Source organism: Camelus bactrianus, unplaced genomic scaffold (genome assembly GCF_048773025.1).
Source record: "Camelus bactrianus isolate YW-2024 breed Bactrian camel unplaced genomic scaffold, ASM4877302v1 HiC_scaffold_34, whole genome shotgun sequence".
In the NCBI taxonomy this organism is placed as follows: Eukaryota; Metazoa; Chordata; class Mammalia; order Artiodactyla; family Camelidae; genus Camelus; species Camelus bactrianus.
The window spans coordinates 1,013,227-1,157,405 of NW_027413949.1; positions in this window are offsets into that span (position 1 = coordinate 1,013,227).

Sequence of the window (144,179 nt, forward strand, 5' to 3'; positions counted from 1 at the left end):
CACTAGAAAACAGACTGAGAAACCAGAGTAAAAGTTTCTCCTGCAACCCGTTCCCTTTGTGCTAAATGAACGAACGTCTCTCCACATGCTCATTTCTGATTGATTATTGAGTGTGAAAGCCGTCCTTCAACTAGCTTGTTGGGAACAGAAATTTTCTTTTCAGTTGCAAACTCCACCCCATACGTATATATTGGGCGGTACTAGCTCCAAATCAATTTTACAATGAAAACTGCAGGAACTTCAAACCGGCACTAGAAAACAGACTGAGAAACCAGAGTAAAAGTTTCCCCTGTAACCCGTTCCCTTTGTTCTAGATGAACGAACGTCTCTCCACAGGCTCATTTCAGAGAGATAAGTGTGTGAGAAAGCAGTCCTTCACCTAGCTTGTTGGGAACACAAAGCTTCTTTTCATTTGCAAACTTCACACCATACATATATATGGGGAGGTACTAGGTCCAACTCGCTTTTACAGTGAAAAGTGCATGAACTTCAATCCGGCACAACAAAAAGAGTGAGAAACCAGAGTAAATGTTTCCCTGCAAACCGTTCACTTTGTGCTAGATGAACGAACGTCTCTCCTCATGCTCAGTTCTGAGAGATAAGTGGGTGTGAAAGCCGTCCTTCACCTATCTTGTTGGGAACACAAAGTTTCTTTTCAGTTGCAAACTAAACTCCTTACATATATATGGGTAGGTACTAGCTCCAAATCGGTTTTACAGTAAAAACTACAGGAAATTCAAACCGGCACTACGAAACAGAGTGAGAATCCAGAGTAAAAATTTCTCCTACAACCCGTTCCCTTTTTGCTAGATGAACGAACGTCTCTCCACATGCTCAGTTCTGAGAGATAAGTGTGTGTGAAAGCCGTGCTTCATCTAGCATGTTTGGAACAAAAAGTTTCTTTTCAGTTGCAAACTCCACTCCATACATATATATGGGGAGGTACAAGCTCCAACTCGGTTTTACAGTGAAAACTGCAGGAACTTCATATCGGCACTAGGAAACAGACTGAGAAACCAGAGTAAAAGTTTCTCCTGCAACACGTTCCTTTTTGCTAGATGAACGAACGTGTCTCCACATGCTCAGTTCTGAGAGATAGTGTGTGTGAAAAACTTCCTTCAAATAGCTTTTTTGGAACACAAAGTTTCTTTTCAGCTGCAAACTACACTCCATACATATATATGGGGAAGTACTAGCTCCAACTCGCTTTTACAGTGAAAATTGCAGGAACTTCAAACCGGCACTAGGAAACAGACTGAGAAACCAGAGTAAAAGTTTCTCTTGCAACCCGTTCAGTTTTTGCTAGATGAACGAACGTCTCTCCACATGCTCAGTTCTGAGAGATATGTGAGTGTGAAAGCCGTACTTCAACCAGCTTGTTGGGAACACAAAGTTTCTTTTCAGTTGCAAACACCACTCCATACATATATATTGGGCGGTACTATCTACAACACGGTTTTACAGTGAAACCTGCAGGAACTTCAAACCGGCACTAGGAAACAGACTGAGAGACCAGAGTAAAAGTTTCCCCTGCAACCCGTTCCCTTTGTGCTAGATGAACGAAAGTGTCTATAGAGGCTCAGTTGTGAGAGATAAGTGTGTGTGAAAGCCGTCCTTCACATAGCTAGTTGGGAACACAAAGATTCTTTTCAGTTGCAAACTCCACTCCATACATATATATGGGTAGGTACTAGCTCCAACTCGGTTTTACAGTGAAAACAGCAGGAAATTCAAACCGGCACTACGAAACAGAATGAGAAACCAGAGTAAAAGTTTCTCTTGCACCCCGTTGCCTTTGTGCTAGATGAACGAAGGTATCTCCACATGCTCAGTTCTGAGAGATTATTGTGTGTGAAAGCCGTCCTTCACATACATTGTTGGGAACACAAAGTTTCTTTTCAGTTGCAAACTTCAATCCATTCTTATATATGGGGAGGTACAAGATCCAACTTGGTTTTACAGAGAAAATTGCAGGAACTTCAAACTGGCACTAGGAAACAAACTGAGAAACAAGAGTAACTGTTTCTCCTGCAAACCGTTCCTTTTGTGCTAGATGAACGAAAGTCTGTCCACATGCTCAGTTCTGAGAGATAAGTGTGTGTGAAAGCCGTCTTTCAACAAGCTTGTTGGGAACAAAAAGTTTCTTTTCAGTTGCAAACTCCACTCCATACATATATATGGGGAGGTACTAGCTCCAACTACGTTTTACAGTGAAAACTGCAGGAACTTCAAACCGGCACTAGGAAACAGACTGAGAAACCAGAGTAAATGTTACACCTGCAACCCGTTCCCTTTGTGCTAGGTGAAAGAACGTCCCTCCCCATGCTAAGTTCTGAGAGTTAAGTGTGTGTGAAAGCCGTCCTTCACCTACATTCTTGGGAACACAAAGATTCTTTTCAGTTGCATACACCATTCCATATATATATATGGGGAGTTATTAGCTCCAACTCGATTTTACAGTGAAAACTGCAGGAACTTCAAACCGGCACTAGGAAACAGACTGAGAAACCAGAGTAAAAGATTCCCCTGCAACCCGTTCCCATTGTGCTACATGAACGAACGTCTCTCCACATGCTCAGTTCTGAGAGATAATTGTGTGTGAAAGCCGTAATTCACTTAGCTTGTTGGGAACAAAAAGTTCCTTTTCAGTTGCAAACTCCACTCCATATATATATATGGGGAAGTACTAAATCCAACTTGGTTTTACAGAGAAAATTGCAGGAACTTCAAACTGGCACTAGGAAACAAACTGAGAAACAAGAGTAACAGTTTCTCCTGCAAACCGTTCCTTTTGTGCTAGATGAACGAATGTCTCTCCACATGCTCAGTTCTGAGAGATAAGTGTGTGTGAAAGCCGTCTTTCAACAAGCTTGTTGGGAACAAAAAGTTTCTTTTCAGTTGCAAACTCCACTCCATACATATATATGGGGAGGTACTAGCTCCAACTACGTTTTACAGTGAAAACTGCAGGAACTTCAAACCGGCACTAGGAAACTGACTGAGAAACCAGAGTAAATATTCCACCTGCAACCCGTTCGCTTTGTGCTAGGTGAACGAACGTCCCTCCACATGCTAAGTTCTGAGAGTTAAGTGTGTGTGAAAGCCGTCCTTCACCTACATTCTTGGGAACACAAAGATTCTTTTCAGTTGCATACACCATTCCATATATATATATGTGGAGTTATTAGCTCCAACTCGATTTTACAGTGAAAACTGCAGGAACTACAAACCGGCACTAGGAAACAGACTGAGAAACCAGAGTAAAAGATTCCCCTGCAACCCGTTCCCATTGTGCTACATGAACGAACGTCTCTCCACATGCTCATTTCTGAGAGAAAAGTGTGTGTGAAAGCCGTCCTTCACTTAGCTTGTTGGGAACAAAAATTTCCTTTTCAGTTGCAAACTCCACTCCATATATATATATGGGGAGGTACTAGATCCAACTTCGTTTTACAGAGAAAATTGCAGGAAATTCAAACTGGCACTAGGAAACAAACTGAGAAACAAGAGTAACAGTTTCTCCTGCAAACCGTTCCTTTTGTGCTAGATGAACGAAAGTCTCTCCACATGCTCTGGTCTGAGAGATGAGTGTGTGTGAAATCCGTCCTTCATTTAGCATGTTTGGAACACAAATATTCTTTTCAGTTGCAAACTCCAGTCCATACATATATATGCGGAGGTACTAGCTCCAACACTGTTTTACAGTGAAAACTGCAGGAATTTCAAAACGGCACTAGGAAACAGACTGAGAAACCAGAGTAAAAGTTTGTCCTGCATCCCGTTCCCTTTGTGCTAGATGAACGAACGTCTCTCCACATGCTCAGTTCTGAGAGATAAGTGTGTGTGAAAGCCGTCCTTCTCCTAGCTTGTTGGGAACACCAAGTTTCTTTCCAGTTGCAAACTCCACTCCATAATTATATATGGGAATGTACTAGCTCCAAATCTGCTTTACAGTGAAAACTGCAGGAAATTCAAACCGGCACTAGGAAACAGACTGAGAAACCAGAGTAATAGTTTCTCCTGAAAACCGTTCCGTTTGTGCTAGGTGAAAGAAAGTCTCTCCACATGCTCAGTTCTGAGAGATATGTGTGTGTGAAAGCCGTCCTTCACCTAGCTTGTTAGGAACACCAAATTTCTTTTCAGTTGCAAACTCCACTCCATACATATATATGGGGAGGTACTAGCTCCAACTCGGTTTTACAGTGAAAACTGCATGAACTTCAAACCGGCCCTGGGAAACAGACTGAGAAACCAGAGTAAAAGTTTCTCCTGCAACCCGTTCCATTTTTGGTAGAAGAACGAACGTCTCTCCACATGCTAATTTCTGAGAGATAATTGTGTGTGAAAGCCATCCTTCTACTAGCTTGTTGGGAACACAAAGTTTCTTTTCAGTTGCAAACACCACTCCATACATATATATGGGGAAGTCCTAGCCCCAAATCGGTTTTACAGTGAAATCTGCAAGACTTCAAACCGGCACTAGGAAAGAGACTGAGAAACCAGAGTAAAAGTTTCTCCTACAACCCGTTCCCTTTGTGCTAGATGAACGAACGTCTGTCCACATGCTCATTTCTGAGAGATAATTTTGTGTGAAAGCCGTCCTTCATCTAGCTTGTTTGGAACACAAAATTTCTATTCAGTTGCTAAATCCACTCCATAAATATATATGGGGAAGTACTAGATCCAACACGGTATTACAGTGAAAACTGCAGGAACTTAAATCCGGCACTAGGAAACAGACTGAGAAACCAGAGTATATGTCTCTAATGCAACCCGTTCCTTTTGTGCTAGGTGAACGAACGTCTCTCCACATTCTCAGTTCTGAGGGATAAGTGTGTGTGAAAGCCGCCCTTCACTTAGCTTGTTGTTAAAACAAAGATTCTTTTCATTTGCAAACTCCACTCCATACATATATATGGGGAGGTACAAGCTACAACTCGGTTTTACAGTGAAAACTGCAGGAACTTCAAACCGGCACTAGGAAACAGACTGAGAAACCAGAGTATAAGTTTCTCCTGCAACCCGTTCCTTTTTGCTAGATGAACGAACGTCTCTCCACATGCTCAGTTCTGAGAGATAAGTGTGTGTGAAAGCCATCCTTCACCTTGCTTGTTGGGAACACAAAGTTTCTTTTCAGTTGCAAACTCCACTCCATACATATATATGGGGATGTAATTGCACCAACTCGGTTTTACAGTGAAAACTGCAGGAACTTCAAACCGGCACTAGGAAACAGAATGAGAAACCAGACTAAAAGTTTCTCCTGCAAACCGTTCCATTTGAGCTAGATTAACGAACGTCTCTCCACATGCTCAGTTCTGAGAGATAAGTGTGTGTGAAAGCCGTCCTTCACTAAGCTTCTTGGGAACACAAAGTTCTTTTCAGTTGCAAACTCCACTCCATACAAATATATGGGGATTTACTAGCCCCAACTCGGTTTTACAGTGAAAACTGCAGGAACTTCAAACCGGCACTAGGAAACATACTGAGAAACCAGAGTAAAAGTTTCTCCTGCAAACCGTTCCGTTTGTGCTAGGTGAAAGAAAGTCTCTCCACATGCTCAGTTCTGAGATATATGTGTTTGTGAAAGCCGTCCTTCAATTAGATTGTTGGGAACACAAAGTTTCTTTTTAGTTGCAAATTCCACTCCATTCATTTATATGGGAGGTACTAGCTCCAACTCGGTTTTACAGTGAAAACTGCAGGAACTTCAAACCGGCACTAGGAAATAGACTGAGAAACCAGAGTAATAGTTTCTCCTGCAAACCTTTAAATTTGTGCTAGATGAACGAACGTCTCTCCACATGCTCAGTTCTGAGAGATAAGTGTGTGTGAAAGCCGTCCTTCACTAAGCTTCTTGGGAACACAAAGTTCTTTTCAGTTGCAAACTCCACTCCATACAAATATATGGGGATTTACTAGCCCCAACTCGGTTTTACAGTGAAAACTGCAGGAACTTCAAACCGGCACTAGGAAACATACTGAGAAACCAGAGTAAAAGTTTCTCCTGCAAACCGTTCCGTTTGTGCTAGGTGAAAGAAAGTCTCTCCACATGCTCAGTTCTGAGATATATGTGTTTGTGAAAGCCGTCCTTCAATTAGATTGTTGGGAACACAAAGTTTCTTTTTAGTTGCAAATTCCACTCCATTCATTTATATGGGAGGTACTAGCTCCAACTCGGTTTTACAGTGAAAACTGCAGGAACTTCAAACCGGCACTAGGAAATAGACTGAGAAACCAGAGTAATAGTTTCTCCTGCAAACCTTAAATTTGTGCTAGATGAACGAACGTCTCTCAACATGCTCAGTTCTGAGAGATATGTGTGTGTTAAAGCCGTCCTTCACCTAGCTTGTTGGGAACACCAAAATTCTTTTCAGTTGCAAACTCCAATCAATACATATATATGGGAATGTACTAGCTCCAACTCTGCTTTACAGTGAAAACTGCAGGAATTTCAAACCGGCACTAGGAAACAGACTGAGAAACCAGAGTAATAGTTTCTCCTGCAAACCGTTCCGTTTGTGCTAGGTGAAAGAAAGTCTCTCCACATGCTCAGTTCTGAGATATATTTGTTTGGGAAAGCCGTCCTTCAACTAGATTGTTGGGAACACAAAGTTTCTTTTTAGTTGCAAATTCCACTCCATAAATATATATTGGGAGGTACTAGCTACAACTCGATTTTACAGTGAAAACAGCAGGAAATACAATCCGGCACTAGTAAACAGACTGAGAAACCAGAGTAAAAGTTTCTCCTGCAACCCGTTCCCTTTGTGCTACATGAACTAAGGTATCTCCACATCCTCAGTTCTGAGAGTTATGTGTGTGTGAAAGCCATACTTCACCTACATTGTTGGGAACACAAAGTTTCTTTTCAGTTGCAAACACCAATCCATTCATATATACGGGGAGTTACTAGCTCCAAATCGGTTTTACAGTGAAAACTGCAGGAACTTCAAACCGGCACTAGGAAACAGACTGAGAAACCAGAGTAAAAGTTTCTCCTGCAAACCGTTCCTTTTGTGCTAGATGAAAGAACGTCTCTCCACATGCTCAGTTCTGATAGATAAGTGTGTGTGAAAGCCGTCCTTCACCTATCATCTTGGGAACACAAAGTTTCTTTTCAGTTGCAAACTCCACTCCATTCATTTATACGGGAGGTACTAGCTCCAACTCGGTTTTACAGTGAAAACTGCAGGAACTTCAAACCGGCCCTAGGAAACAGACTGAGAAACCATAGTAAAAGTTTCTCCTGCAACCCGTTCCCTTTTTGCAAGATGAACGAACGTCTCTCCACATGCTCAGTTCTGAGAGATAAGTGTGTGTGAAAGCCGTCCTTCACCTAGCTTGTTGGGAACACCAAGTTTCTTTCCAGTTGCAAACTCCACTCCATAAATATATATGGGAATGTACTAGCTCCAAATCTGCTTTACAGTGAAAACTGCAGGAAATTCAAGCCGGCACTAGGAAACAGACTGAGAAACCAGAGTAATACTTTCTCATGCAAACCGTTCCGTTTGTGCTAGGTGAAAGAAAGTCTCTCCACATGCTCAGTTCTGAGATATAATTGTTTGGGAAAGCCGTCCTTCAACTAGATTGTTGGGAACACCAAGTTTCTTTTTAGTTGCAAATTCCACTCCATAAATATATATTGAGAGGTACTAGCTACAACTCGGTTTTACAGTGAAAACTGCAGGAACTTAAACCGGCACTAGGAAACAGACTGAGAAACCAGAGTAATAGTTTCTCCTGCAAACCTTTCCATTTGTGCTAGATGAACGAACGTCTCTCAACATGCTCAGTTCTGAGAGATATGTGTGTGTGAAAGCCGTCCTTCACCTAGCTTGTTGGGAACACCAAATTTCTTTCCAGTTGCAAACTCCACTCCATACATATATATGGGGAGGTACTAGCTCCAACTCGGTTTTACAGTGAAAACTGCATGAACTTCAAACCGGCCCTGGGAAACAGACTGAGAAACCAGAGTAATAGTTTCTCCTGCAACCCGTTCCCTTTTTGCTAGATGAACGAACGTCTCTACACATGCTCAGTTCTGAGGGAATATTGTGTGTGAAAGCCGTCCTTCACCTAGCTTGTTGGGAACACACAGTTTCTTTTAAGTTGCAAACTCCACTCCATACATATAAATGGGGAGGTACTAGCTCCAACTCGGTTTTACAGTGAAAACAGCAGGAACTTCAAAACGGCACTACGAAACACACTGAGAAACCAGAGTAAATGTTTTTCCTGCACACCGTTCCCTTTGTGCTAGTTGAACGAAGGTATCTCCACATGCTCAGTTCTGAGAGATAAGTGTGTGTGAAAGCCGTCCTTCAAATACATTGTTGGGAAAACAAAGTTTATTTCAGTTGCAAACTCAAATCCATTCATATATATAGGGAAGTACTAGCTCCAACTCGGTTTTACAGTGAAAACTGCAGAAACTTCCAACCGGCCCTAGGAAACAGACTGAGAAACCAGAGTAAAAGTTTCTCCTGCAACCAGTTCCATTTTTGCTAGATGAACGAACGTCTCCCCACATGCTCAGTTCGATAGATAGTGTGTGTGAAAGCCGTCCTTCACCTAGCTTGTTGGGAACACAAAGTTTCTTTTCAGATGCAATGTACACTCCATACATATATGTGGGGATGTACTAGATCCAACTCGGTTTTACAGTGAAAACTGAAGGAACTTCAAACTGGCACTAAGAAAGAGACTGAGAAACCAGAGTAATAGTTTCTCCTGCAAACCATTCCCTTTGTGCTAGATGAACGAAAGTCTCTCCACATGCTCAGATCTGAGATATAAGTGTGTGTGAAAGCCGTCCTTCACCTAGCTTGTTGGGAAAACAAATTTTCTGTTCAGTTGCAAACACCACTCTATAAATATATATGGGGAGGTACTAGCTCCAACTCGGTTTTACAGTGAAAACTGCAGGAACTTCAAACCAGCACTAGGAAACAGACTGAGAATCCAGAGTAAAAGTTTCTCTTGCAACCCGTTCCATTTGTGCTAGATGAACGAACGTCTTTCCACATGCTCAGTTCTGAGAGATAAGTGAGTGTGAAAGCCGTCCTTCACCTAGCTTGTTGGGAACAAAAAGTTTCTTTTCAGTTGCAAACCCCTCTCCGTACATATATAGTGGGCGGTACTAGCTGCAACCCGGTTTTACAGTGAAAAATGCAGGAACTTCAAACCGGCACTAGGAAACAGACTGAGAAACAAGAGTAAAAGTTTTTCTTCAACCCGCTCCCTTTGTGCTCGATGAAAGAAAGTCTCTCCACATGCTCAGTTCTGAGAGATAATTGTGTGTGAAAGCCGTCCTTCACCTAGCTTGTTGGGAAAACAAATTTTCTTTTCAGTTGCAAACTCCACTCCATACATATATATGGGGAGGTACTAGCTCCAACTCGGTTTTACAGTGAAAACTGCAGGAATTTCAAAACGGCACTAGGAAACAGACTGAGAAACCAGAGTAAAACTTTCTCCTGCAACCCGTTCCCTTTGTGCTAGATGAACGAATGTATCTCCACATGCTCATTTCTGAGAGATAATTTTTAGTGAAGCCATCCTTCACCTACATTGTTGGGAACACAAAGTTTCTTTTCAGTTGCAAACTCCACTCCATTCATATATATGGAGAGGTACTAGCTCCAACATGGTTTTACACTGAAAACTGCAGGAACTTCAAACCGGCCCTAGGAAACAGACTGAGAAACCATAGAAAAAGTTTCTCCTGCAACCCGTTCCCTTTTTGCTAGATGAACGAACGTCTCCCCACATGCTCAGTTCTGAGAGATAGTGTGTGTGAAACCGTCCTTCACCTAGTTTGTTTGGAACACAAAGTTTCTTTTCAGTTGCAAACTCCACTCCATACATATATATAGGGAGGTACTAGCTCCAACTCGGTTTTACAGTGAAAACAGCAGGAAATACAAACCGGCACTAGTAAACAGACTGAGAAACCAGAGTAAAAGTTTCTCCTGCAACCCGTTCCCTTTGTGCTACATGAACTAAGGTATCTCCTCATCCTCAGTTCTGAGAGATATGTGTGTGTGAAAGCCATCCTTCACCTACATTGTTGGGAACACAAAGTTTCTTTTCAGTTGCAAACACCAATCCATTCATATATACGGGGAGGTACTAGCTCCAAATCGGTTTTACAGTGAAAACTGCAGGAACTTCTATCCGGCACTAGGAAACAGACTGAGAAACCAGAGTAAACTTTCTCCTGCATCCCGTTCCCTTTGTGCTAGATGAACGAACGTCTCTCCACATGCTCAGTTCTGAGAGATAAGTGAGTGTGAAAGCCGTCCTTCACCTAGATTGTTTGGAACACAAAGTTTCTTTTCAGTTGCAAACTCCACTCCATACATATATATAGGGAGGTACTAGCTCCAACTCGGTTTTACAGTGAAAACTGCAGGAAATTCAAACCGGCACTAGGAAACAGACTGAGAAACCAGAGTAAAAGTTTCTCCTGCAACAAGCTCCCTTTGTGCTCGATGAAAGAAATTCTCTCCACATGCTCAGTTCTGAGAGATAATTGTGTGTGAAAGCCGTCTTTCACCTAGCTTGTTGGGAACACAAAGTTTCTTTTCAGTTGCAAACTCCACTCCATACATATATATGGGGAGGTACTAGCTACAACTCGGTTTTACAGTGAAAACAGCAGGAAATAAAAACCGGCACTAGTAAACAGACTGAGAAAACAGAGTAAAAGTTTCTCCTGCAACCCGTTCCCTTTGTGCTACATGAACTAAGGTATCTCCACATCCTCAGTTCTGAGAGTTATGTGTGTGTGAAAGCCATACTTCACCTACATTGTTGGGAACACAAAGTTTCTTTTCAGTTGCAAACACCAATCCATTCATATATACGGGGATGTACTAGCTCCAAATCGGTTTTACAGTGAAAACTGCAGGAACTTCAAACCGGCACTAGGAAACAGACTGAGAAACCAGAGTAAAAGTTTCTCCTGCAAACCGTTCCTTCTGTGCTAGATGAAAGAACGTCTCTCCACATGCTCAGTTCTGATAGATAAGTGTGTGTGAAAGCCGTCCTTCACCTATCATGTTGGGAACACAAAGTTTCTTTTCAGTTGCAAACTCCACTCCATTCATTTATATGGGAGGTACTAGCTCCAACTCGGTTTTACAGTGAAAAATGCAGGAACTTCAAACCGGCCCTAGGAAACAGACTGGGAAACCATAGTAAAAGTTTCTCCTGCAACCCGTTCCCTTTTTGCAAGATGAACGAACGTCTCTCCACATGCTCAGTTCTGAGAGATAAGTGTGTGTGAAAGCCGTCCTTCACCTTGCTTGTTGGGAACACCAAGTTTCTTTTCAGTTGCAAACTCCACTCCATATATATATATGGGGATGTACTTGCACCAACTCGGTTTTACAGTGAAAACTGCAGGAACTTCAAACCGGCACTAGGAAACAGAATGAGAAACCAGACTAAAAGTTTCTCCTGCAAACCGTTCCATTTGAGCTAGATTAACGAACGTCACTCCACATGCTCAGTTCTGAGAGATAAGTGTGTGTGAAAGCCGTCCTTCACTAAGCTTCTTGGGAACACAAAGTTCTTTTCAGTTGCAAACACCACTCCATACATATATATGGGGATTTACTAGCCCCAACTCGGTTTTACAGTGAAAACTGCAGGAACTTCAAACCGGCACTAGGAAACAGACTGAGAAACCAGAGTAAAAGTTTCTCCTGCAAACCGTTCCGTTTGTGCTAGGTGAAAGAAAGTCTCTCCACATGCTCAGTTCTGAGATATATGTGTTTGTGAAAGCCGTCCTTCAACTAGATTGTTGGGAACACAAAGTTTCTTTTTAGTTGCAAATTCCACTCCATAAATATATATTTGTAGGTACTAGCTCCAACTCGATTTTACAGTGAAAACTGCAGGAACTTCAAACCGGCACTAGGAAATAGACTGAGAAACCAGAGTAATAGTTTCTCCTGCAAACCTTTAAATTTGTGCTAGATGAACGAACGTCTCTCAACATGCTCAGATCTGAGAGATATGTGTGTGTGAAAGCCGTACTTCACCTAGCTTGTTGGGAACACCAAATTTCTTTTCAGTTGCAAACTCCACTCAATACATATATATGGGAATGTACTAGCTCCAACTCTGCTTTACAGTGAAAACTGCAGGAAATTCAAACCGGCACTAGGAAACAGACTGAGAAACCAGAGTAATAGTTTCTCCTGCAAACCGTTCCGTTTGTGCTAGGTGAAAGAAAGTCTCTCCACATGCTCAGTTCTGAGATATATTTGTTTGGGAAAGCCGTCCTTCAACTAGGTTGTTGGGAACACAAAGTTTCTTTTTAGTTGCAAATTCCACTCCATAAATATATATTGGGAGGTACTAGCTACAACTCGGTTTTACAGTGAAAACTGCAGGAACTTCAAACCGGCACTAGGAAACAGACTGAGAAACCAGAGTATTAGTTTCTCCTGCAAAACTTTCCATTTGTGCTAGATGAACGAACGTCTCTCAACATGCTCAGTTCTGAGAGATATGTGTGTGTGAAAGCCGTCCTTCACCTAGCTTGTTGGGAACACCAAATTTCTTTTCAGTTGCAAACTCCACTCCATACATATATATGTGGAGGTACTAGCTCCAACTCGGTTTTACAGTGAAAACTGCATGAACTTCAAACCGGCCCTGGGAAACAGACTGAGAAAGCAGAGTAAAAGTTTCCCCTGCAACCCGTTCCATTTTTGGTAGATGAACGAACGTCTCTCCACATGCTAATTTCTGAGAGATAATTGTGTGTGAAAGCCGTCCTTCTACTAGCTTGTTGGGAACACAAAGTTTCTTTTCAGTTGCAAACACCACTCCATACATATATATGGGGAAGTCCTAGCCCCAACTCGATTTTACAGTGAAATCTGCAGGAACTTCAAACCGGCACTAGGAAAGAGACTGAGAAACCAGAGTAAAAGTTTCTCCTACAAACCGTTCCCTTTGTGCTAGATGAACGAACGTCTGTCCACATGCTCATTTCTGAGAGATAATTGTGTGTGAAAGCCGTCCTTCATCTAGCTTGTTTGGAACACAAAATTTCTATTCAGTTGCTAACTCCACTCCATAAATATATATGGGGAAGTACTAGCTCCAACACGGTATTACAGTGAAAACTGCAGGAACTTAAATCCGGCACTAGGAAACAGACTGAGAAACCAGAGTATATGTTTCTAATGCAACCCGTTCATTTTGTGCTAGGTGAACGAACGTCTCTCCACATTCTCAGTTCTGAGAGATAAGTGTGTGTGAAAGCCGCCCTTCACTTAGCTTGTTGTAAAAAAAAAGGTTATTTTCATTTGCAAACTCCATTCCATACATATATATGGGGAGGTACTAGCTCCAACTCGGTTTTACAGTGAAAACTGCAGGAACTTCAAACCGGCACTAGGAAATAGACTGAGAAACCAGAGTAATAGTTTCTCCTGCAAACCTTTAAATTTGTGCTAGATGAACGAACGTCTCTCAACATGCTCAGTTCTGAGAGATATGTGTGTGTGAAAGCCGTCCTTCACCTAGCTTGTTGGGAACACCAAATTTCTTTTCAGTTGCAAACTCCACTACATACATATATATGGGGTGGTACTAACTACAACTCGGTTTTACAGTGAAAACTGCATGAACTTCAAACCGGCCCTGGGAATCAGACTGAGAACCAGAGTAAAAATTTCTCCTGCAACCCGTTCCCTTTGTGCTAGATGAACGAACGTCTCTCCACATGCTAATTTCTGAGAGATAATTGTGTGTGAAAGCCGTCGTTCTACTAGCTTGCTGGGAACACAAAGTTTCTTTTCAGTTGCAAACTCCACTCCATACTTATATATGGGGATGTATTAGCACCAACTCGGTTTTACAGTGAAAACTGCAGGAACTTCAAACAGGCACTAGGAAAGAGACTGAGAAACCAGAGTAAAATTTTCTCCTACAACCCGTTCCCTTTGTGCTAGATGAAAGAACGTCTCTCCACATGCTCAGTTCTTAGAGATAATTGTGTGTGAAAGCCGTCCTTCACCTAGCTTGTTTTGAACAGAAAGTTTCTTTTCAGTTGCAAACTCCACTCCATAAATATCTATGGGGAGGTACAAGCTCCAAAACGGTTTTACAGTGAAAACTGCCGGAACATAAAACCGGCAATAGGAAACAGACTGAGAAACCAGAGTAAAAGTTTCTCCTGCATCCCGTTCCCTTTGTGCTAGATGAACGAACGTTTCTCCACATGCTCAGTTCTGAGAGATAAGTGTGTGTGAAAGCCGCTCTTCACCTAGCTTTTTGGGAACACAAAGTTTCTTTTCAGTTGCAAACTCCACTCCATACATATATATGGGGAGGTAATAGCTCCAATTCGGTTTTACAGTGAAAACTGCAGGAACTTCAAACCGGCACTAGGAAAGAGACTGAGAAACCAGAGTAATAGTTTCTCCTACAAACCGTTCTCTTTGTGCTAGATGAACGAAAGTCTCTCCACATGCTCAGTTCTGATACATAAGTGGGTGTGAAAGCCATCCTTCATTTAGCTTGTTTGGAACACAAAGTTTCTTTTCAGTTGCAAACTCCACTCCAACATATATATGGGGAGGTACTAGCTCCAACTCGCTTTTACAGTGAAAACTGCAGGAACTTCAAACCGGCACTAGGAAACAGACTTAGAAACCAGAGTAAAAGTTTCACCTGCAAAACTTTCCCTTTGTGCTAGATGAACGAACGTCTCTCCATATGCTCAGTTCTGAGAGATAAGTGTTTGTGAAAGCCGCACTTCACCAAATTTGCTGTTAACACAAAGTTTCTTTTCAGTTGCAAACTCCACTCCATACATATATATGGGGAGGTACTAGCTCCAACTCGGTTTTACAGTGAAAACTGCAGGAACTTAAAAACGGCACTAGGAAACAGACTGAAAAACCAGAGTAAAAGTTTCTCCTGCATCCCGTTCCATTTGTGCTAGATGAACGAACGTCTCTCCACATGCACAGTTCTGAGAGATAAGTGTGTGTGAAAGCCGCACTTCACCTAGCTTGTTGGGACCACAAAGTTCTTTTCAGTTGCAATCTCCAATCCATACATATAAATGGGGAGGTAGTAGCTCCAACTCTGTTTTACAGTGAAAACTGCAGGATCTTCAAACCGTCAGTAGGAAACAGACTGAGAAAACAGAGTAAAAGTTTCCCGTGCAAACCGTTCCCTTTGTGCTAGAAGAAAGAACGTCTCTCCACATGCTAATTTCTGAGAGATAATTGTGTATGAAAGCCGTACTTCACCTAGCTTGTTGGGAACACAAAGTTTCTTTTCAGTTGCAAACTCCAGTCCATATATATATATGGGTAAGTACTAACTCCAACTCGGATTTACAGTGAAAAATGCCGGAACTTCAAACCGGCACTAGGAAGCAGACTGAGAGACCAGAGTAAAAGTTTTTCCTGCAACACTTTCCCTTTGTGCTAGATGAATGAAAGTCTCCCACATGCTCATTTCTGAGAGATAAGTGTGTGTGAAAGCCGTCCTTCACATAGCTTGTTGGGAACGCAAAGATTCTTTTCAGTTGCAATCTCCACTCCATACATATATATGTGGAGGTACACCCTCCAACACGGTTTTACAGTGAAAACTGCAGGAACATCAAACAGGCACTAGGAAACAGACTGAGAAACCAGAGAAAAAGTTTCTCCTGCAACCCGTTCCTTTTGTGCTAGATGAATGAAAATCTCCCACATGCTCAGTTCTGAGAGATAAGTGTTTGTGAAAGCCGCCCTTCACCTAGCTTGTTGGGAACTCAAAGTTACTTTTCAGATGCAAATTCAATCCTTACATATATATGGGGAGTTAAAAGCTCCAACTCGGTTTTACAGTGAAAACTGCAGGAACTTCAAACTGGAACTAGGAAACAGACAGAGAATCCAGAGAAAATGTTTCTCCTGCAACCCGTTCACTTTGTGCTGGATGAACGAACGTCTCTCCACATGCTCAGTTCTGAGAGATAAGTGTGTGTGAAAGCCGCCCTTCACCTAGCTTGTTGGGAACACAAAGTTTCTTTTCAGTTGCCAACTCCACTCCATACATATATATGGGGAGGTTCTAGCTCCAAATCGGTTTTACAGTGAAAACAGCAGGAACTTCAAACCAACACTAGGAAACAGACTGAGAAACCAGAGTAAAAGTTTCTCAAGCAACCCGTTCCCATTGTGCTAGATGAACGAAAGTCTCTCCACATGCTCAGTTCTGAGAGATAAGTGTGTGAGAAAGCCGTCCTTCACATAGTTTGTTGGGAACACAAAGTTTCTTTTAATTTTCAAACTCCACTCCATACATATATATGGGGAAGTACTAGCACCATCTCGGTTTTACAGTGAAAACTGCAGGAACTTCAAACCGGCACTAGGAAACAGAGTGAGAAACCAGGGTAAAAGTTTCTAATGCAACCCGTTCCTTTTGTGCTAGATGAACGAACTTCTCTCCACACGCTCAGGTCTGAGAGATAAGTGTGTGTGAAAGCCGTCCTTCACCTAGCTTGTTGGGAACACAAAGTTTCTTTTCAGTTGCAAACACCTCTCCATATATATATATGGGGATGTACTAGATCCAAATCGGTTTTACAGTGAAATCTGCAGGAAATTCAAATCGGCACTAGGAAATAGTCTGAGAGACCAGAGTAAAAGTTTCCCTGCAAACCGTTCCCTTTGTGCTAGATGAACGAACGTCTCTCCACATGCTCAAATCTGAGAGATAAGTGTCTGTGAAAGCCGTCCTTCACCTAGCTCCTTGGAAACACAAAGATTCTTTCAGTTGCATCTCCACTCTTTACATATATATGGGGTGGTTCTAGCCCCAACTCGGTTTTACAGTGTAAACTGCAGGAACTTCAAACCGGCACTAGGAAACAGACTGAGAAACCAGAGTAAAAGTTTCCCCTGCAACCCGTTCCCTTTGTGCTAGATGAAAGAACGTCTCTCCACATGCTCATTTCTGAGAGATAAGTGTGTGAGAAAGCCGTCCTTCACCTAGCTTGTTGGGAACACAAAGTTTCTTTTCAGTTGCAAACTCCAATCCATACATATATATGGTGAGGTACTAGCTCCAACTCGGTTTTACAGTGAAAACTGCAGGAACTTCAAACCGGCACTAGTTAACAGACGGAGAAAACAGAGAAAAAGTTTCTCCTGCAACCCGTTCCGTTTGTGCTAGATGAACGAACGTCTCTCCACATGCTCAGTTCTGAGATACAATTGTGTGAGAAAGCAGTCTTTCAACTAGCTTGTTGGGAACACAAAGTCTCTTTTCATTTGCAAACCCCACTCCATACATATATATGGGGAGGTACTAGCTCCAACTCGTTTTTACAGTGAAAACTGCAGGAACTTCAAACCGTCACTAGGAAACAGACTGAAAAACCAGAGTAAAAGTTTCTCCTTCAACCAGTTCCCTTTGTCCTAGATGAACGAACGTCTCTCCACATGCTCAGTTCTGAGAGATAAGTGTGTGTGAAAGCCGTCCATCACCTAGCTTGTTGGGAACACAAAGATTCTTTTCATTTGCAAACTCCACTCCATACATATATATGGGGAGGTACTAGCTCCAACTCGTTTTTACAGTGAAAACTGCAGGAACTTCAAACCGTCACTAGGAAACAGACTGAAAAACCAGAGTAAAAGTTTCTCCTGCAACCCGTTCCCTTTGTGCTAGATGAACGAAAATCTCTCCACATGCTCATTTCTGAGAGATAAGTGTGTGTGAAAGCCGTCCTTCATATATCTTGTTGGGAACGCAAAGATTCTTTTCAGTTGCAATCTCCACTCCATACATATATATGTGGAGGTACACTCTCCAACACGGTTTTACAGTGAAAATTGCAGGAACGTCAAACAGGCACTAGGAAACAGACTGAGAAACAAGAGTAACAGTTTCTCCAGCAAACCGTTTCTTTTGTGCTAGATGAATGAAATTCTCTCCACATGCTCAGTTCTGAGAGATAAGTGTGTGTGAAAGCCGTCTTTCAACAAGCTTGTTGGGAACAAAAAGTTTCTTTTCAGTTGCAAACTCCACTCCATACATATATATGGGGAGGTACTAGCTCCAACTACGTTTTACAGTGAAAACTGCAGGAACTTCAAACCGGCACTAGGAAACAGACTGAGAAACCAGAGTAAATGTTCCACCTGCAACCCGTTCCCTTTGTGCTAGGTGAACGAACGTCCCTCCACATGCTAAGTTCTGAGAGTTAAGTGTGTGTGAAAGCCGTCCTTCACCTACATTCTTGGGAACACAAAGTTTCTTTTCAGTTGCATACACCATTCCATATATATATATGGGGAGTTATTAGCTCCAACTCGATTTTACAGTGAAAACTGCAGGAACTACAAACCGGCACTAGGAAACAGACTGAGAAACCAGAGTAAAAGATTCCCCTGCAACCCGTTCCCATTGTGCTACATGAACGAACGTCTCTCCACATGCTCAGTTCTGAGAGATAAGTGTGTGTGAAAGCCGTCTTTCACTTAGCTTGTTGGGAACAAAAAGTTCCTTTTCAGTTGCAAACTCCACTCCATATATATATATGGGGAGGTACTAGATCCAACTTGGTTTTACAGAGAAAATTGCAGGAACTTCAAACTGGCACTAGGAAACAAACTGAGAAACAAGAGTAACAGTTTCTCCTGCAAACCATTCCTTTTGTGCTAGATGAACGAAAGTCTCTCCACATGCTCTGGTCTGAGAGATAAGTGTGTGTGAAATCCGTCCTTCATTTAGCATGTTTGGAACACAAATATTCTTTTCAGTTGCAAACTCCAGTCCATACATATATATGCGGAGGTACTAGCTCCAACACTGTTTTACAGTGAAAACTGCAGGAATTTCAAACCGGCACTAGGAAAAAGACTGAGAAACCAGAGTAAAAGTTTCTCCTGCAACCCGTTTCATTGGTGCTACATGAACGAACGTCTCTCCATATGCTCAGTTCTGAGAGATAAGTGTGTGTGAAAGCCGTACTTCACTTAGCTTGTTGGGAACACAAAGTTTCTTTACAGTTGCAAACTGCACTCCATACATTTATATGGGGAGGTACTAGCTCCAACTCTGTTTTACAGTGAAAACTGCAGGAACTTCAAACCGGCACTAGGAAACAGACTGAGAAAACAGAGTAAAAGTTTCTCCTGCAACCCATTCCCTTTGTGCTAGATGAACGAACGTCTCTCCACATGCTCAGTTCTGAGAGATAAGTGTGTGTGAAAGCCGTCCTTCACGTAGCTTGTTGGGAACACAAAGTTTCTTTTCAGTTGCAATCTCCACTCCATACATATATATGGGGAGATACTAGCTCCAACTCGGTTTTATAGTGAAAAATGCAGGAGCTTAAATCCGGCACTAGGAAACAGACTGAGAAACCAGAGTAAAATTTCTCCTGCAACCCGTTCCCTTTCTGCTATATGAACGAACGTCTCTCCACATGCTCAGTTCTGAGAGATAAGTGTGTGTGAAAGCCGCCCTTCACTTAGGTGGTTGAAAACACAAAGTTTCTTTTCAGTTGCAAACTCAATTCCATACATATATATGGGGAGGTACTAGTTCCAACACTGTTTTACAGTGAAAACTGCAGGAACTTCAAACCGGCACTATTAAACAGACTGAGAAACCAGAGTAAAAGTTTCTCCTGCAACCCGTTCCCTTTATGCTAGATGAACGAACGTCTCTCCACATGTTCAGTTCTGAGAGATAATTGTGTGTGAAAGCCGTCCTTCACCTAGCTTGTTGGGAACACAAAGTTTCTTTTCAGTTGCAAACTCCACTCCATACATATATATGTGGAGGTACTAGCTCCAACTCGTGTTTACAGTGAATAATGCAGGAACTTCAAACTGGCACTAGGAAACAGAATGAGAAACAAGAGTAAAAGTTTCCCCTGCAACCTGTTCTCCATGTGCTAGATGAACGAAAGTCTCTCCACCTGCTCATTTCTGAGGGATAAGTGTGTGTGAAAGCCGACCTTCAACAAGCTTGTTGGGAACAGAAAGTTTCTTTTCTGTTGCAAACCCCATTCCATACATATATATGGGGGGTACTATCTCCAACTCGGTTTTACAGTGAAAAGTGAAGGAACTTCAAACCGTCCCTAGGAAACAGACTGAGAAACCAGAGTAAATGATTCTCCGGCAACCCGATCCCTTTGTGCTAGATGAACGAACGTCTCTCCTCTTGCTCATTTCTGAGAGATAAGTGTGTGTGAAAGCCGTCCTTCATTTAGTTGTTGGGAACACAAAGTTTCTTTTCAGTTGCAATTTCCAATCCATACGTATATATGAGGAGGTACTAGCTCCAACTAGGTTTTACAGTGAAAACTGCAGGAACTTAAAACCGGCACTAGGAAAAAGACTGAGATACCAGAGTATAAGTTTCTCCTGCAACCCGTTCCCTTTGTGCTAGATGAACGAACGTCTCTCCACATGCCCAGTTCTGAGTGATAATTGTGTGTGAAAGCCGTCCTTCACCTAGCTTGTTGGGAACACAAAGTTTATTTTCAGTTGCAAACTCCACTCCATACATATATATGGGGAGGTACTAGCTCCAACTCGGTTTTACAGTTTAAACTGCAGGAACTTCAAACCGGCACTAGGAAACAGACTGAGAAACCAGAGTAAAAGTTTCTCCTGCAAACCGTTCCCTTTCTGCTATATGAACGAAAGTCTCTCCACATGCTCAGTTCTGAGAGATAAGTGTGTGTGAAAGCCGTCCTTCACCTAGCTTGTTGGGAACACAAAGTTTGTTTTCAGTTGCAAACTCCACAGAATACATATATATGGGGAGGTACTAGCTCCAAATCGGTTTTACAGTGAAAACTGCAGAAACTTCAAACCGGCACTAGGAAACCGAATTAGAAACCAGAGTAAATGTTTCTCCTGCAACACTTTCACTTTGTGCTATATGAATGAACGTCTCTCCACATGCTCAGTTCTGAGAGATAATTGTGAGTGAAAGCAGTCCTTCACCTAGCTTGTGGGGAACACAAAGTTTCTTTTCAGTTGCTAACTCCAATCCATACATATATATGTGGATGTACAAGATCCAACTCGGTTTTACAGTGAATACTGCAGGAACTTCAATATGGCACTAGGAAACAGAATGAGAAGCCAGAGTAAATGTTTCTCCTGCAACCCGTTCCATTTGTGCTAGAATAAAGAACGTCTCTCCACATGCTCAGTTCTGAGAGATAAGTGTGTGTGAAAGCCGTCTTTCAAAAAGCTTGTTGGGAACACAAAGTTTCTTTTCAGTTGCAAACTCCACTCCATACTTATATATGGAGAGGTACAAGCTCCAACTCAGTTTTACAGTGAAAACTGCAGGAACTTTAAACCGGTACTAGGAAACAGACTGAGAAACCACAGTAAAATTTCTCCTGCAACCCGTTCCCATTGTGCTAGATGAACGAACGTCTCTCCACATGCTCAGTTGTGAGAGTTATGTGAGTGTTAAAGCCGTACTTCACCTAGTTTGTTGGGAACACAAGGTTTCTTTTCAGATGCAAAATCCACTCCATACATATATATGGGGAGGAACTAGCTCCAACTCGCTTTTACAGTGAAAACTGCAGGAACTTCTAACCGGCACTAGGAAACAGACTGATAAAACAGAGTAAAAGTTACTCCTGCAACCCTTTCCTTTGTGCTAGATGAACGAACGTCTCTCCACATGCTAAGTTCTGAGAGATAAGTGAGTGTGAAAGCCGTTTTCACCTAGCTTGTTGGGAACACAAAGGTTCTTTTCAGCTTCTATATCCACTCCTTAAATATATATGGGGAGGTACTAGCTCCAACTCTGTTTTACAGTGAAAACTGCAGGAACTTCAAACCGGCACTAGGACACAGACTGAGAAACCAGAGTAAAAGTTTCTCCTGCAACCTGTTCCCTTTGTGCTAGATGAACGAACGTCTATACACATGCTCATTTCTGAGAGATAATTGTGTGTGAAAGCAGAACTTCACCTAGCTTGTTGGGAACACAATGTTTCTTTTCATTTGCAAACACCTCTACATAAATATATATGGGTAGGTACTAGCTCCTACTCGGTTTTACAGTGAAAACTGCAGGAACTTCAAACCGGCACTAGGAAACAGACTGAGAAACCAGAGTAAATGTTTCTCCTGCGACCCGTTCCCTTTCTGGTAGATGAACGAACGTCTCTCCACATGCTAATTTCTAAGAAATAAGTGAGAGTGAAAGCCGTCCTTCACCTAGATTGTTGGGAACACAAAGTTTATTTTCAGTTGCAAACTCCACTCCATACATATATATCGCGAAGTACTAGCTCCAAGTCGGTTTTACAGTGAAAACAGCAGGAACTTAAAACCGGCAGTAGGAAACAGACTGACAAACCAGAGTAAAAGTTTCTCCTGCAAAACTTTCCCTTTGTGCTAGATGAACGAACGTCTCTCCACATGCTCATTTCTGAGAGATAATTGTGTGTGAAAGCAGACCTTCACATAGCTTGTTGGGAACACAATGTTCCTTTTAATTTGCAAACACCTCTCCATACATATATATAGGGAGGTACTAGCCCCAACTCGGTTTTACAGTGAAAACTGCAGGAACTTCAAACCGGCACTAGGAAACAGACTGAGAAACCAGATTAAAAGCTTCTCCTGCAACCCGTTCCATTTGTGCTAGATGAACGAACGTCTCTCCACATGCTAACTTCTGAGAGATAAGTGTGTGTGAAAGCCGTCCATCAACTAGCTTGTTTGGAACACAAAGTTTCTTTTCAGTTGCAAACTCCAATCCATAAATATATATGGGGAGGTACTAGCTCCAAATCTGTTTTACTGTGAAAACTGCTGGAACTTCAAACGGTCACTAGGAAACAGCCGGAGGAACAAGAGTAAAAGTTTCCCTGCGACACGTTCCCTTTTTGCTAGATGAAAGAACGTCTCTCCACATGCTAATTTCTGGGAGATAATTGTGTGTGAAAGCCGTTCTTCACCTAGCTTGTTGGGAATACAAAGTTTCTTTTCAATTGCAAACTCCAGTCCATAAATATATATATGGGGAGGTATTTGCCCAAATTCGGTTTTACAGTGAAAATTGCAGGAACTTCTAACCTGCACTAGGAAACAGACTGATAAAACAGAGTAAAAGGTAGTCCTGCAACCCTTTCCTTTGGGCTATATGAATGAACGTCTCTCCACATGCTAAGTTCTGAGAGATAAGTGAGTGTGAAAGCCGTTTTCACCTAGCTTGTTGGGAACACAAAGGTTCTTTTCAGCTGCTATATCCACTCCTTAAATATATATGGGGAGGTACTAGCTCCAACTCTGTTTTACAGTGAAAACTGCAGGAACTTCAAACCGGCACTAGGAAACAGACTGAGAAACCAGAGTAAAAGTTTTCCCTGCAACACGTTCCCTTTGCGCTAGATGAACGAAAGTCTCTCCACATGCTCATTTCTGAGAGATAATTGTGTGTGAAAGCCGTCCTTCACCTAGCTTGTTGGGAACACAATGTTTCTTTTCATTTGCAAACACCTCTACATAAATATATATGGGTAGGTACTAGCTCCTACTCGGTTTTACAGTGAAAACTGCAGGAACTTCAAACCGGCACTAGGAAACAGACTGAGAAACCAGAGTAAATGTTTCTCCTGCGACCCGTTCCCTTTCTGGTAGATGAACGAACGTCTCTCCACATGCTAATTTCTAAGAAATAAGTGAGTGTGAAAGCCGTCCTTCACCTAGATTGTTGGGAACACAAAGTTTATTTTCAGTTGCAAACTCCACTCCATATATATATATCGCGAAGTACTAGCTCCAAGTCGGTTTTACAGTGAAAACAGCAGGAACTTAAAACCGGCAGTAGGAAACAGACTGACAAACCAGAGTAAAAGTTTCTCCTGCAAAACTTTCCCTTTGTGCTAGATGAACGAACGTCTCTCCACATGCTCATTTCTGAGAGATAATTGTGTGTGAAAGCAGACCTTCACCTAGCTTGTTGGGAACACAATGTTCCTTTTAATTTGCAAACACCTCTCCATACATATATATAGGGAGGTACTAGCCCCAACTCGGTTTTACAGTGAAAACTGCAGGAACTTCAAACCGGCACTAGGAAACAGACTGAGAAACCAGATTAAAAGCTTCTCCTGCAACCCGTTCCATTTGTGCTAGATGAACGAACGTCTCTCCACATGCTAACTTCTGAGAGATAAGTGTGTGTGAAAGCCGTCCATCAACTAGCTTGTTGGGAACACAAAGTTTCTTTTCAGTTGCAAACTCCAATCCATAAATATATATGGGGAGGTACTAGCTCCAAATCTGTTTTACTGTGAAAACTGCTGGAACTTCAAACGGTCACTAGGAAACAGCCGGAGAAACAAGAGTAAAAGTTTCCCTGCGACCCGTTCCCTTTTTGCTAGATGAAAGAACGTCTCTCCACATGCTAATTTCTGGGAGATAATTGTGTGTGAAAGCCGTTCTTCACCTAGCTTGTTGGGAATACAAAGTTTCTTTTCAATTGCTAACTCCAGTCCATAAATATATATATGGGGAGGTATTTGCCCAAATTCGGTTTTACAGTGAAAAGTGCAGGAACTTCTAACCTGCACTAGGAAACAGACTGATAAAACAGAGTAAAAGTTACTCCTGCAACCCTTTCCTTTGGGCTAGATGAACGAACGTCTCTCCACATGCTAATTTCTGAGAGATAAGTGAGTGTGAAAGCCGTTTTCACCTAGCTTGTTGGGAACACAAAGGTTCTTTTCAGCTGCTATATCCACTCCTTAAATATATATGGGGAGGTACTAGCTCCAACTCTGTTTTACAGTGAAAACTGCAGGAACTTCAAACCGGCACTAGGAAACAGACTGAGAAACCAGAGTAAAAGTTTCTCCTGCAACCCGTTCCCTTTGTGCTAGATGAACGAACGTCTCTCCACATGCTCATTTCTGAGAGATAATTGTGTGTGAAAGCAGACCTTCACCTAGCTTGTTGGGAACACAATGTTTCTTTTCAGTTGCAAACACCTCTCCATAAATATATATGGGTAGGTACTAGCTCCTACTCGGTTTTACAGTGAAAACTGCAGGAACTTCAAACCGGCACTTGAAAACAGACTGAGAATCCAGAGTAAAAGTTTCTCCTGCAACCCGTTCCTTTTGTGCTAGATGAACGAAAGTCTCTGCACATGCTCATTTCTGAGAGAAAATTGTGTGTGAAAGCCGTCCTTCACCTAGCTTGTTGGGAACACAAAGTTTCTTTTCAGTTGCAAACTACACTCCATACATATATATGGGGACGTACTAGCTCCAACACGGTTTTACCGTGAAAACTGCAGGAACTTCAATCTGGCACTAGAAAACAGACTGAGAATCCAGAGTAAAAGTTTCTCCTGCAACCCGTTCCTTTTGTGCTAGATGAACGAACGTCTCTCCACATGCTCAGTTGTGAGAGATATGTGAGTGTTAAAGCCGTACTTCACCTAGTTTGTTGGGAACACAAAGTTTCTTTTCAGTTGCAAACTCCACTCCATACATCCATATGGGGAGGAACTAGCTCCAACTCATTTTACAGTGAAACCTGCAGGAACTTCTAACCGGCACTAGGAAACAGACTGATAAAACAGAGTAAAAGTTACTCCTGCAACCCTTTCCTTTGGGCTAGATTAACGAACGTCTCTCCACATGCTAAGTTCTGAGAGATAAGTGAGTGTGAAAGCCGTTTTCACCTAGTTTGTTGGGAACACAAAGGTTCTTTTCAGCTGCTATATCCACTCCTTAAATATATATGGGGAGGTACTAGCTCCAACTCTGTTTTACAGTGAAAACTGCAGGAACTTCAAACCGGGACTAGGAAACAGACTGAGAATCCAGAGTAAAAGTTTCTCCTGCATCCCGTTCATTTGTGCTAGATGAACAAACGTCTCTCCACATGCTCAGTTTTGAGAGGTAATTTTTTGTGAAAGCCATCCTTCACCTAGCTTGTTAGGAACACAAAGATTCTATTCAGTTGCAATCACCTCTCCATATATATATATGGGGTGGTATTAGCTCCAACTCGGTTTTACAGTGAAAACTGCAGGAACTTCAAACCGCCACTAGGAAACAGACTGAGAAACCAGAGTAAAAGTTTCTCCTGCAACCCATTCCCTTTGTGCTAGATGAACGAACGTCTCTCCACATGCTCATTTCTGAGAGATAATTGTGTGTGAAAGCAGACCTTCACCTAGCTTGTTGGGAACACAATGTTTCTTTTCAGTTGCAAACACCTCTCCATAAATATATATGGGTAGGTACTAGCTCCTACTCGGTTTTACAGTGAAAACTGCAGGAACTTCAAACCGGCACTTGAAAACAGACTGAGAATCCAGAGTAAAAGTTTCTCCTGCAACCCGTTCCTTTTGTGCTAGATGAACGAAAGTCTCTGCACATGCTCATTTCTGACAGAAAATTGTGTGTGAAAGCCGTCCTTCACCTAGCTTGTTGGGAACACAAAGTTTCTTTTCAGTTGCAAACTACACTCCATACATATATATGGGGAGGTACTAGCTCCAACACGGTTTTACCGTGAAAACTGCAGGAACTTCAATCTGGCACTAGAAAACAGACTGAGAATCCAGAGTAAAAGTTTCTCCTGCAACCCGTTCCTTTTGTGCTAGATGAACGAACGTCTCTCCACATGCTCAGTTGTGAGAGATATGTGAGTGTTAAATCCGTACTTCACCTAGTTTGTTGGGAACACAAAGTTTCTTTTCAGTTGCAAACTCCACTCCATACATCCATATGGGGAGGAACTAGCTCCAACTCGTTTTACAGTGAAAACTGCAGGAACTTCTAACCGGCACTAGGAAACAGACTGATATAACAGAGTAAAAGTTACTCCTGCAACCCTTTCCTTTGGGCTAGATTAACGAACGTCTCTCCACATGCTAAGTTCTGAGAGATAAGTGAGTGTGAAAGCCGTTTTCACCTAGTTTGTTGGGAACACAAAGGTTCTTTTCAGCTGCTATATCCACTCCTTAAATATATATGGGGAGGTACTAGCTCCAACTCTGTTTTACAGTGAAAACTGCAGGAACTTCAAACCGGCACTAGGAAACAGACTGAGAAACCAGAGTAAAAGTTTCTCCTGCAACCCGTTCCCTTTGTGCTAGATGAACGAACGTCTCTCCACATGCTCATTTCTAAGAGATAAGTGAGTGTGAAAGCCGTCCTTCACCTAGCTTGTTGGGAACACAAAGTTTATTTTCAGATGCAAACTCCACTCCATACATATATATCGCGAAGTACTAGCTCCAAGTCGGTTTTACAGTGAAATCTGCAAGAATTTCAAACTGGCACTTGGAAACAGACTGAGAAACCAGAGTAAAAGTTTTTCCAGCAACCTGTTCCATATGTGCTAGATGAACGTACGTCTCTCCACATGCTCAGTTCTGAGAGATAGGTGTGTGTGAAAGCCGTCCTTCACCATACTTGTTGGGAACACAAATTTTCTTTTCAGTTGCAAACTCCAATCCGTACATATATATTGGGAGATAGTAGCTCCAACTCGGTTTTACAGAGAAAACTGCAGGAACTTCAAACCGGGACTAGGAAACAGACTGAGAATCCAGAGTAAAAGTTTCTCCTGCATCCCGTACCCTTTGTGCTAGATGAACAAACGTCTCTCCACATGCTCAGTTTTGAGAGTTAATTTTTTGTGAAAGCCATCCTTCACCTAGCTTGTTAGGAACACAAAGATTCTATTCAGTTGCAATCACCTCTCCATATATATATATGGGGTGGTATTAGCTCCAACTCGGTTTTACAGTGAAAACTGCAGGAACTTCAAACCGCCACTAGGAAACAGACTGAGAAACCAGAGTAAAAGTTTCTCCTGAAACCCGTTCCCATTGTGCTAAATGAACGAATGTCTCTCCACATGCTCAGTTCTGAGAGATTAGTGTGTGTGAAAGCCGCCCTTCACCTAGCTTGTTGGAAACACAAAGTTTCTTTTCAGTTGCAAAATCCACTCCATACATATATATGTGGAGGTACTAGCTCCAACTCGGATTTACAGTGAAAACTGCAGGAACTTCAAACCGGCACTAGGAAAGAGAATGAGAAACCAGAGTAAAAGTTTCTCCTGCAACCCGTTCCCTTTGTGCTAGATGAACGAACGTCTCTCCACATGCTCAGTTCTAGAGATATGTGTGTGTGAATGCCGCCCTTCACCTAGCTTGTTGGGAACTCAAAGTTTCTTTTCAGTTGCAAACTCCAATCCATACATATATATGGGGAGGTAAAAGCTCCAACTCGGTTTTACAGTGAAAACTGCAGGAAATTCAAACCGCCACTAGGAAACAGACTGAGAAACCAGAGTAAAAGTTTCTCCTGAAAACCGTTCCCATTGTGCTAAATGAACGAATGTCTCTCCACATGCTCAGTTCTGAGAGATTAGTGTGTGTGAAAGCCGCCCTTCACCTAGCTTGTTGGAAACACAAAGTTTCTTTTCAGTTGCAAAATCCACTCCATACATATATATGTGGAGGTACTAGCTCCAACTCGGATTTACAGTGAAAACTGCAGGAACTTCAAACCGGCACTAGGAAAGAGAATGAGAAACCAGAGTAAAAGTTTCTCCTGCAACCCGTTCCCTTTGTGCTAGATGAACGAACGTCTCTCCACATGCTCAGTTCTAGAGATATGTGTGTGTGAATGCCGCCCTTCACCTAGCTTGTTGGGAACTCAAAGTTTCTTTTCAGTTGCAAACTCCAATCCATACATATATATGGGGAGGTAAAAGCTCCAACTCGGTTTTACAGTGAAAACTGCAGGAACTTCAAATTGGCACTAGGAAACAAACTGAGAATGCAGAGAAAAAGTTTTTCCTGCAACCCGTTCCCTTTGTGCTAGATGAAACGAACGTCTCTGCACATGCTCAATTCTGAGAGATAATTGTGTGTGAAAGCCGTCCTTCACCTAGCTTGTTGGGAACACAAAAATTTCTTTTCAGTTGCAAACTACACTCCACACAAATATATGGGTAGGTACTAGCTCCAACTCGGTTTTACCGTGAAAACTTCAGGAACTTCAAACTGGCACTAGAAAACAGACTGAGAAACCAGAGTAAAAGTTTCTCCTGCAACCCGTTCCTTTGTGCTAGATGAACGAACGTCTCTCCACATGCTCAGTTCTGAGAGGTAATTGTGTGTGAAAGCCGCCCTTCACCTAGCTTGTTGGGAACACAAAGTTTCTTTTCTGTTGCAAACACCTCTCCATATATATATATAGGGAGGTACTAGCTCCAACTCAGTTTTATAGTGAAAAATGCAGGAACTTCTAACAGGCACTAGGAAACAGACTGAGAAACCAGAGAAAAGTTTCTCCTGAAACCCGTTCCCATTGTGCTAGATGAACGAACGTCTCTCCACCTGCTCACTTCTGAGAGATAATTGTATGTGAAAGCCGTAATTCAACTAGCTTTTTGGGAACACAAAGTTTCTTTTCAGTTGCAAACTCCAATCCATACATATATATGGGGAGGTACAAGCTCCCAAAATGTTTTACAGTGAAAACTGCAGGAAACTCAAACCGGCACTAGGAAACAGACTGAGAAACCAGAGTAAAAGTTTTCCCTGCAACACGTTCCCTTTGCGCTAGATGAACGAAAGTCTCTCCACATGCTCATTTCTGAGAGATAATTGTGTGTGAAAGCCGTCCTTCACCTAGCTTGTTGGGAACACAATGTTTCTTTTCATTTGCAAACACCTCTACATAAATATATATGGGTAGGTACTAGCTCCTACTCGGTTTTACAGTGAAAACTGCAGGAACTTCAAACCGGCACTAGGAAACAGACTGAGAAACCAGAGTAAATGTTTCTCCTGCGACCCGTTCCCTTTCTGGTAGATGAACGAACGTCTCTCCACATGCTAATTTCTAAGAAATAAGTGAGTGTGAAAGCCGTCCTTCACCTAGATTGTTGGGAACACAAAGTTTATTTTCAGTTGCAAACTCCACTCCATATATATATATCGCGAAGTACTAGCTCCAAGTCGGTTTTACAGTGAAAACAGCAGGAACTTAAAACCGGCAGTAGGAAACAGACTGACAAACCAGAGTAAAAGTTTCTCCTGCAAAACTTTCCCTTTGTGCTAGATGAACGAACGTCTCTCCACATGCTCATTTCTGAGAGATAATTGTGTGTGAAAGCAGACCTTCACCTAGCTTGTTGGGAACACAATGTTCCTTTTAATTTGCAAACACCTCTCCATACATATATATAGGGAGGTACTAGCCCCAACTCGGTTTTACAGTGAAAACTGCAGGAACTTCAAACCGGCACTAGGAAACAGACTGAGAAACCAGATTAAAAGCTTCTCCTGCAACCCGTTCCATTTGTGCTAGATGAACGAACGTCTCTCCACATGCTAACTTCTGAGAGATAAGTGTGTGTGAAAGCCGTCCATCAACTAGCTTGTTGGGAACACAAAGTTTCTTTTCAGTTGCAAACTCCAATCCATAAATATATATGGGGAGGTACTAGCTCTAAATCTGTTTTACTGTGAAAACTGCTGGAACTTCAAACGGTCACTAGGAAACAGCCGGAGAAACAAGAGTAAAGTTTCCCTGCGACCCGTTCCCTTTTTGCTAGATGAAAGAACGTCTCTCCACATGCTAATTTCTGGGAGATAATTGTGTGTGAAAGCCGTTCTTCACCTAGCTTGTTGGGAATACAAAGTTTCTTTTCAATTGCTAACTCCAGTCCATAAATATATATATGGGGAGGTATTTGCCCAAATTCGGTTTTACAGTGAAAAGTGCAGGAACTTCTAACCTGCACTAGGAAACAGACTGATAAAACAGAGTAAAAGTTACTCCTGCAACCCTTTCCTTTGGGCTATATGAACGAACGTCTCTCCACATGCTAAGTTCTGAGAGATAAGTGAGTGTGAAAGCCGTTTTCACCTAGCTTGTTGGGAACACAAAGGTTCTTTTCAGCTGCTATATCCACTCCTTAAATATATATGGGGAGGTACTAGCTCCAACTCTGTTTTACAGTGAAAACTGCAGGAACTTCAAACCGGCACTAGGAAACAGACTGAGAAACCAGAGTAAAAGTTTCTCCTGCAACCCGTTCCCTTTGTGCTAGATGAACGAACGTCTCTCCACATGCTCATTTCTGAGAGATAATTGTGTGTGAAAGCAGACCTTCACCTAGCTTGTTGGGAACACAATGTTTCTTTTCAGTTGCAAACACCTCTCCATAAATATATATGGGTAGGTACTAGCTCCTACTCGGTTTTACAGTGAAAACTGCAGGAACTTCAAACCGGCACTTGAAAACAGACTGAGAATCCAGAGTAAAAGTTTCTCCTGCAACCCGTTCCTTTTGTGCTAGATGAACGAAAGTCTCTGCACATGCTCATTTCTGAGAGAAAATTGTGTGTGAAAGCCGTCCTTCACCTAGCTTGTTGGGAACACAAAGTTTCTTTTCAGTTGCAAACTACACTCCATACATATATATGGGGAGGTACTAGCTCCAACACGGTTTTACCGTGAAAACTGCAGGAACTTCAATCTGGCACTAGAAAACAGACTGAGAATCCAGAGTAAAAGTTTCTCCTGCAACCCGTTCCTTTTGTGCTAGATGAACGAACGTCTCTCCACATGCTCAGTTGTGAGAGATATGTGAGTGTTAAAGCCGTACTTCACCTAGTTTGTTTGGAACACAAAGTTTCTTTTCAGTTGCAAACTCCACTCCATACATCCATATGGGGAGGAACTAGCTCCAACTCGTTTTACAGTGAAAACTGCAGGAACTTCTAACCGGCACTAGGAAACAGACTGATAAAACAGAGTAAAAGTTACTCCTGCAACCCTTTCCTTTGGGCTAGATTAACGAACGTCTCTCCACATGCTAAGTTCTGAGAGATAAGTGAGTGTGAAAGCCGTTTTCACCTAGTTTGTTGGGAACACAAAGGTTCTTTTCAGCTGCTATATCCACTCCTTAAATATATATGGGGAGGTACTAGCTCCAACTCTGTTTTACAGTGAAAACTGCAGGAACTTCAAACCGGCACTAGGAAACAGACTGAGAAACCAGAGTAAAAGTTTCTCCTGCAACCCGTTCCCTTTGTGCTAGATGAACGAACGTCTCTCCACATGCTCATTTCTAAGAGATAAGTGAGTGTGAAAGCCGTCCTTCACATAGCTTGTTGGGAACACAAAGTTTATTTTCAGATGCAAACTCCAATCCGTACATATATATTGGGAGATAGTAGCTCCAACTCGGTTTTACAGAGAAAACTGCAGGAACTTCAAACCGGGACTAGGAAACAGACTGAGAATCCAGAGTAAAAGTTTCTCCTGCATCCCGTTCCCTTTGTGCTAGATGAACAAACGTCTCTCCACATGCTCAGTTTTGAGAGGTAATTTTTTGTGAAAGCCATCCTTCACCTAGCTTGTTAGGAACACAAAGATTCTATTCAGTTGCAATCACCTCTCCATATATATATATGGGGTGGTATTAGCTCCAACTCGGTTTTACAGTGAAAACTGCAGGAACTTCAAACCGCCACTAGGAAACAGACTGAGAAACCAGAGTAAAAGTTTCTCCTGCAACCCATTCCCTTTGTGCTAGATGAACGAACGTCTCTCCACATGCTCATTTCTGAGAGATAATTGTGTGTGAAAGCAGACCTTCACCTAGCTTGTTGGGAACACAATGTTTCTTTTCAGTTGCAAACACCTCTCCATAAATATATATGGGTAGGTACTAGCTCCTACTCGGTTTTACAGTGAAAACTGCAGGAACTTCAAACCGGCACTTGAAAACAGACTGAGAATCCAGAGTAAAAGTTTCTCCTGCAACCCGTTCCTTTTGTGCTAGATGAACGAAAGTCTCTGCACATGCTCATTTCTGACAGAAAATTGTGTGTGAAAGCCGTCCTTCACCTAGCTTGTTGGGAACACAAAGTTTCTTTTCAGTTGCAAACTACACTCCATACATATATATGGGGAGGTACTAGCTCCAACACGGTTTTACCGTGAAAACTGCAGGAACTTCAATCTGGCACTAGAAAACAGACTGAGAATCCAGAGTAAAAGTTTCTCCTGCAACCCGTTCCTTTTGTGCTAGATGAACGAACGTCTCTCCACATGCTCAGTTGTGAGAGATATGTGAGTGTTAAATCCGTACTTCACCTAGTTTGTTGGGAACACAAAGTTTCTTTTCAGTTGCAAACTCCACTCCTTACATCCATATGGGGAGGAACTAGCTCCAACTCGTTTTACAGTGAAAACTGCAGGAACTTCTAACCGGCACTAGGAAACAGACTGATAAAACAGAGTAAAAGTTACTCCTGCAACCCTTTCCTTTGGGCTAGATTAACGAACGTCTCTCCACATGCTAAGTTCTGAGAGATAAGTGAGTGTGAAAGCCGTTTTCACCTAGTTTGTTGGGAACACAAAGGTTCTTTTCAGCTGCTATATCCACTCCTTAAATATATATGGGGAGGTACTAGCTCCAACTCTGTTTTACAGTGAAAACTGCAGGAACTTCAAACCGGCACTAGGAAACAGACTGAGAAACCAGAGTAAAAGTTTCTCCTGCAACCCGTTCCCTTTGTGCTAGATGAACGAACGTCTCTCCACATGCTCATTTCTAAGAGATAAGTGAGTGTGAAAGCCGTCCTTCACCTAGCTTGTTGGGAACACAAAGTTTATTTTCAGATGCAAACTCCACTCCATACATATATATCGCGAAGTACTAGCTCCAAGTCGGTTTTACAGTGAAATCTGCAAGAATTTCAAACTGGCACTTGGAAACAGACTGAGAAACCAGAGTAAAAGTTTTTCCAGCAACCTGTTCCATATGTGCTAGATGAACGTACGTCTCTCCACATGCTCAGTTCTGAGAGATAGGTGTGTGTGAAAGCCGTCCTTCACCATACTTGTTGGGAACACAAATTTTCTTTTCAGTTGCAAACTCCAATCCGTACATATATATTGGGAGATAGTAGCTCCAACTCGGTTTTACAGAGAAAACTGCAGGAACATCAAACCGGGACTAGGAAACAGACTGAGAATCCAGAGTAAAAGTTTCTCCTGCATCCCGTTCCCTTTGTGCTAGATGAACAAACGTCTCTCCACATGCTCAGTTTTGAGAGGTAATTATTTGTGAAAGCCAACCTTCACCTAGCTTGTTAGGAACACAAAGATTCTATTCAGTTGCAATCACCTCTCCATATATATATATGGGGTGGTATTAGCTCCAACTCGGTTTTACAGTGAAAACTGCAGGAACTTCAAACCGCCACTAGGAAACAGACTGAGAAACCAGAGTAAAAGTTTCTCCTGAAACCCGTTCCCATTGTGCTAAATGAACGAATGTCTCTCCACATGCTCAGTTCTGAGAGATTAGTGTGTGTGAAAGCCGCCCTTCACCTAGCTTGTTGGAAACACAAAGTTTCTTTTCAGTTGCAAAATCCACTCCATACATATATATGTGGAGGTACTAGCTCCAACTCGGATTTACAGTGAAAACTGCAGGAACTTCAAACCGGCACTAGGAAAGAGAATGAGAAACCAGAGTAAAAGTTTCTCCTGCAACCCGTTCCCTTTGTGCTAGATGAACGAACGTCTCTCCACATGCTCAGTTCTAGAGATATGTGTGTGTGAATGCCGCCCTTCACCTAGCTTGTTCTGAACTCAAAGTTTCTTTTCAGTTGCAAACTCCAATCCATACATATATATGGGGAGGTAAAATCTCCAACTCGGTTTTACAGTGAAAACTGCAGGAACTTCAAATTGGCACTAGGAAACAAACTGAGAATGCAGAGAAAAAGTTTTTCCTGCAACCCGTTCCCTTTGTGCTAGATGAAACGAACGTCTCTGCACATGCTCAGTTCTGAGAGATAATTGTGTGTGAAAGCCGTCCTTCACCTAGCTTGTTGGGAACACAAAAATTTCTTTTCAGTTGCAAACTACACTCCACACAAATATATGGGTAGGTACTAGCTCCAACTCGGTTTTACCGTGAAAACTTCAGGAACTTCAAACTGGCACTAGAAAACAGACTGAGAAACCAGAGTAAAAGTTTCTCCTGCAACCCGTTCCTTTGTGCTAGATGAACGAACGTCTCTCCACATGCTCAGTTCTGAGAGGTAATTGTGTGTGAAAACCGCCCTTCACCTAGCTTGTTGGGAACACAAAGTTTCTTTTCTGTTGCAAACACCTCTCCATATATATATATAGGGAGGTACTAGCTCCAACTCAGTTTTATAGTGAAAAATGCAGGAACTTCTAACAGGCACTAGGAAACAGACTGAGAAACCAGAGAAAAGTTTCTCCTGAAACCCGTTCCCTTTGTGCTAGATGAACGAACGTCTCTCCACCTGCTCAGTTCTGAGAGATAATTGTATGTGAAAGCCGTAATTCAAGTAGCTTTTTGGGAACACAAAGTTTCTTTTCAGTTGCAAACTCCAATCCATACATATTTATGGGGAGGTACAAGCTCCCAAAATGTTTTACAGTGAAAACTGCAGGAACCTCAAACCGGCACTAGGAAACAGACTGAGAAACCAGAGTAAAAGTTTTCCCTGCAACACGTTCCCTTTGTGCTAGATGAACGAAAGTCTCTCCACATGCTCATTTCTGAGAGATAATTGTGTGTGAAAGCCGTCCTTCACATAGCTTGTTGGAAACACAAAGTTTCTTTTCAGTTGCAAACTCCAATCCATAAATATATATGGGGAGGTAGTAGATCCATCTCGGTTTTACAGAGAAATCTGCAGGAACTTCAAAACGGCACTAGGAAACAGACTGAGAACCAGAGTAAAAAATTCTCCTGCAACCCGTTCCCTTTGTGCTAGATGAACGAAAGTCTCTCCACATGCTCAGTTATGAGAGATAAGTGTGTGTGAAAGCCGTACTTCACCTAGCATGTTGGGAACACAAAGTTTCTTTTCAGCAGCAAACTCCACTCCATACATATATATGGGGAGGTACTAGCTCCAACTCGGTTTTACAGAGAAAATTGCAGGAACTTGAAACCGGCAATAGGAAACAGACTGAGAAACCAGTGAAACAGTTTCTCCTGCAACCCGTTCACTTTGTGCTAGATGAACGAACGTCTCTCCACATGCCCTGTTCTGAGGGATAATTGTGTGTGAAAGCCGTACTTCACCTAGCTTGTTGGGAACACAAAGTTTCTTTTCATTTGCAAACTCCACTCCATACATATATATGGGGTGGTACAAGTTCCAACTCGGTTTTACAGTGAAAACTGCAGGAACTTCAAACCGTCACTAGGAAACAGAATGAGAAACCAGAGTAAAATTTCTCCTGCAACCCGTTCCCATGGTGCTAGATGAACGAACGTCTCTAGACATGCTCAGTTCTGAGAGATATGTGTGTTTGAAAGACGCCCTTCACCTAGCTTGTTGGGAACTCAAAGTTTCTTTTAAGTTGCAAATTCCAATCCATACATATATATGGTGAGGTAAAAGCTTCAACTCGGTTTTACAGTGAAAACTGCAGGAACTTTAAATTGGTACTAGGAAACAAACTGAGAATCCAAAGAAATTGTTTCTCCTGCAACCCGTTCCTTTTGTGCTAGATGAACGAACGTCTCTGCACATGCTCAGTTCTGAGAGATAATTGTGTGTGAAAGCCGTCCTTCACCTAGCTTGTTGGGAACACAAAAATTTCTTTTCAGTTGCAAACTACACTCCATACATATATATGGGTAGGTACTAGCTATAACTCGGTTTTACCGTGAAAACTGCAGGAACTTCAAACTGGCACTAGAAAACAGACAGAGAAACCAGAGAAAACTTTCTCCTGCAACCCGTTCCCTTTCTGCTAGATGAACGAAATTATCTCCACATGCTCAGTTCTGAGAGATAAGTGTGTGTGAAAGCCGTCATTCACCTAGCTTCTTGGGAACACAAAGTTTGTTTTCAGTTGCAAACTCCACTGAATACATATATGTGGAGGTACAAGCTCTAAATTGGTTTTACAGTGAAAACTGCAGGAATTTCATACCGGCACTAGGAAACAGAATTAGAACCAGAGTAAAAGTTTCCCCTGCATCTCGTTCACTTTGTGCTATATGAACGAAAGTCTCTCCACATGCTCACTTCTGAGAGATAAGTGTGTGTGAAAGCCGTCCTTCACCTAGCTTGTTGGGAATACAAAGTTACTTTTCAGTTGCAAACTCCACTCCATACTTATATATGGGGAGGTACTAGCTCCAGCTAGGTTTTGCAGTGAAAACTGTAGGATATTCAAACCGGCTCTAGGAAACAGACTGAGAAACCAGAGTAAAAGTATCTCCTGCAACCCGTTCCCTTTGTGCTAGATGAACGAACGTCTCTCCACATGCTCAGTTCTGAGAGATATGTGTGTGTGAAAGCCGTCCATCAGCTAGCTTGTTGGGAACACAAAGATTATTTTCAGTTGCAAACTCCACTCCATACATATATATGGGGAGGTACTTGCTCCAGCTAGGATTTACAGTGAAAACTGTAGGATATTCAAACCGGCACTAGGAAACAGACTGAGAAACCAGAGTAAAAGTATCTCCTGCAACCCGTTCCCTTTGTGCTACATGAAGGAACGTCTCTCCAGGTGTTCAATTCTGAGAGATAAGTGTGTGTGAAAGCCGTACTTCACCTAGCTCCTTGGGAACACAAAATTTCTTTTCAGTTGCAAATACCACTCCATAGATATATATGGGTAGGTACTTGCTCCAACTCGGTTTTACAGTGAAAACTGCAGGAACTTCAATCCGGCACTAGGAAACAGACTGAGAATTCAGAGTAAAAGTTTCCCCTGCAACCCGTTCACTTTGTGCTAGATGAACGAACGTCTCTCCACATGCTCAGTTCTGAGAGATAAGTGTGTGTGAAAGCCGTCCTTAACCTAGCTTGTAGGGAACACAAAGTTTCTTTCCAGTTGCAAACCCCAATCCATATATATATATGGGGAGGTACTAGCTCCAACTCGGTTTTAAAGTGAAAACTGCAGGAAATTCAAACCGGCACTAGGAAACAGACTGAGAAACCAGAGTAAAAGTTTCCCCTGCAACCCGTTGCCTTTCTGATAGATGAACGAAAGTCTCTCCACATTCCCATTTCTGAGAGATAAGTGTGTGTGAAAGCCGTCCTTCACCTAGCTTTTTGGGAACACAAAGTTTGTTTTCAGTCGCAAACACCACTGAATACATATATGTGGAGGTACAAGCTCCAACTCGGTTTTACAGTGAAAATTGCAGGAACTTAAAACCGGCACTAGGAAACAGACTGAGAAACCAGAGAAACAGTTACTCCTGCAACCCGTTCACTTTGTGCTAGATGAACGAACGTCTCTCCACATGCCCTGTTCTGAGGGATAATTGTGTGTGAAACCCGTCCTTCACCTAGCTTGTTGGGAACACAAAGTTTCTTTTCATTTGCAAACTCGACTCCATACATATATATGGGGTGGTACAAGCTCCAACTCGGTTTTACAGTGAAAACTGCAGGAACTTCAAACCGTCACTAGGAAACAGAATGAGAAACCAGAGTAAAATTTCTCCTGCAACCCGGTCCCATGGTGCTAGATGAACGAACGTCTCTCCACATGCTCAGTTCTGAGAGATATGTGTGTTTGAAAGACGCCCTTCACCTAGCTTGTTGGGAACTCAAAGTTTCTTTTAAGTTGCAAATTCCAATCCATACATATATATGGGGAGGTAAAAGCTTCAACTCGGTTTTACAGTGAAAACTGCAGGTACTTCATAACGGCACTAGGAAACAGACTGAGAAACCAGAGTAAATCTTTCTCCTGCAACCCGTTCCCTTTGTGCTAGATGAACGAACGTCTCTCCACATGCTCAGTTCTGAGAGATAATTGAGTGTGAAAGCCGTACTTAACCTAGATTGTTGGGAACACAGAGTTTGTTTTCAGTTGCAAACTCCACTGAATACATATATGTGGAGGTACAAGCTCCAAATTGGTTTTACAGTGAAAACTGCAGGAATTACAAACCGGCACTAGGAAACAGACTGAGAAACCAGAGTAAAAGTATCTCCTGCAACCCGTTCCCTTTGTGCTACATGAACGAAAGTCTCTCCACATGCTCATTTCTGAGAGATAAGTGTGTGTGTAAGCCGTCCTTCAACTAGCTTGTTGGGAACAAAATGTTTCTTTTCATTTGCAAACTCCACTCCACTTATATATGGGGAGGTACTAGCTCCAGCTAGGTTTTACAGTGAAAACTGTAGGATATTCAAACCGGCACTAGGAAACAGACTGAGAAACCAGAATAAAAGTATCTCCTGCAACCCGTTCCCTTTGTGCTAGATAAACGAACGTCTCTCCACATGCTCAGTTCTGAGAGATATGTGTGTGTGAAAGCCGTCCATCAGCTAGCTTGTTGGGAACACAAAGTTTATTTTCAGTTGCAAACTCCACTCCATACATATATATGGGGAGTTACTTGCTCCAGCTAGGATTTACAGTGAAAACTGTAGGATATTCAAACCGGCACTAGGAAACAGACTGAGAAACCAGAGTAAAAGTATCTCCTGCAACCCGTTCCCTTTGTGCTACATGAACGAAAGTCTCTCCACATGCTCAGTTCTGAGAGATAGGTGTGTTTGAAAGCCGTACTTCAGCAATCTTGTTGGGAAAACAAATTTTCTTTTCAGTTGCAAACTCCAATCCATACATATATATGGGGATGTAGTAGCTCCAACTCGGTTTTACAATGAAAACTGCAGGAACTTCAAACCGGCACTAGGAAACACACTGAGAAACCAGAGTAAAAGTTTCTCCTGCAACCCGTTCCTTTTGTGCTAGATGAACGAACATCTATCCACATGCTCAGTTCTGAGAGATAGGTGTGTGTGAAAGCCTTCCTACACCTATCTTGCTGGGAACACAAATTTTCTTTTCAGTTGCAAACTCCAATCCATACATATATATGGGGAGGTAGTAGTTCCAACTTGGATTTACAGTGAAAAATGCAGGAACTTCAAACCGGCACTAGGAAACAGACTGAGAAACCAGAGTAAAAGTTTCTCCTGCAGCCCTTTCCCTTTGTGCTAGATGAACGAACGTCTCTCCACATGCTGAGTTCTGAGAGAAAATTGTGTGTGAAAGCCGAAATTCACCTAGCTTGTTGGGAACACAAAGTTTATTTTCAGTTCCAAACACCTCTCCATAAATAAATAAGGGTAGGTACTAGCACCAAATCGGGATTACAGTGAAAACTTCAGGAACTTCAAATCGGCACTAGGAAACAGACTGAGAAACCAGAGTTAAGGTTTCTCCTGCAACCCGTTCCCTTTGTGCTACATGAACGAACGTCTCTCCAGATGTTCAGTTCTGAGAGATAAGTGTGTGTTAAAGCCGTCCTTCACCTAGCTCCTTGGGAACACAAAATTTCTTTTCAGTTGCAAATTCCACTCCATACATATATATGGGTAGGTACTTGCTCCAACTCTGTTTTACAGTGAAAACTGCAGGAACTTCAATCTGGCACTAGGAAACAGACTGAGAAATCAGAGTAAAAGTTTCTCCTTCAACCCGTTCCCTTTGTGCTAGATGAACGAACGTCTCTCCACATCCTCAGTTCTGAGAGATAAGTGTGTGTGAAAGCCGTACTTAACCTAGCTTGTAGGGAACACAAAGTTTCTTTCCAGTTGCAAACTCCAATCCATATATATATATGGGGAGATACTAGCTCCAACTCGGTTTTAAAGTGAAAACTGCAGGAAATTCAAACCGGCACTAGGAAACAGACTGAGAAACCAGAGTAAATGTTTCCGCTGCAACCCGTTGCCTTTCTGATAGATGAACGAAAGTCTCTCCACATTCTCAGTTCTGAGAGATCAGTGTGTGTGAAAGCCGTCCTTCACCTAGCTTGTTGGGAACACAAAGTTTGTTTTCAGTCGCAAACACCACTGAATACATATATGTGGAGGTACAAGCTCCAAATTGGTTTAACAGGGAAAACTGCAGGAATTTCAAACCGGCACTAGGAAACAGAATTAGAAACCAGAGAAAAAGTTTCTCCTGCAACTCGTTCACTTTGTGCTATATGAACGAAAGTCTCTCCACATGCTCACTTCTGAGAGATAAGTGTGTGTGAAAGCCGTCCTTCACCTAGCTTGTTGGGAACACAAAGTTTCTTTTCAGTTGCAAACTCCACTCCATACATATATATAGGGAGGTACTAGCTCCAAATAGATTTTACAGTGAAAACTGTAGGAAATTCAAACCGGCACTAGGAAACAGACTGAGAAACCAGAGTAAAAATTTCTCCTGCAACCCGTTCGCATTGTGCTAGATGAACGAACGTCTCTCCACATGCTCAGTTCTGAGAGATAAGTGTGTGTGAAAGCCGTCCTTCACCTAGATTGTTGGGAACACAAAGTTTCTTTTCACTTGCAAAAACCTCTCCATACATATATAGGTGTAGGTACTAGCTCCAACTCGTTTTTACAGTGAAAACTGCAGGAACTTCAAGCCGGAACTTGGAAACAGACTGAGAAACCAGAGTAAAAGTTTCTCCAGCAACCCGTTCCATTTGTGCTAGATGAACGAAAGTCTCTCCACATGCTCAGTTCTGAGAGATAGGTGTGTTTGAAAGCCGTACTTCAGCTATCTTGTTGGGAAAACAAATTTTCTTTTCAGTTGAAAACTCCAATCCATAAATATATATGGGGATGTAGTAGCTCCAACTCGGTTTTACAATGAAAACTGCAGGAACTTCAAACCGGCACTAGGAAACACACTGAGAAACCAGAGTAAAAGTTTCTCCTGCAACCCGTTCCTTTTGTGCTAGATGAACGAACATCTATCCACATGCTCAGTTCTGAGAGATAGGTGTGTGTGAAAGCCTTCCTACACCTATCTTTCTGGGAACACAAATTTTCTTTTCAGTTGCAAACTCCAATCCATACATATATATGGGGAGGTAGTAGTTCCAACTCGGATTTACAGTGAAAACTGCAGGAACTTCAAACCGGCACTAGGAAACAGAATGAGAAACCAGAGTAAAAGTTTCTCCTGCAGCCCTTTCCCTTTGTGCTAGATGAACGAACGTCTCTCCACATGCTGAATTCTGAGAGAAAATTGTGTGTGAAAGCCGAACTTCACCTAGCTTGTTGGGAACACAAAGTTTATTTTCAGTTCCAAACACCTCTCCATAAATAAATAAGGGTAGGTACTAGCTCCAAATCGGGATTACAGTGAAAACTTCAGGAACTTCAAACCGGCACTAGGAAACAGACTGAGAAACCAGAGTTAAGGTTTCTCCTGCAACCCGTTCCCTTTGTGCTACATGAACGAACGTCTCTCCACATACTCAGTTCTGAGAGATAAGTGTGTGTGAAACCCGTCCTTCACCTAGCTTGTTGGGAAAACAAAGTTTCTTTTCAGTTGCAAACCCCTCTCCATACATATATATGGGGAGGTACTAGCTCCAACTCGGTTTTACAGTGAAAACTGCAGGAACTTCAAAACGGCACTTGGAAACAGACTGAGAAACCAGAGTAATAGTTTCTCCTGCAACCCGTTCCCTTTGTGCTAGATGAACGAACGTCTCTCCACATGCTCAGTTCTGAGAGATAATTGTGTGTGAAAGCCGTCCTTCAACTAGCTTGTTGGGAACACAAAGTTTCTTTACAGTTCCAAACTCCTCTCCATACATATATATGGGGAGGTACAAGATCCAAATCGGTTTTACAGTGAAAACTGCAGGAAGTTCAAACCGGCACTAGGAAACAGACTGAGAAACCAGAGTAAAAGTTTCCCAGCAACCCGTTCCCTTTGTGCTAGATGAACGTACGTCCCTCCACATGCTCAGTTCCGAGAGATATGTGTGTGTGAAAGCCTTCCTTCACCTATCTTGTTGGGAACACAAATTTTCTTTTCAGTTGCTAACTCCAATCCATACATATATATGGGGAGGTACTAGTTCAAAAGTGTTTTACAGTGAAAACTGCAGAAACTTCTAATCGGCACTAGGAAACAGATTGAGAAACCAGAGTAAAAGTTTCTCCTCCAAACCTTTCCCTTTGTGCTAGACGAACGAACGTCTCTCCACAAGCTCAGTTTTGAGAGATATTTCTGTGTGAAAGCCGCCCTTCAACTAGCTTGTTGGGAACACAAAGTTTCTTTTCACTTGCCAACTCCACTCCATACATATATATGTGGAGGAACTAGCTCCAACTCGGTTTTACAGTGAAAACTGCAGGAACTTCAAACCGGCACTAGGAAACAGACTGAGAAACCAGAGTAAAAGTTTCACTGCAACCCATTCCCTTTTGCTAGATGAACGAACGTCTCTCCACATGCTCAATTCTGAGAGATAAGTGCGTGTGAAAGCCGAACTTCAAATATCTTGTAGGGAACACAAAGTTTTTTTTCTGTTGCCAACACCTCTTCATATATATATATGGGGTGTTACTAGCTCCAACTCGGTTTTAAAGTAAAAACTGCAGAAACTTCAAACCGGCACTAGGAAGCAGAATGAGAAACCAGAGTAATAATTTCTCCTGCAACCCGTTCCCTTCCTGCTAGATAAACGAACCTCTCTCCACATGCTCAGTTCTGAGAGATAATTGTGTGTGAAAGCCGTCCTTCACCTACCTTCTTGGGAACACATAGTTTCTTTTCAGCTGCTATATCCACTCTTTACATATATATGGGGAGGTACTAGCTCCAACTATGTTTTACAGTGAAAACTGCAGGAACTTCAAACCGGCACTAGGAAACAGACTGAGAATCCAGAGTAAAAGTTTCTACTGGAACCCGTTCCATTTGTGCTAGATGAACGAACGTCTCTCCACATGCTCAGTTGTGAGAGATATGTGAGTGTTAAAGCCGTCCTTCACCTAGTTTGTTGGGAACACAAAGTTTCTTTTCAGTTGCAAACTCCACTCCATACATATATATCGAGAAGTACTAGCTCCAAGTCGGTTTTACAGTGAAAACAGCAGGAACTTAAAACCGGCAGTAGAAAACAGAATGAGAAACCAGAGTAATAGTTTCTCCTGCAAAACTTTCCCTTTGTGCTAGATGAACGAACGTCTCTCCACATGCTCATTTCTGAGAGATAATTGTGTGTGAAAGCAGACCTTCACCTAGCTTGTTGGGAACACAATGTTTCTTTTAATTTGCAAACTCCACTCCATACATATATATCGTGAAGTACTAGCTCCAAGTCGGTTTTACAGTTAAAACTGCAGGAACTTCATACCGGCACTAGGAAACAGACTGAGAAACCAGATTAAAAGCTTCTCCTGCAACCCGTTCCATTTGTGCTAGATGAACGAACGTCTCTCCACATGCTAACTTCTGAGAGATAAGTGTGTGTGAAAGCCGTCCATCAACTAGCTTGTTGGGAACACAAAGTTTCTTTTCAGTTTCAAACTCCAATCCATAAATATATATGGGGAGGTACTAGCTCCAAATCAGTTTTACTGTGAAAACTGCTGGAAATTCAAACGGTCACTAGGAAACAGCCGGAGAAACAAGAGTAAAAGTTTCTCCTGCAAACCGTTCCCTTTTTGCTAGATGAAAGAACGTCTCTCCACATGCTAATTTCTGGGAGATAATTGTGTGTGAAAGCCGTTCTTCACCTAGCTTGTTGGGAATACAAAGTTTCTTTTCAATTGCAAAATCCAGTCCATAAATATATATATGGGGAGGTATTTGCCCAAATTCGGTTTTACAGTGAAAAGTGCAGGAACTTCAAACCGGCAGTAGGAAACAGACTGAGAAACCAGAATAAAAGTTTCACCTGCAAAACTTTCCCTTTGTGCTAGATGAACGAACGTCTCTCCACATGCTCATTTCTGAGAGATATTTGTGTGTGGAAGCAGAACTTCACGTAGCTTGTGGGGAACACAATGTTTCTTTTCAGTTGCAAACTCCACTTCATACATATATATGGGGAGGTACTAGCTACAACTAGGTTTTACAGTGAAAACTGCAGGAACTTCAAACCGGCACTAGGAAACAGACTGATAAAACAGAGTAAAAGTTACTCCTGCAACCCTTTCCTTTGGGCTAGATGAACGAACGTCTCTCCACATGCTAACTTCTGAGAGATAAGTGTGTGTGAAAGCCGTCCATCAACTAGCTTGTTGGGAACACAAAGTTTCTTTTCAGTTGCAAACTCCAATCCATAAATATATATGGGGAGGTACTAGCTCCAAATCAGTTTTACTGTGAAAACTGCTGGAAATTCAAACGGTCACTAGGAAACAGCCGGAGGAACAAGAGTAAAAGTTTCTCCTGCAAACCGTTCCCTTTTTGCTAGATGAAAGAACGTCTCTCCACATGCTAATTTCTGGGAGATAATTGTGTGTGAAAGCCGTTCTTCACCTAGCTTGTTGGGAATACAAAGTTTCTTTTCAATTGCAAACTCCAGTCCATAAATATATATATGGGGAGGTATTTGCCCAAATTCGGTTTTACAGTGAAAAGTGCAGGAACTTCAAACCGGCACTAGGAAACAGACTGAGAAACCAGAATAAAAGTTTCACCTGCAAAACTTTCCCTTTGTGCTAGATGAACGAACGTCTCTCCACATGCTCATTTCTGAGAGATATTTGTGTGTGAAAGCAGAACTTCATGTAGCTTGTGGGGAACACAATGTTTCTTTTCAGTTGCAAACTCCACTCCATACATATATATGGGGAGGTACTAGATCCAACTAGGTTTTACAGTGAAAACTGCAGGAACTTCAAACCGGCACTAGGAAACAGACTGATAAAACAGAGTAAAAGTTACTCCTGCAAACCTTTCCTTTGGGCTAGATGAACGAACGTCTCTCCACATGCTAAATTCTGAGAGATAAGTGAGTGTGAAAGCCGTTTTCACCTAGCTTGTTGGGAACACAAAGGTTCTTTTCAGCTGCTATATCCACTCCTTAAATATATATGGGGAGGTACAAGCTCCAAGTCGGTTTTACAGTGAAAACAGCAGGAACTTAAAACCGGCAGTAGGAAACAGACTGAGAAACCAGAGTAAAAGTTTCTCCTGCAAACCTTTCCCTTTGTGCTAGATGAACGAACGTCTCTCCACATGCTCTTTTCTGAGAGATAATTGTGTGTGAAAGCAGAACTTCACCTAGCTTGTTGGGAACACAATGTTTCTTTTCAGTTGCAAACACCTCTCCATACATATATATGGGTAGGTACAAGCTCCTACTCGGTTTTACAGTGAAAACTGCAGGAACTTCAAACCGGCACTAGGAAACAGACTGAGAATCCAGAGTAAAAGTTTCTCCTGCAACCCGTTCCTTTTGTGCTAGATGAAAGAAGGTCTCTGCACATGCTCAGTTCTGAGAGATAATTGTGTGTGAAAGCCGTCCTTCACCTTGCTTGTTGGGAACACAAAGTTTCTTTACAGTTCCAAACTCCTCTCCATACATATATATGGGGAGGTACAAGATCCAAATCGGTTTTACAGTGAAAACTGCAGGAAGTTCAATCCGGCACTAGGAAACAGACTGAGAAACCAGAGTAAAAGTTTCCCAGCAACCCGTTCCCTTTGTGCTAGATGAACGTACGTCCCTCCACATGCTCAGTTCCGAGAGATATGTGTGTGTGAAAGCCTTCTTTCACCTATCTTGTTGGGAACACAAATTTTCTTTTCAGTTGCAAACTCCAACCCATACATATATATGGGGAGGTACTAGTTCAAAAGGGTTTTACAGTGAAAACTGCAGGAAATTCTAATCGGCACTAGGAAACAGATTGAGAAACCAGAGTAAAAGTTTCTCCTTCAACCCTTTCCCTTTGTGCTAGATGAACCAACGTCTCTCCACAAGCTCAGTTCTGAGAGATAATTGTGTGTGAAATCCGCCCTTCAAGTAGCTTGTTGGGAACACAAAGATTCTTTTCAGTTGCCAACTCCACTCCATACATATATATGTGGAGGAACTAGATCCAACTCGGTTTTACAGTGAAAACTGTAGGAATTTCAAACCGGCACTAGGAAACAGACTGAGAAACCAGGGTAAAAGTTTCTCCTGCAACCCGTTCCTTTTGTGCTAGATGAACGAACCTCTCTCCACATGCTCAGTTCTGAGAGATATGTGTGTGTGAAAGCCTTCCTTCACCTATGTTTCTGGGAACACAAATTTTCTTTTAATTTGCAAACTCCAATTCAAACATATATATGGGGAGGTAGTAGTTCCAAATCGGTTTTGCAGTGAAAACTGCAGGAACTTCAAACCGGCACTAGGAAACAGACTGAGAAACCAGAGTAAAATTTTTTCGGGCAACCATTCCCTTTGTGCTAGATGAACGAACTTCTCTCCACATGCTCAGTTCTGAGAGAAAATTGTGTGTGAATGCCGTACTTCAACTAGCTTGTTGGGAACACAAAGTTTCATTTCAGTTGCAAACTCCAATCCATACATATATATGGGGAGGAACTAGCTCCAACTCGCTTTTACAGTGAAAACTGCAGGAACTTCAAACCGGCACTAGGAAACAGACTGAGAAACCAGATTAAAAGTTTCTCCTGCAACCAGTTCCCTTTGTGCTAGATGAAAGAACGTCTGTCCACATGCTCAGTTCTGAGAGATATGTGTGTGTGAAAGCCGTATTTCACCTATCTTGTTGGGAACACAAATTTTCTTTTCAGTTGAAAACTCCAATCCATACGTATATATGGGGAGGTAGTAGTTCCAACTCGGTTTTACAATGAAAATTGCAGGAACTTCAAACCGGCACTAGGAAACAGACTGAGAGACCAGAGTAAAAGTTTCTCCTGCAACCCGTTCCCTTTGTGCTACATGAACGAACGTCTCTCCACATGCTCAGTTCTGAGAGATAATATGTTTGAAAGCCGTCCTTCAACTAGCTTGTTGGGAACACAAAGTTTCTTTACAGTTCCAAACTCCTCTCCATACATATATATGGGGAGGTACAAGATCCAACTCGGTTTTACAGTGAAAACTGCAGGAACTTCAAACCGGCACTAGGAAACAGAATGAGAAACCAGAGTAAAAGTTTCTCCGGCCACCCGTTCCCATTGTGCTAGATGAACGTACGTTTCTCCACATGCTCAGTTCAGAGAGATATGTGTGTGTGAAAGCCTTACTTCAACTATCTTGTTGGGAACACAAATTTTCTTTTCAGTTGCAAACTCCAATCCATACATATATATGGGGAGGTAGTAGTTCCAACGGGTTTTACAGTGAAAACTGCAGGAACTTCAAATCGGCACTAGGAAACAGATTGCGAAACCAGAGTAAAGTTTCCCCTGCAACCCGTTCCTTTGTGCTAGATGAACGAACGTCTCTCCACAAGCTCAGTTCTGATAGATAATTGTGTGTGAAAGCCGCCCTTCTACTAGCTTGTTGGGAACACAAAGTTTCTTTTCAGTTGTCAACTCCACTCCATACATATATATGTGGAGGAAATAGCTCCAACTCGGTTTTACAGTGAAAACTGCAGGAAATTAAAACCGACACTAGGAAACAGACTGAGAAACCAGAGTAAAAGTTTCTCCAGAAATCCGTTCCTTTTGTGCTAGATGAAAGAACATCTCTCCACATGCTCAGTTCTGAGAGATAGGTGTGTGTGAAAGCCGTACTTCAGCAATCATGTTGGAAACACAAATTTTCTTTTCAGTTGCAAACACCAATCCATACATATATATGGGTAGGTAGTAGCTCCAACTCGGTTTTACAGTGAAAACTGCAGGAACTTCAAACCGGCACAAGGAAACAGACTGAGAAACCAGAGTAAATGTTTCTCCTGCAACCCGTTCCTTTTGTGCTAGATGAAAGAACCTATCTCCACATGCTCAGTTCTGAGAGATACGTGTGTGTGAAAGTCGTCCTTCATCTATATTGTTGGGAACACAAATTTTCTTTTCAGTTGCAAACTCCAATCCATACATATATATGGGGATGTAGTAGTTCCAACTCGGTTTTTCAGTGAAACTGCAGGAAAGTCAAACCGGCACTAGGAAACAGACTGAGAAACCAGAGTAATAGTTTCTCCTGCAAACCGTTCCCTTTGTGCTAGATGAACGAACGTCTCCCCACATGCTCAGATCTGAGAGATAATTGTGTGTGATAGCCTTTCTCCAACAGGTTTGTTGGGAACACAAAGTTTCTTTCAGTTGCAAACTCCACTCCATACATATATATGGGGAGGTATTAGCTCCAACGCGGTTTTACAGTGAAAACTGCAGGAACTTCAAAACGGCACTTGGAAACAGACTGAGAAACCAGAGTAAAAGTTTCTCCTGCAACCGGTTCCCTTTGTGCTAGATGAACGAACGTCTCTCCACATGCTCAGTTCGGAGAGATAAGTGTGTGTGAAAGCCGTGCTTCAAATAGCTTGTAGGGAACACAAAGTTTTTTATCTGTGGCAAACACCTCTCCATATATATATATGGGGAGGTATCTGCTCCAACTCGGTTTTAAAGTGAAAACTGCAGAAATTTCAATCCGGCACTAGGAAACAGAATGAGAAACCAGAGTAAAAGTTTCTCCTGCATCCCGTTCCCTTTGTGCTAGATAAACGAACCTCTCTCCACATGCTCAGTTCTGAGAGATATGTGTGTGTGAAAGCCGTCCTTCACCTATCTTGCTGGGAACAGAAATTTTCTTTTCAGTTGCCAACTCCAATCCATACATATATCTGGGGAGGTAGTAGTTCCAAATCGGTATTACAGTGAAAAAAGCAGGAACTTCAAACCGGCACTAGGAAACAGACTGAGAAACCAGAGTAAAAGTTTCTCCGGCAACCTGTTCCCTTTGTGCTAGATGAACGAACGTCTCTCCACATGCTCAGTTCTGAGAGAAAATTGTGTGTGAAAGCCGAACTTCACCTAGCTTGTTGGGAACACAAAGTTTATTTTCAGTTCCATACACCTCTCCATACATATATAAGGGTAGGAACTAGCTCCAACTCGGGATTACATTGAAAACTTCAGGAACTTCAAATCGGCACTAGGAAACAGACTAAGGAACCAGAGTAAAAGTTTCTCCTACAACCCGTTCCATTTGTGCTAGATGAAAAACATCTCTCCACATGCTCAGTTCTGAGAGATAGGTGTGTGTGAAAGCCGTACTTCAGCAATCATGTTGGAAACACAAATTTTCTTTTCAGTTGCAAAATCCAATCCATACATATATATGGGTAGGTAGTAGCTCCAACTCGGTTTTACAGTGAAAACTGCAGGAACTTCAAACCGGCACAAGGAAACAGACTGAGAAACCAGAGTAAATGTTTCTCCTGCAACCCGTTCCTTTTGTGCTAGATGAAAGAACCTATCTCCACATGCTCAGTTCTGAGAGATAAGTGTGTGTGAAAGTCGTCCTTCACCTATATTGTTGGGAACACAAATTTTCTTTTCAGTTGCAAACTCCAATCCATACATATATATGGGGATGTAGTAGTTCCAACTCGGTTTTTCAGTGAAACTGCAGGAAACTCAAACCGGCACTAGGAAACAGACTGAGAAACCAGAGTAAAAGTTTCTCCTGCAAAACTTTCCCTTTGTGCTAGATGAACGAACGTCTCTCCACATGCTCAATTCTGAGAGATAAGTGCGTGTGAAAGCCGAACTTCAAATATCTTGTAGGGAACACAAAGTTTTTTTTCTGTTGCCAACACCTCTTCATATATATATATGGGGTGTTACTAGCTCCAACTCGGTTTTAAAGTAAAAACTGCAGAAACTTCAAACCGGCACTAGGAAGCAGAATGAGAAACCAGAGTAATAATTTCTCCTGCAACCCGTTCCCTTCCTGCTAGATAAACGAACCTCTCTTCTCATGCTCATTTCTGAGAGATAATTGTGTGTGAAAGCCGTCCTTCACCTACCTTCTTGGGAACACAAAGTTTCTTTTCAGTTGCTATATCCACTCCTTACATATATATGGGGAGGTACTAGCTCCAACTATGTTTTACAGTGAAAACTGCAGGAACTTCAAACCGGCACTAGGAAACAGACTGAGAATCCAGAGTAAAAGTTTCTACTGGAACCCGTTACATTTGTGCTAGATGAACGAACGTCTCTCCACATGCTCAGTTGTGAGAGATATGTGAGTGTTAAAGCCGTCCTTCACCTAGTTTGTTGGGAACACAAAGTTTCTTTTCAGTTGCAAACTCCACTCCATACATATATATCGTGAAGTATTAGCTCCAAGTCGGTTTTACAGTGAAAACAGCAGGAACTTAAAACCGGCAGTAGAAAACAGAATGAGAAACCAGAGTAAAAGTTTCTCCTGCAAAACTTTCCCTTTGTGCTAGATGAACGAACGTCTCTCCACATGCTCATTTCTGAGAGATAATTGTGTGTGAAAGCAGACCTTCACCTAGCTTGTTGGGAACACAATGTTTCTTTTAATTTGCAAACACCTCTCCATACATATATATAGGGAGGTACTAGTCCCAACTCGGTTTTACAGTTAAAACTGCAGGAACTTCATACCGGCACTAGGAAACAGACTGAGAAACCAGATTAAAAGCTTCTCCTGCAACCCGTTCCATTTGTGCTAGATGAACGAACGTCTCTCCACATGCTAACTTCTGAGAGATAAGTTTGTGTGAAAGCCGTCCATCAACTAGCTTGTTGGGAACACAAAGTTTCTTTTCAGTTGCAAACTCCAATCCATAAATATATATGGGGAGGTACTAGCTCCAAATCTGTTTTACTGTGAAAACTGCTGGAAATTCAAACGGTCACTAGGAAACAGCCGGAGAAACAAGAGTAAAAGTTTCTCCTGCAAACCGTTCCCTTTTTGCTAGATGAAAGAACGTCTCTCCACATGCTCAGTTCTGGGAGATAATTGTGTGTGAAAGCCGTTCTTCACCTAGCTTGTTGGGAATACAAAGTTTCTTTTCAATTGCAAACTCCAGTCCATACATATATATGGGGATGTAGTAGTTCCAACTCGGTTTTTCAGTGAAACTGCAGGAAACTCAAACCGGCACTAGGAAACAGACTGAGAAACCAGAGTAAAAGTTTCTCCTGCAAACCGTTCCCTTTGTGCTAGATGAACGAACGTCTCTCCACATGCTCAGTTCTGAGAGATAATTGTGTGTGATAGCCTTTCTTCAACAGGGTTGTTGGGAACACAAAGTTTCTTTTCACTTGCCAACTCCACTCCATACATATATATGTGGAGGAACTAGCTCCAACTCGGTTTTACAGTGAAAACTGCAGGAACTTCAAACCGGCACTAGGAAACAGACTGAGAAACCAGAGTAAAAGTTTCACTGCAACCCATTCCCTTTGTGCTAGATGAACGAACGTCTCTCCACATGCTCAATTCTGAGAGATAAGTGCGTGTGAAAGCCGAACTTCAAATATCTTGTAGGGAACACAAAGTTTTTTTTCTGTTGCCAACACCTCTTCATATATATATATGGGGTGTTACTAGCTCCAACTCGGTTTTAAAGTAAAAACTGCAGAAACTTCAAACCGGCACTAGGAAGCAGAATGAGAAACCAGAGTAATAATTTCTCCTGCAACCCGTTCCCTTCCTGCTAGATAAACGAACCTCTCTTCTCATGCTCAGTTCTGAGAGATAATTGTGTGTGAAAGCCGTCCTTCACCTACCTTCTTGGGAACACAAAGTTTCTTTTCAGCTGCTATATCCACTCCTTACATATATATGGGGAGGTACTAGCTCCAACTATGTTTTACAGTGAAAACTGCAGGAACTTCAAACCGGCACTAGGAAACAGACTGAGAATCCAGAGTAAAAGTTTCTACTGGAACCCGTTACATTTGTGCTAGATGAACGAACGTCTCTCCACATGCTCAGTTGTGAGAGATATGTGAGTGTTAAAGCCGTCCTTCACCTAGTTTGTTGGGAACACAAAGTTTCTTTTCAGTTGCAAACTCCACTCCATACATATATATCGTGAAGTACTAGCTCCAAGTCGGTTTTACAGTGAAAACAGCAGGAACTTAAAACCGGCAGTAGAAAACAGAATGAGAAACCAGAGTAAAAGTTTCTCCTGCAAAACTTTCCCTTTGTGCTAGATGAACGAACGTCTCTCCACATGCTCATTTCTGAGAGATAATTGTGTGTGAAAGCAGACCTTCACCTAGCTTGTTGGGAACACAATGTTTCTTTTAATTTGCAAACACCTCTCCATACATATATATAGGGAGGTACTAGTCCCAACTCGGTTTTACAGTTAAAACTGCAGGAACTTCATACCGGCACTAGGAAACAGACTGAGAAACCAGATTAAAAGCTTCTCCTGCAACCCGTTCCATTTGTGCTAGATGAACGAACGTCTCTCCACATGCTAACTTCTGAGAGATAAGTTTGTGTGAAAGCCGTCCATCAACTAGCTTGTTGGGAACACAAAGTTTCTTTTCAGTTGCAAACTCCAATCCATAAATATATATGGGGAGGTACTAGCTCCAAATCTGTTTTACTGTGAAAACTGCTGGAAATTCAAACGTTCACTAGGAAACAGCCGGAGAAACAAGAGTAAAAGTTTCTCCTGCAAACCGTTCCCTTTTTGCTAGATGAAAGAACGTCTCTCCACATGCTAATTTCTGGGAGATAATTGTGTGTGAAAGCCGTTCTTCACCTAGCTTGTTGGGAATACAAAGTTTCTTTTCAATTGCAAACTCCAGTCCATAAATATATATATGGGGAGGTATTTGCCCAAATTCGGTTTTACAGTGAAAAGTGCAGGAACTTCAAACCGGCACAAGGAAACAGACTGAGAAACCAGAGTAAATGTTTCTCCTGCAACCCGTTCCTTTTGTGCTAGATGAAAGAACCTATCTCCACATGCTCAGTTCTGAGAGATAAGTGTGTGTGAAAGTCGTCCTTCACCTATATTGTTGGGAACACAAATTTTCTTTTCAGTTGCAAACTCCAATCCATACATATATATGGGGATGTAGTAGTTCCAACTCGGTTTTTCAGTGAAACTGCAGGAAACTCAAACCGGCACTAGGAAACAGACTGAGAAACCAGAGTAAAAGTTTCTCCTGCAAACCGTTCCCTTTGTGCTAGATGAACGAACGTCTCTCCACATGCTCAGTTCTGAGAGATAATTGTGTGTGATAGCCTTTCTTCAACAGGGTTGTTGGGAACACAAAGTTTCTTTCAGTTGCAAACTCCACTCCATACATATATATGGGGAGGTATTAGCTCCAACGCGGTTTTACAGTGAAAACTGCAGGAACTTCAAAACGGCACTTGGAAACAGACTGAGAAACCAGAGTAAAAGTTTCTCCTGCAACCCTTTCCCTTTGTGCTAGATGAACGAACGTCTCTCCACATGCTCAGTTCGGAGAGATAAGTGTGTGTGAAAGCCGTGCTTCAAATAGCTTGTAGGGAACACAAAGTTTTTTATCTGTGGCAAACACCTCTCCATATATATATATGGGGAGGTATCTGCTCCAACTCGGTTTTAAAGTGAAAACTGCAGAAATTTCAATCCGGCACTAGGAAACAGAATGAGAAACCAGAGTAAAAGTTTCTCCTGCATCCCGTTCCCTTTGTGCTAGATAAACGAACCTCTCTCCACATGCTCAGTTCTGAGAGATATGTGTGTGTGAAAGCCGTCCTTCACCTATCTTGCTGGGAACAGAAATTTTCTTTTCAGTTGCCAACTCCAATCCATACATATATCTGGGGAGGTAGTAGTTCCAAATCGGTATTACAGTGAAAAAAGCAGGAACTTCAAACCGGCACTAGGAAACAGACTGAGAAACCAGAGAAAAAGTTTCTCCGGCAACCTGTTCCCTTTGTGCTAGATGAACGAACGTCTCTCCACATGCTCAGTTCTGAGAGAAAATTGTGTGTGAAAGCCGAACTTCACCTAGCTTGTTGGGAACACAAAGTTTATTTTCAGTTCCATACACCTCTCCATACATATATAAGGGTAGGAACTAGCTCCAACTCGGGATTACAGTGAAAACTTCAGGAACTTCAAATCGGCACTAGGAAACAGACTAAGGAACCAGAGTAAAAGTGTCTCCTACAACCCGTTCCATTTGTGCTAGATGAACGAACGTCTCTCCAAATGCTCAGTTCGGAGAGATAAGTGTGTGTGAAAGCCGTCCTTCAAATAGCTTGTAGGGAACACAAAGTTTCTTTTCAGTTCCAAACAACTCTCCATACATATATATGGGGAGGTACTAGCTCCAACTCGGTTTTACTGTGAAAACTGCAGGAACTTCAAACCGGCACTAGGAAACAGACTGAGAAACCAGAGTAAAAGTTTCTCCGGCAACCCGTTCCATTTGTGCTAGATGAACGTACGTCTATCCACATGCTCAGTTCAGAGAAATATGTGTGTGTGAAAGCCTTCCTTCAACTATCTTGTTGGGAACACAAATTTTCTTTTCACTTGCAAACTCCAATCTGTAAATATATATGGGGTGGTAGTAGTTCCAACGGTTTTTACGGTGAAAACTGCAGGAACTTCAAATCGGCACTAGGAAACAGATTGAGAAACCAGAGTAAAAGTTTCTCCTGCAAACCTTTCCCTTTGTGCTAGATGAACGAACGTCTCTCCACAAGCTCAGTTTTGAGAGATATTTCTGTGTGAAAGCCGCCCTTCAAATAGCTTGTTGGGAACACAAAGTTTCTTTTCACTTGCCAACTCCACTCCATACATATATATGTGGAGGAACTAGCTCCAACTCGGTTTTACAGTGAAAACTGCAGGAACTTCAAACCGGCACTAGGAAACAGACTGAGAAACCAGAGTAAAAGTTTCACTGCAACCCATTCCCTTTGTGCTAGATGAACGAACGTCTCTCCACATGCTCAATTCTGAGAGATAAGTGCGTGTGAAAGCCGAACTTCAAATATCTTGTAGGGAACACAAAGTTTTTTTTCTGTTGCCAACACCTCTTCATATATATATATGGGGTGTTACTAGCTCCAACTCGGTTTTAAAGTAAAAACTGCAGAAACTTCAAACCGGCACTAGGAAGCAGAATGAGAAACCAGAGTAATAATTTCTCCTGCAACCCGTTCCCTTCCTGCTAGATAAACGAACCTCTCTTCTCATGCTCAGTTCTGAGAGATAATTGTGTGTGAAAGCCGTCCTTCACCTACCTTCTTGGGAACACAAAGTTTCTTTTCAGCTGCTATATCCACTCCTTACATATATATGGGGAGGTACTAGCTCCAACTATGTTTTACAGTGAAAACTGCAGGAACTTCAAACCGGCACTAGGAAACAGACTGAGAATCCAGAGTAAAAGTTTCTACTGGAACCCGTTACATTTGTGCTAGATGAACGAACGTCTCTCCACATGCTCAGTTGTGAGAGATATGTGAGTGTTAAAGCCGTCCTTCACCTAGTTTGTTGGGAACACAAAGTTTCTTTTCAGTTGCAAACTCCACTCCATACATATATATCGTGAAGTACTAGCTCCAAGTCGGTTTTACAGTGAAAACAGCAGGAACTTAAAACCGGCAGTAGAAAACAGAATGAGAAACCAGAGTAAAAGTTTCTCCTGCAAAACTTTCCCTTTGTGCTAGATGAACGAACGTCTCTCCACATGCTCATTTCTGAGAGATAATTGTGTGTGAAAGCAGACCTTCACCTAGCTTGTTGGGAACACAATGTTTCTTTTAATTTGCAAACACCTCTCCATACATATATATAGGGAGGTACTAGTCCCAACTCGGTTTTACAGTTAAAACTGCAGGAACTTCATACCGGCACTAGGAAACAGACTGAGAAACCAGATTAAAAGCTTCTCCTGCAACCCGTTCCATTTGTGCTAGATGAACGAACGTCTCTCCACATGCTAACTTCTGAGAGATAAGTTTGTGTGAAAGCCGTCCATCAACTAGCTTGTTGGGAACACAAAGTTTCTTTTCAGTTGCAAACTCCAATCCATAAATATATATGGGGAGGTACTAGCTCCAAATCTGTTTTACTGTGAAAACTGCTGGAAATTCAAACGGTCACTAGGAAACAGCCGGAGAAACAAGAGTAAAAGTTTCTCCTGCAAACCGTTCCCTTTTTGCTAGATGAAAGAACGTCTCTCCACATGCTAATTTCTGGGAGATAATTGTGTGTGAAAGCCGTTCTTCACCTAGCTTGTTGGGAATACAAAGTTTCTTTTCAATTGCAAACTCCAGTCCATAAATATATATATGGGGAGGTATTTGCCCAAATTCGGTTTTACAGTGAAAAGTGCAGGAACTTCAAACCGGCAGTAGGAAACAGACTGAGAAACCAGAATAAAAGTTTCACCTGCAAAACTTTCCCTTTGTGCTAGATGAACGAACGTCTCTCCACATGCTCATTTCTGAGAGATATTTGTGTGTGAAAGCAGAACTTCACGTAGCTTGTGGGGAACACAATGTTTCTTTTCAGTTGCAAACTCCACTCCATACATATATATGGGGAGGTACTAGCTCCAACTAGGTTTTACAGTGAAAACTGCAGGAACTTCAAACCGGCACTAGGAAACAGACTGATAAAACAGAGTAAAAGTTACTCCTGCAACCCTTTCCTTTGGGCTAGATGAACGAACGTCTCTCCACATGCTAACTTCTGAGAGATAAGTGTGTGTGAAAGCCGTCCATCAACTTTCTTGTTGGGAACACAAAGTTTCTTTTCAGTTGCAAACTCCAATCCATAAATATATATGGGGAGGTACTAGCTCCAAATCAATTTTACTGTGAAAACTGCTGGAAATTCAAACGGTCACTAGGAAACAGCCGGAGAAACAAGAGTAAAAGTTTCTCCTGCAAACCGTTCCCTTTTTGCTAGATGAAAGAACGTCTCTCCACATGCTAATTTCTGGGAGATAATTGTGTGTGAAAGCCGTTCTTCACCTAGCTTGTTGGGAATACAAAGTTTCTTTTCAATTGCAAACTCCAGTCCATAAATATATATATGGGGAGGTATTTGCCCAAATTCGGTTTTACAGTGAAAAGTGCAGGAACTTCAAACCGGCAGTAGGAAACAGACTGAGAAACCAGAGTAAAAGTTTCTCCTGCAACCCTTTCCTTTGGGCTAGATGAACGAACGTCTCTCCACATGCTAAATTCTGAGAGATAAGTGAGTGTGAAAGCCGTTTTCACCTAGCTTGTTGGGAACACAAAGGTTCTTTTCAGCTGCTATATCCACTCCTTAAATATATATGGGGAGGTACAAGCTCCAAGTCGGTTTTACAGTGAAAACAGCAGGAACTTAAAACCGGCAGTAGGAAACAGACTGAGAAACCAGAGTAAAAGTTTCTCCTGCAAACCTTTCCCTTTGTGCTAGATGAACGAACGTCTCTCCACATGCTCATTTCTGAGAGATAATTGTGTGTGAAAGCAGAACTTCACCTAGCTTGTTGGGAACACAAAGTTTCTTTTCAGTTGCAAACACCTCTCCATACATATATATGGGTAGGTACAAGCTCCTACTCGGTTTTACAGTGAAAACTGCAGGAACTTCAAACCGGCACTAGGAAACAGAATGAGAAACCAGAGTAAAAGTTTCTCCGGCCACCCGTTCCCATTGTGCTAGATGAACGTACGTTTCTCCACATGCTCAGTTCAGAGAGATATGTGTGTGTGAAAGCCTTACTTCAACTATCTTGTTGGGAACACAAATTTTCTTTTCAGTTGCAAACTCCAATCCATACATATATATGGGGAGGTAGTAGTTCCAACGGGTTTTACAGTGAAAACTGCAGGAACTTCAAATCGGCACTAGGAAACAGATTGCGAAACCAGAGTAAAGTTTCCCCTGCAACCCGTTCCTTTGTGCTAGATGAACGAACGTCTCTCCACAAGCTCAGTTCTGATAGATAATTGTGTGTGAAAGCCCCCTACAACTAGCTTGTTGGGAACTCAAAGTTTCTTTTCAGTTGTCAACTCCACTCCTTACATATATATGTGGAGGAAATAGCTCCAACTCGGTTTTACAGTGAAAACTGCAGGAACTTCAAACCGGCACAAGGAAACAGACTGAGAAACCAGAGTAAATGTTTCTCTTGCAACCCGTTCCTTTTGTGCTAGATGAAAGAACCTATCTCCACATGCTCAGTTCTGAGAGATAAGTGTGTGTGAAAGTCGTCCTTCACCTATATTGTTGGGAACACAAATTTTCTTTTCAGTTGCAAACTCCAATCCATACATATATATGGGGATGTAGTAGTTCCAACTCTGTTTTTCAGTGAAACTGCAGGAAAGTCAAACCGGCAGTAGGAAACAGACTGAGAAACCAGAGTAAAAGTTTCTCCTGCAAACAGTTCCCTTTGTGCTAGATGAACGAACGTCTCTCCACATGCTCAGTTCTGAGAGATAATTGTGTGTGATAGCCTTTCTTCAACAGGGTTGTTGGGAACACAAAGTTTCTTTCAGTTGCAAACTCCACTCCATACATATATATGGGGAGGTATTAGCTCCAACGCGGTTTTACAGTGAAAACTGCAGGAACTTCAAAACGGCACATGGAAACAGACTGAGAAACCAGAGTAAAAGATTCTCCTGCAACCCGTTCCCTTTGTGCTAGATGAACGAACGTCTCTCCACATGCTCAGTTCGGAGAGATAAGTGTGTGTGAAAGCCGTGCTTCAAATAGCTTGTAGGGAACACAAAGTTTTTTATCTGTGGCAAACACCTCTCCATATATATATATGGGGAGGTATCTGCTCCAACTCGGTTTTAAAGTGAAAACTGCAGAAATTTCAATCCGGCACTAGGAAACAGAATGAGAAACCAGAGTAAAAGTTTCTCCTGCATCCCGTTCCCTTTGTGCTAGATAAACGAACCTCTCTCCACATGCTCAGTTCTGAGAGATATGTGTGTGTGAAAGCCGTCCTTCACCTATCTTGCTGGGAACAGAAATTTTCTTTTCAGTTGCCAACTCCAATCCATACATATATCTGTGGAGGTAGTAGTTCCAAATCGGTATTACAGTGAAAAAAGCAGGAACTTCAAACCGGCACTAGGAAACAGACTGAGAAACCAGAGAAAAAGTTTCTCCGGCAACCTGTTCCCTTTGTGCTAGATGAACGAACGTCTCTCCACATGCTCAGTTCTGAGAGAAAATTGTGTGTGAAAGCCGAACTTCACCTAGCTTGTTGGGAACACAAAGTTTATTTTCAGTTCCATACACCTCTCCATACATATATAAGGGTAGGAACTAGCTCCAACTCGGGATTACAGTGAAAACTTCAGGAACTTCAAATCGGCACTAGGAAACAGACTAAGGAACCAGAGTAATAGTTTCTCCTACAACCCGTTCCATTTGTGCTAGATGAACGAACGTCTCTCCAAATGCTCAGTTCGGAGAGATAAGTGTGTGTGAAAGCCGACCTTCAAATAGCTTGTAGGGAACACAAAGTTTCTTTTCAGTTCCAAACAACTCTCCATACATATATATGGGGAGGTACTAGCTCCAACTCGGTTTTACAGTGAAAACTGCAGGAACTTCAAACCGGCACTAGGAAACAGACTGAGAAATCAGAGTAAAAGTTTCACTGCAACCCATTCCCTTTGTGCTAGATGAACGAACGTCTCTCCACATGCTCAATTCTGAGAGATAAGTGCGTGTGAAAGCCGAACTTCAAATATCTTGTAGGGAACACAAAGTTTTTTTTCTGTTGCCAACACCTCTTCATATATATATATGGGGTGTTACTAGCTCCAACTCGGTTTTAAAGTAAAAACTGCAGAAACTTCAAACCGGCACTAGGAAGCAGAATGAGAAACCAGAGTAATAATTTCTCCTGCAACCCGTTCCCTTCCTGCTAGATAAACGAACCTCTCTCCACATGCTCAGTTCTGAGAGATAATTGTGTGTGAAAGCCGTCCTTCACCTACCTTCTTGGGAACACAAAGTTTCTTTTCAGCTGCTATATCCACTCCTTACATATATATGGGGAGGTACTAGCTCCAACTATGTTTTACAGTGAAAACTGCAGGAACTTCAAACCGGCACTAGGAAACAGACTGAGAATCCAGAGTAAAAGTTTCTACTGGAACCCGTTCCATTTGTGCTAGATGAACGAACGTCTCTCCACATGCTCAGTTGTGAGAGATATGTGAGTGTTAAAGCCGTCCTTCACCTAGTTTGTTGGGAACACAAAGTTTCTTTTCAGTTGCAAACTCCACTCCATACATATATATCGTGAAGTACTAGCTCCAAGTCGGTTTTACAGTGAAAACAGCAGGAACTTAAAACCGGCAGTAGAAAACAGAATGAGAAACCAGAGTAAAAGTTTCTCCTGCAAAACTTTCCCTTTGTGCTAGATGAACGAACGTCTCTCCACATGCTCATTTCTGAGAGATAATTGTGTGTGAAAGCAGACCTTCACCTAGCTTGTTGGGAACACAATGTTTCTTTTAATTTGCAAACACCTCTCCATACATATATATAGGGAGGTACTAGTCCCAACTCGGTTTTACAGTTAAAACTGCAGGAACTTCATACCGGCACTAGGAAACAGACTGAGAAACCAGATTAAAAGCTTCTCCTGCAACCCGTTCCATTTGTGCTAGATGAACGAACGTCTCTCCACATGCTAACTTCTGAGAGATAAGTGTGTGTGAAAGCCGTCCATCAACTAGCTTGTTGGGAACACAAAGTTTCTTTTCAGTTGCAAACTCCAATCCATAAATATATATGGGGAGGTACTAGCTCCAAATCAGTTTTACTGTGAAAACTGCTGGAAATTCAAACGGTCACTAGGAAACAGCCGGAGAAACAAGAGTAAAAGTTTCTCCTGCAAACCGTTCCCTTTTTGCTAGATGAAAGAACGTCTCTCCACATGCTAATTTCTGGGAGATAATTGTGTGTGAAAGCCGTTCTTCACCTAGCTTGTTGGGAATACAAAGTTTCTTTTCAATTGCAAACTCCAGTCCATAAATATATATATGGGGAGGTATTTGCCCAAATTCGGTTTTACAGTGAAAAGTGCAGGAACTTCAAACCGGCAGTAGGAAACAGACTGAGAAACCAGAATAAAAGTTTCACCTGCAAAACTTTCCCTTTGTGCTAGATGAACGAACGTCTCTCCACATGCTCATTTCTGAGAGATATTTGTGTGTGAAAGCAGAACTTCACGTAGCTTGTGGGGAACACAATGTTTCTTTTCAGTTGCAAACTCCACTCCATACATATATATGGGGAGGTACTAGCTCCAACTAGGTTTTACAGTGAAAACTGCAGGAACTTCAAACCGGCACTAGGAAACAGACTGATAAAACAGAGTAAAAGTTACTCCTGCAACCCTTTCCTTTGGGCTAGATGAACGAACGTCTCTCCACATGCTAACTTCTGAGAGATAAGTGTGTGTGAAAGCCGTCCATCAACTAGCTTGTTGGGAACACAAAGTTTCTTTTCAGTTGCAAACTCCAATCCATAAATATATATGGGGAGGTACTAGCTCCAAATCAGTTTTACTGTGAAAACTGCTGGAAATTCAAACGGTCACTAGGAAACAGCCGGAGAAACAAGAGTAAAAGTTTCTCCTGCAAACCGTTCCCTTTTTGCTAGATGAAAGAACGTCTCTCCACATGCTAATTTCTGGGAGATAATTGTGTGTGAAAGCCGTTCTTCACCTAGCTTGTTGGGAATACAAAGTTTCTTTTCAATTGCAAACTCCAGTCCATAAATATATATATGGGGAGGTATTTGCCCAAATTCGGTTTTACAGTGAAAAGTGCAGGAACTTCAAACCGGCAGTAGGAAACAGACTGAGAAACCAGAAAAAAGTTTCACCTGCAAAACTTTCCCTTTGTGCTAGATGAACGAACGTCTCTCCACATGCTCATTTCTGAGAGATATTTGTGTGTGAAAGCAGAACTTCACGTAGCTTGTGGGGAACACAATGTTTCTTTTCAGTTGCAAACTCCACTCCATACATATATATGGGGAGGTACTAGCTCCAACTAGGTTTTACAGTGAAAACTGCAGGAACTTCAAACCGGCACTAGGAAACAGACTGATAAAACAGAGTAAAAGTTACTCCTGCAACCCTTTCCTTTGGGCTAGATGAACGAACGTCTCTCCACATGCTAAATTCTGAGAGATAAGTGAGTGTGAAAGCCGTTTTCATCTAGCTTGTTGGGAACACAAAGGTTCTTTTCAGCTGCTATATCCACTCCTTAAATATATATGGGTAGGTACAAGCTCCTACTCGGTTTTACAGTGAAAACTGCAGGAACTTCAAACCGGCACTAGGAAACAGACTGAGAATCCAGAGTAAAAGTTTCTCCTGCAACCCGTTCCCTTTGTGCTAGATGAAAGAAGGTCTCTGCACATGCTCAGTTCTGAGAGATAATTGTGTGTGAAAGCCGTCCTTCACCTAGCTTGTTGGGAACACAAAGTTTCTTTTCAGTTGCAAACTACACTCCATACATATATATGGGGAGGTACTAGCTCCAACACGGTTTTACCGTGAAAACTGCAGGAACTTCAAACTGGCACTAGAAAACAGACTGAGAATCCAGAGTAAAAGTTTCCCCTGCAACCCGTTCCCTTTGTGCTAGATGAACGAACGTCTCTCCACATGCTCAGTTGTGAGAGATATGAGAGTGTTAAAGCCGTACTTCATCTAGTTTGTTGGGAACACAAAGTTTCTTTTCAGTTGCAAACTCCATTCCTTACATATATATGGGGAGGAACTAGATCCAAATCGCTTTTACATTGAAAACTGCAGGAACTTCTAACCGGCACTAGGAAACAGACTGATAAAACAGAGTAAAAGTTACTCCTGCAACCCCTTCCTTTGGGCTAGATGAACGAACGTCTCTCCACATGCTAAGTTCTGAGAGATAAGTGAGTGTGAAAGCCGTTTTCACTTAGCTTGTTGGGAACACAAAGGTTCTTTTCAGCTCCTACATCCTCTCCTTAAATATATATGGGGAGGTACTAGCTCCAACTCTGTTTTACAGTGAAAACTGCAGGAAATTCAAACCGGAACTAGGAAAAAGACTGAGAAACCAGAGTAAAAGTTTCTCCTGCAACCCGTTCCCTTTGTGCTAGATGAACGAACGTCTCTCCACATGCTCATTTCTAAGAGATAAGTGAGTGTGAAAGCCGTCCTTCACCTAGATTGTTGGGAACACAAAGTTTATTTTAAGTTGCATACTCCACTCCATACATATATATCGTGAAGTACTAGCTCCAAGTCGGTTTTACAGTGAAAAGAGCAGGAACTTAAAACCGGCAGTAGGAAACAGACTGAGAAACCAGGGTAAAAGTTTCTCCTGCAAACATTTCCCTTTGTGCTAGATGAACGAACGTCTCTCCACATGCTCATTTCTGAGAGATAATTGTGTGTGAAAGCAGACCTTCACCTAGCTTGTTGGGAACACAATGTTTCTTTTCAGTTGCAAACTCCATTCCATACATATATATGGGTAGGTACTAGCTCCTACTCGGTTTTACAGTGAAAACTGCAGGAACTTCAAACCGGCACTAGGAAACAGACTGAGAATCCAGAGTAAAAGTTTCTCCTGCAACCCGTTACTTTTGTGCTAGATGAATGAACTTCTCTGCACATGCTCAGTTCTGAGAGATAATTGTGTGTGAAAGCCGTCCTTCACCTATCTTGTTGGGAACACAAAGTTTCTTTTCAGTTGCAAACTACACTCCATTCATATATATGGGTAGGTACTAGCTCCAAATCGGTTTTACCGTGTAAACTGCAGGAACTTCAAACTGGCACTAGAAAACAGACTGAGAAACCAGAGTAAAAGTTTCTCCTACAACCCGTTCCCTTTGTGCTAGATGAACGAAAGTCTCTCCACAAGCTCAGTTCTGAGAGATATTTGTGTGTGAAAGCCGCCCTTCAACTAGCTTGTTGGGAACACAAAGTTTCTTTTCAGTTGCCAACTCCACTCCATACATATATATGTGGAGGAACTAGCTCCAACTCGGTTTTACAGTGAAAACTGCAGGAACTTCAAAGCGGCACTAGGAAACAGACTGAGAAACCAGAGTAATAGTTTCACTGCAACCCATTCCCTTTGTGCTAGATGAACGAACGTCTCTCCACATGCTCAATTCTGAGAGATAAGTGCGTGTGAAAGCCGAACTTCAAATATCTTGTAGGGAACACAAAGTTTTTTTTCTGTTGCCAATACCTCTTCATATATATATATGGGGTGTTACTAGCTCCAACTCGGTTTTAAAGTGAAAACTGCAGGAACTTCAAACCGGCACTAGGAAACAGACTGAGAAACCAGAGTAAAATTTCCCTGCAACCCGTTCCTTTTGTTCTAGATGTACGAACGTCTCTGCACATGCTCAGTTCTGAGAGATAATTGTGTGTTAAAGCCGTTCTTCACCTAGCTTGTTGGGAACACAAAGTTTCTTTTCAGTTGCAAACTACACTCCATACATATATATGGGGAGGTACTAGCTCCAACACTGTTTTACCGTGAAAACTGCAGGAACTTCAAACTGGCACTGGAAAACAGACTGAGAATCCAGAGTAAAAGTTTCTCCTGCAACCCGTTCCTTTGTGCTAGATGAACAAACGTCTCTCCACATGCTCAGTTGTGAGAGATATGTGAGTGTTAAAGCCGTACTTCACCTAGTTTGTTGGGAACACAAAGTTTCTTTTCAGTTGCAAACTCCACTCCATACATATATATGGGGAGGAACTAGCTCCAACTCGCTTTTACAGTGAAAACTGCAGGAACATCTAACCAGCACTAGGAAACAGACTGATAAAACAGAGTATAAGTTACCCCTGCAACCCTTTCCTTTGGGCTAGATGAACGAACGTCTCTCCACATGCTCAGTTCTGAGAGATAAGTGAGTGTGAAAGCCGTTTTCACCAAGCTTGTTGGGAACACAAAGTTTCTTTTCAGCTGCTATATCCACTCCTTACATATATATGGGGAGGTACTAACTCCAACTACGTTTTACAGTGAAAACTGCAGGAACTTCAAACCGGCACAAGGAAACAGACTGAGAATCCAGAGTAAAAGTTTCTCCTGCAACCCGTTCCCTTTGTGCTAGATGAACAAACGTCTCTCCACATGCTCAGTTGTGAGAGATATGTGAGTGTTAAAGCCGTCCTTCACCTAGTTTGTTGGGAACACAAAGTTTCTTTTCAGTTGCAATCTCAACTCCATACATATATATCGTGAAGTACTAGCTCCAAGTCGGTTTTACAGTGAAAACAGCAGGAACTTAAAACCGGGAGTAGGAAACAGTATGAGAAACCAGAGTAAAAGTTTCCCCTCAAAACTTTCCCTTTGTGCTAGATGAACGAACGTCTCTCCACATGCTCATTTCTGAGAGATAATTGTGTGTGAAAGCAGACCTTCACCTAGCTTGTTGGGAACACAATGTTTCTTTTAATTTGCAAACACCTCTCCATACATATATATAGGGAGGTACAGGCCCCAACTCGGTTTTACAGTTAAAACTGCAGGAACTTCAAACTGGCACTAGGAAACAGACTGAGAATCCAGAGTAAAAGTTTCTCCTGCAACCCGTTCCATTTGTGCTAGATGAACGAACTTCTCTCCACATGCTCAGTTGTGAGAGATATGTGAGTGTTAAAGCCGTACTTCACCTAGTTTGTTGGGAACACAAAGTTTCTTTTCAGTTTCAAACTCCACTCCTTACATATATATGGGGAGGAACTAGCTCCAAATCGCTTTTACATTGAAAACTGCAGGAACTTCTAACCGGCACTAGGAAACAGACTGATAAAACAGAGTAAAATTTACTCCTGCAACCCTTTCCTTTGGGCTAGATGAACGAACGTCTCTCCACATGCTAAGATCTGAGAGATAAGTGAGTGTGAAAGCCGTTTTCACCTAGCTTGTTGGGAACACAAAGGTTCTTTTCAGCTGCTATATCCTCTCCTTAAATATATATGGGGAGGTACTAGCTCCAACTCTGTTTTACAGTGAAAACTGCAGGAACTTCAAACCGGCACTAGGAAACAGACTGAGAAACCAGAGTAAAAGTTTCTCCTGCAACCCGTTCCCTTTGTGCTAGATGAACGAACGTCTCTCCACATGCTCATTTCTAAGAGATAAGTGAGTGTGAAAGCCGTCCTTCACCTAGCTTGTTGGGAACACAAAGTTTATTTTCAGTTGCATACCCCACTCCATACATATATATCGTGAAGTACTAGCTCCAAGTCGGTTTTACAGTGAAAACAGCAGGAACTTAAAACCGGCAGTAGGAAACAGACTGAGAAACCAGAGTAAAAGTTTCTCCTGCAAACCTTTCCCTTTGTGCTAGATGAACGAACATCTCTCCACATGCTCATTTCTGAGAGATAATTGTGTGTGAAAGCAGACCTTCACCTAGCTTGTTGGGAACAGAATGTTTCTTTTCAGTTGCAAACACCTCTCCATACATATATATGGGTAGGTACTAGCTCCTACTCGGTTTTACAGTGAAAACTGCAGGAACTTCAAACCGGCACTAGGAAACAGACTGAGAATCCAGAGTAAAAGTTTCTCCAGCAACCCGAAGCCTTTGTGCTAGATGAACGAACGTCTCTCCACATGCTCAGTTCTGAGAGATATGTGTGTGTGAAAGCCGTCCTTCACCAATCTTGCTGGGAACACAAATTTTCTTTTCAGTTGCAAACTCCAATCCAAAAATGTATATGGGGAGGTATTAGCTCCAAATAGGTTTAACAGTGAAAACTGCAGGAACTTCAAACCGGCACTAGGAAACAGACTGAGAAATCAGAGTAAAAGTTTCTCCTGCACCCCGTTCACTTTGTGCTAGATGAACGAACGTCTCTCCACATGCTCAGTTCTGAGAGGTAATTGTGTGTGAAAGCCGTCCTTCAACGAGCTTGCTGGGAACACAAAGTTTCTTTCAGTTGCAAACACCTCTCCTTATATATATATGCGTAGGTACTAGCTCCATCTCGGTTTCACAGTGAAAACTGCAGGAACTTCAAACCGCCACTAGGAAACAGACTGAGAAACCAGAGTAAAAGTTTCTCCTGAAACCCGTTCCCTTTGTGCTAGATGAACGAACGTCTCTCCACATGCTCAGTTCTGAGAGATAAGTGTGTGTGAATGCCGCACTTCACCAAGCTTGTTGGGAACACAAAGTTTCTTTTCCGTTGCAAACTAAACTCCATACATATATATGGGGAGTTAAAAGCTCCAACTCGGTTTTACAGTGAAAACTGCAGGAACTTCAAACGGGCACTAGGAAACAGACTGAGAAACCAGAGTAAATGTTTCTCCTGCAACCCGTTACTTTTGTGCTAGATGAATGAACGTCTCTGCACATGCTCAGTTCTGAGAGATAATTGTGTGTGAAAGCCGTCCTTCACCTATCTTGTTGGGAACACAAAGTTTCTTTTCAGTTGCAAACTACACTCCATTTATATATATGGGTAGGTACTAGCTCCAAATCCGTTTTACCGTGTAAACTGCAGGAACTTCAAACTGGCACTAGAAAACAGACTGAGAAACCAGAGTAAAAGTTTCTCCTACAACCCGTTCCCTTTGTGCTAGATGAACGAAAGTCTCTCCACAAGCTCAGTTCTGAGAGATATTTGTGTGTGAAAGCCGCCCTTCAACTAGCTTGTTGGGAACACAAAGTTTCTTTTCAGTTGCCAACTCCACTCCATACATATATATGTGGAGGAACTAGCTCCAACTCGGTTTTACAGTGAAAACTGCAGGAATTTCAAAGCGGCACTAGGAAACAGACTGAGAAACCAGAGTAAAAGTTTCACTGCAACCCATTCCCTTTGTGCTAGATGAACGAACGTCTCTCCACATGCTCAATTCTGAGAGATAAGTGCGTGTGAAAGCCGAACTTCAAATATCTTGTAGGGAACACAAAGTTTTTTTTCTGTTGCCAATACCTCTTCATATATATATATGGGGTGTTACTAGCTCCAACTCGGTTTTAAAGTGAAAACTGCAGGAACTTCAAACCGGCACTAGGAAACAGACTGATAAACCAGAGTAAAATTTCTCCTGCAACCCGTTCCTTTTGTTCTAGATGAACGAACGTCTCTGCACATGCTCAGTTCTGAGAGATAATTGTGTGTTAAAGCCGTTCTTCACCTAGCTTGTTGGGAACACAAAGTTTCTTTTCAGTTGCAAACTACACTCCATACATATATATGGGGAGGTACTAGCTCCAACACTGTTTTACCGTGAAAACTGCAGGAACTTCAAACTGGCACTGGAAAACAGTCTGAGAATCCAGAGTAAAAGTTTCTCCTGCAACCCGTTCCCTTTGTGCTAGATGAACAAACGTCTCTCCACATGCTCAGTTGTGAGAGATATGTGAGTGTTAAAGCCGTACTTCACCTAGTTTGTTGGGAACACAAAGTTTCTTTTCAGTTGCAATCTCCACTCCATACATATATATGGGGAGGAACTAGCTCCAACTCGCTTTTACAGTGAAAACTGCAGGAACTTCTAACCGGCACTAGGAAACAGACTGATAAAACAGAGTATAAGTTACCCCTGCAACCCTTTCCTTTGGGCTAGATGAACGAACGTCTCTCCACATGCTCAGTTCTGAGAGATAAGTGAGTGTGAAAGCCGTTTTCACCAAGCTTGTTGGGAACACAAAGTTTCTTTTCAGCTGCTATATCCACTCCTTACATATATATGGGGAGGTACTAACTCCAACTATGTTTTACATTGAAAACTGCAGTAACTTCAAACTGGCACAAGGAAACAGACTGAGAATCCAGAGTAAAAGTTTCTACTGCAACCCTTTCCCTTTGTGCTAGATGAACGAACGTCTCTCCACATGCTCAGTTGTGAGAGATATGTGAGTGTTAAAGCCGTCCTTCACCTAGTTTGTTGGGAACACAAAGTTTCTTTTCAGTTGCAAACTCCACTCCATACATATATATCGTGAAGTACTAGCTCCAAGTCGGTTTTACAGTGAAAACAGCAGGAACTTAAAACCGGCAGTAGGAAACAGTATGAGAAACCAGAGTAAAAGTTTCTCCTGCAAAACTTTCCCTTTGTGCTAGATGAACGAACGTCTCTCCACATGCTCATTTCTGAGAGATAATTGTGTGTGAAAGCAGACCTTCACCTAGCTTGTTGGGAACACAATGTTTCTTTTAATTTGCAAACACCTCTCCATATATATATATAGGGAGGTACAGGCCCCAACTCGGTTTTACAGTTAAAACTGCAGGAACTTCAAACCGGCACTAGGAAACAGACTGAGAAACCAGATTAAAAGCTTCTCCTGCAACCCGTTCCATTAGTGCTAGATGAACGAAAGTCTCTCCACATGCTAACTTCTGAGAGATAATTGTGTGTGAAAGCCGTCCATCAACTAGCTTGTTGGGAACACAAAGTTTCTTTTCAGTTGCAAACTCCAATCCATAAATATATATGGGGAGGTACTAGCTCCAAATCAGTTTTACTGTGAAAACTGCTGGAACTTCAAACGGTCACTAGGAAACAGCCGGAGAAACAAGAGTAAAAGTTTCTCCTGCAAACCGTTCCCTTTTTGCTAGATGAAAGAACGTCTCTCCACATGCTAATTTCTAGGGAGATAATTGTGTGTGAAAGCCGTCCTTCACCTAGCTTGTTGGGAACACAAAGTTTCTTTTCAGTTGCCAACTCCACTCCATACATATATATGTGGAGGAACTAGCTCCAACTCGGTTTTACAGTGAAAACTGCAGGAACTTCAAAGCGGCACTAGGAAACAGACTGAGAAACCAGAGTAATAGTTTCACTGCAACCCATTCCCTTTGTGCTAGATGAACGAACGTCTCTCCACATGCTCAATTCTGAGAGATAAGTGCGTGTGAAAGCCGAACTTCAAATATCTTGTAGGGAACACAAAGTTTTTTTTCTGTTGCCAATACCTCTTCATATATATATATGGGGTGTTACTAGCTCCAACTCGGTTTTAAAGTGAAAACTGCAGGAACTTCAAACCGGCACTAGGAAACAGACTGAGAAACCAGAGTAAAATTTCCCTGCAACCCGTTCCTTTTGTTCTAGATGAACGAACGTCTCTGCACATGCTCAGTTCTGAGAGATAATTGTGTGTTAAAGCCGTTCTTCACCTAGCTTGTTGGGAACACAAAGTTTCTTTTCAGTTGCAAACTACACTCCATACATATATATGGGGAGGTACTAGCTCCAACACTGTTTTACCGTGAAAACTGCAGGAACTTCAAACTGGCACTGGAAAACAGACTGAGAATCCAGAGTAAAAGTTTCTCCTGCAACCCGTTCCTTTGTGCTAGATGAACAAACGTCTCTCCACATGCTCAGTTGTGAGAGATATGTGAGTGTTAAAGCCGTACTTCACCTAGTTTGTTGGGAACACAAAGTTTCTTTTCAGTTGCAAACTCCACTCCATACATATATATGGGGAGGAACTAGCTCCAACTCGCTTTTACAGTGAAAACTGCAGGAACATCTAACCAGCACTAGGAAACAGACTGATAAAACAGAGTATAAGTTACCCCTGCAACCCTTTCCTTTGGGCTAGATGAACGAACGTCTCTCCACATGCTCAGTTCTGAGAGATAAGTGAGTGTGAAAGCCGTTTTCACCAAGCTTGTTGGGAACACAAAGTTTCTTTTCAGCTGCTATATCCACTCCTTACATATATATGGGGAGGTACTAACTCCAACTACGTTTTACAGTGAAAACTGCAGGAACTTCAAACCGGCACAAGGAAACAGACTGAGAATCCAGAGTAAAAGTTTCTCCTGCAACCCGTTCCCTTTGTGCTAGATGAACAAACGTCTCTCCACATGCTCAGTTGTGAGAGATATGTGAGTGTTAAAGCCGTCCTTCACCTAGTTTGTTGGGAACACAAAGTTTCTTTTCAGTTGCAATCTCAACTCCATACATATATATCGTGAAGTACTAGCTCCAAGTCGGTTTTACAGTGAAAACAGCAGGAACTTAAAACCGGCAGTAGGAAACAGTATGAGAAACCAGAGTAAAAGTTTCCCCTCAAAACTTTCCCTTTGTGCTAGATGAACGAACGTCTCTCCACATGCTCATTTCTGAGAGATAATTGTGTGTGAAAGCAGACCTTCACCTAGCTTGTTGGGAACACAATGTTTCTTTTAATTTGCAAACACCTCTCCATACATATATATAGGGAGGTACAGGCCCCAACTCGGTTTTACAGTTAAAACTGCAGGAACTTCAAACTGGCACTAGGAAACAGACTGAGAATCCAGAGTAAAAGTTTCTCCTGCAACCCGTTCCATTTGTGCTAGATGAACGAACTTCTCTCCACATGCTCAGTTGTGAGAGATATGTGAGTGTTAAAGCCGTACTTCACCTAGTTTGTTGGGAACACAAAGTTTCTTTTCAGTTTCAAACTCCACTCCTTACATATATATGGGGAGGAACTAGCTCCAAATCGCTTTTACATTGAAAACTGCAGGAACTTCTAACCGGCACTAGGAAACAGACTGATAAAACAGAGTAAAATTTACTCCTGCAACCCTTTCCTTTGGGCTAGATGAACGAACGTCTCTCCACATGCTAAGATCTGAGAGATAAGTGAGTGTGAAAGCCGTTTTCACCTAGCTTGTTGGGAACACAAAGGTTCTTTTCAGCTGCTATATCCTCTCCTTAAATATATATGGGGAGGTACTAGCTCCAACTCTGTTTTACAGTGAAAACTGCAGGAACTTCAAACCGGCACTAGGAAACAGACTGAGAAACCAGAGTAAAAGTTTCTCCTGCAACCCGTTCCCTTTGTGCTAGATGAACGAACGTCTCTCCACATGCTCATTTCTAAGAGATAAGTGAGTGTGAAAGCCGTCCTTCACCTAGCTTGTTGGGAACACAAAGTTTATTTTCAGTTGCATACCCCACTCCATACATATATATCGTGAAGTACTAGCTCCAAGTCGGTTTTACAGTGAAAACAGCAGGAACTTAAAACCGGCAGTAGGAAACAGACTGAGAAACCAGAGTAAAAGTTTCTCCTGCAAACCTTTCCCTTTGTGCTAGATGAACGAACATCTCTCCACATGCTCATTTCTGAGAGATAATTGTGTGTGAAAGCAGACCTTCACCTAGCTTGTTGGGAACACAATGTTTCTTTTCAGTTGCAAACACCTCTCCATACATATATATGGGTAGGTACTAGCTCCTACTCGGTTTTACAGTGAAAACTGCAGGAACTTCAAACCGGCACTAGGAAACAGACTGAGAATCCAGAGTAAAAGTTTCTCCAGCAACCCGAAGCCTTTGTGCTAGATGAACGAACGTCTCTCCACATGCTCAGTTCTGAGAGATATGTGTGTGTGAAAGCCGTCCTTCACCAATCTTGCTGGGAACACAAATTTTCTTTTCAGTTGCAAACTCCAATCCAAAAATGTATATGGGGAGGTATTAGCTCCAAATCGGTTTAACAGTGAAAACTGCAGGAACTTCAAACCGGCACTAGGAAACAGACTGAGAAATCAGAGTAAAAGTTTCTCCTGCACCCCGTTCACTTTGTGCTAGATGAACGAACGTCTCTCCACATGCTCAGTTCTGAGAGGTAATTGTGTGTGAAAGCCGTCCTTCAACGAGCTTGCTGGGAACACAAAGTTTCTTTCAGTTGCAAACACCTCTCCTTATATATATATGCGTAGGTACTAGCTCCATCTCGGTTTCACAGTGAAAACTGCAGGAACTTCAAACCGCCACTAGGAAACAGACTGAGAAACCAGAGTAAAAGTTTCTCCTGAAACCCGTTCCCTTTGTGCTAGATGAACGAACGTCTCTCCACATGCTCAGTTCTGAGAGATAAGTGTGTGTGAATGCCGCACTTCACCAAGCTTGTTGGGAACACAAAGTTTCTTTTCCGTTGCAAACTAAACTCCATACATATATATGGGGAGTTAAAAGCTCCAACTCGGTTTTACAGTGAAAACTGCAGGAACTTCAAACGGGCACTAGGAAACAGACTGAGAAACCAGAGTAAATGTTTCTCCTGCAACCCGTTACTTTTGTGCTAGATGAATGAACGTCTCTGCACATGCTCAGTTCTGAGAGATAATTGTGTGTGAAAGCCGTCCTTCACCTATCTTGTTGGGAACACAAAGTTTCTTTTCAGTTGCAAACTACACTCCATTTATATATATGGGTAGGTACTAGCTCCAAATCCGTTTTACCGTGTAAACTGCAGGAACTTCAAACTGGCACTAGAAAACAGACTGAGAAACCAGAGTAAAAGTTTCTCCTACAACCCGTTCCCTTTGTGCTAGATGAACGAAAGTCTCTCCACAAGCTCAGTTCTGAGAGATATTTGTGTGTGAAAGCCGCCCTTCAACTAGCTTGTTGGGAACACAAAGTTTCTTTTCAGTTGCCAACTCCACTCCATACATATATATGTGGAGGAACTAGCTCCAACTCGGTTTTACAGTGAAAACTGCAGGAATTTCAAAGCGGCACTAGGAAACAGACTGAGAAACCAGAGTAAAAGTTTCACTGCAACCCATTCCCTTTGTGCTAGATGAACGAACGTCTCTCCACATGCTCAATTCTGAGAGATAAGTGCGTGTGAAAGCCGAACTTCAAATATCTTGTAGGGAACACAAAGTTTTTTTTCTGTTGCCAATACCTCTTCATATATATATATGGGGTGTTACTAGCTCCAACTCGGTTTTAAAGTGAAAACTGCAGGAACTTCAAACCGGCACTAGGAAACAGACTGATAAACCAGAGTAAAATTTCTCCTGCAACCCGTTCCTTTTGTTCTAGATGAACGAACGTCTCTGCACATGCTCAGTTCTGAGAGATAATTGTGTGTTAAAGCCGTTCTTCACCTAGCTTGTTGGGAACACAAAGTTTCTTTTCAGTTGCAAACTACACTCCATACATATATATGGGGAGGTACTAGCTCCAACACTGTTTTACCGTGAAAACTGCAGGAACTTCAAACTGGCACTGGAAAACAGTCTGAGAATCCAGAGTAAAAGTTTCTCCTGCAACCCGTTCCCTTTGTGCTAGATGAACAAACGTCTCTCCACATGCTCAGTTGTGAGAGATATGTGAGTGTTAAAGCCGTACTTCACCTAGTTTGTTGGGAACACAAAGTTTCTTTTCAGTTGCAATCTCCACTCCATACATATATATGGGGAGGAACTAGCTCCAACTCACTTTTACAGTGAAAACTGCAGGAACTTCTAACCGGCACTAGGAAACAGACTGATAAAACAGAGTATAAGTTACCCCTGCAACCCTTTCCTTTGGGCTAGATGAACGAACGTCTCTCCACATGCTCAGTTCTGAGAGATAAGTGAGTGTGAAAGCCGTTTTCACCAAGCTTGTTGGGAACACAAAGTTTCTTTTCAGCTGCTATATCCACTCCTTACATATATATGGGGAGGTACTAACTCCAACTATGTTTTACATTGAAAACTGCAGTAACTTCAAACTGGCACAAGGAAACAGACTGAGAATCCAGAGTAAAAGTTTCTACTGCAACCCTTTCCCTTTGTGCTAGATGAACGAACGTCTCTCCACATGCTCAGTTGTGAGAGATATGTGAGTGTTAAAGCCGTCCTTCACCTAGTTTGTTGGGAACACAAAGTTTCTTTTCAGTTGCAAACTCCACTCCATACATATATATCGTGAAGTACTAGCTCCAAGTCGGTTTTACAGTGAAAACAGCAGGAACTTAAAACCGGCAGTAGGAAACAGTATGAGAAACCAGAGTAAAAGTTTCCCCTCAAAACTTTCCCTTTGTGCTAGATGAACGAACGTCTCTCCACATGCTCATTTCTGAGAGATAATTGTGTGTGAAAGCAGACCTTCACCTAGCTTGTTGGGAACACAATGTTTCTTTTAATTTGCAAACACCTCTCCATATATATATATAGGGAGGTACAGGCCCCAACTCGGTTTTACAGTTAAAACTGCAGGAACTTCAAACCGGCACTAGGAAACAGACTGAGAAACCAGATTAAAAGCTTCTCCTGCAACCCGTTCCATTAGTGCTAGATGAACGAAAGTCTCTCCACATGCTAACTTCTGAGAGATAATTGTGTGTGAAATCCGTCCATCAACTAGCTTGTTGGGAACACAAAGTTTCTTTTCAGTTGCAAACTCCAATCCATAAATATATATGGGGAGGTACTAGCTCCAAATCAGTTTTACTGTGAAAACTGCTGGAACTTCAAACGGTCACTAGGAAACAGCCGGAGAAACAAGAGTAAAAGTTTCTCCTGCAAACCGTTCCCTTTTTGCTAGATGAAAGAACGTCTCTCCACATGCTAATTTCTAGGGAGATAATTGTGTGTGAAAGCCGTCCTTCACCTAGCTTGTTGGGAACACAAAGTTTATTTTCAGTTGCAAACTCCACTCCATACATATATATCGCGAAGTACTAGCTCCAAGTCGGTTTTACAGTGAAAACAGCAGGAACTTAAAACCGGCAGTAGGAAACAGACTGAGAAACCAGAGTAAAAGTTTCTCCTGCAAACCTTTCCCTTTGTGCTAGATGAACGAACGTCTCTCCACATGGTCATTTCTGAGAGATAATTGTGTGTGAAAGCAGAACTTCACCTAGCTTGTTGGGAACACAATGTTTCTTTTCAGTTGCAAACACCTCTCCATACATATATATGGGTAGGTACAAGCTCCTACTCGGTTTTACAGTGAAAACTGCAGGAACTTCAAACCGGCACTAGGAAACAGACTGAGAATCCAGAGTAAAAGTTTCTCCTGCAACCCGTTCCTTTTGTGCTAGATGAACGAACGTCTCTGCACATGCTCATTTCTGAGAGATAATTGTGTGTGAAAGCCGTCCTTCACCTAGCTTGTTGGGAACACAAAGTTTCGTTTCAGTTGCAAACTACACTCCATACATATATATGGGGAGGTACTAGCTCCAACACGGTTTTACCGTGAAAACTGCAGGAACTTCAAACTGGCACTAGAAAACAGACTGAGAATTCAGAGTAAAAGTTTCTCCTGCAACCCGTTCCATTTGTGCTAGATGAACGAACTTCTCTCCACATGCTCAGTTGTGAGAGATATGTGAGTGTTAAAGCCGTACTTCACCTAGTTTGTTGGGAACACAAAGTTTCTTTTCAGTTTCAAACTCCACTCCTTACATATATATGGGGAGGAACTAGCTCCAAATCGCTTTTACATTGAAAACTGCAGGAACTTCTAACCGGCACTAGGAAACAGACTGATAAAACAGAGTAAAATTTACTCCTGCAACCCTTTCCTTTGGGCTAGATGAACGAACGTCTCTCCACATGCTAAGTTCTGAGAGATAAGTGAGTGTGAAAGCCGTTTTCACCTAGCTTGTTGGGAACACAAAGGTTCTTTTCAGCTGCTATATCCTCTCCTTAAATATATATGGGGAGGTACTAGCTCCAACTCTGTTTTACACTGAAAACTGCAGGAACTTCAAACCGGCACTAGGAAACAGACTGAGAAACCAGAGTAAAAGTTTCTCCTGCAACCCGTTCCCTTTGTGCTAGATGAACGAACGTCTCTCCACATGCTCATTTCTAAGAGATAAGTGAGTGTGAAAGCCGTCCTTCACCTAGCTTGTTGGGAACACAAAGTTTATTTTCAGTTGCATACCCCACTCCATACATATATATCGTGAAGTACTAGCTCCAAGTCGGTTTTACAGTGAAAACAGCAGGAACTTAAAACCGGCAGTAGGAAACAGACTGAGAAACCAGAGTAAAAGTTTCTCCTGCAAACCTTTCCCTTTGTGCTAGATGAACGAACATCTCTCCACATGCTCATTTCTGAGAGATAATTGTGTGTGAAAGCAGACCTTCACCTAGCTTGTTGGGAACACAATGTTTCTTTTCAGTTGCAAACACCTCTCCATACATATATATGGGTAGGTACTAGCTCCTACTCGGTTTTACAGTGAAAACTGCAGGAACTTCAAACCGGCACTAGGAAACAGACTGAGAATCCAGAGTAAAAGTTTCTCCAGCAACCCGAACCCTTTGTGCTAGATAAACGAACGTCTCTCCACATGCTCAGTTCTGAGAGATATGTGTGTGTGAAAGCCGTCCTTCACCAATCTTGCTGGGAACACAAATTTTCTTTTCAGTTGCAAACTCCAATCCATAAATATACATGGGGAGGTATTAGCTCCAAATCGGTTTAACAGTGAAAACTGCAGGAACTTCAAACCGGCACTAGGAAACAGACTGAGAAATCAGAGTAAAAGTTTCTCCTGCACCCCGTTCACTTTGTGCTAGATGAACGAAAGTCTCTCCACATGCTCAGTTCTGAGAGGTAATTGTGTGTGAAAGCCGTCCTTCAACTAGCTTGCTGGGAACACAAAGTTTCTTTCAGTTGCAAACACCTCTCCATATATATATATGCGTAGGTACTAGCTCCATCTCGGTTTCACAGTGAAAACTGCAGGAACTTCAAACCGCCACTAGGAAACAGACTGAGAAACCAGAGTAAAAGTTTCTCCTGAAACCCGTTCCCTTTGTGCTAGATGAACGAACGTCTCTCCACATGCTCAGTTCTGAGAGATAAGTGTGTGTGAAAGCCGCACTTCACCCAGTTTGTTGGGAACTCAAAGTTTCTTTTAAGTTGCAAACTCCAATCCATACATATATATGGGGAGGTAAAAGCTCCAACTCGATTTTACAGTGAAAACTGCAGGAACTTCAAAGTGGCACTAGGAAACAAACTGAGAATCCAAAGAAAATTCTTCTCCTGTATCCCGTTCCCTTTGTGCTAGAAGAACGAACGTCTCTCCACATGCTCATTTCTGAGATATAATTGTGTGTGAATGCCGCACTTCACCAAGCTTGTTGGGAACACAAAGTTTCTTTTCCGTTGCAAACTAAACTCCATACATATATATGGGGAGTTAAAAGCTCCAAATCGGTTTTACAGTGAAAACTGCAGGAACTTCAAACGGGCACTAGGAAACAGACTGAGAAACCAGAGTAAAAGTTTCTCCTGCAACCCGTTACTTTTGTGCTAGATGAATGAACGTCTCTTCACATGCTCAGTTCTGAGAGATAATTGTGTGTGAAAGCCGTCCATCACATATCTTGCAGGGAACACAAATTTTCTTTTCAGTTGCCAACCCCAATCCATACATATATATGGGGTGTTAGTAGTTCCAACTCGGTTTTACAGTGAAAATTGCACGAACTTCAAACCGGCACTAGGAAACAGACTGAGAAACCAGAGTAAAAGTTTCTCCTGCAACCCGTTCCCTTTGTGCTAGATGAACGAACGTCTCTCCTCATGCTCAGTTCTGAGATTTAATTGTGTGAGAAAGCCGTCCTTCAACTAGCTTGTTGGGAACACAAAGTTTCTTTACAGTTCCAAACTCCTCTCCATACATATATATGGGGAGGTACAAGATCCAAATCGGTTTTACAGTGAAAACTGCAGGAACTTCAAAACGGCACTAGGAAACAGACTGAGAAACCAGAGTTAAAGTTTCTCCAGCAACCCGTTCCCTTTGTGCTAGATGAACGTACGTCCCTCCACATGCTCAGTTCCGAGAGATATGTGTGTGTGAAAGCCTTCCTTCACCTATCTTGTTGGGAACACAAATTTTCTTTTCAGTTGCAATCTCCAATTCATACATATATATGGGGAGGTAGTAGTTCAAACGGGTTTTACAGTGAAAACTGCAGGAACTTCAAATCGGCACTAGGAAACAGATTGAGAAACCAGAGTAAAAGTTTCTCCTGCAACCCGTTCCCTTTGTTCTAGATGAACGAACGTCTCTCCACAAGCTCAGTTCTGAGAGATAATTGTGTGTGAAAGCCGCCCTTCAACTAGCTTGTTGGGAACACAAAGTTTCTTTTCAGTTGCCAACTCCACTCCATATATATATATGTGGAGGAACTAGATCCAACTCGGTTTTACAGTGAAAACTGCAGGAATTTCAAACCGGCACTAGGAAACAGACTGAGAAACCAGGGTAAAAGTTTCTCCTGCAACCCGTTCTTTTGTGCTAGATGAACGAACCTCTCTCCACATGCTCAGTTCTGAGAGATATGTGTGTGTGAAAGCCTTCCTTCACCTATCTTTCTGGGAACACAAATTTTCTTTTCATTTGCAAACTCCAATTCAAACATATATATGGGGAGGTAGTAGTTCCAAATCAGTTTTGCAGTGAAAACTGCAGGGAATTCAAACCGGCACTAGGAAACAGACTGAGAAACCAGAGAAAATGTTTCCCCTGCAACCCGTTCCTTTGTGCTAGATGAACGAACGTCTCTCCACAAGCTCAGTTCTGATAGATAATTGTGTGTGAAAGCCGCCCTTCAACTAGCTTGTTGGGAACACAAAGTTTCTTTTCAGTTGCCAACTCCACTCCATACATATATATGAGGAGGAAGTAGCTCCAACGCGGTTTTACAGTGAAAACTGCAGGAACTTCAATCCGACACTAGGAAACAGACTGAGAAACCAGAGAAAATGTTTCCCCTGCAACCCGTTCCTTTTGTGCTAGATGAAAGAACCTATCTCCACATGCTCAGTTCTGAGAGATAAGTGTGTGTGAAAGCCGTCCTTCACCTATATTGTTGGGAACACAAATTTTCTTTTCAGTTGCCAACTCCAATCCATACATATATATGGGGATGTAGTAGTTCCAAATCGGTTTTTCAGTGAAACTGCAGGAAAGTCAAACCGGCACTAGGAAACAGACTGAGAAACCAGAGTAAAAGTTTCTCCTGCAACCAGTTCCCTTTGTGCTAGATGAACGAAAGTCTCTCCACATGCTCAGTTCTGAGAGATAATTGTGTGTGATAGCCTTCCTTCAACAGGCTTGTTGGGAACACAAAGTTTCTTTTCAGTTGCAAACTCCACTCCATACATATATATGGGGAGGTATTAGCTCCAAATCGGTTTTACAGAGAAAACTGCAGGAAATTCATACCGGCACAAGGAAACAGACTGAGAAACCAGAGTAAAAGTTTCTCCTGCAAACAGTTCCCTTTGTGCTAGATGAACGAAGGTCTCTCCACATGCACAGTTGTGAGAGATATGTGTGTGTGAAAGCCGTCCTTCATCTAGCTTGTTGGGAACACAAAGTTTCTTTTCAGTTGCAAACTCCACTCCATAAATTTATACGTGGAGGTACTAGCTCCAACGCGGTTTTACAGTGATAACTGCAGGAACTTCAAAACGGCACTTGGAAACAGACTGAGAAACCAGAGTAAAAGTTTCTCCTGCAAACCGTTCCCTTTGTGCTAGATGAACGAACGTCTGTCCACATGCTCAGTTCGGAGAGATAAGTGTGTGTGAAAGCCGTCCTTCAAATATCTTGTAGGGAACACAAAGTTTCTTTTCAGTTCCAAACACCTCTCCATACATATATATGGGGAGGTACTAGCTCCAACTCGGTGTTACAGTGAAAACTGCAGGAACTTCAAACCGGCACTAGGAAACAGACTGAGAAACCAGAGTAAAAGTTGTTCCGGCAACCCGTTCCCTTTGTGCTAGATGAACGTACGTCTATCCACATGCTCAGTTCAGAGATATATGTGTGTGTGAAAGCCTTCCTTCAACTATCTTGTTGGGAACACAAATTTTCTTTTCACTTGCAAACTCCAATCCATAAATATATATGGGGAGTTAGTAGTTCCAACGGGTTTTACAGTGAAAACTGCAGGAACTTCAAATCGGCACTAGGAAACAGATTGAGAAACCAGAGTAAAAGTTTCTCCTGCAAACCTTTCCCTTTGTGCTAGATGAACGAACGTCTCTCCACATGCTCAGTTCTGAGAGATATTTGTGTGTGAAAGCCGAACTTCAAATATCTTGTAGGGAACACAAATTTATTTTTCTGTTGCCAACACCTCTTCATATATATATATGGGGTGTTACTAGCTCCAACTCGGTTTTAAAGTGAAAACTGCAGAAAATTCAAACCGGCACTAGGAAACAGACTGAGAAGCCAGAGTAGAAGTTTCTCCTGCAACCCGTTCCCTTTGTGCTAGATGAACGTACGTCACTCCACATGCTCAGTTCAGAGAGATATGTGTGTGTGAAAGCCTTCCTTCACCTATCTTGTTGGGAACACAAATTTTCTTTTCAGTTGCAAACTCCAATCCATACATATATATGTGGAGGAACTAGCTCCAACTCGGTTTTACAGTGAAAACTGCAGGAACTTCAAACCGGCACTAGGAAACAGACTGAGAAACCAGAGTAAAAGTTTCCCCTGCAAACCTTTCCCTTTGTGCTAGATGAACGAACGTCTCTCCACATGCTCAGTTCTGAGAGAAAATTGTGTGTGAAAGCCGTACTTCAACTAGCTTGTTGGGAAAACAAAGTTTCTTTTCAGTTACAAACTCCACTCCATACATATATATGTGGAAGTAGTTGCTCCAAATCGGTTTTACAGTGAAAACTGCAGGAACTTCAAACCGGCACTAGGAAACAGACTGAGAAACCAGAGTAAAAGTTTCCCCTGCAACCCGTTCCCTTTGTGCTAGATGAACGAACATCTCTCCACATGCTCAGTTCTGAGAGATATGTGTGTGTGAAAGCTGTCTTTCAACATTCTTGTTGGGAACACAAATTTTCTTTTCAGTTGCCAACACCTCTCCATACATATATATGGGGAGGTACAAGCTCCAAAACGGTTTTACAGTGAAAGCTGCAGGAACGTCAACCTGGCACTAGGAAACATACTGAGAAAACAGAGAAAAAGTTTCTCCAGCAAGCCGTTCCCTTTGTGCTAGATGAACGAACGTCTCTTCACATACTCTGTTCTGAGAGATAAGTGTGTGTGAAAGCCGTCCTTCAACTAGCTTGTTGGGAACACAAAGATTCTTTTCAGTTGCAAACTCCACTCCATAAATATATATGTTGAGGTAATAGATCCAAATCTGTTTTACAGTGAAAACTGCAGGAACTTCAAACCGGCACTAGGAAACAGACTGAGAAACCAGAGTAAAAGTTTCACTGCAACCCATTCCCTTTGTGCTAGATGAACGAACGTCTGTCCACATGCTCAATTCTGAGAGATAAGTGCGTGTGAAAGCCGAAATTCAAGTAGCTTGTAGGGAACACAAACTTTTTTTTCTGTTGCCAACACCTGTTCATATATATATATGGGGTGGTAGTAGCTCCAACTCGGTTTTAAAGAGAAAAGTGCAGAAACTTCAAACCGGCACTAGGAAGCAGAATGAGAAACCAGAGTAATAATTTCTCCTGCAACCCGTTCCCTTACTGCTAGATAAACGAACCTCTCTCCACATGCTCAGTTTTGAGAGATATGTGTGTGTAAATGCCGTCCTTCACCTATCTTGCTGGGAACACAAATTTTCTTTTCTGTTGCCAAATCCTATCCATACATATATATGGGGTGGTAGTAGTTCCAACACAGGTTTACAGTGAAAATTGCAGGAACTTCAAACCGGCACTGGGAAACAGACTTAGAAACCAGAGTAAAAGTTTCTCCAGCAACCCGTTCCCTTTGTGCTAGATGAACGAACGTCTCTCCAAATGCTCAGTTCTTTGAGATAATTGTGTGTGAAAGCCGTCCTTCAACTAGCTTGTTGGGAACACAAAGTTTCTTTACAGTTCCAAACTCCTCTCCATACATATATATGGGGAGGTACTAGATCCAACTCGGTTTTACAGTGAAAACTGCAGGAACTTCAAACCGGCACTAGGAAACAGACTGAGAAACCAGAGTAAAAGTTTCTCCGGCAACCCGTTCCCTTTGGGCTAGATGAACGAACGTCTCTTCACATGCTCAGTTCGGAGAGATAAGTGTGTGTGAAAGCTGTCCTTCAAATAGCTTGAAGGAAACACAAAGTTTTTTTTCTGTTGCAAACACTTCTCCATATATATATATGGGGATGTACTAGCTCCAACTCGGTTTTAAAGTGAAAACTGCAGAAACATCAAAACGGCACTAGGAAACAGAATGAGAAACCAGAGTAAAAGTTTCCCTGCATCCCTTTCCCTTTGTGCTAGATAAACGAACCTCTCTCCACATGCTCAGTTCTGAGAGATATGTGTGTGTGAAAGCCGTCCTTCACCTATCTTGCTGGGAACACAAATTTTCTTTTCAGTTGCCAACTCCAATCCATACATATATATGGGGAGGTAGTAGTTCCAACTCGGTTTTACAGTGAAAATTGCAGGAAGTTCAAACCGGCACTAGGAAACAGACTGAGAAACCAGAGTAAAATTTTCCATGCAAAACTTTCCCTTTGTCCTAGATAAAAGAACGTCTCACCACATGCTCAGTTCTGAGAGTTAATTGTGTGTGAAAGCCGTCCTTCCCCTAGCTTGTTGGGAACACAAAGATTCTTTTCAGTTGCAAACACCTCTCCATAAATATATATGTGGATGTACTAGCTCCAAATCTATTTTACAGTGAAAACTGCAGCAACTTCAAACCGGAACTAGGAAACAGACTGAGAAACCAGAGTAAATGTTTCTCCAGCAAACCTTTCCCTTTCTGCTACATGAACGAACGTCTCTCCACATGCTCAGTTGTGAGAGATAAGTGTGTGTGAAAGCCGTCCTTCACCTAGCTTGTAGGGAACACAAAGATTGTTTCCAGTTGCAAACACCACTCCATACATATATATACGGAATTACAAGCTCCAACTCTGTTTTACAGTGAAAACAGCAGGAACTTCAAACCGGCACTAGGAAACATACTGAGAAACCAGAGTAAAAGTTACTCCTGGAACACGTTCCCTTTTTGTTAGATGAACGAAAGTATCTCCACATGCTCAGATCTGAGAGATAATTGTGTGTGAAAGCCGTATTTCACTTAGCTTGTAGGGAACACAAAGTTTCTTTTCAGTTGCAAACCCCAATCCATACATATATTTGAGGAGATACTAGATCCAAATCGGTTTTACAGTGAAAACTACAGGAACATCAAACCGGCACTAGGAAACAGACTGAGAAACCAGAGTAAAAGTTTCTCCTACAACCCGTTAAATTTGTGCTAGATGAACGAACATCTGTCCACATGCTCAGTTCTGTGAGATAAGTGTGTGTGTAAGCCGTGCTTCACCTAGCTTTTTGGGAACACAAATATTCTTTTCAGATGCAAACTACACTCCATACATATATATTGGGATGAACTAGCTCCAACTCGGTTTTACAGTGTAAACTGCAGGAACTTCAAACCGGCACTTGGAATCAGACTTAGAAACCAGAGTAAATGTTTCCCTGCAACCCATTCCCTTTGTGCTAGATGAACGAACGTCTTTCCACATGCTCAAATCTGAGAGATAACTGTGTCTGAATGCCGTCCTTCACCTAGCTTGTAGGGAACACAATGTTTCTTTTCAGTTGCAAACTCCACTCCCTACATATATATAGGGAAGTACTAGCTCCCACTCGGTTTTACAGTGAAAACAGCAGGAACTTCAAACAGGCACTAGGAAGCAGACTGAGAAACCAGAGTAAAAGTTTATCCTGCATCCCGTTCCCATTGTGCTAGGTGAACGAACTTCTCTCCACATGCTCAGTTCTGAGAGATAAGTGTGTGTGAAAGCCGTCCTTCACCTAGCTTGTTGGGAACACAAAGTTTCTTTTCAGTTGCAAACACCTCTCCATACATATATATGGAGAGGTACAAGCTCCAACTCGGTTTTACAGTGAAAACTGCAGGAACTTCAAACCGGCACTAGGAAAAAGACTGAGAAACCAGGGTAAAAGTTTCTCCTGCAAACCGTTCCCTTTGTGCTAGATGAACGATCGTCTCTCCACATGCTCAGTTCTGAGAGATAAGTGTGTCTGTAAGCCGTCCTTCACCTAGCTTGTTGGGAACACAAAGTTTCTTTTAAGTTGCAAACTCCACTCTATACATATATATGTTGAAGTAATAGATCCAAATCTGTTTTACAGTGAAAACTGCAGGAACTTCAACCCGGCACTAGGAAACAGACTGTGAATCCAGAGTAAAAGTTTCTCCTGCAACCCGTTCACTTTGTGCTAGATGAACGAACGTCTCTCCACATGCTCAGTTCTGAGAGATATGTGTGTGTGAAAGCCGAACTTCAACTAGCTTGTTGGGAACACAAAGTTTCTTTTCAGTTGCAAACACCTCTCTATACATATATAAGGTTAGGTACTAGCTCCAACTCGGGATTACAGTGAAAACTTCAGGAACTTCATACCGGCAGTAGGAAACAGACTGAGAGACCAGAGTTAAGGTTTCTCCTGCAACCTGTTCCCTTTGTGCTACATGAACGAAAGTCTCTCCACATACCCAGTTCTGAGAGATAAGTATGTGTGAAAGCCGTCCTTCACCTAGCTTGTTGGGAAAAAAAGTTTCTTTTCAGTTGCAAACACCACTCCATATATATATATGGGGAGGTACTAGCTCCAACACGGTTTTACAGTGAAAACTGCAGGAACGTCAAAACGGCACTTGGAAACAGACTGAGAAACCAGAGTAAAAGTTTCTCCTGCAACCCGTTCCCTTTGGGCTAGATGAACGAACGTGTCTTCACATGCTCAGTTCGGAGAGATAAGTGTGTGTGGAAGCTGTCCTTCAAATAGCTTGTAGGGAACACAAAGTTTTTTTTCTGTTGCAAACACTTCTACATATATATATATGGGGATGTACTAGCTCCAACTCGGTTTTAAATTGAAAACTGCAGAAACTTCAAACCGGCACTAGGAAACAGAATGAGAAACCAGAGTAAAAGTTTCTCCTGCAACCCGTTCCCTTTGTGCTAGATAAACGAACCTCTCTCCACATGCTCAGATCTGAGAGATATGTGTGTGTGAAAGCCGTCCTTCACCTATCTTGCTGGGAACACAAATTTTCTTTTCAGATGCCAACTCCAATCCATACATATATATGGGTAGGTAGTAGTTCCAACTCGGTTTTACAGTGAAAATTGCAGGAACTTCAAACCGGCACTAGGAAACACACTGAGAAACCAGAGCAAAAGTTTCTCCTGCAACCAGTTCCCTATGTGCTAGATGAACGAACGTCTCTTCACATACTCTGTTCTGAGAGATAAGTGTGTGTGAAAGCCGTCCTTCAACTAGCTTGTTGGGAACACAAAGATTCTTTTCAGTTGCAAACTCCACTCCATAAATATATATGTTGAGGTAATAGAACCAAATCGGTTTTACACTGAAAACTGCAGGATCTTCAAACCGGCACTAGGAAACAGACTGAGAAACCAGAGTAAAAGTTTCACTGCAACCCATTCCCTTTGTGCTAGATGAACGAACGTCTGTCCACATGCTCAATTCTGAGAGATAAGTGCGTGTGAAAGCCGAACTTCAAGTAGCTTGTAGGGAACACAAACTTTTTTTTCTCTTGCCAACACCTGTTCATATATATATATGGGGTGGTAGTAGCTCCAACTCGGTTTTAAAGTGAAAAGTGCAGAAACTTCAAACCGGCACTAGGAAGCAGAATGAGAAACCAGAGTAATAATTTCTCCTGCAACCCGTTCCCTTACTGCTAGATAAACGAACCTCTGTCCACATGCTCAGTTTTGAGAGATATGTGTGTGTAAATGCCGTCCTTCACCTATCTTGCTGGGAACACAAATTTTCTTTTCAGTTGCCAACTCCAATCCATACATATATATGGGTAGGTAGTAGTTCCAACTCGGTTTTACAGTGAAAATTGCAGGAACTTCAAACCGGCACTAGGAAACACACTGAGAAACCAGAGCAAAAGTTTCTCCTGCAACCAGTTCCCTATGTGCTAGATGAACGAACGTCTCTCCACATGCTCAGTTCTGAGAGATAAGTGTGTGTGAAAGCCGTCCTTCACCTATCTTGTTGGGGACACAAATTTTTCTTTCAGTTGCAAACTCCAATCCATACATAGATATGGGGATGTTGTAGTTCCAACTCGGTTTTTCAGTGAAACTGCAGGAAATTCAAACCGGCACTAGGAAACAGACTGAGAAACCAGAGTAAAACTTTTTCCAGCAACCAGTTCCCTTTGTGCTAGATGAACGAAAGTCTCTCCACATGCTCAGTTCTGAGAGATAATTGTGTGTGATAGCCGTCCTTCAACTAGCTTGTTGGGAACACAAAGTTTCTTTTCAGTTGCAAAATCCACTCCATACATATATATGGGGAGGTATTAGCTCCAAATCTTTTTTACAGTGATAAATGCAGGAACTTCAAACCGGCACTAGGAAACAGACTGAGAAACCAGAGTAAAAGTTTTTCTGGCAAACAGTTCCCTTTGTGCTAGATGAACGAACTTCTCTCCACATGCTAAGTTCTCAGAGATAAGTGTGTGTGAAAGCCGTCCTTCACCTAGCTTGTTGGGAACACAAAGTTTCTTTTCAGTTGCAAACAACTCTCCATACATATATATGTGGAGGTACTTGCTCCAAATCGGTTTTACAGTGAAAACTGCAGGAACTTCAAACCGGCACTAGGAAACAGACTGAGAAACCAGAGTAAAAGTTTCCCCTGCAACCCGTTCCCTTTGTGCTAGATGAATGAACATCTCTCCACATGCTCAGTTCTGAGAGATATGTGTGTGTGAAAGCTGTCTTTCAACATTCTTGTTGGGAACACAAATTATCTTTTCAGTTGCCAACACCTCTCCATACATATATATGGGGAGGTACAAGCTCCAAAACGGTTTTACAGTGAAAGCTGCAGGAACGTCAACCTGGCACTAGGAAACATACTGAGAAAACAGAGAAAAAGTTTCTCCAGCAAGCCGTTCCCTTTGTGCTAGATGAACGAACGTCTCTTCACATACTCTGTTCTGAGAGATAAGTGTGTGTGAAAGCCGTCCTTCAACTAGCTTGTTGGGAACACAAAGATTCTTTTCAGTTGCAAACTAAACTCCATAAATATATATGTTGAGGTAATAGAACCAAATCGGTTTTACACTGAAAACTGCAGGATCTTCAAACCGGCACTAGGAAACAGACTGAGAAACCAGAGTAAAAGTTTCACTGCAACCCATTCCCTTTGTGCTAGATGAACGAACGTCTGTCCACATGCTCAATTCTGAGAGATAAGTGCGTGTGAAAGCCGAACTTCAAGTAGCTTGTAGGGAACACAAACTTTTTTTTCTCTTGCCAACACCTGTTCATATATATATATGGGGTGGTAGTAGCTCCAACTCGGTTTTAAAGTGAAAAGTGCAGAAACTTCAAACCGGCACTAGGAAGCAGAATGAGAAACCAGAGTAATAATTTCTCCTGCAACCCGTTCCCTTACTGCTAGATAAACGAACCTCTGTCCACATGCTCAGTTTTGAGAGATATGTGTGTGTAAATGCCGTCCTTCACCTATCTTGCTGGGAACACAAATTTTCTTTTCTGTTGCCAAATCCTATCCATACATATATATGGGGTGGTAGTAGTTCCAACACAGGTTTACAGTGAAAATTGCAGGAACTTCAAACCGGCACTAGGAAACAGACTTAGAAACCAGAGTAAAAGTTTCTCCAGCAACCCGTTCCCTTTGTGCTAGATGAACGAACGTCTCTCCAAATGCTCAGTTCTTTGAGATAATTGTGTGTGAAAGCCGTCCTTCAACTAGCTTTTTGGGAACACAAAGTTTCTTTACAGTTCCAAACTCCTCTCCATACATATATATGGGGAGGTACTAGATCCAACTCGGTTTTACAGTGAAAACTGCAGGAACTTCAAACCGGCACTAGGAAACAGACTGAGAAACCAGAGTAAAAGTTTCTCCGGCAACCCGTTCCCTTTGGGCTAGATGAACGAACGTCTCTTCACATGCTCAGTTCGGAGAGATAAGTGTGTGTGAAAGCTGTCCTTCAAATAGCTTGAAGGAAACACAAAGTTTTTTTTCTGTTGCAAACACTTCTCCATATATATATATGGGGATGTACTAGCTCCAACTCGGTTTTAAAGTGAAAACTGCAGAAACTTCAAACCGGCACTAGGAAACAGAATGAGAAACCAGAGTAAAAGTTTCCCTGCAACCCGTTCCCTTTGTGCTAGATAAACGAACCTTTCTCCACATGCTCAGTTCTGAGAGATATGTGTGTGTGAAAGCCGTCCTTCACCTATCTTGCTGGGAACACAAATTTTCTTTTCAGTTGCCAACTCCAATCCATACATATATATGGGGAGGTAGTAGTTCCAACTCGGTTTTACAGTGAAAATTGCAGGAACTTCAAACCGGCACTAGGAAACAGACTGAGAAACCAGAGTAAAAGTTTCTCCTGGAAACCGTTCCCTTTGTGTTTGATGAACGAAAGTATCTATACATGCTCAGATCTGAGAGATAATTGTGTGTGAAAGCCGTACTTCACTTAGCTTGTAGGGAACACAAAGTTTCTTTTCATTTGCAAACCCCAATCCATACATATATTTGAGGAGATACTAGATCCAAATCGTTTTTACAGTGAAAACTACAGGAACTTCAAACCGGCACTAGAAAACAGACTGAGAAACCAGAGTAAAATTTTCCATGCAAAACTTTCCCTTTGTCCTAGATAAAAGAACGTCTCCCCACATGCTCAGTTCTGAGAGTTAATTGTGTGTGAAAGCCGTCCTTCCCCTAGCTTGTTGGGAACACAAAGTTTCTTTACAGTTCCAAACTCCTCTCCATACATATATATGGGGAGGTACTAGATCCAACTCGATTTTACAGTGAAAACTGCAGGAACTTCAAACCGGCACTAGGAAACAGACTGAGAAACCAGAGTAAAAGTTTCTCCGGCAACCCATTCCCTTTGTGCTAGATGAACGTACGTCTCTCCACATGCTCAGTTCAGAGAGATATGTGTGTGTGAAAGCCTTCCTTCACCTATCTTGTTGGGAACACAAATTTTCTTTTCAGTTGCAAACTCCAATCCATACATATATATGTGGAGGAACTAGCTCCAACTCGGTTTTACAGTGAAAAATGCAGGAACTTCAAACCGGCACTAGGAAACAGACTGAGAATCCAGAGTAAAAGTTTCTCCTGCAACCAGTTCCCTTTGTGCTAGATGAACGAACGTCTGTCCACATGCTCAGTTCTGAGAGATATGTGTGTGTGAAAGCCGTCCTTCACCTATCTTGTTGGGAACACAAATTTTCTTTTCAGTTGAATACTCCAATCCATACTTATATATGGGGATGTAGTAGTTCCAACTCGTTTTTACAGTGAAAACTGCAGGAACATCACACCGTCACTAGGAAACAGACTGAGAATCCAGAGAAAAAGTTTCTCCTGCAACCCGTTCCCTTTGTGCTAGATGAACGAACGTCTCTCCACATGCTCATTTCTGAGAGATATGTGTGTGTGAAAGCCGAACTTTAACTAGCTTGTTGGGAACACAAAGTTTCTTTTGAGTTGCAAACACCTCTCCATACATATATAAGGGTAGGTACTAGCTCCAACTCGGGATTACAGTGAAAACTTCAGGAACTTCAAACCGGCACAAGGAAAAAGACTGAGAAACCAGAGTTAAGGTTTCTCCTGCAACCTGTTCCCTTTGTGCTACATGAACGAAAGTCTCTCCACATACTCAGTTCTGAGAGATAAGTGTGTGTGAAAGCCGTCCTTCACCTAGCTTGTTGGGAAAACAAAGTTTCTTTTCAGTTGCAAACACCACTCCATATATATATATATGGGGAGGTACTAGCTCCAACTCGGTTTTACAGTGAAAACTGCAGGAACGTCAAAACGGCACTTGGAAACAGACTGAGAAACCAGAGTAAAAGTTTCTCCTGCAACCCGTTCCCTTTGGGCTAGATGAACGAACGTCTCTTCACATGCTCAGTTCGGATAGATAAGTGTGTGTGAACGCTGTCCTTCAAATAGCTTGAAGGAAACACAAAGCTTTTTCTGTTGCAAACACTTCTCCATATATATATATGGGGATGTACTAGCTCCAACTCGGTTTTAAAGTGAAAACTGCAGAAACTTCAAACCGGCACTAGGAAACAGAATGAGAAACCAGAGTAAAATTTTCCCTGCAACCGGTTCCCTTTGTGCTAGATAAACGAACCTCTCTCCACATGCTCAGTTCTGAGAGATATGTGTGTGTGAAAGCCGTCCTTCACCTATCTTGCTGGGAACACAAATTTTCTTTTCAGTTGCCAACTCCAATCCATACACATATATGGGGGGGTAGTAGTTCCATCTCGGTTTTACAGTGAAAATTGCAGGAACTTCAAACCGGCACTAGGAAACAGACTGAGAAACCAGAGTAAAATTTCCCATGCAAAACTTTCCCTTTGTCCTAGATAAAAGAACGTCTCACCACATGCTCAGTTCTGAGAGTTAATTGTGTGTGAAAGCCGTCCTTCCCCTAGCTTGTTGGGAACACAAAGATTCTTTTCAGTTGCAAACACCTCTCCATATATATATATGTGGATGTACTAGCTCCAAATCTATTTTACAGTGAAAACTGCAGCAACTTCAAACCGGAACTAGGAAACAGACTGAGAAACCAGAGTAAATATTTCTCCAGCAAACCTTTCCCTTTCTGCTACATGAACGAACGTCTCTCCACATGCTCAGTTGTGAGAGATAATTGTGTGTGAAAGCCGTCCTTCACCTAGCTTGTAGGGAACACAAAGATTGTTTCCAGTTGCAAATTCCACTCCATAAATATATATACGGAATTACAAGCTCCAAATCTGTTTTACAGTGAAAAGAGCAGGAACTTCAAACCGGCACAAGGAAACATACTGAGAAACCAGAGTAAAAGTTACTCCTGGAACACGTTCCCTTTTTGTTAGATGAACGAAAGTATCTCCACATGCTCAGATCTGAGAGATAATTGTGTGTGAAAGCCGTATTTCACTTAGCTTGTAGGGAACACAAAGTTTCTTTTCAGTTGCAAACCCCAATCCATACATATATTTGAGGAGATACTAGATCCAAATCGGTTTTACAGTGAAAACTACAGGAACATCAAACCGGCACTAGGAAACAGACTGAGAAACCAGAGTAAAAGTTTCTCCTACAACCCGTTAACTTTGTGCTAGATGAACGAACATCTGTCCACATGCTCAGTTCTGTGAGATAAGTGTGTGTGTAAGCCGTCCTTCACCTAGCTTTTTGGGAACACAAATATTCTTTTCAGTTGCAAACTACACTCCATACATATATATTGGGAGGAACTAGCTCCAACTCGGTTTTACAGTGTAAACTGCAGGAACTTCAAACCGGCACTTGGAAACAGACTGAGAAACCAGAGTAAATGTTTCCCTGCAACCCATTCCCTTTGTGCTAGATGAACGAACGTCTTTCCACATGCTCAAATCTGAGAGATAACTGTGTGTGAATGCCGTACTTCACCTAGCTTGTAGGGAACACAAAGTTTCTTTTCAGTTGCAAACTCCACTCCCTACATATATATAGGGAAGTACTAGCTCCCACTCGGTTTTACAGTGAAAACAGCAGGAACTTGAAACAGGCACTAGGAAGCAGACTGAGAAACCAGAGTAAAAGTTTATCCTGCATCCCGTTCCCATTGTGCTAGGTGAAAGAAATTCTCTCCACATGCTCAGTTCTGAGAGATAAGTGTGTGTGAAAGCCGTCCTTCACCTAGCTTGTTGGGAACACAAAGTTTCTTTTCAGTTGAAAACACCTCTCCATACATATATATGGAGAGGTACAAGCTCCAACTCGGTTTTACAGTGAAAACTGCAGGAACTTCAAACCGGCAATAGGAAAAAGACTGAGAAACCAGGGTAAAAGTTTCTCCTGCAAACCGTTCACTTTGTGCTAGATGAACGATCGTCTCTCCACATGCTCAGTTCTGAGAGATAAGTGTGTTTGTAAGCCGTCCTTCACCTAGCTTTTTGGGAACACAAAGTTTCTTTTAAGTTGCAAACTCCACTCTATACATATATATGTTGAAGTAATAGATCCAAATCTGTTTTACAGTGAAAACTGCAGGAACATCAAACCGGCACTAGGAAACAGACTGAGAGACCAGTGTAAAAGTTTCCCTGCAACCCGTTCCCATTGTGCTAGATGAACGAACGTCTCTCCACATGCTCAATTCTGAGAGAAAACTGGGTGTGAAAGCCTTCCTTCACCTAGCTTCTTGGGAACACAAAGATTCTTTTCAGTTGCAAACTCCACTCCATACATATATATCGGGAAGTACTAGCTCCAACTCGGTTTTACAGTGAAAACTGCAGGAACTTAAAACCGGCACTAGGAAACAGACTGAGAAGTCAGAGTAAAAGTTTCTCCTGCAAACCGTTCGTTTGTGCTAGATGAACGAACGTCTCTCCACATGTTCAGTACTGAGAGATAAGTGTGTGTGAAAGCCGTCCTTCACCTAGCTTGTTGGGAACACAAATTTTCTTTTCAGCTGCAAACACTTCTCCATACATATATATGGAGAGGTACAAGCTCCAACTCGGTTTTACAGTGAAAACTGCAGGAAATTGAAACCGGCACTAGGAAACAGACTGAGAAAACAGAGTAAAAGTTTCTCCTGAAACCCGTTCCCCTTGTGCTAGATGAACGAACGTCTCTCCACATGCTCAGTTCTGAGAGATAATTGTGTGTGAAAGCCGTACTTCAACTAGCTTGTTGGGAACACAAAGTTCCTTTTCAGTAGCAAACTCCACTCCATACATATATATGGCGAGGTACTAGCTCCAAATCGGTTTTACAGTGAAAACTGCAGGAACTTTATACCGGAACTAGGAAACAGACTGAGAGACCACAGTATATGTTTCCCTGAAAACCATTCCCTTTGTGCTAGATGAACGAACGTCTTTCCACATGCTCAAATCTGAGAGATAACAGTGTATGAAAGCCGTCCTTCACCTAGCTTATAGGGAACACAAAGTTTGTTTTCAGTTGCAAACTCCACTCCATACATTTATATAGGGAAGTACTAGCTCCAAATCGGTTTTACAGTGAAAACAGCAGGAAATTCAAACCGGCACTAGGAAACAGACTGAGAAACCAGATTAAAAGTTTCTCCTGCTTCCCGTTCCCATTGTGCTAGGTGAATGAACTTCTCTCCACATGCTAAGTTCTGAGAGATAAGTGTGTGTGAAAGCCGTTCTTCACCTAGCTTTTTGGTAACACAAAGTTTCTTTTCTGTTGCAAACACCTCTCCATACATATATATGCGGAGGTACTAGCTCCAACTCTGTTTTACAGTGAAAACTGCAGGAACTTCAAACCGGCACTAGGAAACAGACTTGGAAACCAGAGTAAAATGTACTCCTGTAAAACGTTCCCTTTGTGCTAGATGAACGAAATTCTCTCCACATGACCATTTCTGAGAGATAATTGTGTGTGAAAGTCGTCCTTTAACTAGCATGATGGGAACACAAAGTTTCTTTTCAGTTGCAAACCCCAAACCATACATATATATGGGGAGGTGCTAGCTCCAACTCGGTTTTACAGTGAAAACTGCAGGAACTTCAAACCGGCACAAGGAAGCAGACTGAGAATCCAGAGAAATAGTTTCCCTGAAAACCGTTCCATTTGTGCTAGATGAACGAACGTCTCTCCACATGTTCAGTTCTGAGAGATATGTGTGTGTGAAAGCCGTCCTTCACCTAGCATGTTGGGAACACAAAATTTCTTTTCAGTTGCAAACACCTCTCCATAAATATATATGGGGAGGTACAAGCTCCAACTCGGATTTACAGTGAAAACTGCAGGAACGTCAAACCGGCACTTGAAAACAGACTGAGAAACCAGAGTAAAAGTTTCTCCTGCAAACCATTCCTTTTGTGCTAGATGAACGATCGTCTCTCCACATGCTCAGTTCTGAGGGATAATTGTGTGTGAAAGCCGTCCTTCACCTAGCTTGTTGGGAACACAAAGTTTCTTTTCAGTTGCAAACTCCACACCTTACATATATATGTTGAGGTAATATATCCAAATCGGTTTTACAGTGTAAACTGCAGGAACTTCAAACCGGCACTAGGAAACAGAATTAGAGACCAGAGTAAAAGTTTCCCTGCAAACCGTTCCCTTTGTTGTAGATGAACGAACGTCTCTCCACATGCTCAATTATGAGAGAAAACTGTGAGTGAAAGCCTTCCTTCACCTAGCTTGTTGGGAACAAAAAGATTCTTTTCAGTTGCAAACTCCCCTCCATACATATATATCGGGAAATAGTAGCTCGAACTCGATTTTACAGTGAAAACAGCAGGAACTTCAATCCGGCACTAGGAAACAGACTGAGAAACCAGAGTAAAGCTTTCTCCTGAAACCCGATCCTTTGTGCTAGATGAACGAACGTCTCTCCACATGCTCAGTTCTGAGAGATATGTGTGTGTGAAATCCGTCCTTCATCTATCTTGTTGGGAACACAAATTTTCTTTTCAGTTGCAAACTCCAATCCATACATATATATGGGGAGGTAGTAGTTCCAACTCGGTTTTACAGTGAAAACTGCAGGAACTTCAAAACGGCACTAAGAAACAGACTGAGAAACCAGAGAAAAAGTTTCTCCTTCAACCCGTTCCCTTTGTGCTAGATGAACGAACGTCTCTCCACATGCTCAGTTCTGAGAGATAAATGTGTGTGAAAGCCGTCCTTCACCTAGCTTGTTGGGAACACGAAGTTTCTTTTCAGTTGCAAACTCCATTCCATACATATATATGGGGAGGTACAAGCTCCAACTAGGTTTTTCAGTGAAAATTGCAGGAACTTCAAACCAGCACTAGGAAAGAGACTGAGAATGCAGAGAAAAAGTGTCTCCTGCAACCCATTCCCTTGGTGCTAGATGAACGAACGTCTCTCCACATGCTCAGATCTGAGAGATAAGTGTGTATGAAAGCCGTCCTTCACCTAGTTTGTTGGGAACACAAAGTTTCTTTTCAGTTGCATAAACCTCTCCATACATATATATGTGGAGGTACTAGCTCAAACTCGGTTTTACAGTGAAAACTGCAGGAACTTCAAACCGGCACTAGGAAACAGACTGAGAAACCAGAGTAAAATTTCTCCTGCAAACCGTTTGCTTTTTGCTAGATGAACGAACGTCTCCCCACATGCTCAGTTCTGAGAGATAAGTGTGTGTGAAAGCCGTCCTTCACTTAGCTTGTTGGGAACACAAAATTTCTTTTCTGTTGCAAACACCTCTCCATAAATATATATGCCGAGGTAGTAGCTCCAACTGGGTTTTACAGTGAAAACTGCTGGAACTTCAAACCGGAACTAGGAAACAGACTGAGAAACCAGAGTAAAAGTTTCTCCTGCAACCCGTTCCCTTTGTGCTAGATGAACGAAAGTCTCTCCACATGCTTAGTTGTGAAACATACGTGTGTGTGTAAGCCGAAATTCACCGAGCTTTTTGGGATCTCAAAGTTTCTTTTCAGTTGCAAACTCCACTCAATACATATATATCGGTAAGTACTAGCTCCAACTCGGTTTTACAGTGAAAACTGCAGGAACTTCCAAGCGGCACTAGGAAACAGACTGAGATCCAGAGTAAAATGTACTCCTGCATAACGTTCCCTTTGTGCTAGATGAACGAAAGTCTCTCCACATGTTCAGTTCTGAGAGATATGTGTGTGTGAGAGCCGTCCTTCACCTAGCATGATGGGAACACAAAATTTCTTTTCAGTTGCAAACACCTCTCCATAAATATATATGGGGAGGTACAAGCTCCAAATCGGTTTTACAGTGAAAACTGCAGGAACGTCAAACCGGCACTAGGAAACAGACTGAGAAACCAGAGTAAAAGTTTCTCCTGCAAACCATTCCTTTTGTGCTAGATGAACGATTGTCTCTCCACATGCTCAGTTCTGAGGGATAAGTGTGTGTGAAAGCCGTCCTTCACCTAGCTTGTTGGGAACACAAAGTTTCTTTTCAGTTGCAAATTCCACACCTTACATATATATGTTGAGGTAATGTATCCAAATCGGTTTTACAGTGTAAACTGCAGGAACTTCAATCCGGCACTAGAAAACAGACTGAGAGACCAGAGTAAAAGTTTCCCTGCAAACCGTTCCCTTTGTGGTAGATGAACGAACGTCTCTCCACATGCTCAATTATGAGAGAAATCTGTGAGTGAAAGCCGTCCTTCACCTAGCTTGTTGGGAACAAAAAGATTCTTTTCAGTTGTAAACTCCACTCCATACATATATATCGGGAAGTACTAGCACGAAATCGCTTTTACAGTGAAAACTGCAGGAACTTCAAACCGGCACTAGGAAACAGACTGATAAAACAGAGAAAAAGTTTCCCCTGAAACCCATTCCTTTGTGCTAGATGAACGAACGTCTCTCCACATGCTCAGTTCTGAAAGATAATTGTGCGTGAAAGCCGTCCTTCAACTAGCTTGTTGGGAACACAAAGTTTCTTTTCAGTTGCAAACTCCACTCCATACATATATATACGGAAGTACAAGCTCCAACTCGGTTTTACAGTGAAAACAGCAGGACTTAAAACCGGCACTAGGAAACAGACTGAGAAAACTGAGTAAAAGTTTCTCCTGGAACCCGTTCCCTTTGTGTTAAATGAACGAAAGTATCTCCACATGCTCAGATCTGAGAGATAATTGTGTATGAAAGCCGTCCTTCACCTAGCTTGTAGGGAACACAAAGTTCCTTTTCAGTTGCAAACTCCACTCCATACATATATATAGGGAATTACAAGCTCCAACTCGGTTTTACAGTGAAAACAGCAGGACTTAAAACCGGCACTAGGAAACAGACTGAGAAACCAGAGTAAAAGTTTCTCCTACAACCCGTTATCTTTGTGCTAGATGAACGAACATCTTTCCACATGCTCAGTTCTGAGAGATAAGTGTGTGTGTAAGCCGTCCTTCACCTAGCTTTTTGGGAACACAAATATTCTTTTCAGTTGCAAACTACACTCCATACATATATATTGGGAGGAACTAGCTCCAACTCGGTTTTACAGTGTAAACTGCACGAACTTCAAACCGGCACTAGGAAACAGACTGAGAAACCAGAGTAAAAGTTACTCCTGCAACCCGTTCCCTTTGTGCTAGATGAATGAACGTCTCTCCACATGCTCAATTCTGAGAGATAAGTGTGTGTGAAAGCCGTCATTCACCTAGATTGTTGGGAACACAAAGTTTCTTTTCAGTTGCATACACCTCTCCATACATATATATGGGGAGGTACTAGCTCCAACTCTGTTTTACAGTGAAAACTGTAGGAACTTCAAACCGGCACTAGGAAACAGACTGAGAAACCAGGGTAAAATTTCCCATGCAAAACTTTCCCTTTGTCCTAGATAAACGAAAGTCTCCCCAAATGTTCAGTTCTGAGAGTTAATTGTGTGTGAAAGCCGTCCTTCCCCTAGCTTGTTGGGAACACAAAGATTCTTTTCAGTTGCAAACACCTCTCCATAAATATATATGCGTATGTACTAGCTCCAAATCTATTTTACAGTGCAAACTGCAGGAACTTCAAACCGGAACTAGGAAACAGACTGAGAAACCAGAGTAAATGTTTCTCCAGCAAACATTTCCCTTTGTGCTAGATGAACGAAAGTCTCTCCACATGTTCAGTTCTGAGAGATATGTGTGTGTGAGAGCCGTCCTTCACCTAGCATGATGGGAACACAAAATTTCTTTTCAGTTGCAAACACCTCTCCATAAATATATATGGGTAGGTACAAGCTCCAAATCGGTTTTACAGTGAAAACTGCAGGAACGTCAAACCGGCACTAGGAAACAGACTGAGAAACCAGAGTAAAAGTTTCTCCTGCAAACCTTTCCTTTTGTGCTAGATGAACGATTGTCTCTCCACATGCTCAGTTCTGAGGGATAAGTGTGTGTGAAAGCCGTCCTTCACCTAGCTTGTTGGGAACACAAAGTTTCTTTTCAGTTGCAAATTCCACACCTTACATATATATGTTGAGGTAATATATCCAAATCGGTTTTACAGTGTAAACTGCAGGAACTTCAATCCGGCACTAGAAAACAGACTGAGAGACCAGAGTAAAAGTTTCCCTGCAAACCGTTCCCTTTGTGGTAGATGAACGAACGTCTCTCCACATGCTCAATTATGAGAGAAAACTGTGAGTGAAAGCCGTCCTTCACCTAGCTTGTTGGGAACAAAAAGATTCTTTTCAGTTGTAAACTCCACTCCATACATATATATCGGGAAGTACTAGCACGAAATCGCTTTTACAGTGAAAACTGCAGGAACTTCAAACCGGCACTAGGAAACAGACTGATAAAACAGAGAAAAAGTTTCCCCTGAAACCCATTCCCTTTGTGCTAGATGAACGAACGTCTCTCCACATGCTCAGTTCTGAAAGATAATTGTGCGTGAAAGCCGTCCTTCAACTAGCTTGTTGGGAACACAAAGTTTCTTTTCAGTTGCAAACTCCACTCCATACATATATATACGGAAGTACAAGCTCCAACTCGGTTTTACAGTGAAAACAGCAGGACTTAAAACCGGCACTAGGAAACAGACTGAGAAACCAGAGTAAAAGTTTCTCCTGGAACCCGTTCCCTTTGTGTTAAATGAACGAAAGTATCTCCACATGCTCAGATCTGAGAGATAATTGTGTGTGAAAGCCGTCCTTCACCTAGCTTGTAGGGAACACAAAGTTTCTTTTCAGTTGCAAACTCCACTCCATACATATATATAGGGAATTACAAGCTCCAACTCGGTTTTACAGTGAAAACAGCAGGAATTTCAAACCGGCACTAGGAAACAGACTGAGAAACCAGAGTAAAAGTTTCTCCTGGAACCCGTTCCCTTTGTGTTAGATGAACAAAAGTATTTCCACATGCTCAGATCTGAGAGATAATTGTGTGTGAAAGCCGTCCTTCACTTAGCTTGTTGGGAATACAAAGTTTCTTTTCAGTTGCAAACCCAAATCCATACATATATTTGAGGAGGTACTAGATCCAAATCGGTTTTACAGTGAAAACTACAGGAACTTCAAACCGTCACTAGGAAACAGAATGAGAAACTAAAGTAAAAGTTTCTCGTACAACCCGTTATCTTTGTGCTAGATGAACGAACATCTTTCCACATGCTCAGTTCTGAGAGTTAAGTGTGTGTGTAAGCCGTCCTTCACCTAGCTTTTTGGGAACACAAATATTCTTTTCAGTTGCAAACTACACTCCATACATATATATTGGGAGGAACTAGCTCCAACTCGGTTTTACAGTGTAAACTGCACGAACTTCAAACCGGCACTAGGAAACAGACTGAGAAACCAGAGTAAAAGTTACTCCTGCAACCCGTTCCCTTTGTGCTAGATGAATGAACGTCTCTCCACATGCTCAATTCTGAGAGATAAGTGTGTGTGAAAGCCGTCCTTCACCTAGCTTGTTGGGAACACAAAGTTTCTTTTCAGTTGCATACACCTATCCATACATATATATGGGGAGGTACTAGCTCCAACTCTGTTTTACAGTGAAAACTGTAGGAACTTCAAACCGGCACTAGGAAACAGACTGAGAAACCAGGGTAAAATTTCCCATGCAAAACTTTCCCTTTGTCCTAGATAAACGAAAGTCTCCCCAAATGTTCAGTTCTGAGAGTTAATTGTGTGTGAAAGCCGTCCTTCCCCTAGCTTGTTGGGAACACAAAGATTCTTTTCAGTTGCAAACACCTCTCCATAAATATATATGCGTATGTACTAGCTCCAAATCTATTTTACAGTGGAAACTGCAGGAACTTCAAACCGGAACTAGGAAACAGACTGAGAAACCAGAGTAAATGTTTCTCCAGCAAACATTTCCCTTTCTGCTAGATGAACGAACGTCTCTCCACATGCTCAGTTGTGAGAGATAAGTGTGTGTTAAAGCAGTCTTTCACCTAGCTTGTTGGGAACACATAGTTCCTTTTCAGTTGCAAACTCCAATCCATACATATATATGGGGAGGACCTAGCTCCAACTCGCTTTTACAGTGAAAACTGCAGGAACATCAAACCGGCACTAAGAAACAGACTGAGAAACCAGAGTAAAAGTTTCCCCTGCAAAACGTTCCCTTTGTGCTAGATGAATGAACGTCTCTCCACATGCTCAATTCTGAGAGATATGTGTGTGTGAAAGCCGCCCTTCACCTAGTTTGTTGGGAACACAAAATTTCTTTTCTGTTGCAAACACCTCTCTATAAATATATATGCGGATGTACTAGCTCCAGCTCTGCTTTACAGTGAAAACTGCAGGAACTTCAAACCGGAACTAGGAAAAAGACTGAGAAACCAGAGTAAAAATTTCTCCTGCAACCCGTTCCCTTTGTGCTAGATGAACGAAAGTCTCTCCACATGCTCAGTTGTGAGAGATACTTGTGTGTGAAAGCCGAACTTCACCTAGCTTTTTGGGAACACAAAGTTTCTTTTCAGTTGCAAACTCCACTCAATACATATATATGGGGAGGTACTAGCTCCAACTCGGTTTTACAGTGAAAACTGCAGGAACTTCAAAGTGGCACTAGGAAACAGACTGAGAAACCAGAGTAAAATGTAATCCGGCATAACGTTCCCTTTGTGCTAGATGAACGAAATTATCTCCACAAGCTCAGTTCTGAGAGATAAGCGTGTGTGAAAGCCGTCCTTCACCTAGCTTGTTGGGAACACAAAGATTCTTTTCAGCTGCAAACACCTCTCCATACATATATATGGGGAGGTACGATCTCCAACTCGGTTTTACAGTGAAAACTGCAGGAACGTCAAACTGGCACTAGGAAACCGACTGAGAAACCAGAGTAAAATTTCCCCTGCAAACCGTTCCCTTTGGGTAGATGAACGATCGTCTCTCCACATGCTCAGGTCTGAGAGATAACTGACTGTGAAAGCCGTCCTTCACCTAGCTTGTTGGGAACACAAAGTTTCTTTTCAGTTGCAAACTCCACTCCATACTTATATATATCGGGAAGTACTAGCTCCAAATCGGTTTTACAGTGAAAACTGCAGTAACGTCAAACTGGCACTAGGAAACAGATTGAGAAACCAGAGTAAAAGTTTCTAGGGCAACCCGTTCCCTTTGTGCTGGATGAAAGAACGTCTCTCCACATGCTCAGTTCTGAGGGATAAGTGTGTGTGAAAGCCATTTTTCAACTAGCATTTTGGGAACACAAAGTTTCTTTTCAGTTGAAACCCCTCTCCATGCATATATATGGGGAGGTACTAGCTCCAACTCGCTTTTACAGTGAAAACTGCAGGAACTTCAACCCAGCACTAGGAAACAGACTGAGAAACCAGAGTAATAGTTTCTCCTGCAACCCGTTCCCTTTGTGCTAGATGAACGAACGTCTCTCTACATGCTCAGTTCTGAGAGATAGGTGTGTGTGAAAGCCGTCCTTCACATATCTTGTTGGGAACACAAAGATTCTTTTAAGTTTCAAACTCCAATCCATACATATATATGTGGAGGTTCTAGCTCCAACTCGGTTTTACAGTGTAAACTGCAGGAACTTCAAAACGGCACTAGGAAACAGACTGAGAAACCAGAGTAAATGTTTTTCCAGGAACCCGTTCCTTTTGTGCTAGATGAACGAACGTCTCTCCACATGCTCAGTTGTGAAACATACGTGTGTGTGTAAGCCGAAATTCACCGAGCTTTTTGGGATCTCAAAGTTTCTTTTCAGTTGCAAACTCCACTCAATACATATATATCGGTAAGTACTAGCTCCAACTCGGTTTTACAGTGAAAACTGCAGGAACTTCCAAGCGGCACTAGGAAACAGACTGAGATCCAGAGTAAAATGTACTCCTGCATAACGTTCCCTTTGTGCTAGATGAACGAAAGTCTCTCCACATGTTCAGTTCTGAGAGATATGTGTGTGTGAGAGCCGTCCTTCACCTAGCATGATGGGAACACAAAATTTCTTTTCAGTTGCAAACACCTCTCCATAAATATATATGGGGAGGTACAAGCTCCAAATCGGTTATACAGTGAAAACTGCAGGAACGTCAAACCGGCACTAGGAAACAGACTGAGAAACCAGAGTAAAAGTTTCTCCTGCAAACCATTCCTTTTGTGCTAGATGAACGATTGTCTCTCCACATGCTCAGTTCTGAGGGATAAGTGTGTGTGAAAGCCGTCCTTCACCTAGCTTGTTGGGAACACAAAGTTTCTTTTCAGTTGCAAATTCCACACCTTACATATATATGTTGAGGTAATGTATCCAAATCGGTTTTACAGTGTAAACTGCAGGAACTTCAATCCGGCACTAGAAAACAGACTGAGAGACCAGAGTAAAATTTTCCCTGCAAACCGTTCCCTTTGTGGTAGATGAACGAACGTCTCTCCACATGCTCAATTATGAGAGAAATCTGTGAGTGAAAGCCGTCCTTCACCTAGCTTGTTGGGAACAAAAAGATTCTTTTCAGTTGTAAACTCCACTCCATACATATATATCGGGAAGTACTAGCACGAAATCGCTTTTACAGTGAAAACTGCAGGAACTTCAAACCGGCACTAGGAAACAGACTGATAAAACAGAGAAAAAGTTTCCCCTGAAACCCATTCCTTTGTGCTAGATGAACGAACGTCTCTCCACATGCTCAGTTCTGAAAGATAATTGTGCGTGAAAGCCGTCCTTCAACTAGCTTGTTGGGAACACAAAGTTTCTTTTCAGTTGCAAACTCCACTCCATACATATATATACGGAAGTACAAGCTCCAACTCGGTTTTACAGTGAAAACAGCAGGAATTAAAACCGGCACTAGGAAACAGACTGAGAAACCAGAGTAAAAGTTTCTCCTGGAACCCGTTCCCTTTGTGTTAAATGAACGAAAGTATCTCCACATGCTCAGATCTGAGAGATAATTGTGTGTGAAAGCCGTCCTTCACCTAGCTTGTAGGGAACACAAAGTTCCTTTTCAGTTGCAAACTCCACTCCATACATATATATAGGGAATTACAAGCTCCAACTCGGTTTTACAGTGAAAACAGCAGGACTTAAAACCGGCACTAGGAAACAGACTGAGAAACCAGAGTAAAAGTTTCTCCTACAACCCGTTATCTTTGTGCTAGATGAACGAACATCTTTCCACATGCTCAGTTCTGAGAGATAAGTGTGTGTGTAAGCCGTCCTTCACATAGCTTTTTGGGAACACAAATATTCTTTTCAGTTGCAAACTACACTCCATACATATATATTGGGAGGGACTAGCTCCAACTCGGTTTTACAGTGTAAACTGCACGAACTTCAAACCGGCACTAGGAAACAGACTGAGAAACCAGAGAAAAAGTTACTCCTGCAACCCGTTCCCTTTGTGCTAGATGAATGAACGTCTCTCCACATGCTCAATTCTGAGAGATAAGTGTGTGTGAAAGCCGTCATTCACCTAGATTGTTGGGAACACAAAGTTTCTTTTCAGTTGCATACACCTCTCCATACATATATATGGGGCGGTACTAGCTCCAACTCTGTTTTACAGTGAAAACTGTAGGAACTTCAAACCGGCACTAGGAAACAGACTGAGAAACCAGGGTAAAATTTCCCATGCAAAACTTTCCCTTTGTCCTAGATAAACGAAAGTCTCCCCAAATGTTCAGTTCTGAGAGTTAATTGTGTGTGAAAGCCGTCCTTCCCCTAGCTTGTTGGGAACACAAAGATTCTTTTCAGTTGCAAACACCTCTCCATAAATATATATGCGTATGTACTAGCTCCAAATCTATTTTACAGTGCAAACTGCAGGAACTTCAAACCGGAACTAGGAAACAGACTGAGAAACCAGAGTAAATGTTTCTCCAGCAAACATTTCCCTTTGTGCTAGATGAACGAAAGTCTCTCCACATGTTCAGTTCTGAGAGATATGTGTGTGTGAGAGCCGTCCTTCACCTAGCATGATGGGAACACAAAATTTCTTTTCAGTTGCAAACACCTCTCCATAAATATATATGGGTAGGTACAAGCTCCAAATCGGTTTTACAGTGAAAACTGCAGGAACGTCAAACCGGCACTAGGAAACAGACTGAGAAACCAGAGTAAAAGTTTCTCCTGCAAACCTTTCCTTTTGTGCTAGATGAACGATTGTCTCTCCACATGCTCAGTTCTGAGGGATAAGTGTGTGTGAAAGCCGTCCTTCACCTAGCTTGTTGGGAACACAAAGTTTCTTTTCAGTTGCAAATTCCACACCTTACATATATATGTTGAGGTAATATATCCAAATCGGTTTTACAGTGTAAACTGCAGGAACTTCAATCCGGCACTAGAAAACAGACTGAGAGACCAGAGTAAAAGTTTCCCTGCAAACCGTTCCCTTTGTGGTAGATGAACGAACGTCTCTCCACATGCTCAATTATGAGAGAAAACTGTGAGTGAAAGCCGTCCTTCACCTAGCTTGTTGGGAACAAAAAGATTCTTTTCAGTTGTAAACTCCACTCCATACATATATATCGGGAAGTACTAGCACGAAATCGCTTTTACAGTGAAAACTGCAGGAACTTCAAACCGGCACTAGGAAACAGACTGATAAAACAGAGAAAAAGTTTCCCCTGAAACCCATTCCCTTTGTGCTAGATGAACGAACGTCTCTCCACATGCTCAGTTCTGAAAGATAATTGTGCGTGAAAGCCGTCCTTCAACTAGCTTGTTGGGAACACAAAGTTTCTTTTCAGTTGCAAACTCCACTCCATACATATATATACGGAAGTACAAGCTCCAACTCGGTTTTACAGTGAAAACAGCAGGACTTAAAACCGGCACTAGGAAACAGACTGAGAAACCAGAGTAAAAGTTTCTCCTGGAACCCGTTCCCTTTGTGTTAAATGAACGAAAGTATCTCCACATGCTCAGATCTGAGAGATAATTGTGTGTGAAAGCCGTCCTTCACCTAGCTTGTAGGGAACACAAAGTTTCTTTTCAGTTGCAAACTCCACTCCATACATATATATAGGGAATTACAAGCTCCAACTCGGTTTTACAGTGAAAACAGCAGGAATTTCAAACCGGCACTAGGAAACAGACTGAGAAACCAGAGTAAAAGTTTCTCCTGGAACCCGTTCCCTTTGTGTTAGATGAACAAAAGTATTTCCACATGCTCAGATCTGAGAGATAATTGTGTGTGAAAGCCGTCCTTCACTTAGCTTGTTGGGAATACAAAGTTTCTTTTCAGTTGCAAACCCAAATCCATACATATATTTGAGGAGGTACTAGATCCAAATCGGTTTTACAGTGAAAACTACAGGAACTTCAAACCGTCACTAGGAAACAGAATGAGAAACTAAAGTAAAAGTTTCTCGTACAACCCGTTATCTTTGTGCTAGATGAACGAACATCTTTCCACATGCTCAGTTCTGAGAGTTAAGTGTGTGTGTAAGCCGTCCTTCACCTAGCTTTTTGGGAACACAAATATTCTTTTCAGTTGCAAACTACACTCCATACATATATATTGGGAGGAACTAGCTCCAACTCGGTTTTACAGTGTAAACTGCACGAACTTCAAACCGGCACTAGGAAACAGACTGAGAAACCAGAGTAAAAGTTACTCCTGCAACCCGTTCCCTTTGTGCTAGATGAATGAACGTCTCTCCACATGCTCAATTCTGAGAGATAAGTGTGTGTGAAAGCCGTCCTTCACCTAGCTTGTTGGGAACACAAAGTTTCTTTTCAGTTGCATACACCTATCCATACATATATATGGGGAGGTACTAGCTCCAACTCTGTTTTACAGTGAAAACTGTAGGAACTTCAAACCGGCACTAGGAAACAGACTGAGAAACCAGGGTAAAATTTCCCATGCAAAACTTTCCCTTTGTCCTAGATAAACGAAAGTCTCCCCAAATGTTCAGTTCTGAGAGTTAATTGTGTGTGAAAGCCGTCCTTCCCCTAGCTTGTTGGGAACACAAAGATTCTTTTCAGTTGCAAACACCTCTCCATAAATATATATGCGTATGTACTAGCTCCAAATCTATTTTACAGTGGAAACTGCAGGAACTTCAAACCGGAACTAGGAAACAGACTGAGAAACCAGAGTAAATGTTTCTCCAGCAAACATTTCCCTTTCTGCTAGATGAACGAACGTCTCTCCACATGCTCAGTTGTGAGAGATAAGTGTGTGTTAAAGCAGTCTTTCACCTAGCTTGTTGGGAACACATAGTTCCTTTTCAGTTGCAAACTCCAATCCATACATATATATGGGGAGGACCTAGCTCCAACTCGCTTTTACAGTGAAAACTGCAGGAACATCAAACCGGCACTAAGAAACAGACTGAGAAACCAGAGTAAAAGTTTCCCCTGCAAAACGTTCCCTTTGTGCTAGATGAATGAACGTCTCTCCACATGCTCAATTCTGAGAGATATGTGTGTGTGAAAGCCGCCCTTCACCTAGTTTGTTGGGAACACAAAATTTCTTTTCTGTTGCAAACACCTCTCTATAAATATATATGCGGATGTACTAGCTCCAGCTCTGCTTTACAGTGAAAACTGCAGGAACTTCAAACCGGAACTAGGAAAAAGACTGAGAAACCAGAGTAAAAATTTCTCCTGCAACCCGTTCCCTTTGTGCTAGATGAACGAAAGTCTCTCCACATGCTCAGTTGTGAGAGATACTTGTGTGTGAAAGCCGAACTTCACCTAGCTTTTTGGGAACACAAAGTTTCTTTTCAGTTGCAAACTCCACTCAATACATATATATGGGGAGGTACTAGCTCCAACTCGGTTTTACAGTGAAAACTGCAGGAACTTCAAAGTGGCACTAGGAAACAGACTGAGAAACCAGAGTAAAATGTAATCCGGCATAACGTTCCCTTTGTGCTAGATGAACGAAATTATCTCCACAAGCTCAGTTCTGAGAGATAAGCGTGTGTGAAAGCCGTCCTTCACCTAGCTTGTTGGGAACACAAAGATTCTTTTCAGCTGCAAACACCTCTCCATACATATATATGGGGAGGTACGATCTCCAACTCGGTTTTACAGTGAAAACTGCAGGAACGTCAAACTGGCACTAGGAAACCGACTGAGAAACCAGAGTAAAATTTCCCCTGCAAACCGTTCCCTTTGGGTAGATGAACGATCGTCTCTCCACATGCTCAGGTCTGAGAGATAACTGACTGTGAAAGCCGTCCTTCACCTAGCTTGTTGGGAACACAAAGTTTCTTTTCAGTTGCAAACTCCACTCCATACTTATATATATCGGGAAGTACTAGCTCCAAATCGGTTTTACAGTGAAAACTGCAGTAACGTCAAACTGGCACTAGGAAACAGATTGAGAAACCAGAGTAAAAGTTTCTAGGGCAACCCATTCCCTTTGTGCTGGATGAAAGAACGTCTCTCCACATGCTCAGTTCTGAGGGATAAGTGTGTGTGAAAGCCATTTTTCAACTAGCATTTTGGGAACACAAAGTTTCTTTTCAGTTGAAACCCCTCTCCATGCATATATATGGGGAGGTACTAGCTCCAACTCGGTTTTACAGTGAAAACTGCAGGAACTTCAACCCAGCACTAGGAAACAGACTGAGAAACCAGAGTAATAGTTTCTCCTGCAACCCGTTCCCTTTGTGCTAGATGAACGAACGTCTCTCTACATGCTCAGTTCTGAGAGATAGGTGTGTGTGAAAGCCGTCCTTCACATATCTTGTTGGGAACACAAAGATTCTTTTAAGTTTCAAACTCCAATCCATACATATATATGTGGAGGTTCTAGCTCCAACTCGGTTTTACAGTGTAAACTGCAGGAACTTCAAAACGGCACTAGGAAACAGAATGAGAAACCAGAGTAAATGTTTTTCCAGGAACCCGTTCCTTTTGTGCTAGATGAACGAACGTCTCTCCACATGCTCAGTTCTGAGAGATAGATTTGTGTGAATGCCGTCCTTCAACAATCTTGTTGGGAACACAAAATTTCTTTTCAGTTGCAAACAACTCTCCATACATATATTTGGGGTGGTAATATCTCCAACACTGTTTTACAGTGAAAACAGCAGGAACTTCAAACCGGCATTAGGAAACAGACTGAGAAACCAGAGTAAATGTTTCTCCTGCATCCCGTTCCCATTGTGCTAGGTGAAAGAACTTCTCTCCACATGCTTAGTTCTGAGAGATAAGTGTGTGTGAAAGCCGTCCTTTACATAGCTTGTTGGGAACACAAAGATTCTTTTAAGTTGCAAACACCTCTCCATAAATATATATGGAGAGGTACAAGCTCCAACTCGGTTTTACAGTGAAAACTGCAGGAACTTCAAACCGGCACTAGGAAACAGACTTGGATACCAGAGTAAAATGTACTCCTGCAAAACGTTCCCTTTGTGCTAGATGAAGGAAATTCTCTCCACATGTTCAATTCTGAGAGATATGTGTGTGTGAGAGCCGTCCTTCACCTAGCATGATGGGAACACAAAGTTTCTTTTCAGTTGCAAACCCCAAACCATACATATATATGGGGAGGTGCTAGCTCAAACTCGGTTTTACAGTGAAAACAGCAGGAACTTCAAACCGGCACAAGGAAGCTGACTGAGAATCCAGAGAAAAAGTTTCCCTGAAAACCGTTCCATTTGTGCTAGATGAACGAACGTCTCTCCACATGTTCAGTTCTGAGAGATAAGTGTGTGTGAGAGCCGTCCTTCACCTAGCATGATGGGAACACAAAATTTCTTTTCAGTTGCAAACACCTCTCCATAAATATATATGGGGAGGTACAAGCTCCAACTCGGTTTTACAGTGAAAACTGCAGGAACGTCAAACCGGCACTAGGAAACAGACTGAGAAACCAGAGTAAAAGTTTCTCCTGCAATCCATTCCTTTTGTGCTAGATGAACGATCGTCTCTCCACATGCTCAGTTCTGAGGGATAAGTGTGTGTGAAAGCCTTCCTTCACCTAGCTTGCTGGGAACACAAAGTTTCTTTTCAGTTGCAAACTCCACACCTTACATATATATGTTGAGGTAATATATCCAAATCGGTTTTACAGTGTAAACTGCAGGAACTTCAAACCGGCACTAGAAAACAGACTGAGAGACCAGAGTAAAAGTTTCCCTGCAAACCGTTCCCTTTGTGGTAGATGAACGAACGTCTCTCCACATGCTCAATTATGAGAGAAAACTGTGAGTGAAAGCCGTCCTTCACCTAGCTTGTTGGGAACAAAAAGATTCTTTTCAGTTGTAAACTCCACTCCATACATATATATCGGGAATTACTAGCTCGAACTCGATTTTACAGTGAAAATTGCAGGAACTTCAAACCGGCACTAGGAAACAGACTGAGAAAACAGAGAAAAAGTTTCTCCTGAAACCCATTCCCTTTGTGCTAGATGAACGAACGTCTCTCCACATGCTCAGTTCTGAAAGATAATTGTGTGTGAAAGCCGTCCTTCAACTAGCTTTTTGGGAACACAAAGTTTCTTTTCAGTTGCAAACTCGACTCCATACATATATATACGGAAGTACAAGCTCCAACTCGGTTTTACAGTGAAAACAGCAGGACTTAAAATCGGCACTAGGAAACAGACTGAGAAACCAGAGTAAAAGTTTCCCCTGGAACCCTTTCCCTTTGTGTTAGATGAACGAAAGTATCTCCACATGCTCAGATCTCAGAGATAATTGTGTGTGAAAGCCGTCCTTCACCTAGCTTGTAGGGAACACAAAGTTTCTTTTCAGTTGCAAACTCCACTCCATACATATATATAGGGAATTACAAGCTCCAACTCGGTTTTACAGTGAAAACAGCAGTAAATTCAAACCGGCACTAGGAAACAGACTGAGAAACCAGAGTAAAAGTTTCTCCTGGAACCCGTTCCCTTTGTGTTAGATGAACAAAAGTATCTCCACATGCTCAGATCTGAGAGATAATTGTGTGTGAAAGCCGTCCTTCACTTAGCTTGTTGGGAACACAAAGTTTCTTTTCAGTTGCAAACCCAAATCCATACATATATTTGAGGAAGTACAAGATCCAAATCGGTTTTACAGTGAAAATTACAGGAACTTCAAACCGTCACTAGGAAACAGAATGAGAAACTAGAGTAAAAGTTTCTCCTACAACCCGTTATCTTTGTGCTAGATGAACGAACATCTTTCCACATGCTCAGTTCTGAGAGATAAGTGTGTGTGTAAAACGTCCTTCACATAGCTTTTTGGGAACACAAATATTCTTTTAGGTTGCAAACTACACTCCATACATATATATGGGAAGGAACTAGCTCCAACTCGCTTTTACAGTGAAAACTGCAGGAACATCAAACCGGCACTAAGAAACAGACTGAGAAACCAGAGTAAATGTTTCTCCAGCAAACACTTCCCTTTCTGCTAGATGAACGAACGTCTCTCCACATGCTCAGTTGTGAGAGATAAGTGTGTGTTAAAGCAGTCTTTCACCTAGCTTGTAGGGAACACATAGTTCCTTTTCAGTTGCAAACTCCACTCCATACATATATATGGGAAGGAACTAGCTCCAACTCGCTTTTACAGTGAAAACTGCAGGAACATCAAACCGGCACTAAGAAACAGACTGAGAAACCAGAGTAAAAGTTTCTCCTGCAAAACGTTCCCTTTGTGCTAGATGAATGAACGACTCTCCACATGCTCAATTCTGAGAGATAAGTGTGTGTGAAAGCCGCCCTTCACCTAGTTTGTTGGGAACACAAAATTTCTTTTCTGATGCAAACACCTCTCCATAAATATATATGCGGAGGTACTAGCTCCAGCTCTGCTTTACAGTGAAAACTGCAGGAACTTCAAAACGGAACTAGGAAAAAGACTGAGAAAGCAGAGTAAAAGTTTCTCCTGCAACCCGTTCCCTTTGTGCTAGATGAACGAAAATCTCTCCACATGCTCAGTTGTGAGAGATACGTGTGTGTGAAAGCCGAACTTCACCTATCTTTTTGGGAACACAAAGTTTCTTTTCAGTTGCAAACTCCACTCAATACATATATATGGGGAGGTACTAGCTCCAACTTGGTTTTACAGTGAAAACTGCAGGAACTTCAAAGTGGCACTAGGAAACAGACTGAGAAACCAGAGTAAAATGTACCCTGGCATAATGTTCCCTTTGTGCTAGATGAACGAAATTCTCTCCACAATCTCAGTTCTGAGAGATAAGTGTGTGTGAAAGCCGTCCTTCACCTAGCTTGTTGGGAACACAAACATTCTTTTCAGCTGCAAACACCTCTCCATACATATATATGGGGAGGTACGATCTCCAACTCGGTTTTACAGTGAAAACTGCAGGAACGTCAAACCGGCACTAGGAAACAGACTGAGAAACAAGAGTAAAAGTTTCCCCTGCAAACCGTTCAATTTGGGCTAGATGAACGATCGTCTCTCCACATGCTCAGGTCTGAGAGATAAATTTGTGTGAATGCCGTCCTTCAACAATCTTGTTGGGAACACAAAATTTCTTTTCAGTTGCAAACAACTCTCCATACATATATATGGGGAGGTACTATCTCCAACACGGTTTTACAGTGAAAACTGCAGTAACGTCAACCGGCACTAGGAAACAGACTGAGAAACCAGAGAAAAAGTTTGTCTTCCAACCCGTTCCCTTTGTGCTTGATGGACGATCGTCTCTCCACATGCTCATTTCTGAGAGATAAGTGTGTGTGAAAGCCGTACTTAACCTAGCTTGTTGGGAACACAAAGTTTCTTTTCAGTTGCAAACTCCATTCCATACATATATATGTTGAGGAAATATATCCAAGTCGGTTTTACAGTGAAAACTGCAGGAACTTCATACCGGCACTAGGAATAACCCTGAGAAACCAGAGTAAAAGTTTCCTGCAACCCATTCCCTTTGTGCTAGATGAACGAACGTCTCTCCAAATGCTCAATTCTGAAGAGATAACTGTGTGTGAAATCCGTCCTTCACCAAGCATGTAGGGAACACATAGTTTCTTTTCAGTTGCTAACTCCACTCCATACATATATATCGGGAAGTACTAGCTCCAATTCGGTTTTACCGTGAAAACAGCAGGAACTTCAAACCGGCACTAGGAAACAGACTGAGAAACCAGAGTAAAAGTTTCTCCTGCATCCCGTTCCCATTGTGCTAGGTGAAAGAAATTCTCCACATGCTCATTTCTAAGAGATAATTGTGTGTGAAAGCCGTAGTTCACCTAGGTTGTTGGGAACACAAAGTTTCTTTTCAGTTGCAAACACCTCTCCATACATATATATGGAGAGGTACAAACTCCAAACCGGTTTTACAGTGAAAACTGCAGGAACTTCAAACCCGCACTAGGAAACAGACTGAGAAACCAGAGAAAAAGTTTCTCCTGAAACCCGTTCCCTTTGTGCTAGATGAACGAACGTCTATCCACATGCTCAGTTCTGAGTGATAATTGTGTGTGAAAGCCGTCCTTCACCTATCTTTTTGGGAACACAAATTTTCTTTTCATTTGCAAACTCCAATCCATACGTATATATGGGAAGGTAGTAGTTCCAACTCGGACTTACAGTGAAAAATGCAGCACCTCCAAACCGGCACTAGGAAACAGACTGAGAAACCAGAGTAAATGTTTCTCCTGCAAACCGTTCCCTTTGTGCTAGATGAACGAACGTCTTTCCACATGCTCATTTCTGAGAGATAATTGTGTGTGAATGCCGTCCTTCAACTAGCTTGTTGGGAACACAAAGTTTCTTTTCAGTTGCAAACTCCACTCCATATATATATATGGGGATGTACTAGCTCCAACTCGGTTTTACAGTGAAAACTGCAGTAACGTCAAACAGGCACTAGGAAACAGATTGAGAATCCAGAGTAAAAGTTTCTAGGGCAACCCGTTCCCTTTGTGCTGGATGAAAGAACGTCTCTCCACATGCTCAGTTCTGAGGGATAAGTGTGTGTGTAGCCAATTTTCAACTAGCATTTTGGGAACACAAAGTTTCTTTTCAGTTGAAACCCCTCTCCATACATATATATGGGGAGGTACTAGCTCCAACTCGGTTTTACAGTGAAAACTGCAGGAACTTCAACCCAGCACTAGGAAACAGACTGAGAAACCAGATTAAAAGTTTCTCCTGCAACCCGTTCCCTTTGTGCTAGATGAACGAACGTCTCTCCACATGCTCAGTTCTGAGAGATAGGTGTGTGTGAAAGCCGTCCTTCACCTATCTTGTTGGGAACACAAAGATTCTTTTAAGTTTCAGACTCCAATCCATACATATATATGTGGAGGTACTAGCTCCAACTCGGTTTTACAGTGAAAACTGCAGGAACTTCAAACCGGCACTAGGAAACAGACTGAGAAACCAGAGTAAAAGTTTTTCCAGCAATCCGTTCCTTTTGTGCTAGATGAACGAACGTCTCTCCACATGCTCAGTTCTGAGAGATAGATTTGTGTGAATGCCGTCCTTCAACAATCTTGTTGGGAACACAAAATTCTTTTCAGTTGCAAACAACTCTCCATACATATAAATGGGGAGGTACTATCTGCAACACGGTTTTACAGTGAAAACTGCAGTAACGTCAAACCGGCACTAGGAAACAGACTGAGAAACCAGAGAAAAAGTTTGTCTTCCAACCCGTTCCCTTTGTGCTTGATGGACGATCGTCTCTCCACATGCTCAGTTCTGAGAGATAATTGTGTGTGAAAGCCTTACTTCACCTAGCTTGTTGGGAACACAAAGTTTCTTTTCAGTTGCAAACTCCACTCCATACATATATATGTTGAGGAAATAGATCCAAGTCGGTTTTACAGTGAAAACTGCAGGAACTTCATACCGGCACTAAGAAAAACCCTGAGAAAACAGAGTAAAATTTTCCTGCAACCCATTCCCTTTGTGCTAGATGAAGGAACGTCTCTCCAAATGCTCAATTCTGAAGAGATATCTGTGTGTGAAAGCCGTCCTTCACCAAGCATGTAGGGAACACATAGTTTCTTTTCAGTTGCTAACTCCACTCCATACATATATATCGGGAAGTACTAGCTCCAATTCGGTTTTACAGTGAAAACAGCAGGAACTTCAAACCGGCACTAGGAAACATACTGAGAAACCAGAGTAAAACTTTTTCCTGCATCCCGTTCCCATTGTGCTAGGTGAAAGAAATTCTCCACATGCTCATTTCTAAGAGATAATTGTGTGTGAAAGCCGTAGTTCACCTAGCTTTTGGGAACACAAAGTTTCTTTTCAGTTGCAAACACCTCTCCATACATATATATGGAGAGGTACAAACTCCAACCCGGTTTTACAGTGAAAACTGCAGGAACTTCTAACCGGCACTAGGAAACAGACTGAGAAACCAGAGGAAAAGTTTCTCCTGCAACCCGATCCTTTGTGCTAGATGAACGAACGTCTCTCCACATGCTCAGTTCTGAGAGATATGTGTGTGTGAAAGCCGTCCTTCATCTATCTTGTTGGGAACACAAGTTTTCTTTTCAGTTGCAAACTCCAATCCATACATATATATGGGGAGGTAGTAGTTCCAACTCGGGTTTACAGTGAAAACTGCAGGAACTTCAAACCGTCACTAGGAAACAGAATGAGAATCTAGAGTAAAAGTTTCTCCTACAACCCGTTATCTTTGTGCTAGATGAACGAACATCTTTCCACATGCTCAGTTCTGAGAGATAAGTGTGTGTGTAAGCCGTCCTTCACCTAGCTTTTTGGGAACACAAATAATCCTTTCAGTTGCAAACTACACTCCATACATATATATTGGGAGGAACAAGCTCCAACTCGGTTTTACAGTGTAAACTGCACGACTTCAAACCGGCACTAGGAAAAACCCTGAGAAACCAGAGTTAAAGTTTCCTGCAACCCATTCCCTTTGTGCTAGATGAACGAACGTCTCTCCAAATGCTCAATTCTGAGAGATAATTGTGTTTGAAAGCCGTCCTTCACCTAGCTTGTAGGGAACACAGAGTTTCTTTTCAGTTGCAAACTCCACTCCATACATATATATAGGGAATTTCAAGCTCCAACTCGGTTTTACAGTGAAAACAGCAGGAATTTCAAACCGGAACTAGGAAACAGACTGAGAAACCAGAGTAAAAGTTTCTCCTGGAACCCGTTCCCTTTGTGTTAGATGAACGAAAGTATCTCCACATGCTCAAATCTGAGAGATAATTGTGTGTGAAAGCCGTCCTTCACTTAGCTTGTTGGGAACACAAAGTTTCTTTTCAGTTGCAAACCCAAATCCATACATATATTTGAGGAGGTACTAGAAGCATATCGGTTTTACAGTGAAAACTACAGGAACTTCAAACCGTCACTAGGAAACAGAATGAGAAACTAGAGTAAAAGTTTCTCCTACAACCCGTTATCATTGTGCTAGATGAACGAACATCTTTCCACATGCTCAGTTCTGAGAGATAAGTGTGTGTGTAAGCCGTCCTTCACCTAGCTTTTTGGGAACACAAATATTCCTTTCAGTTGCAAACTACACTCCATACATATATATTGGGAGGAACAAGCTCCAACTCGGTTTTACAGTGTAAACTGCACGACTTCAAACCGGCACTAGGAAAAACCCTGAGAAACCAGAGTTAAAGTTTCCTGCAACCCATTCCCTTTTGCTAGATGAACGAACGTCTCTCCAAATGCTCAATTCTGAGAGATAACTGTGTGTGAAAGCCGTCCTTCACCAAGAATGTAGGGAACACATAGTTTCTTTTCAGTTGCTAACTACACTCCATACATATATATCGGGAAGTACTAGCTACAATTCGGTTTTACAGTGAAAACAGCAGGAACTTCAAACCGGCACTAGGAAACAGACTGAGAAACCAGAGTAAAAGTTTCTCCTGCATCCCGTTCCCATTGTGCTAGGTGAACGAAATTCTCTCCAGATGCTCATTTCTAAGAGATATTTGTGTGTGAAAGCCGTAGTTCACCTAGCTTGTTGGGAACACAAAGTTTCTTTTCAGTTGCAAACACCTCTCCATACATATATATGGAGAGGTACAAACTCCAACCCGGCTTTACAGTGAAAACTGCAGGAACTTCTAACCGGCACTAGGAAACAGACTGAGAAACCAGAGTAAAATTTTCTCCTGCAACCCGATCCTTTGTGCTAGATGAACGAACGTCTCTCCACATGCTCAGTTCTGAGAGATATGTGTGTGTGAAAGCCGTCCTTCATCTATCTTGTTGGGAACACAAGTTTTCTTTTCAGTTGCAAACTCCAATCCATACATATATCTGGGGAGGTAGTAGTTCCAAATCGGGTTTACAGTGAAAACTGCAGGAACTTCAAACCGGCACTAGGAAACAGACTGAGAAACCAGAGAAAAAGTTTCTCCTTCAACCCGTTCCCTTTGTGCTAGATGAACGAACGTCTCTCCACATGCTCAGTTCTGAGGTATAAGTGTGTGTGAAAGCCGTCCTTCACCTAGTTTGTTGGGAACACAAAGTTTCTTTTCAGTTGCATACACCTTTCCATACATATATATGGGGAGGTAGTAGTTCCAACTCGGGTTTACAGTGAAAACTGCAGGAACGTCAAACCGGCACTAGGAAACAGACTGAGAAACCAGAGTAAAAGTTTCTCCTGCAAACCATTCCTTTTGTGCTAGATGAACGATCGTCTCTCCACATGCTCAGTACTGAGGTATAAGTTTGTGTGAAAGCCGTCCTTCACATAGCTTGTTGGGAACACAAAGTTACTTTTCAGTTGCAAACTCCACACCTTAAATATATATGTTGAGGTAATATATCCAAATCGGTTTTACAGTGTAAACTGCAGGAACTTCAAACCGGCACTAGGAAACAGACTGAGAGACCAGAGTAAAACTTTCCCTGCAAAACTTTCCCTTTGTGGTAGATGAACGAACGTCTCTCCACATGCTCACTTATGAGAGAAAACTGTGAGTGAAAGCCGTCCTTCACCTAGCTTGTTGGGAACAAAAAGATTCTTTTCAGTTGCAAACTCCACTCCATACATATATATCGGGAAATACTAGCTCGAACACGATTTTACAGTGAAAACTGCAGGAACTTCAAACCGGCACTAGGAAACAGACTGAGAAAACAGAGAAAAAGTTTCTCCTGAAACCCATTCCCTTTGTGCTAGATGAACGAACGTCTCTCCACATGCTCAGTTCTGAAAGATAATTGTGTGTGAAAGCCGTACTTCAACTAGCTTGTTGGGAACACAAAGTTTCTTTTCAGTTGCAAACTCCACTCCATACATATATATAGGGAAGTACAAGCTCCAACTCGGTTTTACAGTGAAAACAGCAGGAATTTCAAACCGGAACTAGGAAACCGACTGAGAAACCAGAGTAAAAGTTTCCCCTGGAACCCTTTCCCTTTGTGTTAGATGAACGAAAGTATCTCCACATGCTCAGATCTGAGAGATAATTGTGTGTGAAAGCCGTCCTTCACTTAGCTTGTTGGGAACACAAAGTTTCTTTTCAGTTGCAAACCCAAATCCATACATATATTTGAGGAGGTACTAGATCCAAATCGGTTTTACAGTGAAAACTACAGGAACTTCAAATATTCACTAGGAAACACAATGAGAAACTAGAGTAAAAGTTTCGCCTACAACCCGTTATCTTTGTGCTAGATGAACGAACATCTTTCCACATGCTCAGTTCTGAGAGATAAGTGTGTGTGTAAGCCGTCCTTCACCTAGCTTTTTGGGAACACAAATATTCTTTTCAGTTGCAAACTACACTCCATACATATATATTGGGAGGAACTAGCTCCAACTCGGTTTTACAGTGTAAACTGCACGACTTCAAACCAGCACTAGGAAACAGACTGAGAAACCAGAGTAAAAGTTACCCCTGCAACCCATTCCCTTTGTGCTAGATGAATGAACTTCTCTCCACATGCTCAATTCTGAGAGATAAGTGTGTGTGAAAGCCGTTCTTCACCTAGCTTGTTGGTAACACAAAGTTTCTTTTCAGTTGCATACACCTCTCCATACATATATATGGGGAGGTACTAGCTCCAACTCTGTTTTACAGTGAAAACTGTAGGAACTTCAAACCGGCACTAGGAAACAGACTGAGAAACCAGTGTAAAATTTCCCATGCAAAACTTTCCCTTTGTCCTAGATAAACGAAAGTCTCCCCAAATGTTCAGATCTGAGAGTTAATTGTGTGTGAAAGCCGTCCTTCCCCTAGCTTGTTGGGAACACAAAGATTCTTTTCATTTGCAAACACCTCTCCATAAGTATATATGCGGATGTACTAGCTCCAAATCTGTTTTACAGTGGAAACTGCAGGAACTTCAAACCGGAACTAGGAAACAGACTGAGAAACCAGTGTAAATGTTTCCCCAGCAAACATATCCCTTTCTGCTACATGAACGAACGTCTCTCCACATGCTCAGTTCTTGAGAGTTAAGTGAGTGTGAAAGCCGTCCTTCACCTAGATTGTTGGGAACACAAAGTTTCTTTTCATCTGCAAACACTTCTCCACACATATATATGGAGAGGTACAAGCTCCAACTCGGTTTTACAGTGAAAACAGCAGGAACTTCAAACCGGCATTAGGAAACAGACTGAGAAACCAGAGTAAATGTTTCTCCCGCATCCCGTTCCCATTGTGCTAGATGAAAGAACTTCTTTCCACATGCATAGTTCTGAGAGATAAGTGTGTGTGAAAGCCGTCCTTCACATAGCTTGTTGGGAACACAAAGATTCTTTTAAGTTGCAAACACCTCTCCATACATATATATGGAGAGGTACAAGCTCAAACTCGGTTTTACAGTGAAAACTGCAGGAACTTCAAACCGGCACTAGGAAACAGACTGAGAAACCAGAGAAATAGTTTCTCCTGAAACCCGTTCCCTTTGTGCTAGATGAACGAACGTCTCTCCACATGCTCAGTTCTGAGAGATAATTGTGTGTGAATGCCGTTCTTCAACAAGCTTGTTGGGAAAACAAAGTTTCTTTTCAGTTGCAAACTCCACTCCATACATTTATATGGGGAGGTACTAGCTCCAACTCGGTTTTACAGTGAAAACTGCAGGAACTTCAAACCGGAACTAGGACACAGACTGAGAAACCAGAGTTAAAGTTTCCTGCAAACCATTCCCTTTGTGCTAGATGAACGAACGTCTCTCCAAATGCTCAATTCTGAGAGATAATTGTGTGTGAAAGCCGTCCTTCACCTAGCTTGTAGGGAACACAAAGTTTCTTTTCAGTTGCAAACTCCACTCCATACATATATATAGGGAATTTCAAGCTCCAACTCGGTTTTACAGTGAAAACAGCAGGAATTTCATACCGGAACTAGGAAACAGACTGAGAAACCAGAGTAAAAGTTTCTCCTGGAACCCGTTCCCTTTGTGTTAGATGAACGAAAGTATCTCCACATGCTCAGATCTGAGAGATAATTGTGTGTGAAAGCCGTCCTTCACTTAGCTTGTTGGGAACACAAAGTTTCTTTTCAGTTGCAAACCCAAATCCATACATATATTTGAGGAGGTACTAGAACCAAATCGGTTTTACAGTGAAAAGTACAGGAACTTCAAACCGTCACTAGGAAACAGAATGAGAAACTAGAGTAAAAGTTTCTCCTACAACCCGTTATCATTGTGCTAGATGAACGAACATCTTTCCACATGCTCAGTTCTGAGAGATAAGTGTGTGTGTAAGCCGTCCTTCACCTAGCTTTTTGGGAACACAAATATTCCTTTCAGTTGCAAACTACCCTCCATACATATATATTGGGAGGAACAAGCTCCAACTCGGTTTTACAGTGTAAACTGCACGACTTCAAACCGGCAGTAGGAAAAACCCTGAGAAACCAGAGTTAAAGTTTCCTGCAACCCATTCCCTTTGTGCTAGATGAACGAACGTCTCTCCAAATGCTCAATTCTGAGAGATAACTGTGTGTGAAAGCCGTCCTTCACCAAGAATGTAGGGAACACATAGTTTCTTTTCAGTTGCTAACTACACTCCATACATATATATCGGGAAGTACTAGCTCCAATTCGGTTTTACAGTGAAAACAGCAGGAACTTCAAACCGGCACTAGGAAACAGACTGAGAAACCAGAGTAAAAGTTTCTCCTGCATCCCGTTCCCATTGTGCTAGGTGAACGAAATTCTCTCCAGATGCTCATTTCTAAGAGATATTTGTGTGTGAAAGCCGTAGTTCACCTAGCTTGTTGGGAACACAAAGTTTCTTTTCAGTTGCAAACACCTCTCCATACATATATATGGAGAGGTACAAACTCCAACCCGGTTTTACAGAGAAAACTGCAGGAACTTCTAACCGGCACTAGGAAACAGACTGAGAAACCAGAGTAAAATTTTCTCCTGCAACCCGATCCTTTGTGCTAGATGAATGAACGTCTCTCCACATGCTCAGTTCTGAGAGATATGTGTGTGTGAAAGCCGTCCTTCATCTATCTTGTTGGGAACACAAGTTTTCTTTTCAGTTGCAAACTCCAATCCATACATATATCTGGGGAGGTAGTAGTTCCAAATCGGGTTTACAGTGAAAACTGCAGGAACTTCAAACCGGCACTAGGAAACAGACTGAGAAACCAGAGAAAAAGTTTCTCCTTCAACCCGTTCCCTTTGTGCTAGATGAACGAACGTCTCTCCACATGCTCAGTTCTGAGAGATAAGTGTGTGTGAAAGCCGTCCTTCACGTAGTTTGTTGGGAACACAAAGTTTCTTTTCAGTTGCATACACCTTTCCATACATATATATGGGGAAGTAGTAGTTCCAACTCGGGTTTACAGTGAAAACTGCAGGAACGTCAAACCGGCACTAGGAAACAGACTGAGAAACCAGAGTAAAAGTTTCTCCTGCAAACCATTCCTTTTGTGCTAGATGAACGATCGTCTCTCCACATGCTCAGTTCTGAGGTATAAGTGTGTGTGAAAGCCGTCCTTCACCTAGCTTGTTGGGAACACAAAGTTACTTTTCAGTTGCAAACTCCACACCTTACATATATATGTTGAGGTAATATATCCAAATCGGTTTTACAGTGTAAACTGCAGGAACTTCAAACCGGCACTAGGAAACAGACTGAGAGACCAGAGTAAAACTTTCCCTGCAAAACTTTCCCTTTGTGGTAGATGAACGAACGTCTCTCCACATGCTCACTTATGAGAGAAAACTGTGAGTGAAAGCCGTCCTTCACCTAGCTTGTTGGGAACAAAAAGATTCTTTTCAGTTGCAAACTCCACTCCATACATATATATCGGGAAGTACTAGCTCGAACTCGATTTTACAGTGAAAACTGCAGGAACTTCAAACCGGCACTAGGAAACAGACTGAGAAAACAGAGAAAAAGTTTCTCCTGAAACCCATTCCCTTTGTGCTAGATGAACGAACGTCTCTCCACATGCTCAGTTCTGAGAGATAAGTGTGTGTGAAAGCCGTCCTTCACCTAGCTTTTTGGGAACACAAATATTCTTTTCAGTTGCAAACTACACTCCATACATATATATTGGGAGGAACTAGCTCCAACTCTGTTTTACAGTGAAAACTGTAGGAACTTCAAACCGGCACTAGGAAACAGACTGAGAAACCAGTGTAAAATTTCCCATGCAAAACTTTCCCTTTGTCCTAGATAAACGAAAGTCTCCCCAAATGTGCAGATCTGAGTGTTAATTGTGTGTGAAAGCCGTCCTTCCCCTAGCTTGTTGGGAACACAAAGATTCTTTTCAGTTGCAAACACCTCTCCATAAGTATATATGCGGATGTACTAGCTCCAAATCTGTTTTACAGTGGAAACTGCAGGAACTTCAAACCGGAACTAGGAAACAGACTGAGAAACCAGAGTAAATGTTTCCCCAGCAAACATTTCCCTTTCTGCTACATGAACGAACGCCTCTCCACATGCTCAGTTCTTGAGAGTTAAGTGAGTGTGAAAGCCGTCCTTCACCTAGATTGTTGGGAACACAAAGTTTCTTTTCATCTTCAAACACTTCTCCACACATATATATGGAGAGGTACAAGCTCCAACTCGGTTTTACAGTGAAAACAGCAGGAACTTCAAACCGGCATTAGGAAACAGACTGAGAAACCAGAGTAAATGTTTCTCCCGCATCCCGTTCCCATTGTGCTAGGTGAAAGAACTTCTTTCCACATGCTTAGTTCTGAGAGATAAGTGTGTGTGAAAGCCGTCCTTCACATAGCTTGTTGAGAACACAAAGATTCTTTTAAGTTGCAAACACCTCTCCATACACATATATGGAGAGGTACAAGCTCAAACTCGGTTTTACAGTGAAAACTGCAGGAACTTCAAACCGGCACTAGGAAACAGACTGAGAAACCAGAGAAATAGTTTCTCCTGAAACCCGTTCCCTTTGTGCTAGATGAACGAACGTCTCTCCACATGCTCAGTTCTGAGAGATAATTGTGTGTGAATGCCGTCCTTCAACTAGCTTGTTGGGAACACAAAGTTTCTTTTCAGTTGCAAACTCCACTCCATACATTTATATGGGGAGGTACTAGCTCCAACTCGGTTTTACAGTGAAAATTGCAGGAACTTCAAACCGGAAATAGGACACAGACTGAGAAACCAGAGTAAAAGTTTTACGGCAACCCGTTCCATTTGTGCTAGATGAACGATCGTCTCTCCACATGCTCAGTTCTGAGGGATAAGTGTGTGTGAAAGCCGTCCTTCACCTAGCTTGTTGGGAACACAAAGTTACTTTTCAGTTGCAAACTCCACACCTTACATATATATGTTGAGGTAATATATCCAAATCGGTTTTACAGTGTAAACTGCAGGAACTTCAAACCGGCACTAGGAAACAGACTGAGAGACCAGAGTAAAACTTTCCCTGCAAAACTTTCCCTTTGTGGTAGATGAACGAACGTCTCTCCACATGCTCAATTATGAGAGAAAACTGTGAACTGTGAGTGAAAGCCGTCCTTCACCTAGCTTGTTGGGAACAAAAAGATTCTTTTCAGTTGCAAACTCCACTTCATACATATATATCGGGAAGTACTAGCTCGAACTCGATTTTACATTGAAAACTGCAGGAACTTCAAACCGGCACTAGGACACAGACTGAGAAACCAGAGTAAAAGTTTTACGGCAACCCGTTCCATTTGTGCTAGATGAAAGAACGTCTCTCCACATGCTCAGTTGTGAGGGATAAGTGTGAGTGAAAGCCGACTTTCAACTAGCATGTTTGGAACACAATGTTTCTTTTTAGTTGAAACCCCTCTCCATACATATATAAGGGGAAGTACTAGCTCCAACTCGGTTTTACAGTGAAAACTGCAGGAACTTCATCCCGGCACTAGGAAACAGACTGAGAAACCAGAGTAAAAGTTTCTCCTGCAATCCGTTCCCTTTGTGCTAGATGAACGAACGTCTGTCCACATGCTCAGTTCTGAGAGATATGTGTGTGTGAAAGCCGTCCTTCACCTATCTTGTTGGGAACACAAATTTTCTTTTCAGTTTCAAACTCCACTCCATACATATATATGTTGAGGAAATAGATCCAAGTCGGTTTTACAGTGAAAACTGCAGGAACTTCAAACCGGCACTATGAAAAAGCCTGAGAAACCAGAGTAAAAGTTTCCCTGCAAACCATTTCATTTGTGCTAGATGAACGAACGTCTCTCCACATGCACAATTCTGAGAGATAACTGTGTGTGAAAGCCGTCCTTCACCTAGCATGTAGAGAACACAAAGTTTCTTTTCAGTTGCAAACACCTCTACATACATATGTATGGAGAGGTACAAGCTCCAACTAGTTTTACAGTGAAAACTGCAGGAACTTCAATCTGGCACTAGGAAACAGACTGAGAAACCAGAGTAAAAGTTACTCCTGCAACCCGATCCCTTTGTGCTAGATGAACGAACGTCTCTCCACATGCTAAGTTCTAGAGATATGTGTGTGTGAAAGCCGTCCTTCCCCTAGCTTGTTGGGAACACAAAGATTCTTTTCAGTTGCAAACACCTCTCCATAAATATATATGCGGATGTACTAGCTCCAAATTTGTTTTACAGTGGAAACTGCAGGAACTTCAAACCGGAACTAGGAAACAGACTGAGAAACCAGAGTAAATGTTTCTCCAACAAACATTTCCCTTTCTGCTAGATGAACGAACGTCTCTCCACATGCTCAGTTCTAGAGATTTAAGTGAGTGTGAAAGCCGTCCTTCACCTAGATTTTTGGGAACACAAAGTTTCTTTTCATCTGCAAACACTTCTCCACACATATATATGGAGAGGTACAAGGTCCAACACGGTTTTACAGTGAAAACAGCAGGAACTTCAAACCGACTTTAGGAAACAGACTGAGAAAGCAGAGTAAATGTTTCTCCTGCATCCCGTTCCCATTGTGCCAGGTGAAAGAAATTCTTTCCACATGCTTAGTTCTGAGAGATAAGTGTGTGTGAAAGCCGTCCTTCACATAGCTTGTTGGGAACACAAAGATTCTTTTAAGTTGCAAACATCTCTCCATACATATATATGGAGAGGTACAAGCTCCAACTCAGTTTTACAGTGAAACCTGCAGGAACTTCAAACCGGCACTAGGAAACAGACTGAGAAACCAGAGAAATAGTTTCTCCTGAAACCCGTTCCCTTTGTGCTAGATGAACGAACGTCTCTCCACATGCTCAGTTCTGAGTGATAATTGTGTGTGAAAGCCGTCCTTCACCTATCTTGTTGGGAACTCAAATTTTCTTTTCATTTGCAAACTCCAATCCATACATATATATGGGGAGGTAGTAGTTCCAACTCTGTCTTACAGTGAAAAATGCAGGACCTTCAAACCGGCACTAGGAAACAGACTGAGAAACAAGAGTAAATGTTTCTCCTGCCACCCGTTCCCTTTGTGCTAGATGAACGAACGTCTCTCCACATGCTCAGTTCTGAGAGATAATTGTGTGTGAATGCCGTCCTTCAACTAGCTTGTTGGGAACACAAAGTTTCTTTTCAGTTGCAAACTCCACTCCATACATTTATATGGGGAGGTACTAGCTCCAACTCGGTTTTACAGTGAAAACTGCAGGAACTTCAAACCGGCACTAGGACACAGACAGAGAAACCAGAGTAAAAGTTTTACGGGAATCCGTTCCATTTGTGTTAGATGAAAGAACGTCTCTCCACATGCTCAGTTCTGAGGGATAAGTGTGAGTGAAAGCCGACTTTCAACTAGCATGTTGGGAACACAAAGTTTCTTTTTAGTTGAAACCCCTCTCCATACATATATAAGGGGAAGTACTAGCTCCAACTCGGTTTTACAGTGAAAACTGCAGGAACTTCAACCCGGCACTAGGAAACAGACTGAGAAACCAGAGTAAAAGTTTCTCCTGCAATCCGTTCCCTTTGTGCTAGATGAACGAACGTCTCTCCACATGCTCAGTTCTGAGAGACAGGTGTGTGTGAAAGCCATCCTTCACCTATCTTGTTGGGAACACAAATTTTCTTTTCATTTGCAAACTCCAATCCATACATATATATGTGGAGGTACTAGCTCCAACTCGGTTTTACAGTGAAAACTGCAGGAACTTCAAACCGGCACTAGGAAACAGACTGAGAAACCAGATTATAAGTTTCTCCCGCAAACCGTTCCCTTTGTGCTAGATGAACGAACGTCTCTCCACATGCTCAGTTTTGAGAGATAGATATGTGTGAATGCCGTCCTTCAACAATCTTGTTGGGAACACAAAATTTCTTTTCAGTTGCAAACACCTCTCCATACATATATATGGGGAGGTACAAGCTTCAACAAGGTTTTACAGTGCAAACTGCAGGAACGTCAAACCGGAACTAGGAAACAGACTGAGAAACCAGAGTAAAAGTTTCTCCTGCCACCCGTTCCCTTTGTGCTTGATGGACGATCGTCTCTCCACATGCTCAGTTCTGAGAGTTAAGTGTGTGTGAAAGCCGTACTTCACCAAGCTTGTTGGGAACATAAAGTTTCTTTTCAGTTGCAAACTCCACTCCATAAATATATATGTTGAGGAAATAGATCCAAGTCGGTTTCACAGTGAAAACTGCAGGAACTTCAAACCGGCACTATGAAAAAGCCTGAGAAACCAGAGTAAAAGTTTCCCTGCAAACCATTCCGTTTGTTCTAGATGAACGAACGTCTCTCCACATGCACAATTCTGAGAGATAACTGTGTGTGAAAGCCGTCCTTCACCTAGCATGTAGAGAACACAAAGTTTCTTTTCAGTTGCAAACACCTCTCCATACATATGTATGGAGAGGTACAATCTCGAACTCGTTTTACAGTGAAAACTGCACGAACTTCAATCTGGCACTAGGAAACAGACTGAGAAACCAGAGTAAAAGTTACTCCTGCAACCCGATCCCTTTGTGCTAGATGAACGAACGTCTCTCCACATGCTCAGTTCTGAGAGATATGTGTGTGTGAAAGCCGTCCTTCATCTATCTTGTTGGGAACACAAATTTTCTTTTCAGTTGCAAACTCCAATCCATACATATATATGGGGAGGTAGTAGATCCAACTCGGTTTTACAGTGAAAACTGCAGGAACTTCAAACCGGCACTAGGAAACAGACTGAGATACCAGAGAAAAAGTTTATCCTGCAACCCGTTCCCTTTGTGCTAGATGAAAGAACGTCTCTCCACACGCTCAGTTCTGAGAGATAATTGTGTGTGAAAGCCGTCCTTCACCTAGATTGTTGGGAACACAAAGTTTCTTTTCAGTTGCAAACTCCATTCCATACATATATATGGGGAGGTACAAACTCCAACTCGGTTTTACAGTGAAAATTGCAGGAACTTCAAACCAGCACTAGGAAAGAGACTGAGAAAGCAGAGAAATAGTGTCTCCTGCCACCCATTCCCTTGGTGCTAGATGAACGAACGTCTCTCCACATGCTCAGTTGTGAGAGATAATTGTGTGTTATAGCCGTCCTTCACCTAGCTTGTTGGGAACACAAAGATTCTTTTCAGTTGCAAACACCACTCCATAAATATATATGGGGAGGAACTAGCTCCAACTCGCTTTTACAGTGAAAACTACAGGAACTTCAAAACGGCACTAAGAAACAGTCTGAGAAACCAGAGTAAAAGTTTCCCCTGCAAAACGTTCCCTTTGTGCTAGATGAACGAACGTCTCCCCACATGCTCAGTTCTGAGAGATATTTGTGTGTGAAAGCCGTCCTTCACCTAGCTTGTTGGGAACACAAAATTTCTTTTCTGTTGGCAACACCTCTCCATAAATATATATGCGGAGGTAGTAGCTCCAACTCTGTTTTACAGTGAAAACTGCAGGAACTTCAAACCGAAACTAGGAAACAGACTGAGAAACCAGAGAAAAAGTTTCTCCTTCAACCCGTTCCCTTTGTGCTAGATGAACGAAAGACTCTCCACATGCTCAGTTGTGAAACATACGTGTGTGTGTAAGCCGAAATTCACCGAGCTTTTTGGGAACTCAAAGTTTCTTTTCAATTGCAAACTCCACTCAATACATATATATCGGTAAGTACAAGCTCCAACTCGGTTTTACAGTGAAAACTGCAGGAAATTCAAAGCGGCACTAGGAAACAGACTGAGAAACCAGAGTAAAATGTACTCCTTCATAACGTTCCCTTTGTGCTAGATGAACGAAATTCTCTCAACATGCTCAGTTCTGAGAGATAAGTGTGTGTGAATGTCGTCCTTCAACTAGCATGTTGGGAACACAAAGTTTCTTTTCAGTTGCCAACACGTCTCCATACATATATATGGGGAGGAACGAGCTCCAACTCGGTTTTACAGTGAAAACTACAGAAACGTCAAACCGGCACTAGGAAACAGACTGAGAAACCAGAGTAAAAATTTCCCCTGCAACCCGTTCCCATTGTGCTAGATGAACGATCGACTCTCCACATGCTCAATTCTAGAGAGATAGGTGAGTGTGAAAGCCGTCCTTCACCTAGATTGTTGGGAACACAAAGTTTCTTTTCAATTGCAAACTCCAGTCCATAACTATATATGGGAAGTACTAGCTCCAACTCGGTTTTACAGTGAAAACAGCAGGAACTTAAAACCGGCACAAGAGACAGACTGAGAAACCAGAGTAAAAGTTTCTCCTGCAACCCGTTCCCTTTGTGCTAGATGAACGAAAGTCTCTCCACATGCTCAGTTCTGAGAGATAAGTGTGTGTGAAAGCCGTCCTTCACCTAGCTTGTTGGGAACACAAAGATTCTTTTCAGCTGCAAACACCTCTCCATATAAATATATATGGAGGGGTACAAGCTCCAACTCGGTTTTACAGTGAAAACTGCAGGAAATTCAAACCGGCACTAGGAAACTGACTGAGAAAACAGAGTAAAAGTTTCTCCTGAAACACATTACTTTTGTGCTAGATGAACGAACGTCTCTCCACATGCTCAGTTCTGAGAGATATTTGTGTGTGAAAGCCGTCCTTCACCGAGCTTGTTGGGAACACACAGTTTCTTTTCAGTTGCAAAAACCTCTCCATACATATATATGGGGTGATACTATCTCCAACTCGGTTTTACAGTGAAAACTGTAAGAAATTTAAACCGGAACTAGGAAACAGACTGAGAAACCAGAGTAAAATTTCTCCTGCAAACCGTTCCCTTTGTGCTAGATGAACGAACGTCTCTCCACATGCTCAGTTCTGAGAGATAAGTGTGTGTGAAAGCCGTCCTTCACCTAGCTTGTTGGGAACACAAAGTTTCTTTTCAACTGCAAACACTTCTCCAAACATATATATGGAGAGGTACAAGCTCCAACTCGGTTTTACAGTGAAAACTGCAGGTACTTCAAACCGGCACTAGGAAACAGACTGAGAAACCAGAGTAAAAATTTCACCTGCAACCCGTTCCCTTTGTGCTAAATGAACGATCGTCTCCCCACATGCTAAGTTCTAGAGAGATAAGTGAGTGTGAAAGCCGTCCTTCACCTAGAATGTTGGGAACACAAAGTTTCTTTTCAGTTGCAAACTCCACTCCATAACTATATATCGGGAAGTACTAGCTCCAACTCGGTTTTACAGTGAAAACAGCAGGAACTTAAAACCGGCACAAGAGACAGACTGAGAAACCAGAGAAATAGTTTCTCCTGCAACCCGTTCCCTTTGTGGTAGATGAACGAACGTCTCTCCACATGCTCAGATCTGAGAGATATTTGTGTGTGAAAGAAGTCCTTCACCTATCTTGTTGGGAACACAAATATTCTTTTCAATTGCAAACTCCAATCCATACATATATATGGGGAGGAACTAGCTCCAACTCGCTTTTACAGTGAAAACTCAGGAACTTCAAAACGGCACTAAGAAACAGTCTGAGAAACCAGAGTAAAAGTTTCCCCTGCAAAACGTTCCCTTTGTGCTAGATGAACGAACGTCTCCCCACATGCTCAGTTCTGAGAGATATTTGTGTGTGAAAGCCGTCCTTCACCTAGCTTGTTGGGAACACAAAATTTCTTTTCTGTTACAAACACCTCTCCATAAATATATATGCGGAGGTAGTAGCTCCAAATCTGTTTTACAGTGAAAACTGCAGGAACTTCAAACCGGAACTAGGAAACAGACTGAGAAACCAGAGAAAAAGTTTCTACTTCAACCCGTTCCCTTTGTGCTAGATGAACGAAAGACTCTCCACATGCTCAGTTGTGAAACATACGTGTGTGTGTAAGCCGAAATTCACCGAGCTTTTTGGGAACTCAAAGTTTCTTTTCAATTGCAAACTCCACTCAATACATATATATCGGTAAGTACAAGCTCCAACTCGGTTTTACAGTGAAAACTGCAGGAAATTCAAAGCGGCACTAGGAAACAGACTGAGTAACCAGAGTAAAATGTACTCCTTCATAACGTTCCCTTTGTGCTAGATGAACGAAATTCTCTCAACATGCTCAGTTCTGAGAGATAAGTGTGTGTGAATGTCGTCCTTCAACTAGCATGTTGGGAACACAAAGTTTCTTTTCAGTTGCCAACACGTCTCCATACATATATATGGGGAGGAACGAGCTCCAACTCGGTTTTACAGTGAAAACTACAGAAACGTCAAACCGGCACTAGGAAACAGACTGAGAAACCAGAGTAAAAATTTCCCCTGCAACCCGTTCCCATTGTGCTAGATGAACGATCGACTCTCCACATGCTCAATTCTAGAGAGATAGGTGAGTGTGAAAGCCGTCCTTCACCTAGATTGTTGGGAACACAAAGTTTCTTTTCAGTTGCAAACTCCACTCCATAACTATATATCGGAAGTACTAGCTCAAACTCGGTTTTACAGTGAAAACAGCAGGAACTTAAAACCGGCACAAGAGACAGACTGAGAAACCAGAGTAAAAGTTTCTCCTGCAACCCGTTCCGTTTGTGCTAGATGAACGAAAGTCTCTCCACATGCTCAGTTCTGAGAGATAAGTGTGTGTGAAAGCCGTCCTTCACCTAGCTTGTTGGGAACACAAAGATTCTTTTCAGCTGCAACCACCTCTCCATATAAATATATATGGAGAGGTACAAGCTCCAACTCGGTTTTACAGTGAAAACTGCAGGAAATTCAAACCGGCACTAGGAAACTGACTGAGAAAACAGAGTAAAAGTTTCTCCTGAAACACATTACTTTTTTGCTAGATGAACGAACGTCTCTCCACATGCTCAGTTCTGAGAGATATTTGTGTGTGAAAGCCGTCCTTCACCGAGCTTGTTGGGAACACACAGTTTCTTTTCAGTTGCAAAAACCTCTCCATACATATATATGGGGTGATACTATCTCCAACTCGGTTTTACAGTGAAAACTGTAAGAAATTTAAACCGGACCTAGGAAACAGACTGAGAAACCAGAGTAAAATTTCTCCTGCAAACCGTTCCCTTTGTGCTAGATGAACGAACGTCTCTCCACATGCTCAGTTCTGAGAGATAAGTGTGTGTGAAAGCCGTCCTTCACCTAGCTTGTTGGGAACACAAAGTTTCTTTTCAACTGCAAACACTTCTCCAAACATATATATGGAGAGGTACAAGCTCCAACTCGGTTTTACAGTGAAAACTGCAGGTACTTCAAACCGGCACTAGGAAACAGACTGAGAAACCAGAGTAAAAATTTCCCCTGCAACCCGTTCCCTTTGTGCTAAATGAACGATCGTCTCTCCACATGCTAAGTTCTAGAGAGATAAGTGAGTGTGAAAGCCGTCCTTCACCTAGAATGTTGGGAACACAAAGTTTCTTTTCAGTTGCAAACTCCACTCCATAACTATATATCGGGAAGTACTAGCTCCAACTCGGTTTTACAGTGAAAACAGCAGGAACTTAAAACCGGCACAAGAGACAGACTGAGAAACCAGAGAAATAGTTTCTCCTGCAACCCGTTCCCTTTGTGGTAGATGAACGAACGTCTCTCCACATGCTCAGTTCTGAGAGATATTTGTGTGTGAAAGAAGTCCTTCACCTATCTTGTTGGGAACACAAATATTCTTTTCAATTGCAAACTCCAATCCATACATATATATGGGGAGGAACTAGCTCCAACTCGCTTTTACAGTGTAAACTGCATGAACTTCAAACAGGCACTAGGAAACAGACTGAGAAACCAGAGTAAATGTTTCTCCAGCAAACATTTCCCTTTCTGCTAGATGAACGAACGTCTCTCCACATGCTCTGTTGTGAGAGATAAGTGTGTGTTAAAGCAGTCTTTCACCTAGCTTGTTGGGAACACATAGATCCTTTTCAGTTGCAAACTCCACTCCATACATATATATGGGGAGGAACTAGCTCCAACTCGCTTTTACAGTGAAAACTGCAGGAACATCAAACCGGCACTAAGAAACAGACTGAGAAACCAGAGTAAAAGTTTCTCCTGCAAAACGTTCCCTTTGTGCTAGATGAATGAACGTCTCTCCACATGCTCAATTCTGAGAGATAAGTGTGTGTGAAAGCCGCCCTTCACCTAGTTTGTTGGGAACACAAAATTTCTTTTCTGTTGCAAACACCTCTCCATAAATATATATGCGGAGGTACTAGCTCCAGCTCTGCTTTACCGTGATAACTGCAGGAACTTCAAACCGGAACTAGGAAAAAGACTGAGAAACCAGAGTAAAAGTTTCTCCTGCAACTCGTTCCCTTTGTGCTAGATGAACGAAAGTCTCTCCACATGCTCAGTTGTGAGAGATACGTGTGTGTGAAAGCCGAACTTCACCTAGCTTTTTGGGAACACAAAGTTTCTTTTTAGTTGCAAACTCCACTCAATACATATATATGGGAAGGTACTAGCTCCAACTCGGTTTTACAGTGAAAACTGCAGGAACTTCAAAGTGGCACTAGGAAACAGACTGAGAAACCAGAGTAAAATGTACTCCGGCATAACGTTCCCTTTGTGCTAGATGAACGAAATTCTCTCCACAAGCTCAGTTCTGAGAGATAAGTGTGTGTGAAAGCCGTCCTTCACCTAGCTTGTTGGGAACACAAAGATTCTTTTCAGCTGCAAACACCTCTCCATACATATATATGGGGAGGTACGATCTCCAACTCGGTTTTACAGTGAAAACTGCAGGAACGTCAAACCGGCACTAGGAAACAGACTGAGAAACCAGAGTAAAAGTTTCCCCTGCAAACCGTTCCCTGTGGGCTAGATGAACGATCGTCTCTCCCCATGCTCAGGTCTGAGAGATAAGTGACTGTGAAAGCCGTCCTTCACATAGCTTGTTGGGAACACAAAGATTCTTTTCAGCTGCAATCACCTCTCCATACATATATATGGTGAGGTACGATCTCCAACTCGGTTTTACAGTGAAAACTGCAGGAACGTCAAACCGGCACTAGGAAACCGACTGAGAAACCAGAGTAAAATTTCCCCTGCAAACCGTTCCCTTTGGGCTAGATGAACGATCGTCTCTCCACATGCTCAGGTCTGAGAGATAACTGATTGTGAAAGCCGTCCTTCACCTAGCTTGTTGGGAACACAAAGTTTCTTTTCAGTTGCAAACTCCACTCCATACCTATATATCGGGACGTACTAGCTCCAAATCGGTTTTACAGTGAAAACAGCAAGAACTTAAACCCGGCACAAGAGACAGTCTGAGAAACCAGAGTAAAAGTTTCTCCTTCAACCCGTTCCCTTTTTGCTAGATGAACGAAAGTCTCTCCACATGCTGACTTCTGAGAGATAGTTGTGTGTGAAAGCCGTCCTTCACCTATGTTGTTGGGAACACAAAGATTCTTTTAAGTTTCAAACTCCAATCCATACATATATATGTGGAGGTACTAGCTCCAACTCGGTTTTACAGTGAAAACTGCAGGAACTTCAAACCGGCACTAGGAAACAGACTGAGAAACCAGAGTAAATGTTTCTCCTGCAAACCGTTCCCTTTGGGCTAGATGAACGAACGTCTCTCCACATGCTCAGTTCTGAGAGATAGGTGTGTGTGAAAGCCGTCCTTCACCTATCTTGTTGGGAACACAAATTTTCTTTTCATTTGCTAACTCCAATCCATAAATATATATGGGAAGGTAGTAGTTCCAACTCGGACTTACAGTGAAAAATGCAGCACCTCCAAACCGGCACTAGGAAACAGACTTGGAAACCAGAGTAAAATGTACTCCTGCAAAACGTTCCCTTTGTGTTAGATGAAGGAAATTCTCTCCACATGCTCATTTCTGAGAGATAATTGTGTGTGAAAGTCGTCCTTCAACTAGCATGATGGGAACAGAAAGTTTCTTTTCAGTTGCAAACCCCAAACCATACATATATATGGGGAGGTGCTAGCTCAAACTCGGTTTTACAGGGAAAACAGCAGGAACTTCAAACCGGCACAAGGAAGCTGACTGAGAATCCAGAGAAAAAGTTTCCCTGAAAACCGTTCCATTTTTTCTAGATGAACGAACGTCTCTCCACATGTTGAGATCTGAGAGATATGTGTGTGTGAGAGCCGTCCTTCACCTAGCATGATGGGAACACAAAGTTTCTTTTCAGTTGCAATCCCCAAACCATACATATATATGGGGAGGTGCTAGCTCAAACTCGGTTTTACAGGGAAAACAGCAGGAACTTCAAACCGGCACAAGGAAGCTTACTGAGAATCCAGAGAAAAAGTTTCCCTGAAAACCGTTCCATTTGTGCTATATGAACGAACGTCTCTCCACATGTTCAGTTCTGAGAGATATGTGTGTGTGAGAGCCGTCCTTCACCTTGCATGATGGGAACACAAAATTTCTTTTCAGTTGCAAACACCTCTCCATAAATATATATGGGGAGGTACAAGCTCCAACTCGGTTTTACAGTGAAAACTGCAGGAACGTCAAACCGGCACTAGGAAACAGACTGAGAAACCAGAGTAAAAGTTTCTCCTGCAAACCATTCCTTTTGTGCTAGATGAACGATCGTCTCTCCACATGCTCAGTTCTGAGGGATAAGTGTGTGTGAAAGCCGTCCTTCACCTAGCTTGCTGGGAACACAAAGTTTCTTTTCAGTTGCAAACCCCACACCTTACATATATATGTTGAGGTAATATATCCAAATCGGTTTTACAGTGTAAACTGCAGGAACTTCAAACCGGCAGTAGAAAACAGACTGAGAGACCAGAGTAAAAGTTTCCCTGCAAACCGTTCCCTTTGTGGTAGATGAACGAACGTCTCTCCACATGCTCAATTATGAGAGAAAACTGTGAGTGAAAGCCGTCCTTCACCTAGCTTGTTGGGAACAAAAAGATTCTTTTCAGTTGTAAACTCCACTCCATACATATATATCGGGAAGTACTAGCTCGAACTCGAATTTACAGTGAAATCTGCAGGAACTTCAAACCGGCACTAGGAAACAGACTGAGAAAACAGAGAAAAAGTTTCTCCTGAAACCCATTCCCTTTGTGCTAGATGAACGAACGTCTCTCCACATGCTCAGTTCTGAAAGATAATTGTGTGTGAAAGCCGTCCTTCAACTAGCTTGTTGGGAACACAAAGTTTCTTTTCAGTTGCAAACTCCACTCCATACATATATATACGGAAGTACAAGCTCCAACTCTGTTTTACAGTGAAAACAGCAGGACTTAAAACCGGCACTAGGAAACAGACTGAGAAACCAGAGTAAAAGTTTCCCCTGGAACCCTTTCCCTTTGTGTTAGATGAACGAAAGTATCTCCACATGCTCAGATCTGAGAGATAATTGTGTGTGAAAGCCGTCCTTCACCTAGCTTGTAGGGAACACAAAGTTTCTTTTCAGTTGCAAACTCCACTCCATACATATATATAGGGAATTACAAGCTCCAACTCGGTTTTACAGTGAAAACAGCAGTAATTTCAAACCGGCACTAGGAAACAGACTGAGAAACCAGAGTAAAAGTTTCTCCTGGAACCCGTTCCCTTTGTGTTAGAAGAACAAAAGTATCTCCACATGCTCAGATCTGAGAGATAATTTTGTGTGAAAGCCGTACTTCACTTAGCTTGTTGGGAACACAAAGTTTCTTTTCAGTTGCAAACCCAAATCCATACATATATTTGAGGAGGTACAAGATCCAAATCGGTTTTACAGTGAAAACTACAGGAACTTCAAACCGTCACTAGGAAACAGAATGAGAAACTAGAGTAAAAGTTTCTCCTACAACCCGTTATCTTTGTGCTAGATGAACGAACATCTTTCCACATGCTCAGTTCTGAGAGATAAGTGTGTGTGTAAGCCGTCCTTCACCTAGCTTTTTGGGAACACAAATATTCTTTTCAGTTGCAAACTACACTCCATACATATATATTGGGAGGAACTAGCTCCAACTCGGTTTTACAGTGTAAACTGCACGAACTTCAAACAGGCACTAGGAAACAGACTGAGAAACCAGAGTAAATGTTTCTCCAGCAAACATTTCCCTTTCTGCTAGATGAACGAACGTCTCTCCACATGCTCTGTTGTGAGAGATAAGTGTGTGTTAAAGCAGTCTTTCACCTAGCTTGTTGGGAACACATAGATCCTTTTCAGTTGCAAACTCCACTCCATACATATATATGGGGAGGAACTAGCTCCAACTCGCTTTTACAGTGAAAACTGCAGGAACATCAAACCGGCACTAAGAAACAGACTGAGAAACCAGAATAAAAGTTTCTCCTGCAAAACGTTCCCTTTGTGCTAGATGAATGAACGTCTCTCCACATGCTCAATTCTGAGAGATAAGTGTGTGTGAAAGCCGCCCTTCACCTAGTTTGTTGGGAACACAAAATTTCTTTTCTGTTGCAAACACCTCTCCATAAATATATATGCGGAGGTACTAGCTCCAGCTCTGCTTTACCGTGATAACTGCAGGAACTTCAAACCGGAACTAGGAAAAAGACTGAGAAACCAGAGTAAAAGTTTCTCCTGCAACTCGTTCCCTTTGTGCTAGATGAACGAAAGTCTCTCCACATGCTCAGTTGTGAGAGATACGTGTGTGTGAAAGCCGAACTTCACCTAGCTTTTTGGGAACACAAAGTTTCTTTTCAGTTGCAAACTCCACTCAATACATATATATGGGGAGGTACTAGCTCCAACTCGGTTTTACAGTGAAAACTGCAGGAACTTCAAAGTGGCACTAGGAAACAGACTGAGATACCAGAGTAAAATGTACTCCGGCATAACGTTCCCTTTGTGCTAGATGAACGAAATTCTCTCCACAAGCTCAGTTCTGAGAGATAAGTGTGTGTGAAAGCCGTCCTTCATCTAGCTTGTTGGGAACACAAAGATTCTTTTCAGCTGCAAACACCTCTCCATACATATATATGGGGAGGTACGATCTCCAACTCGGTTTTACAGTGAAAACTGCAGGAACGTCAAACCGGCACTAGGAAACAGACTGAGAAACCAGAGTAAAAGTTTCCCCTGCAAACCGTTCCCTGTGGGCTAGATGAACGATCGTCTCTCCCCATGCTCAGTTCTGAGAGATAAGTGACTGTGAAAGCCGTCCTTCACCTAGCTTGTTGGGAACACAAAGTTTCTTTTCAGTTGCAAACTCCACTCCATACCTATATATCGGGAAGTACTAGCTCCAAATCGGTTTTACAGTGAAAACAGCAAGAACTTAAAACCGGCACAAGAGACAGAGTGAGAAACCAGAGTAAAAGTTTCTCCTTCAACCCGTTCCCTTTGTGCTAGATGAACGAACGTCTCTCCACATGCTCAGTGCTGAGAGATAAGTGTGTGTGAAAGCCGTCCTTCACAAAGCTTGTTGGGAACACAAAGATTCTTTTCAGTTGCAAACACCTCTCCATACATATATAAGGAGAGGTACAACCTCCAAGTCGGTTTTACAGAGAAAACTGCAGGAACTTCAAACCCGCACTAGGAAACAGACTGAGAAACCAGAGAAAAAGTTTCCCCTGGAACCCTTTCCCTTTGTGTTAGATGAACGAAAGTATCTCCACATGCTCAGATCTGAGAGATAATTGTGTGTGAAAGCCGTCCTTCACCTAGCTTGTAGGGAACACAAAGTTTCTTTTCAGTTGCAAACTCCACTCCATACATATATATAGGGAATTACAAGCTCCAACTCGGTTTTACAGTGAAAACAGCAGTAATTTCAAACCGGCACTAGGAAACAGACTGAGAAACCAGAGTAAAAGTTTCTCCTGGAACCCGTTCCCTTTGTGTTAGAAGAACAAAAGTATCTCCACATGCTCAGATCTGAGAGATAATTTTGTGTGAAAGCCGTACTTCACTTAGCTTGTTGGGAACACAAAGTTTCTTTTCAGTTGCAAACCCAAATCCATACATATATTTGAGGAGGTACAAGATCCAAATCGGTTTTACAGTGAAAACTACAGGAACTTCAAACCGTCACTAGGAAACAGAATGAGAAACTAGAGTAAAAGTTTCTCCTACAACCCGTTATCTTTGTGCTAGATGAACGAACATCTTTCCACATGCTCAGTTCTGAGAGATAAGTGTGTGTGTAAGCCGTCCTTCACCTAGCTTTTTGGGAACACAAATATTCTTTTCAGTTGCAAACTACACTCCATACATATATATTGGGAGGAACTAGCTCCAACTCGGTTTTACAGTGTAAACTGCACGAACTTCAAACAGGCACTAGGAAACAGACTGAGAAACCAGAGTAAATGTTTCTCCAGCAAACATTTCCCTTTCTGCTAGATGAACGAACGTCTCTCCACATGCTCTGTTGTGAGAGATAAGTGTGTGTTAAAGCAGTCTTTCACCTAGCTTGTTGGGAACACATAGATCCTTTTCAGTTGCAAACTCCACTCCATACATATATATGGGGAGGAACTAGCTCCAACTCGCTTTTACAGTGAAAACTGCAGGAACATCAAACCGGCACTAAGAAACAGACTGAGAAACCAGAATAAAAGTTTCTCCTGCAAAACGTTCCCTTTGTGCTAGATGAATGAACGTCTCTCCACATGCTCAATTCTGAGAGATAAGTGTGTGTGAAAGCCGCCCTTCACCTAGTTTGTTGGGAACACAAAATTTCTTTTCTGTTGCAAACACCTCTCCATAAATATATATGCGGAGGTACTAGCTCCAGCTCTGCTTTACCGTGATAACTGCAGGAACTTCAAACCGGAACTAGGAAAAAGACTGAGAAACCAGAGTAAAAGTTTCTCCTGCAACTCGTTCCCTTTGTGCTAGATGAACGAAAGTCTCTCCACATGCTCAGTTGTGAGAGATACGTGTGTGTGAAAGCCGAACTTCACCTAGCTTTTTGGGAACACAAAGTTTCTTTTCAGTTGCAAACTCCACTCAATACATATATATGGGGAGGTACTAGCTCCAACTCGGTTTTACAGTGAAAACTGCAGGAACTTCAAAGTGGCACTAGGAAACAGACTGAGATACCAGAGTAAAATGTACTCCGGCATAACGTTCCCTTTGTGCTAGATGAACGAAATTCTCTCCACAAGCTCAGTTCTGAGAGATAAGTGTGTGTGAAAGCCGTCCTTCATCTAGCTTGTTGGGAACACAAAGATTCTTTTCAGCTGCAAACACCTCTCCATACATATATATGGGGAGGTACGATCTCCAACTCGGTTTTACAGTGAAAACTGCAGGAACGTCAAACCGGCACTAGGAAACAGACTGAGAAACCAGAGTAAAAGTTTCCCCTGCAAACCGTTCCCTGTGGGCTAGATGAACGATCGTCTCTCCCCATGCTCAGTTCTGAGAGATAAGTGACTGTGAAAGCCGTCCTTCACCTAGCTTGTTGGGAACACAAAGTTTCTTTTCAGTTGCAAACTCCACTCCATACCTATATATCGGGAAGTACTAGCTCCAAATCGGTTTTACAGTGAAAACAGCAAGAACTTAAAACCGGCACAAGAGACAGAGTGAGAAACCAGAGTAAAAGTTTCTCCTTCAACCCGTTCCCTTTGTGCTAGATGAACGAACGTCTCTCCACATGCTCAGTGCTGAGAGATAAGTGTGTGTGAAAGCCGTCCTTCACAAAGCTTGTTGGGAACACAAAGATTCTTTTCAGTTGCAAACACCTCTCCATACATATATAAGGAGAGGTACAACCTCCAAGTCGGTTTTACAGAGAAAACTGCAGGAACTTCAAACCCGCACTAGGAAACAGACTGAGAAACCAGAGAAAAAGTTTCTCCAGAAACCCGTTCCCTTTGTGCTAGATGAACGAACGTCTCTCCACATGCTCAGTTCTGAGAGACAGATTTGTGTGAATGCCGTCCTTCAACAATCTTGTTGGGAACACAAAATTTCTTTTCAGTTGCAAACAACTCTCCATATATATATATGGGGAGGTACTAACACCAACACGGTTTTACAGTGAAAACTGCAGTAACGTCAAACCGGCACTAGGAAACAGACTGAGAAACCAGAGAAAAAGTTTGTCTTCCAACCCATTCCCTTTGTGCTTGATGGACGATCGTCTCTCCACATGCTCAGTTCTGAGAGATAAGTGTGTGTGAAAGCCGTACTTCACCTAGCTTGTTGGGAACACAAAGTTTCTTTTCAGTTGCAAACTCCACTCCATACATATATATGTTGAGGAAATAGATCCAAGTCGGTTTTACAGTGAAAACTGCAGGAACTTCATACCGGCACTAGGAAAAACCCTGAGAAACCAGAGTAAAAGTTCCCTGCAACCCATTCCCTTTGTGCTAGATGAACGAACGTCTATCCAAATGCTCAATTCTGAGAGATAACTGTGTGTGAAAACCGTCCTTCACCAAGCATGTAGGGAACACATAGTTTCTTTTCAGTTGCTAACTCCACTCCATACATATATATCGGGAAGTACTAGCTCCAATTCGGTTTTACAGTGAAAACAGCAGGAATTTCAAACCGGCACAAGGAAACAGACTGAGAAACCAGAGTAAAAGTTTCTCCTGCATCCCGTTCCCATTGTGCTAGGTGAAAGAAATTCTCCACATGCTCATTTCTAAGAGATAATTGTGTGTGAAAGCCGTAGTTCACCTAGGTTGTTGGTAACACAAAGTTTCTTTTCAGTTGCAAACACCTCTCCATACATATATATGGAGATGTACAAACTCCAACCCGGTTTTACAGTGAAAACTGCAGGAACTTCAAACCCGCACTAGGAAACAGACTGAGAAACCAGAGAAAAAGTTTCTCCTGAAACCCGTTCACTTTGTGCTAGATGAACGAACGTCTATCCACATGCTCATTTCTGAGTGATAATTGTGTGTGAAAGCCGTCCTTCACCTATCTTTTTGGGAACACAAATTTTCTTTTCATTTGCAAACTCCAATCCATACATATATATGGGAAGGTATTAGTTCCAACTCGGACTTACAGTGAAAAATGCAGCACCTCCAAACCGGCACTAGGGAACAGACTGGGAAACCAGAGTAAATGTTTCGCCTGCAAACCGTTCCCTTTGTGCTAGATGAACGAAAGTCTTTCCACATGCTCATTTCTGAGAGATAATTGTGTGTGAATGCCGTCCTTCAACTAGCTTGTTGGGAACACAAAGTTTCTTTTCAGTTGCAAACTCCACTCCATATATATATATGGGGATGTACTAGCTCCAACTCGGTTTTACAGTGAAAACTGCAGTAACGTCAAACTGGCACTAGGAAACAGATTGAGAAACCAGAGTAAAAGTTTCTAGGGCAACCCGTTCCATTTGTGCTGGATGAAAGAACGTCTCTCCACATGCTCAGTTCTGAGGGATAAGTGTGTGTGAAAGCCATTTTTCAACTAGCATTTTGGGAACACAAAGTTTCTTTTCAGTTGAAACCCCTCTCCATACATATATATGGGGAGGTAATAGCTCCAACTCGGTTTTACAGTGAAAACTGCAGGAACTTCAACCCAGCACTAGGAAACAGACTGAGAAACCAGAGTAAAAGTTTCTCCTGCAACCCGTTCCCTTTGTGCTAGATGAACGAACGTCTCTCCACATGCTCAGTTCTGAGAGATACGTGTGTGTGAAAGCCGTCCTTCACCTATCTTGTTGGGAACACAAAGATTCTTTTAAGTTTCAAACTCCAATCCATACATATATATGTGAAGGTACTAGCTCCAACACGGTTATACAGTGAAAACTGCAGGAACTTCAAACCGGCACTAGGAAACAGACTGAGAAACCAGAGTAAAAGTTTTTCCAGCAACCCGTTCTTTTTGTGCTAGATGAACGAACGTCTCTCTACATGCTCAGTTCTGAGAGATAGATTTGTGTGAATGCCGTCCTTCAACAATCTTGTTGGGAACACAAAATTTCTTTTCAGTTGCAAACAACACTCCATACATATATATGGGGAGGTACTATCTCCAACACGGTTTTACAGTGAAAACTGCAGGAACGTCAAACCGGCACTAGGAAACAGACTGAGAAACCAGAGTAAAAGTTTCCCCTGCAAACCGTTCCCTGTGGGCTAGATGAACGATCGTCTCTCCCCATGCTCAGGTCTGAGAGATAAGTGACTGTGAAAGCCGTCCTTCACCTAGCTTGTTGGGAACACAAAGTTTCTTTTCAGTTGCAAACTCCACTCCATACCTATATATCGGGAAGTACTAGCTCCAAATCGGTTTTACAGTGAAAACAGCAAGAACTTAAAACCGGCACAAGAGACAGAGTGAGAAACCAGAGTAAAAGTTTCTCCTTCAACCCGTTCCCTTTGTGCTAGATGAACGAACGTCTCTCCACATGCTCAGTGCTGAGAGATAAGTGTGTGTGAAAGCCGTCCTTCACAAAGCTTGTTGGGAACACAAAGATTCTTTTCAGTTGCAAACACCTCTCCATACATATATAAGGAGAGGTACAACCTCCAAGTCGGTTTTACAGAGAAAACTGCAGGAACTTCAAACCCGCACTAGGAAACAGACTGAGAAACCAGAGAAAAAGTTTCTCCAGTAACCCGTTCCCTTTGTGCTAGATGAACGAACGTCTCTCCACATGCTCAGTTCTGAGAGACAGATTTGTGTGAATGCCGTCCTTCAACAATCTTGTTGGGAACACAAAATTTCTTTTCAGTTGCAAACAACTCTCCATACATATATATGGGGAGGTACTAACACCAACACAGTTTTACAGTGAAAACTGCAGTAACGTCAAACCGGCACTAGGAAACAGACTGAGAAACCAGAGAAAAAGTTTGTCTTCCAACCCATTCCCTTTGTGCTTGATGGACGATCGTCTCTCCACATGCTCAGTTCTGAGAGATAAGTGTGTGTGAAAGCCGTACTTCACCTAGCTTGTTGGGAACACAAAGTTTCTTTTCAGTTGCAAACTCCACTCCATACATATATATGTTGAGGAAATAGATCCAAGTCGGTTTTACAGTGAAAACT